The sequence below is a fragment of the Cryptomeria japonica genome, chromosome 5 (assembly GCF_030272615.1).
Source record: "Cryptomeria japonica chromosome 5, Sugi_1.0, whole genome shotgun sequence".
Taxonomy (NCBI): domain Eukaryota; kingdom Viridiplantae; phylum Streptophyta; class Pinopsida; order Cupressales; family Cupressaceae; genus Cryptomeria; species Cryptomeria japonica.
The window spans coordinates 141239888-141384066 of record NC_081409.1 but is presented as its reverse complement, the minus strand read 5'-3'; the positions used below and the strand labels follow the sequence as shown (position 1 = coordinate 141384066).

General features: G+C 36.1%; 2 protein-coding genes across 3 annotated transcripts; both read right to left on the bottom strand.

Moving 5' to 3' along the window:
* Window positions 1-117796: 117796 nt before the first annotated feature.
* Window positions 117797-120310, bottom strand: LOC131028463 (oligopeptide transporter 7). 2 transcript variants are annotated; one of them, XM_059221290.1, is made up of 5 exons: window positions 120159-120310; window positions 119208-119777; window positions 118857-119112; window positions 118576-118758; window positions 117797-118465 (listed from the first exon to the last, which is right to left on the bottom strand). In XM_059221290.1, exons 1-5 carry the CDS (start codon window positions 120197-120199, stop codon window positions 117848-117850), a joined length of 1668 nt encoding a protein of 555 aa, XP_059077273.1. In that variant the 5' UTR covers window positions 120200-120310; the 3' UTR covers window positions 117797-117847. The 2 variants fall into 2 exon arrangements, with proteins under 2 accessions (XP_059077273.1, XP_059077274.1); XM_059221291.1 differs by having other exon boundaries at window positions 119208-119676.
* Window positions 120311-120476: 166 nt separating this feature from the next.
* LOC131875761 (oligopeptide transporter 7-like) lies at window positions 120477-121714 on the bottom strand. The gene is made up of 3 exons (XM_059220424.1): window positions 121707-121714; window positions 121491-121555; window positions 120477-121352 (listed from the first exon to the last, which is right to left on the bottom strand). The coding sequence occupies exons 1-3, from the start codon at window positions 121712-121714 to the stop codon at window positions 120814-120816; spliced, it is 612 nt and encodes a 203-aa protein (XP_059076407.1). The 3' UTR covers window positions 120477-120813.
* Between the last annotated feature and the right edge of the window lie 22465 nt (window positions 121715-144179).

Sequence of the window (144179 nt, the reverse complement as noted above, 5' to 3'; positions counted from 1 at the left end):
CATTAAAATTTGTCTCTACCTAAAATAGTAGTTGCAAGCTAGGTATTGCCAAAACCATTGGCTTGCTAATCTTTTACTTAAGCTAAGACATTTGTTGAATTCTATCCCATATAAAAGACTTACCAATTGCCAAAAGGGAATATAAAGCATTGCAACTATGGAACATGATTTGATAAGCTTTCTCAAATATTGAACTACCCCTAGAAAACTCCTTGCCTCAATCACAATGAAAGTCTTGGATCACTTTAAAATGGCTTCCACTTTTAATAAATTCCTAACAATAGCTAGATCTTTATTTGATAAATTTTGATCTTAGCTACTTCATAGTCTTGGACAACTATTTGGTGTATTTGGTGACTGCTCTTTTAAGAAGTTAAATGAATTTTTGCCTATGTAATTAGCAATAAGAATATAAACAACAATAATCTATTTTCTACAATTCATGGGTTAAACTCTATTGTATTTTCTCCCTATATCTCTATGCTATGGAAATGCTCTTAAGTTTTTAAAAAATGTAGTTTGTGTAGGATTTGAGAAATACAAATCCACAAAACCCAAAGAAACCTGCATGCAAGAAACCTGTCACAGAGAAAGAGAGAGAACGAATACAAGGGTTTTGGCTCTGACAAAGAGAAAAGATGTATTATCAAAGAAAAATGAATCAAGAGAATGAATAATACAAGAGATGAATCCTTATAAAGGAGATCAACACCAAAAGGAAAACCTAACCCTAAGGTGTGTGCATTTAATAATTAAATATTAATTATTAAATGACTAATGTATGCATAAAGAGAAATCTTAAGAGGAGAGCAAAGTTAATTAATTACTTTACTCTAACACCCCCCCTTAAGATGAGCTACAATGCAGCTACAAACAATGCAGAAGAAAGCAAAGGAACTACAATGCAAAAGAGGGTCCCGACAACAAGGCCTGATGAGGTACCCGAATACAAGAAAATTTCTATAAAGCGGAGTAAAGGAGAAAATCCAGTGGGAAAAAACTCCTCTCCAAAAAGAGATAAAGAATCATGCTGAAAAAAAAACATGAAGGAAGGAAGGCCTCACTGAGACCCCCCAAGGACAACTTCCTTCACCCCAAGCATTGAGCACAACTGAAGATAGCGCGGAGATGCCAAAGGTTTAGTGAAGATGTCTGCAACCTGCTCCTCTATAGGAATGTACTCCAAGATGAGAGAACCATCTTGAATCAACTGCCTGATGAAGTGCATGTGGATTTCAATATGCCTTGTCCGTTGATGCTCCACTGGGTTGCGAGAAATGTGAATGGCACTCTGATTGTCACACCAAAGAAGAGTGGGACAATCTGGAGGAAACCCAAACTCTGTCATCGACTACCGAAGCCATAAAACCTCCTGACTGGCTAACACTGCTGCACGGTATTCAGCCTCTGTAGATGATAATGCAATAGCAGATTGCTTCTTGCAAGACCATGTGATAGGACCAGAACCAAGGCAAAAAACGAAGCCAGAAGTAGACTTCCGATCATTGACATCACCAGCCTAATCGGAGTCAGTGAAGCCAATGATGTGAGGGGATCCTGAAGAGTAGTGAATGCCATAATGTGTGGTGCCCCGAATATATCTCAAAATACGTTTCGCTGCTTGCCAATGGCTCTCATGAGGATCATGGGAGAACCGAGAGACAAGGCCAATCGCAAAGGAAAGATTAGGACGAGAATGTGCCAGGTACAACAGACTGCCAACCAACTGCATGTATAAAGTGGGGTCTACTGAAGGAGTAGAGCAAGTGGAAGACAAAACAACACCTGACTGAAATGGAGTGGGGGCAGACTTGCAATCAAGCATGCCAAATCGCTGAAGCATATCAAAAGCATACTTCTCCTGAAAAATGGAAATCCCATCCGAAGACTGAATAACCTGTAGACCCAGAAAGAAGTGCAAGAGACCAAGATCGGTCATCTCAAATTGCTCCATCAAAGCTCTCTGAACACTCTGAATCATGGAGGATGAGCTACCTGTAATGATGAGATCATCTACATATAGCACTAGTATCAAAAGATCACCCTCCTGACGCTGAATATAGACTGTGTGAACGGAATGACAGCGTGTGAAGTGCGAGGAAAGCAAGAAGGAGTCCATCTTCTCATACCAAGCCCTGGGGGCTTGTTTGAGACCATACAATGAACGACGAAGTTTGCAAACCAAAGAAGTGTCCTGCACAAAACCCTGAGGCTGCTCCATATAGATCTCCTCATGTAGGTCTCCATGCAAGAAGGCACTCTTCACATCCATCTGAAACACTGTCCATCCCTGTGAAGCTGCAAATGAAAGTACCAGGCAGATAGAATTCATCTTGGCGACAAAAGAAAAGGTCTCAGAGTAGTCAATACCCTCTACCTGAGAAAACCCCTTCGCAACAAGACGGGCCTTATACTTATCAATAGAACCATCTGCAGCATACTTGGTATGATACACCCACTTGCACCGAACCAACTTTCTTCCCTTAGGAAGAGGACAAAGATCCCAAGTATGATTCTTCATCAAAGAAGAATACTCATCCATGGCCCTATCCCACTCTGGGTGTCCTGTCGCCTCTGAAAACTTTTGAGGATCATCTGAAAGGGCATGACTCAAAAGACTAGAACCAGATGTCTAAGCACGAGTGTGATGAGTATCTGAAGGATCACCTGCCAAACAACCAGCTACATCAACAGTATCACGGGCCCACTTCGGCAAAGACGGAGCAACTGGTGGTGGTGGAGATGGTGGATCATGATCTACATCATCCTCAAGAGATAAGTAATCCTCAAGAGATGAAGAAGAAGGAGTAGGCAATGAGGGAGAAGCTGGTGATGGAGAATCCATCTGAGGATAGCACTCATCAAACTAGACATCCCGCCGAAACAAGACCTCTTTGGAATCAGGATCAAACAACCTGTATGCCTTAACATCCTCACAGTAGCCAACAAATATGAGTGGTCAGCTTTTCCTCTCCATGGCGTTCTGCTGAGCATCAGGAATAAATGCCCAAGCCTCACTACCAAAAACTCGAGGCTTGACATGGGTCCAAGCCTCCTCAGGAGTCATATGTCGCAATACCTTATGGGGCATCCGATTCTGAATATAATTGGCACAATTGACTGCCTCAGCCCAAAATGAAGAACTCAGCTCGAGACTGTATCATACAATTTGCCATTTCCCGTAAGGTTCTGTTCTTTCTCTCAGCAACATCATTCTATTGAGGGGTATAAGGAGCTAAAAACTGATGCTGTAAACCATGCTCAGTGCAAAAATCTCTGAAAGCCTGATTTACATACTCCCCCCCATTATCTGTGTGTATCCTCCTGATAGAAAGTCCAGATTCCTTCTCCACAAATGTCTTAAACTTCCTGAAAGAGTCAAAGACATCAGACTTGTACTTAAGAAAATACACCCATGTACGTCTGGAGAAGTCATCAATAAAAGTGAGTACATAATGGGCCCCTGAAAAAGGAGGAGTCGGAAAGGACATAAGATCACTGTGTACCAACTCTAGGGCTACCCTAGCACGAGAGGCGCGACCCTTAGGAAAAGGATCTCGATGATGTTTGCCAAGGACACAACCACGACATACACCATCAGTACAAGAAATCTGTGGAAGCCCAATCACAAGTGCCTGTGTACTCATCTGCTGTAGATATCTGTAATTGACATGGCCAAAACGCTTATGCCAAAGCCTGCTCACTGAATCTGCATGTGCTATAAGAGAGGAACCAACAGTGTTTGAACTCTTAAAGCCATCAAAACTATATAAGTGAGATGCAGAATCCACACTCCCAGTAGCCACAACCAAGTCAGGATCATGAAGATCTCGAATAACCACATCATGAGGTGAGAACTCAATTGTCTTACCAGAGCCAGAGTGGCAAATCTGATAAACGGATAGAAGGTTTGTCGAAATGTCAGGAACCAAAAGCACATCCTGAAGACAACCACCATCCAATGAAACAGTACCAGAACCCTGAACGGAAAGTTGTGCTGAGTCACCAATTGCAATATGTCTAGTGCCTATAGGGGCAAGAGCGGTGACCAAATCCTCTGTGTGTGTCATATGGTGAGAGGCACCAGAATCTAGAATCCAAGTGGACGCTGAGGACAATGCTCGTGCAGAAAGATCATGACCTTTCCCTGTGGGCTGTGAAGGAGGCTAAGGTGCACTGATATTATGCTACTGCATGGCTTCCTCCAAAGCCTCTAAACGTTTCCAACACCTGGAAATGGGATGTCCTTCCTTGCCACAAAAACTGCAAGGATCACCAGAGTTCTTCTTAGTCTTGGAGGAAGACTCACCAGACTTTGAAGATTTGCCCTTTTTAGAATTGAACTGTGGTTTTGAATCAGACTTAGGTGGTGGCTTGGAGGGATTCTCATTAGCCTCTGAATCTTTCTTAGGCTTCGGTTTCTGCTCCTGTTTTCCTTTGGAGGACTGGGCTACCAATGCTTGGTTCTATGAACCTGAAAGTGAATCCAACTGCTTAAGCTTAGCTTGCTCACGAGTCAGACGATCACAAAAGATCTCAAAAGAAGGCATGACATGTCGAGCACCCAAGGCATCCATGGTGGAATAGAAGGTCGAAGAGAAGATCTGAAATGGACCCCGAAGCTTGGAGAGAATCAGGAAAATGCACTCTGTATCAGTCTTAGTCTTACCACAACCCTGCAAGATAGATCTTTGCTATTTGAACTTCATCAGAAAGTCCTCAATAGAAGGAAACGAATCAGGTACCAAGGAAGTTAACTCTGCCTCAAACTGCAAAGCTCTGAACTCGTTGACAGTACCAAAAAGTCCTTCAAACTTGGTCCAAATGGCTCGAGGAGTGAGACAACCCTCAAGATGAAACTGAAGACTGTCGGTAATGTGTAAAGCCATCAATCCCATAGCCTGATCCATATTGTTCTTGTACTGCATAATCTCAAAAGAACGTGTCAACTGAGGTTGAACCTTATCCAAACAGGACCATAACCCTTTTGACTGGAGAAGAGTCATCATGTGACGCTTCCAAGTGTGGTAATTATGCGGTGTGAGAGATTCAATAGGTCTGTCTGCCATCCTGTGAACTGTGCCTCAACTAGACAGAAGATGCAGAAGGGGGTTTGATTGTTTTGTATTGGTGTTTGTATATTCTGGTTTTCTGATGTAAATAACAGAAAGCAAGAGAAAACACCCCCCCACAATGCAAAAAACTAATCCCCAATACAAACTGAAAGCCAGAAAATGATAGAAAGCAATAACGGGTTGAGACAAAATTTGGAGCACCTGAAGAATTTTTTGATAAAATAGACTGTAGATCTGGAAAGAGCACAGAACCACCTTTCCGACGCATATTCGCTTTCGAAAAACGGAGCAAAAATGAGCAAGTTATGCCCCTCGGAGTGCAAAAAGGCTCTTCGGACTTTGACTGCAAAAAAATGCAATCAAATTGGAGAAATTTGAAAAAAAATCCTGCACCATGAGAACAGGCTCGGAGTCAGCTTTCCAACGCCTATTCGTTTTTGAAAAACGGAGATCGGACGTCCAAGTGATGCCCGTTTTCGTAAAACTGCTTAATAAGGACCCAGATGGGCCTTTAAGTCCCCAAGAGCTTAAAAAAATAAGCCCCTGGTCCTCTAGGCGACCAGGGGTGGCGGCGCGGGGGTGACGCTGCTGACGGCGGGCGGCGTGCAGGTGGAGCGCAGGCGGCGCGCGGGCGGCGGGCTCTCAGCGGGTGGCGCGACGGGCGGCAGGCGGCGCGGCAGGGGTTACCACCGGCGGCGGTGGCCGCCGGGTTGCGCGGGCGGCGGTGCGTGGCTCCCAACTGGCTGCGCCCACCGTTTAACAAAAAATGGCGTTTTAAAATATTTTTTTGAATTTTCACCTCGGTTTTTGTGCCCTAGGGCCATACGACCTTGGGGCATAAAAAAATTTGCCTTCTGGAGCAACTGTGTCCAAATTGGACGAATTTTATATGCAAATAGGGGTTTTTGGGTGCTGCGAGCTCAACGGTGAGGTCCGTTTGGGCTCAAAGTGCACTGAAAAAAATACCCCCTATTCCAAAATAAAAAAACAGAAGACAAACACAGATCTGATGCAACCAAAACCTGGATCTCAAAATCTTTCAAAAGTCTGAACAAGCTGCAGCAGATCTAGCTCTGATACCATGTAGGATTTGAGAAATACAAATCCACAGAACCCAAAGAAACCTGCATGCAAAAAACCTGTCACAGAGAAAGAAAGAGAACGAATACAAGGGTTTTGGCTCTGACAAAGAGAAAAGATGTATTATCAGAGAAAAATGAATCAAGAGAATGAATAATACAAGAGATCAATCCTTATAAAGGAGATCAACACCAAAAGGAAAACCTAACCCTAAGGTGTGTGCATTTAATAATTAAATATTAATTATTAAATGACTAATGTCTGCATAAAGAGAAATCTTAAGAGGAGAGCAAAGTTAATTAATTACTTTACTCTAACAGTTTGTGCCTATTTTTCTATAATATTTTATGATTTTTTAAAATCCAATTTTTAACCCATTTTTTCAACAAATCTTATACTTTTGATTTGTTGTTATGATATAAAGCATTGCAATTGTGGAATATGATTTGATTAACTTTCCAAAATATTGAATTAACCCTACAAAACTTCAGCGTCGTCTATTGGGGGGGATTATTTGCACCCCTCTCATAGTGTAATTAAAAGTCAACACTTATAAATACACTATGGGGCGGGTGCAAATAATCCTCCCCATAGCTAGAACCCAAAACTCCTTGCCTCAATCACAATGAAATTTTTGGAACTTCAAAATGACTTCCACTTTTACTATTTGTTTGTTAACTTTTGATCTCAGATGGACAATGTTTCACTATTATTTTCTCAAAAACTTATCGCAACAATTTCATACAAGGCTCCCCCCTTTACAAATGAGGGGGGCCATCCCTTTATATAAGCCTCAGGCCATTACATGCAAACCCTAATTAGGGTTTTCCCTAACAGATTCTCCACTCAAGATGCAACAAGGTGGGAATCTCAAATCAATAACCCATCACGCCCATATGCAATTAATTCAAAAGTACCCAAAATAGCATCCATTGTGCAGTAAATGCACCACCTCCTTCAAATTTGCCCAATCATGCGTTGAACATTCATCCATGCAAAAATCACCCCATTATGCCATAAATGATCCATCATTTCCACATGTGGCGGCCCCATGCAAAAGGAATTTGCCATAAATTCAACATGCAATGATTAGGTCGCCATTTGGTAAAATATTCTGGTAATGAATGCGCCACTCTACTGCCATGTGATCCTCGCCATGCAAGTGGACGACCCCGTCATCGTATATTGGCTCCTGCACATCTAGAATTGGTGGATAGGGTAAATTCGATTCAGGAAGCATTTTCTTGAAGTTTCCTCAACTTTCCTTGTTTGAAGAAGGTTTTCCATCAATTTTCACCATCTCTTATTTTTTAGGAAAGTTTCCAAATTAGGGTTCCACGGTCCAGGAGAGAGAAAATTCTCCTATGAATCCAAATCTGTAAAAAGTTTTGAAATTTGGATGTGATTTGATGCTTGGGAATGGGATTTTAGAAAACTTTTCCTGGGGTAAATTTCTTGTTTAGTTCATCCTTGATTCCTTCCTTGCCTTAGAAAGAAATTTTATCTTCAATTCATCTTTGGATGTGATTTCTTCTTGTGGAAGAATTCTCCTTTGGAAAGAAATTTGTTTCTTACCCTTAGGAAGGAAATTCTTCATACCTTAGCCAATTTTCATGATTTTCAAGAACTATGTCCTGGAGGAAGAAATTTCAAACACTTAGTCAATTTTTCACCTTTCCTGGAATTTCTTATTCTTGGGTGCAATTCTTCCCCGATGAAGAAATTCATCTCTTTGTGCATTGTCCATGAGAAGATCATTTTAGCGCACTCCTGTGTTCCTAGGCGACATTTTACACTTGGTGGGGAATTCTTTCAATTCCATAGATTCCTTGCATCCCTCTATCTAGCGCTCCTTCTCTCACTTGGGCTCTAAAATGCCTTGGTCAAGGACTCTTGCAATTTGCCCGTTTCTCCATGCACTTCTCATTCTGGTGCCCTCCACAAAGCTGGGGCAGAAATTCCTCTTGAGGAAGGAATTCATTGTTTTGTGAATTGTCCATGTCTTCTTTTCAACATCTCTATTTTTTAGGGATCCTCCTAAATTTAGGAGCTAGGTTCATTGGATGGAGAATTCTACCACAATTCCGAATCTATAACAATTTCCTCATTTCGGAGAGATTCGGTGTCGAAAATAGTAAATTCGAAAATTTGCCCGAGGGGAATATTATTTTTTATTCCTCCTTGACCCCTTGGATTCCATGCCTTAGGCAAAATTTCAACTTTTTAGCTTGGGCGTTGAATTTTCTCTATGTGGAGGATTCATGAAATTTATCCATCTGTCCTTGCCTGACCCATTTTGGCGCCCAACTGCATCCTTGAGTGGAATTTTTACTATGCCATGGATTCATGGAATTTTCCATTTGTCCTTGCCTGACCCATTTTGGCCCCCAACTACATCCTTGGGCGGAATTTTCACTATGCCATGGATTCATGGAATTTTCCATCTATCCTTGCCTCCTCCATTTTGGCATGACTTCTTGAACCTTGGTGAATTTTCGAGCTTTCCATTTTAGGCATAGGCTTCCAGCACTTGATCAATTTGTGGCTTTCTCTGTCTACTATCTGATTCTCTGGAATTAGAAATATCTGCAAACGCCTGATCCTTATCGCCTTGTTTGACTGACCCTGCCAGTATTGACTTTCCAAAAATAGAAACCTTCAAAGTGTCAGCGTTAGACCCCTAGACAGGGTGTAGGAATGACTTACTATAAATAAAAACTTACTAAAAATAGTAAGTTTGATTTTTGGCAAAATGACGACATTCTGAGACCCAAAAAAATCCCTAAAAAATAGGGACTTTCTAAAAATAGAAAGTCGCTCTGTTTTGGCTCAAATTTTACTGGGAGGTTCCTTGAAGGGTCCTGATTCCAATTGTATGTTCAGTTTTCCCAAAACCCTAACAAAAACCCCTAAAGTCTAAAACAGAAGGCAAAAACCCTAAAAAAGACAAAACATGTCCTAGACTTCGCCAAACTCGCCCAAACGAAGAGCAGAGTTGATCAATATGACCCCTGAACACTTGCAAAGCAGAGAGACTACGAAAAGATCCAAAAAACAAAGCCAAAAGACTGACAGGACTTAAAAAGAAAGGGGTCCCCATTTGCAATGGGGCGATGTGTGAAAACGTCACAACAGGTATCATTGAAGAAAAGTTTCTAACCAATGAAGGTAACTTGCCATGATGGAATTGATGCAAACTCACTTAGACTCATGTAGTTAAGTTGTGCATGTGAAAAAAAAAGATATGATTTTTTTATGCATAAAGAAATGTTGATTGGTGAAAGAATTGTCTTCTAAGAAACCCATATGCCAAGATAAGAGTTTGGCGCTCTACGCGAGCAAAAGAAAAGAAGATAAATGCCCTCATGAGTACTGTCAGGTGCACCATGAGAATCAAATTTGATTGGACACTTTAAACATATGAGGAACATGAATGATCTAAGATTTATGGTTGATTGTATAACTAGTGGAAAAAATTACACGTATAATTTGGAGTTTTGAATCTATTGTCTACTCTGGTAGTTAATGCTGATACGCATTATCTGAAGCATTAAGTATGTTCGAAATTTAACTGAGCTAGTGCATGGTATGCCAATAATTTGAAAAAACAATCTACAAAGCATAGCATTAAAAAAATCATTTGGATCAGGTAATATTGTGTAGATTGTCATGAGTAATGACTTTGTCAATTGGAACAACAAGTTTCTTGTCAAACATAGAGTGGGACAGCCTACGTGCACTCTAAGCTCTATGGAAGGAATCTGCACCTTACGCCTTTGAAATATAGTAAAATAAATAAAACGTTAACTTAAAATTTGTTTCTTTTCCCAACCACGTCTTATTGATTGTAGAATGTTGGGAAGGTTGTAGAATCTGGGCTTACGCTTGTTAGTTGCCTATTTTTTTTATTGTATTTACTTCATGTTTTGAAAGTTTCAGGAGGACTCTTCGACAATGTTTTGGGTTGGGTTGGGTTGGGGAGGGGAGGAGAGGGGAGAGGAGGGAAAATTATTACTGCTGAAAGATATTTAGCTTGCACCACATGGCAGTCTGAGTCAGTAATGTAAGTTGTATGCAGATCATAACTTGATTTAACTTCATTAATACAAAAGATGGTGTTATAATTGAATATTAAGACCAAAAGAAACATTGTTACTGTGTCTGTGGAAGTCCAAATTGCCAATGGAAAACTGTAGGTCAGTGCTTAGGCACCACTGGTCAGTAAGCAACCTTCTAATTCATCATTATCTTCTCAGAAAATTCTAGAAACAGAAGTAAGAATATATTTTGAAATTTCAATAAAAAATGTATTTTGTTTTAAAATCTGTAAGATTCAGCTCATATTTTGTTAGAATATATTTGGTCTTATAAAATTGTGTGTTTTATGTTGAAAGGTATGCTTTTCATGCATGCAAGAATGCCAATTAGCATTACATGTGTGCTTGAATTGCTTGATTTTCAATTTTTAATTTTCAAACATTTTTCAGTTTCTTCAAATATTCAACTTGAATATATAGTTATTCTACACATTGTTGTGAAGAAGTGAGAGATTACCAACATTTATGTTGCTTCTCTATGTGTTTAATTTTTTTAATTTTTTTTAAATTACTACTTTGATGGCTATTGATTTGTAGGTCTATGCTAGAGGGACAACATTCAACTGGCAATTATTGTTTTTTTATTTATTTTTATTTATTTTTAATGAATATTTTGTATGCATCTGATGTATATCCACGTAAGATTGTTTGGTAAATTTATTTATGTTTCTTAGAACAATAATACCTATTAAACTTCAATTATTTTAAAAAAATTGAAATCAATTTCATCCTTTCCAAATATAAAAAAAGTTCAAGGCTACTCTAACTAGTAGACAATAGCATAGCATCCACCTGCACAATAATCAATATGGGTAAATTTATTCTTCAACCTTTCATTAGATTCTAGAGAAGGGTTTTAGTCTTGAGAATTAACAATAGGAAGTAAGACCTGTGTTTCCTTAATCAGCTAGTAGTTTGAGGATTTAGAGATATAGAGTAGACTTTTTGGTGTACTATCCAATAAATGGTATTACCTTGAAATTATATTATTGAACTAATGGACCATCATGGTCTTTGTCTGTTGGTTACTATTTTATCCATTGTTTAGAATGCCAAGGTATCATTGTGAGATGATTGAGATATCTATGTTGTAAACATTGGATGTCATTAATTTTTGTGGTTTTATGTGTGTTTGTATCTACAACGTAAAATGTTTGCATTTCTATGTTATACCAAAGTAAAATGGTCATGTACAGATTGTAATGATTGTAGAATCATATTTATATACGCTAAAGAAAAAAAATTGGTCCAATATTTGACTCCTTGACTCTAGATTATGTTTATTTTCATATTGCTAGTAATAATCAGAGTGGATGTTATAGTTTGTGGTGAGCCAAAGGATGGAAACCCTTTGGTTTTGTCAATCAAATGATGAAAATGCTTTGACTTGACAAAGGCATCTTTAGGGGAGTTGAGAGTAGATTTCATGGCATCAGACTAGACCTACAAAACATCAAAATGGATGACAAGCTTTATAAGGATTTTTAATACCTTTTTTGTAATGTAGTTTCTTATGCACCCATTATATTCATGTGCCACAAATTTGTACTTTCTCAAGTTGTAAGTGTTATCTCTATTATGTACTATGATATCACTTGTAAACTCCATTATTAATATTTGGCTTTGCAAATGTTTCTTTTTTAAGAGTAGTATAGTGGGTTATTATTATTTTATGAACCCATGAAGAATTGAAAGTTTTTGTGATATTGGGTGCAGTACTAAGTTGAGGGTAAATTATTTGAGGCCTTTCTAATTAAAATAATCACAATCCTCAATATTATTGATCTAAAATAGCCATAACTATATTACAATAGTATTAGAATAGAAGATTCTACCAATTTGTAGGGCACTTTGGTGATTTATAATGCTTCCTTGTGACAAAGAAGATTGATATTTGAGATGGGAAAAAAGAAAACTTTAGGTCAAGGATTCCAATGTTGAGGGATTAGACATTGGAGATGACACTTTGGCTAAAGAGGTAAAGAAAAAAGAAAATGACAGAAGAGGAGAAAGAAGAGTTCTCCTAGAGAAAATTTTCAAAGCCAATAGATCTTGAGGGCCCTCAAAGATCATCAACAATAGGATCAACATTAATAAAAAAATTATGCAAACAAAAATCATATAGATGGATCTTTTGAGGTCAAGGACATGTTCTATGAAAGATTGTTTTCCTTCAAGTAGAGTGGCATTGAGAAACTTAAGCTACGATTCTATGGACCTTAAAAGGTGGCGATGATGACAGGAAAAGTATCATATGCATTAGAACCTATAGAGAATAACAAAAAATAATGTTTGTCATCTCTCTTATTCAAAGAGATCTCTTGGTCAACATAATGTGCCTTTAGTAGACCTATTGCCCCTAGATTATGAGGATAAGTTAATTTTGGTTCTTGAAATAGTAGTAAACACTAGGATGAAAAATATAAGAGGAAAAAGTATCACAAAATACTTAGTTCATTGCCTATGGAAGATACTATGTGACAAGAACTAAACATTTTGGAGCACCCCAAGTTGCATTTCTTGAGGAGAAGTAATCTTAGGGAGGGTGGACTTGTAATGTACCCTCTTTAATAAATTAATGTGGAAAAATATAATATGTATTCCTTACCATTTTTTATGAGTCAAATACAATTGATTGTAGTCCCTTGCTCTCATTGTCCTCCTTGCTCCCACTTTTCCTCCAAGTATAAAGATTTTGTGTTTAAGTCTCTATCCTTGAGGTTTTGGCTGGGGTTTCAGACTTGGCCCACCTAGCATACCTTCCCCTTGAACCATGTTCATTTCACTTTCCTTATTAGAGTTAAAACTTCCCCTTGAACTTTGATATTTGCTTAGTGGTTTAAGTCATCCAATATATCCAACCCCCAACTTTCTTGTTTTTTTGTCCTTTTAACCTCACCCACCTCTTTGCATGGCTTGATTACCATTAATGACCCATTTTGTTGGTTGTAATTATTTCTCTTCAAAGGGGATTCCTACCTAAACAAAACTTAATAACATTTCATTATATAGATTTAACTATACTTGCAATGTCATGGGCGTTAATTGCTACATTTTATTTAATGTGGTGGTTGGAGTGAGCTTTAGATCCTCACAATTTATCTATTGTTGTTCAGGAAGGGAGCCTATTTTGATTGCAAATCTTCTTTCAGTTTTTTGTTAGATGTGTGGTGATAGATTTATTCAAATATTTATATTCAAAACCCTATCAAACATTTCTTATGTGTGTTTTATGGAGTGATTTATTAAGGATTAAATCCTTTAGTTTTGTAGAAAACCAAATAGTGAAAACTATTTTACCTAACAAGGCCAACTTCAAGGGAGTTTGAGATATATTTCATGGTGCTATACTTGACTTATAAGACATTAGAATGATTTACAATATTTATAAGTTGAATTTGTAATGCCTTGTTTGTGCTATATAGTTGCTATTGTAATCATTATATCCATTTTGCTACAGATTTCTACTTGCTATTGTCATTGTCAACTCCATTGTTAATATGAGGCTCTACCCATGTTTCTTTTTTCCTTCCATGTAAAGTGGCTTATTAATATTTTATGAACCTTTGAAGAATCAAAAGTTTTTGTCATAATGGGTGCAATACTAAGTGTCGAGTGTAAACTATTAGCATTAAATATTAGGGTTTTGAAGGCATATTTATGGTTCTTTCAAATTATGTTGAAACTAAACACAACACTAAATATTCTTGACCTAAAATAGCCCTAAGTTTATTGCACTTCCAAACTTAAATATTTTTAGCTTCTTATAAGGAAGTTAGTTATGAGTCTAATATTATGTTGATTACATCAATAGGCTGTAAGTTGACAAATTCATTGGGTTGCTTGCCTTGACTTGTAGATAAAATTGTTTCTATCTTTCCAATTTCATTTAGTCTCTTAAATGTTGGATATGTTTTATCCTTTTTTAAATGAAGATCCAAGTTGGAATTACTGATGCTTCCATTTCATAATCAAAAGCTCCACCATGGTCCAAGTCAAAGGAGTTTGAAACTATTCATTAGAGTGGATTTATTCTACTCATCTTGATTTAGAGATTGCAAATGTGATCCAAATGATTTACCCCCCACTCAAAATGAGAAATCTTGCAAAGATGTTCCTTTAGAGAGATAAAATTGATTTTTTAAAAAAAATTGTTGCAATTGTTTTTCAACATTGACAACATATTTTAAATGTTTCACAAAATATAATATCACGAGAAATAATAAATTTTTGAATATCCTTATCATACAATCAATATACTTTTGAATATTTAAAATACCAAGAAAAAATATATTTATGACTTCAATGATGAAATTTATTTGTTTTCTCCTTGTAAACCAAAACAAAATTTAAAAACATGAAACCTCAAAATAGATTGAAGTTGCCCAAACTAAATCACACATGGAGTTACCTAGTGAGGATGAAATAAAGGAGATCTATTGCATAGATAAAAAAAAATTAATTTTTTTTATTTTTCCAAAAAATGCAACCTAACCATCTTCACAACAATTCATAGTTCATTTTTCAATAACACCATTCTATTGGGGAATACCTAGAGTGTATGTGCAAGATCACAAGGGGCCAAAAAGTGGTGATATGAAAAAAAATGCCTTTTCCATTTGCCCAAAAATGCGAAAAATCTTTGTTGACTTTTTGGTTGGCTTGGATACATCAGTGCATGTAGCGATGACAAAAGCCAAAGCATAATGGATATAAAAAAATATCAGATATCTAATACTATCAGATTTCCAATATTATCAATCATATATATTATATAATATATAATCTATTATATAATATATTATATATTTATTATACTATATTATATAATATAGTATATATAACATACACAATATATATATATATATATATATATATATATATATATATATATATATATACATATACATATACATATACATATACATATACATATATATAATAAGAGGAAAACCTAAAAAAGGTATCGAATATCCGATACCTGTGGGTATTTTAAACCCAATTTGTGCCCATCGTGGGTCATTTTCACCCATGGGTTTGGGGTTCTCAATAATCTGATATCTGAAAATATCTACTATCTGATTGCCTTAACAAATTTTCATCGATTCCAAGCATCAACTATGAATTTCTTTTTGAATTCCTTCATTTTTTATCATTCATTTACATATTTTTATTTGTTTTTCCATTTTTTAGTTATAAATTAGGTTTTTTATTTTAAATACACTCTATTGTTTAAAATTTATTAATTAAATATAAATTTTCAACTTCAATCACGTAATATGGCAGAGAATAATAAAAATTCACAACCACCACAACCGCCACAACTGTCAAACCCTCAGCTACCAAACCCCCCCTCAATTCATGATTTAATTAGTCAAAATTTGGATTAGTTGAGGGGCATTGCCGATGTCTATAGTACGATCCCTCATTTATCCCTGATGATAAACACATTAAAGTCAATAAATTCTAATGTAGAAACTGTCACCTCTGACCACAATGTGGTTCTTTTGTGATGAGATGCCATGGGGGAACGATATGTGGATGGGTTTTTCTATGATGAGGTGAAGAACCTCGAATTTCAAAAGTCAAAATAGCTGCCCTATTTGTTAATCCACACACTGGACAACCTGTAGATGTTAAAAAACCAAAACTTTCCATAAAATGGTGTGTTAATGATGATATGCAAAATAACTTCTCAGATCATTGGTGGATAGTTTTTGATAGACCACCCAACAATAATCGTGATGTGCCTTTCTATTTCATTAAGAAATTATATGTCGAGTTTATGTTAGGCAGGCATGTTAACTACTTCAACATGAGACATTTCCAGGGTGTGAGGGGAGGTATACCCTAGGATAAACTGGGGGAAGTTCAAGTAGTATAGAGCCAACATGTTCCCCCTCCTCGCATTACTTGCCCACCTATAGTGTACCCTCAAGGTATTATTGCAGAGACAATGTCATGGACTATATCAGCTATTCACTCTTTGAGTGGCTGTTTGGTTTCATAGGTCACGACACTAGCTCAACTACATGGCCTTGATGCTAGCAGTGGATTGGGTGGCGCTGACACATCCTCCTCGTGTCCACATATTTGTGTGTCACATACTTGCACTATGTGCAATCACATATGCTTAGGTCCTCTTGGACAACCTGTTGATCATTCCATTGACACATCTAATTAAAAGGTCCATGATATGGTTGGTGCACCAGATGAGATGGCAGGGACTAAAGCACGCCCTAGGTAGTCCTTGCATGCTAGAGATGAGGAGGTTTATGGATCGTACACTGACAATATAGTGGTAAGACTTAACTTGTAATTTCATAGTGCATTTTCTTTTGAATGAATATTTATAAGAGATAATATTAAGTACTAATTTTTATATACATTTTCTATTTAACAATTGATGTTTGAGGAAGAGATGACACAGGTCCAGAATGCCACCCTCTCAACCATTTCATTTCACCTTGACAACTACATAGTATATATTTTTGCACTTAGTTGTTTACATTTTTTATTGTATACATGATTGTCATTTAAATTGTCATCAATTAAATTATATATTAACTTACATGTTTATCTTATTTTACTCATGTAGGACATACCTAGTGTGAGTGAGGTGGAACGCTATCTAGACTCTAGAAGCGCAATGATAGACAAGGGAAATTTAATTGCACACAAATTTGATTGAATTAAGAGCTTAAAGAACTTATAATGATTATACATGTCTACACAAATTGATATTTTCACATAGTTGTCATTTTTATGTACAGGGAATTTTTGGTTTCACATCCTTATTGAATTTTTATGTACAGGGAATTTTTGGTTTCACATCCTTGTTGTCAGTTTATTTTGTCTTTAGTAAATATGTTCCTATCACTGACAATTATATGCTAACTTGTATCAATTTTATATTTGTGAACATATATAGGTTGTCTACAAAAATGTTAGTAAAATCCCTTCTTTGCCACAGGCATATACTAAGACTCCTGACCATCCTAGGAGAAGTAGACTTGAAGTAATCAAGAATTCAATTTTAGAGTTCAATTATAGTTTAATTTATATTAATTTTGATGTTAATTTTTCGAATGTACATTGTATAATATAACTAATCTCAATTATGGTTTGAACTTTTCTTATGCAAGAACCTTCAGAGTCAAAGAGTGATTCAAAGTGATGAATAATGATGAACAGTAAATACTCAACATATACTGAGAGGGGGGGGGGGGGGTGGATCAGTATAGACAAAAAATTTCTCAATAACTTAAACTGCAAGGACTGCACTAACAGGTAAACAACATCACCTATCTAAATCAAGGCACTACCGGTAAAACACAGTATGACTATAAAAGACATAAACCGGTAGTCATCTAGATCATCTCAAATCCTAATATCTCATCTCAATCTTCACCCATATGCTTAATCAAGTAGGACATCATAAATAAAATGACCACTGGATCAACTTGCATTACCGCTTAACAGAAAACACTAAAACATCACATGAAAAAGCATCACACATAACACACTGATTTTTCATGTGGAAACCCAACTGAGAAAAACCACGGTGGGGATGAATACCCACAAGTTATTCTTGAACTCTTCTGAAGTTCGCTTTGTTACGAGCCTAGTCCGGTTAAAGACTTTTACAATAGGAACTGATCCTGCTAGGGATCACTTGGTTAAGGGATGGCTAAATACCCGATTAGAGGTTAAAACCCCATTAAAGGTTACCTTGTGAGAGGATTTTAGGAACTCAATGATTTTGAGTCACCCTGTTAAAGGATTCACAAAAAAGCCTATTAAAGCTACCCAGTTAAGGGATTTTCCATCTGCTGAAATGGTTAGAAGTCAATAGGTAATACACTAATCTGATAACAACACTTAATGCTAAGATAGATCCATTTCAGTTCCTATACTTTTGCAATCACACTCTGCAGATCTTACTCACTCTTTCGGTCTGGCAAGAATCACCTCACATACAATCATTTGCCAACAACTTTACAATAACAAACACCATCGACCTTATAGACAATAATTAGGTTCATAGCATAAACCCTAAACCCCTAAACATCTAGGTTATCAATAAAGTCGGTCCAATCCTGACCATTTAATCACATTACATAGGATAAAACAATCTTGAACAAATCTCAAGACATTCTCCATCATTCGTTCTTCACCGCTTCTGGAAGTTGCTAACCCATCATGCGCTCTCCACCGTTTACTGTGATTTTGCACATTCCCGAGGTGGATATAATCAATCTTCTTCATGCAAGATCCTCGAAGATATTCTTCACATGCACAAGGCTGACGTGGAAACATGATCTCATCATTCTTTCAATGCGAACTCATCACAAAATGTCATCGGTCGAATCACACAGACTTGAAATGCATCAACCGGAAACCCTGAAGCTGAGACTACCAACTGGTAGTCATATCAAATGAAACTCTGATACAAACTTTGCATATACTAGTTCACATTCCAACATATCGCTTCACTTTCTGCACATACCGGTTCATACCATCATACTGGTTCACTTGCCAGTTCGCTTACTTCAATATACCGGTTCATACTTCAGCATATTGACATCAATGACAACATACAATACTATCATGTCATCATACTCTGCACATATGCCAACAACCTCCCCCTTTGGCATTGATGGCAATATACAAAGATATCTCTACATCTTCACATCTTCTCCCCAATCTCTTCCATATTATATGTCTTCAATACTATAGATATCTTCTCTGCTTCACATCTACTATGCTGCTCCCCCTGAGGAGTAGCATCCTTCAACACATCAATCTTGAAAAGATTTGTCAATGCAGTACCTGACTAATGTGGAGCACATACCTTTAGTTCACCTCTTGAAGGGGCAGCACCCCTAATTCACCTCTTAGACATATAAATGTAGCCTTTGGTAGAGGCTTGGTGAATATATCTGCTAACTACTCTTTACTGGAAACATGTTCCAATACAACCTCTTTGTTCTGAACTTTCTCCCTCAGGAAATGATACTTGAGCTCGAAGTGCTTGGTTCTAGCATGCAATACGAGATTCTTGAAAATGTTAATTGCACTTGTGTTATCACAAAATATACTCACTAGTTCAGATACAGGGACTTTGAAACCACTTAATACATGCTTCATCCAAATTGTCTGAGTGCAGTTCACAAATGCTGCTACATATTCTTCTTCTGTTGTGGATTGAGAGATACAACTCTGCTTCTTTCTCATCCATGAGACTAGTCTACCACCGAGAAAGAATGCACCATCGGTTGTGCTCTTTTGCTCGTCCACATTACCAGCCCAATCGGCACTAGCAAACACTCTAAGATTGAAATCACTACTATATGAATACCACAATCCATAATCTATAGTTCCCTTCAGATATCTAAGAATCCACTTGACTGCTACCAAGTGGGATTCTCTTGGACTTTTCTAGAAACGTGTAGCAATGCCCACTGCATGTGCAATGTCTGGTTTGTTGTGTACTACATAGTGCAATTTACAATCATTGATCGGTAATCTTTCTCATTCACCAACACTGAGTCATCTTCTTTTGACAATTTACAACTGGTCATCATCGATGTACCAACTGGGTTTCTTTCTTCCATGCCAAAGGTCTTCAACACCTCTTTGACATACTGGATTGAGTAATAAAGCTAACATCTTTCATTTGTTGAATCTTTAGTCCAATGAAGGACTTAATCTCTCTTATCAGTGACATCTCGAATTCCTTCTTCGTTTCATTTACAAACGCATGACTCATCTTGTCATCACCACCAAAAATTATGTCATCAACAAACACTTCATAGATCATAATCTAATCTCCTTCTGTCTTCAGATAGATATTGCTATCTTCACTTGTTCTTTCAAATCCAATCTTCACAAGATGGGAGTGTAAACGTTCATACCATGCTCTAGGTGCCTGCTTCAATCCATACAAGACTTTATGTAGCCTACACACCATATCACTATCTTCTGATAGGGCAAACCCATCTGGTTGCTCTATATACACTTCCTCTTCAAGTATTCCATTCAGGAATGCAGATTTTACATCCATCTGATACACTTTGAATCCCTTGAAGGTTGCATATGCAAGTAGCATTCAAACTCCTTCCAATCTTGCTACTGGAGAAAAGGTTTCTCCATAGTCTTCTCCTTCTTCTTGAGCATATCCTTTACATACCAATCTTTCTTTGTTCCTTACCACTATGCCATCTTCATTTAGCTTGTTTCTAAAAACCCATTTAGTACCAATAACATTTTTGTGCTCAAGTCTGGGCACCAAAGACCATGTACCATTCTTTTATATCTGATCAAGTTCCTCTTCCATAGCCTTAATCTAGTCTTCATCTTTGTGTGCCTCTTTAAATGTTTTGGGCTCAAATTTAGAAATCATGCAAGAATTCTCTCTGACCTTTCTTCTTGTTAGTATTCATGCATCCTTATCCCCTATGATCTATTTTGGATCATGATGCAACTTTACATACCTAGGAATGATCTTAACTAATTCCTCTTGCTTTTCCTTTTCATCATCATCTTCATCTGCATCAGCATCTACTAGTGTAGGAGCACTGTTACTTGTGCTTGGTTGTTTTGCAACCAGTTCCTAGAAGGTTACATCTGGTTCATCTACTGCTTGCTTGCTGGTGGTTTACTCATGTTTCTTAGAGGTTTCATCAACTCTTACATTGATACTTTCAACAATTCTCTAAGTCCTATTGATAAAACACTTGAGAGCTTTGCTTTTGGTGGAATACCCTAAGAATATTCTCTCATCACATTTTGCATCAAACTCGTTATGGTATTCACTTCTCTTGATATAACACTTGCTACCAAACACTCTAAAGTATCTTACTATAGGAGTCTTACCAGTCCAATACTCATAAGGAGTTTTATCCTTACCTTTCTTGATGAGTACCTGGTTCATAGTGTAGACTGCAGTGCTCACCGCTTCTCTCCAAAAAGTGTGAGCAACCTTCCCTTGAATCAACATTGTTCTGGCAGCTTCAACTATAGTCTGGTTGTTCCTTTCTGCTAGGCCATTTTGCTGTGGAGTTCGGGGGGCAGATAGTTGCCTCTTGATGCCATTCTCTTCATAGTACTTATTGAATTCACCAGAGGTGAACTCGCCTCCTTGATCGGTTATAAGGCATTTAATCCTCTTACCGCTTTCCTTTTCAACTAGTGCTCTGAAGGCTTTAAACTTTCCAAAAGCTTCAGACTTGTCTTTCAAGAATGTGACCCACATTATTCTTGAGCAATTATCAATAAGAATCATAAAGTACCTATCTCCCTGAACACTCCTAGTTTTCATAGGACCACACAAATCAATATGCACAAGATCAAGTAAATTATCTGATGTGAAAGATTTACCTTTGAAGGTTGAGGAAGACATTTTCCCTAGTTGACATTCTCTGCGCAAAGGATTCTTCGGTTTGTTCAACACAGGCAATCCTCTAACTGCCTTGATCTTACTGGCCTTCACGATATTATCAAAATTTACATGGCAAAGTCTCCTATGCCATATCCAATTGTCATCAAACTTAGCCATTAGACATTGACTGATATTTGTATTTAACTAAAACAAGTTACCTTTGGTCTACATACCGGTGGCCATTATTTCACCACTCTTTCCTTTTATTTTACACACTCCTTCTTTGAATTCTAGAGTGAGTCATTTATCATTCAGCTGGTCAACACTCAAAAGGTTATGCCTGAGACCTTCTACCCAATACACATTATCAGCACTGCTTTTTCCATTTAGAGAGATGGACCCTTTGCCTTTTACCATACATGGTGCATCATTACCAAATCGGACTACAGCTCCGTCATACTCTTCCAGAGACATAAATTCTCCGATCACCAGTCATGTGGTGAGAACATCCACTATCAATAATCCACTCATTAGAATTATTAAAGCGGGAGACAATAGCCTTCTTGTCCGATACATCTTCCTTAATGGCTACAAACACTATGTCTTCACTTTCTTCATCTTCTAATTCATCATCATTGACACCTTCATCAACTGCAACAAGACAATTTCTCCTATTTCCTCCTTTGAACTTTTTAAACTTCTCCAGTTTGTCCTTATTATCATTGTTAGGATAGTTCACAACAACGTGTCCTATCCTATTGCAAGAAAAACATTTCAAAGGGAGCTTACCTCTATACTTTCCAGTTCCCTTAGGAAGTCTCTTGGCAAGAAGAGCTTCAAATTCCATCAGGATCTCCTCATCATCCATATCTCTGCTTTGTCTGGGTTCATAGCTGGTTCCAACTTCTTTTCCCTTTCTAGATGGTGGAGCAGATGCTCTAAAGGTTGATTCAGTCTTCTAAACAATGCCATAATAACTGTTTATCTCATATGCGGTCAACTTAGCAATAATGGAGTCAAGGGATACCTTTGTCTTGTCAATAGATCTCAACTCCTGAATAGCTGCAACCCTTATTCCATAGACCGGTAACAAGGATCTCAAAACTTTGCTAACAACGGTGGAACCATCCATTGTACCTCCTGCACTATTGATGTCTCCAACAACAATTTTAATTCTTCCCATATTGTTGAATGGTCTCTCCTTCAACCATCTGCATGTCTTCAAATTTTCCTCTAAGGATTTCTTCCTCAGCTTGCTTCACATGCTCATCACCACCATAGATAGACTCTAGAATATCCCATACATCTTTGGGATTGTCTTTATCTTGAACATCTATAAACTCAATATCAGATAGGCTGCTGATAAGAGCTTCCATGACTTGCGCATTCTCCTAAATTTCTCTTCTTTGATCATTGGTGAGAGTACCGGTAGGGACAACATAAGTATTCACAACATAGTTCCAGTGTTGAGCACCCATGCTTTTAATGTAAATCTTCATTCTTTCCTTCGATATCTTAAAGTTATCTCTGTTGAACTTAGGACCTTCCCTCTTCATCATTAGAATAGGATCTTTACTTCAAACGGTTAAGCTTATAACACAAAGGACCTGGAGGACCGGCTCTAATACCAATTGATGAATAATGATGAACAATAAATACTCAACATATGCTAAGAGGGGGGGGGGGGTGAATCAGTATAGACAAAAACTTTCTCAACAACTTAAACTGCAAGGACTGCACTAACAAGTAAAAAACATCACCTATCTAAATCAAGGCACTACCGGTAAAACATAGTATGACTGTAAAAGACATAAACCGGTAGTCATCTAGATCATCTCAAATCCTAATTTCTCATCTCAATCTTCACCCATATGCTTAAGCAAGTAGCACATTAGAAATACAATGACCACTAGATCAGCTTGCATTATTGCTTAACAGAAAACACTAAAACATCACATGAAAAAGCATCACACATAACACACTGATTTTTCATGTGGATACCCAACTGAGAAAAACCACGGTGGGGATGAATACCCACAAGTTGTTCTTGAACTCTTATGAAGTTCGCTTTGTTAGGAGCCTAGTCCGGTTAAAGACTTTTACAATAGGTTCTACTATGAACTGATCCTGCTAGGGATCACCCGGTTAAGGGATGGCTAAATACCCGATTAGAGGTTAAAACCCTGTTAAAGGTTACCTTGTGAGAGGATTTTAAGAACTAAATGATTTTGAGTCACCCTATTAAAGGATTTACAAAAAGCCTATTAAAGCTACCCAATTAAGGGATTTTCCATCTGCTGAAATGGTTAGAAGTCAATAGGTAATACACTAATCTGATAACAACACTTAATGCCAAGATAGATCCATTTCAGTTCCTATACTTCTGCAATCACACTCTGCAGATCTCTTACTCTTTCGGTCTGGCAAGAATCACCTCACATACAATCATCTGCCAACAACTTTACAATAAAAAATGTCATCGACCTTATAGATAATAATTAGGTCGATAGCATAAACTGTAAACCCCTAAACATATAGGTTATCAATACAGTCGGTCCAATCCTGACCATTTAATCACATTACATAGGATAAAACAATCTTGAACAAATCTCAAGACATTCTCCATTGTTCATTCTTCACCGCTTCTAGAAGCTGATAACCTATCACACGCTCTCCATTGTTTATTGTGATTTTGCACATTCCTGAGGTGGATAGAATCAATCTTCTTCATGTAGGATCCTCAAAGAGATTCTTCACACGCACAAGGCTGACGTGGCATCGCGATCTCATCATCATTTCAATGCTAACTCATCACAGAATATCGTCGGTCGAATCACACAAACTTGGAATGCATCAATCAAAAACCCTGAAGCTGAGACTACCAACTGGTAGTCATATCAAATGAAACCTTGATACAAACTTTGCATATACCGGTTCACATTCCAACATATCGCTTCACTTTCTGCATATACCAGTTCATACCATCATACCGGTTCACTTGGCAGTTTACTTACTTCAATATACCGGTTCATACTTCAGCATATTGACATCAATGACAAAATACAATACTATCATGTCATCATACTCTGCACATATGCCAACACAAAGAGGATCAATTTTGATGATCCATTAGTAGATTAGGATGTGAGAGAGACATTTTAGGATTCATACATGGATATTTGTCATGTATATTTTGTATAGATTTCGAGATGGCATATGACATATTTTGTAAAACATTGTTTGAGTTGGTGCTTATGCCATTTTTGTATATGGACATACACAATTATTCAATAAATTTAATATGTAGAAGTTGAGATTTGACATAACTTGTACCTCATGTGCATGTCTTCATTCTTTGAAACTTTAACCTTGAATGTAATAATGAACAATGGTTAAATAATGAACAATAGCATGTTATATTATATAATCTTGAGATTTGATATAATTTGTTCCATCTAAATCTTAAGTGTTAAATTCGGTTGCCTTGGGCAACTTCACCAAAATTAATGACCATATTGGTATGTTTATTAATCATAACATGGATTTTTAATAATGACAAATGATAAGTAAACAAAACTGGATTTGATTTCATGTTCTACCTCCTATGCACTCTGACATATATGAGCCAAAAAATTCATTATTTATGTGGATGTAATAAGTATGGTTAATTACGCTAGTAATGATGGAGGACAAGTCATTACGAAATTTCAAAAGTCATCGTGGGCATGAACTGTTAGTGCCAACATGTACGGTTAGGCAGTTTTACCCTAGGGATACTCTTGTTTCACCTCCCAACTCGCTTGAATGCTCAATGCCATACCCTAGCAACATTGTCCCTTAAGTTCCCTAAGTTCAAAAAAATCTCCAACTTTGACAAGATTTTTCTTGAAACCTGTGGCACTTGAGAATGATCTGTTTGAACCTATAGGGTCATGTGAGGCCCCTCTACAATAACCTATCCTAGATTTTCAAGATTCAGAGCGATTTTTCTATGGTAGCAATTTTTAGGTTGACACAAAAATCGTCAGAGGCATTCAATAAAAAGTTATAATAGGGCCTAATTGTTGTTCTATTAGTCATGGGTGCGAATTGTTGGTGCCAATATGTCCAATTAGGTAGGTTTGTAGTTTAACATTTCTATATTAAATATAAATACAACTATATTATGTCTAACATAATCATAATCATTATTACACATAGAGGTGACCGTTGATTTGTAGGTCTATGCTAGAGGGGACAACACTGAATTGGTCATTATTGTTTTTTTTAAAAAAAAAATTTAATGAATATTTTGTATGCATCTGATGTATATCCATGTAATATTGTTTGGTGAATTTATTTATATTTCTTAGAACAATAATACTTATCAAACTTCAATTATTTTAAAGAAATTGAAATCAATTTCATCCTTTCCAAATATAAAAAAATTTCAAGGCTACTCTAACTAGTAGACCATAGCATAGCATAACATCCACCTGCACAATAATCAATATGGGTAAATTTATTCTTTAACCTTTCATTAGATTCTAGAGAAGGGTTTTAGTCTTGAGAATTAAGAATGAGGAAGTAAGACCTTTGTTTCCTTAATTACCTAGTAGTTTGAGGATTTAGAGATATAGAGTAGACTTTTTTGTGTACTATCCAGTAAATGGTATTACCTTGAAATTATATTATTGAACTAATGTTATTATGGTCTTTGTCTTTTGGTTACTATTTTATCCTTTTTTAAAAATATCAAAGTATCATTGTGAGATGATTGAGATATCTATGTTGTAAACATTGGATGTCATTAATTTTTATGGTTTTATGTGTGTTTGTCTCTACAACGTAAAATGTTTGCATTTCCTAGTTATACCAAAGTAAAATAGTCTTGTACAAATTGTAATGATTGTTGAATCATTTTTATATATGCTAAAGAAAAAAAATTGGTCCAATATTTGACTCCTTGACTCTAGATTATGTTTATTTTCATATTGCTAGTAATTAGCAGAGTGGATGTTATAGTTTGTGGTGAACCAAAGGATGAAAACCCTTTGGATTTTTCAATCAAATGATAAAAATGCTTTGACTTGACAAATGCATGTTTGGGGGAGTTGAGAGTAGATTTCATGGCATCAGACTAGACCTACAAAACATCAAAATGGATGACAAGCTTTATAAGGATTTTTAATACATTTTTTGTAATGTAGTTGCTAATGCACCTGTTATATTCATGTGCCACAAATTTGTACTTTCTCAAGTTGTAAGTGTCTGTTATGTACTATGACTTGTAAGTTCTCCATTATTAATATGTGGCTTTGTAAATGTTTCTTTTTTTAGAGTAGTATAGTGGGTTACTATTTTATGAACCCATGAAGAATTGAAAGTTTTTGTGATATTGGGTACAATACTAAGTTGAGGGTAAATTATTAGAGGCCTTTCTAATTAAAATAATCACAATCCTAGATATTATTAATCTAAAATAACCATAACTATATTACAATGGTATTAGAATAGAAGATTTTGTCAATTTGTAGGGCACTTTGGTGATTTATAATGCTTCCTTGTGACAAAGAAGATTGATATTTGAGATGGGAACAAATAAAACTTTAGGTCAAGGATTCCAACGTTGAGGGATTATACATTGGAGATGACACTATAGCTAAAAGAGGTAAAGAAAAAAGAAAATGATAGAAGAGGAGAAAGAAGAGTTCTCCTAGAGAAATTTTCAAAGCCAAGAGATCTTGAGGGCCCTCAAAGATCATCAACAATAGGATCAAAATTAATAAAAAAATTATGCAAACAAAAATCATATAGATGGATCTTTTGAGGTCAAGGACATGTTCTATGAAAGATTGTTTTCTTTCAAGTAGAGTCGCATTGAGAAACTTATGCTAAGATTTCATGGACCTTAAAAGGTGGTGACAATGATAGGAAAAGTGTCATATGCATTAGAACCTATAGAGAATAACAAAAAATAATGTTTGTCGTCTCTCTTATTCAAAGAGATGTCTTGGTCAACATAATGTGCCTTTAGTAGACCTATTGCCCTAGATTATGAGGATAAGTTATGGTTCTTGCAATAGTAGTAAACACTAGGATGAAAAATATAAGAGGAAAAAGTATCACAAAATACTTAGTTCATTGCCTATGGAAGATACTATGTGACAAGAACTAAACATTTTGGAGCACCCTAAGTTGCATTGCTTGAGGAGAAGTAATCTTAGGGAGGGTGGACTTGTAATGTACCCTCTTTAATAAATTCATGTGGAAAAATATAATATATATTCCTTGCCATTTTTTATGAGTCAAATACAATTTATTGTAGTCCCTTGCTCTCATTTTCCTCTTTGCTCGCAATTTTCTCCAAGTATAAAGATTTTGTGTTTAAGTCTCTATCCTTGAGTTTTTGGTTGGGGTTTCAGACTTGGCTCACCTAGCATACCTTCCCCTTGAACCATTCTCATTTCCCTTTCCTTATTAGAGTTCAAACTTCCCCTTGAACTTTGATATTTTCTTAGTGGTTTAAGTCATTCAATATATCCAACCCCCAACTTTATTGTTTTTTTGTCATTTTAACCTCACCCACCTCTTTGTATGGATTGATTACTATTAACGACCCATTTTGTTGGTTGTAATTGTTTCTCTTCAAAGGGGATTCCTACCTAAACAAACCTTAATAACATTTCTTGATATAGATTTGACTATAGATACTTGCAATGTCGTGGGTGGTAATTGCTACATTTTATTTAATGTGGTGGGGAGTGACCTTAAGATCCTCACAATTTATCTATTGTTGTTTAGGAAGGGAGCCTATTTTGATTGCAAATTTTCTTTCAATTTTTGGTTAGATGTGTGGCGATAGATTTATTCAACTATTTACATTCAAAACCCTACCAAACATTTCTTATGTGTGATTTATGGAGTGGTTTATTAAGGATTAAACCCTTTAGTTTTGTAGTAAACCAAATAGTGAAAACTATTTTACTTAACAAGGCCAACTTCAAGGGAGTGAGAGATATATTTCATGGTGCTATACTTGACTTAAAAGACATTAGAATGATTTACAATATTTATAAGTTGAAATTTATAAGTTGAATTTGTAATGCCTTGTTTGTGCTATAGTTGCTATTATAATCATTATATCTATGTTGCTATAGATTTGTACTTCCTATTGTCATTGTCAACTCCATTGTTAATATGAGGCTCTACAAATGTTTCTTTTTTTCTTATATGTAAAGTGGCTTATTAATATTTTATGAACCTTTGAAGAATCAAAAGTTTTTGTCATAATGGGTGCAATACTAAGTGTCGAGTATAAACTATTAGCGTTAAATATTAGGGGTTGAAGGAAAATTTATGGTTCTTTCAAATTATGTTGAAACTAAACACAACACTAAATATTGTTGACCTAAAATAGCCCTAAGTTTATTGCACTTCCAAACTTAAATATTTTTAGCTTCTTAAAAGGAAGTTAGTTATGAGTCTAATATTATGTTGATTACATCAATAGGCCGTAAGTTGACAAATTCATTGGGTTGCTTGCCTTGACATGTATAAATTTTTGTTTCTATCTTGCCACTTTCATTTAGTCTCTTAAATGTTGCATATATTTTATCCTTTTTTTAGTGAAGATCCAAGTTGGAATTACTGATGCTTCCATTTCCTAATCAAAAACTCCACCATGGTCCAAGTCCCATGTTCATCTAAAGGAGTTTGAAACTATTCATTAGAGTGGATTTCTTCTACTCATCTTGATTTAGAGATTGCAAATGTGATTCCAAATGATTTACCCCCCACTCAAAATGAGAAATCTCGCAAGGATGTTCTTTTAGAGAGATAAAATTGATTTTTAAAAAAAATTGTTGTAATTATTTTTCAACATTGACAACACATTTTAAATGTTTCACAAAATATAATATCATGAGAAATAATAAATTTTTGAATATCCTTATCATACAATTAATATACTTTTGAATATTTAAAATACCTGGAAAAAATATATTTTTGACTTCAATGATGAAACTTATTTGTTTCCTCCTTGTAAACCAAAACATAAGAGATGAATTTAAAAACATGAAGCTGCAAAATAGATTGAGGTTGCCCAAACTAAATCACACATGGAGTTGCCTAGTGAAGATGAAATAAAGGATATCTATTGCATAGATAATTTTATTTTTTTAAATTTTTTTCCAAAAAATGCAACCTAACCATCTTCAAAACAATTCATAGTTCATTTTTCACTAACACCATTCTATTGGGGAATACCTAGAGTGTATATGCATGATCATGAGGGGCCAAAAAGTGGCGATATGAAAAAAAAATGCCTTTTCTATTTGCCCAAAAATGTGAAAAATCTTTGTTGACTTTTTGGTTGGCTTGGATGTCAACATATGTAGCGATGGCAAAAGCCAAAGCATGATGGATATCAAAAAATATCAGATATGTAATACTATCAATCATATATTATATAATATATGATGTATATTATATATTTATTATACTATATTATATAATATAGTATATATAACATATAATATAATATATATATATCCCCCACGGGTTAGAGTAGTTTGTCTTAAGTCTTGGGTTTGCTCCTTGGGGTCTTGGGTTTGACTCTCTCTCCCGGACTGATTCCACCACAGACACCTGGGGGCGGTGCTGATTGTACTGTGGCCGCAGGGATTAGTCTCACCCCCAACTCGCCCCCCGCCTGAACCAGAGTAAGGTGGGGGCGTTGGGCTGGGGCCGTGGGGACACCCTGACGATAACCCAAAAAATAAATATATACATATACATATACATACATACATACATACATACATACATACATACATACATACATACAAACATATACATACATACATATATATATATATATTTATATATATATATCTATATATATATATATCTATATATATATATATATAAATATATATATATATATATATGTGTGTGTATATATATGTATATATATGTATATATATGTATGTATATGTATATATATGTATATATATATATATATGTATGTATATTTATATATGTATGTATATATATATATGTATATATATATATATATATATATATATATATATATATATATACATATACATATACATATACATATAATAAGAGGAAAACTTAAAAAAGGAAACCCAATTTGTGCCCATCGTGGGTCATTTTCACCCACGGGTTTGGGGTTCTCAATGATCTGATATCTAAAAATATCTGATATCAAATTGCCTTAACAAATTTTAATTGATTCCAAGCATCAACTATGATTTTTTTTTTAATTCCTTCATTTTTTTATCATTCATTTACATATTTTTATTTGTTTTTCCATTTTTTAGTTATAAATTAGGTTTTTTATTTGAAATACACTCTATTGTTTAAAAAATATTGATTAAATATAAAATTTCAACTTCAATCAGGTAATATGGCTAAGAATAATAAAAATTCACAACTACCACAACCGCCACAACTGTCAAACCCTCAGCTACCAAACCCCCCCCCTCCTCAATTCATGATTTAATTAGTCAAAATTTGGATCGAGGGGCATTGCCCATGTCTATAGTACGATTCCTCATTTACCCCTCATGATAACCACATTAAAGTCAATAAACTCTAATGTAGAAATTGTCACCTCTGACGACAATGTGGTTCTTTTGTGGCGAGATGCCATGAGGGAATGATATGTAGATGGGTTGTCCTATGACGAGGTGAAGAACCTCAAATATCAAAAGTCGAAATAGCCGCCCTATTTGTTAATCCACACATTGGACAACATGTTGATGTTAAAAAACTAAAACTTTCCATAAAATGTGTGTTAATGATGATATGCGAAATAACTTCTCGGATCATTGGTGAATGGTTTTCGATAGACCACCCAACAATAATCGTGATGTGCCTTTCTATGTCATTAAGAAATTATATGTCGAGTTTATGTTAGGCAAGCATGTTAACTACTTCGACATGAGACATTTTCAGGGTGTGGGGGGAGGTATGCCCCAGGATAAACTTGGGGAATTTCAAGTAGTATAGATCCCACATGTTCCCCCTCCTTGCATTACTCACCCACCTGCAGTACACCCTCTAGATATTATTGCAGAGACAACGTCATGGACTATATCATCTATTCACTCTTTGAGTGGTCGTTTGGTTTCATAGGCTACGACACTAGCTCAACTACATGACCTTGATGCTGGCAGTGGATTGGGTGGCGCTGACACATCCTCCTCGTGTCCACATATTTGTGTGTCACTTACTTTCACTACGTGCAATCACATATGCTTAGGTCCTCTTGGACAACCTATTGATCATCCCATTGATACATTTGATTACAACGTCCATGATATGGTTGATGCACTAGATGAGACGACAGGGACTGAAGGACACCCTAGGTAGTCCTCGCATGCTAGAGATGAGGAGGTTCATGGATAGTACACTGACAATATAGTTGTAAGAGTTAAATTGTAATTTCATAGCACATTTTATTTTGAATGAATATTTATAAGAGATAGTATTAAGTACTATTTTTTATATACATGATCTATTTAACAGTTGATGTTGGAGGAGGAGATGACACAGGTGTAGAATGCCAACCTCTCAGCCATTTCATTTTGCCTTGACAACTACACAGTATATATTTTTGTACTTAGTTGTTTACATTTTTTATTGTATACATGCTTGTCATTTAAATTATCATTAATTAAATTATATATTAACTTACAAGTTTATCTTATTTTACTTTTGTAGGACATACCTAGTGCAAGTGCGGTGCAATGCTATCTAGACTCTAGAAGTGCAATGATAGACAAGGGAAATTTGATTGAATGCAAATTTGATTGAATTGAGAGTTTAAAGAACTTATAATGATTATACTTGTCTACATAGATTGACAGTTTCACATAGTTGTCATTTTTATGTACAGGAAATTTTGGGTTTCACATCCTTGTTGACTACTTCCACAATATCGGAAGAAGCAACAGAAGAGATGCCTTAGGTATGTATTTATTTTATTTTTCATTTAGTAAATATGTTCCTATCATTGACAATTATATGATAACTCATATCAATTTTATATTTGTGAACATATATAGGTTGTCTACAAAAATGTTAGTAACATCCCTTCTTTGCCATAGGCATATACTAAGACTCCTGACCATCCTAGGAGAAGTAGACTTGAAGTAATCAAGAATTCAATTTTAGTGTTTAATTATAGTTTAATGTATATTGATTTTGATGTTAATTTTTTGAATGTACATTATATAATATAACTAATCTCAATTGTGGTTTGAACTTTTCTTATGCAGGAACCTTCAGAGCCAAAGAGTGTTTCAAAGAGGATCAATTTTGATGGATCCATTAGTAGATTAGGATGTAATAGAGACATTTTGGGATTCATACATGGATATTTGTCATGTATATTTTGTATAGATTTTGATATGGCATACGACACATTTTGTAAAACTTTGTTTGAGTTGGAGTTTATGCCATTTTTGTAAATGGACATAGACAATTACTCGATAAATTTGATATGTAGAAGTTGAGATTTGATATAATTTGTTCCTCATGTGCATGTCTTCATTCTTTGAAACTTTAACCTTGACTGTAATAATGAACAATGGTTAAATAATGAACAATAGCATGAATTATATAATCTTGAGATCCGATATAATTTGTTCCATCTAAATCTTAAGTGTTAAGTTTGGTTGCCTTGGGCAACTTCACCAAAATTAATGACCATATTGGTATTGTTATTAATCATAACATGGATTTTTAGTAATGACAAATGATAAGTAAACAAAACTGGATTTGATTTCATGTTCTTCCTCCTATGCACTCTGACATATATGAGCCAAAAAATTCATTGTTTATGTGGATGTAATAAGTATGGTTAATTACGTTAGTAATGATGGAGGACAAGTCATTACGAAATTTCAAAAGTCATTGTGGGCATGAACCATTAGTGCCAACATGTACAGTTAGGTAGTTTTACCCTAGGGATACTCTTGTTTCACTTCCCAACTCGCTTGAATGCTCAATGCCATAGCCTAGCAACATTTTCCCTTAAGTTCCCTAAGTGCAAAAAAATCTCCAACTTTGATAGGATTTTTCTTGAAACCTATGGCACTTGCAAATGATCTGTTTGAACCTATAGGGTCATGTGAGGCCCCTCTACTATAACCTATCTCAAATTTTCAAGATTCAGAGCAGTTTTCCAAGGGTAGCAATTTTTAGGTTGACGCAAAAATAATCTGAGGCATTCAATGAAAAGTTATGTAGTAGGGCCTAATTGTTGTTCTGTTAGTCGTGGGTGCAAACCGTTATTGCCAATATGTCCAATTAGGAAGGTTTGTAGTCTAACATTTCTATATTATCTATAACTACTATGTCTAATATAATCATAATTATTATTACACATAGAGGTGACCGTCGTAAACAAGCATAATCATACATATTTTTCACAAAAAAATTATCACAAAATTTCATTTACATGTATAAAATTTAGCTTCTAAAAACATCATATATCATCAATACAACTACATCAATGTCATCATGTACAAATATATCAATGCTATCAACAATCCAACCACATCAATATCATCATGTGCAAATACATCAATGATATCAAGCAATCCTAGATACATAGGTAATACATTTGATTATAATATCCGTGCTCCCTAACGCATAGCTCCAACCACTGGTACTCTCAAAGACACCTACATTAAAATATTTTACAAAATATAAGCATTAAAGAAAGAAAACTGAGTAAAAGTAATTTAAATAGCAATGAAAGTAACATAAACTCCAATGTTGGATGCATTGTCATTGTAACAATTTCACTTCTTTGATTTGGTAGTTGAATCATGTATGTCCATGATTTTTGCAATCCCCACATTCCCAAGCCATGAGAAGAATAATTTAATTGACCAAATAAATTAATGAAACTAAGCATAATGAACCTAATGAACCATAGGGATGTTAGTATTAACAATGCATTATACCTTCCATTCCTTGCAGTCAGTTGGTATGAGCTAGATATGCCAGTCAAGTGTGTTTGAAGGGTCATCTCTTTGCTTAAGAGTTTCTAATATTGCTTCATGATCAACACTATTGAATCTGTGCACTGATGAATCAAGTGTCCATGATTTTTGTAATCCCTACATTCTCAAACCATGAGAAGAATAAGTATTAATCAGTCAAATCAATGAACCTAATGAGCCATACGAATGTTAGCATTAACAATGCATTGTACCTTCCATACCTTACAATCAATTGGCATGAGATAGATATGATAGTCAAGTGTGTCTGAAGGGTCATCTATTTGCTTAAGAGTATCCAGTATTGCTTCATGGTCAACACTATTGAATCTGTACACTACTGAATCAAGTGTCCATGATTTTTCGTTATCCCTGCATTCCCAAGCCATGAGAAGAATAAGTTTATTAACCAAACAAATTAATGAACCTAAGAATAATGAACCTAATGAACCATAGGTATATTAAAATTAACAATGCATTGTACCTTCCATTCCTTATAGTCAATTGGTATGAGCTACATATGTTAATCATGTGTGTCTAAACGGTCATCTCTTTTCTTAAGAGAATCCAATATTGCTTCATGATTGATACTACTAACTGTCATAGTTCTTTTATCTTTGGTTTTGCATGAGGGAAAAAACATAATGTCATGTCACCCTTTGGGATAATTGGTGCAATCCGATCGAACTTAGTTCACCAGACTATTTTCCTGTTGCGTGGTGCCTGTTGGCACTGTCATGGCACCTAGATGGCACAAGAGTTCAACTGAATTGAGTTATAAATATCAAGAGTTTGATCGAACTCAGGTTCGACCGAATTGAGTTTGATCGAACTCGCCTATGTGTCAGGTGATGTGGAAACAAAATCACCATTTCTATATTATCTATAACTACTATGTCTAACATAATCATAATCATTATTACACATAGCGGTGACCATCGTGAACAAGCATAATCATATATCTTTTTCACAAAAAAATCATCACAAAATTTCATTTACATGTATAAAATTTAGCTTCTAAATTCATCATATATCATCAATACAACTACATCAATGTCACCATGTACAAATATATCAATGCTATCAACAATCCAACCACATCAATGTCATCATGTGCAAATACATCAATGATATCAAGCAATCCTAGATACAAAGCTAATACATTTGATTCTGATATCTGTGCTCCCTAACGCATAGCTCCAACCACTGGTACTCTCAAACACACCTACATTACAATATTATACAAAATATTAGCATTAATGAAATAATACTGAGTAAAAGTAATTTAAATAGCAATGAAAGTAACATAAACTCCAATGTTGGATGCATTGTCATTATAACAAATTCACTTCTTCGATTTGGTAGTTGAATCATGTATGTCCATGATTTTTGTAATCCCAGCATTCCCAAGCCATGAGAAGAATAATTTAATTAACCAAACAAATTAATGAAACTAAGCATAATGAACCTAATGAACCATAGGGATGTTAGTATTAACAATGCATTATACCTTCCATTCCCTATAGTCAGTTGGTATGAGCTAGATATGCTAGTCAAGTGTGTCTCAAGGGTCGTCTCTTTGCTTAAGAGTTTCTAATATTGCTTCATGATTGATACTATTGAATCTGTGCACTGATGAATCAAGTGTTTATGATTTTTGTAATCCCTGCATTCTCAAACCATGAGAAGAATAAGTTTATTAATCAATCAAATCAATGAACCTAATGAACCATACGAATGTTAGTATTAACAATGCATTGTACCTTGCATACCTTACAATAAATTGGTATGAGCTAGATATGATAGTCAAGTGTGTCTAAAGGGTCATCTATTTGCTTAGGAGTATCCAGTATTGCTTCATGATCAACACTAGTGAATCTGTACACTGCTGAATCAAGTGTCCATGATTTTTTGTTATCCCTGCATTCCCATGCCATAAGAAGAATAAGTTTATTAACCAAACAAATTAATGAAACTAAGCATAATGAGCCTATGAACCACATGTATATTAGTATTAACAACGCATTGTACCTTCCATTCCTTACAGTCAATTGGTATGAGCTACATATGTTAATCAAGTGTGCCTGAAGGATTTCTTAAGAGAATCCAGTATTGCTTCATGATCGATACTACTAACTTTCATAGTTTTTTTGTCTTTGGTTTTACATGAGGGCAAAAACACAATGTCATGTCACCCTTTGGGATAATTGGCACAATTCAGCTGAACTTAGTTTGGCCAGACTATTTTCTTGCTATGTGGCACCTGTTGGTGCTATCATGGCACCTAGATGGCACCAAGACTTCAACAAAACTGAGTTATAACTATCAAGAGTTCGATCGAACTCAGGTTCGACCCAATTGAGTTTGATCGAACTCGCCCATGTGTCAAGTGATGTGGCAACAAAATCACCATTTTGTCTGCAATTCTAAAACTTTTCACTTCTACTCTATTTTTCTTCAGGCAAAATTTTTTTTTACAAAAATAAAAAAATACCCTTTTGTAGAAGCTTGAAGTCAGGACTCTAGACATAATTTTTTTAATATTTTGATTAATTTTAATATTTTTCATTTTTTAAACATTGCAAGTAGGTTTTTAAGTTCAAAAAGAGGTTGATTTGAAATTAAAAAATATATATTAAATGATATTAAAAAATTTTTTAAAAAATATTCTTCACTAGATGAGAGAATCTTCTCCAAAAGGGTATAATTTTATTTTTTTGATAATGAAAAATTTAGTAGACAAAAGGTGACGTTGAATGAAAACTATCAAATTTAGCTATGTTGGACTTAAAAATATTATAATGAGAAAATATACATCAAAATTTAAATACTTTTTTTTAGCATTGCATATATCCGTCCTCTATTTGGAAAATTAAAATCAGAAAAAAATAAGTTCGTTTTCATTTTTTTGGTGATGCCGACTAGAACCCCTGATTTTCAGAATTTTTAAGTAATAAAAAATATGTCTTTGAATTTATTAAAAAAAAGTCAATTTAAAAAAAAAAATAAAAATAAAGACATAAATTTCATTAATATTTCTACATTTTATTAGTCTGCATCATTTTGAAATTCAATTTTAAAATGTCACTTTTATGCAGTTGAAATTAAATAGTTTTAGTTGTGTTGGCTACTTCCTTTATAAAAGGGTGACACAACATTGTGCTTTCACCCATGATGCTTCAACAACTTAACATTTGTTGCTATAACAAGGTGTGAATACATGAGAATGGTTTTCTGTCTCTCCTAGTCTTGAAATGCAGGCATGTCATTCTTTCTAACCATGTATGTTCACAACCAAGTTCCTGCAACAACAACAGAACCTGTAGGATACATGAACCCATCATCATTTGTCATTGGCTGTGTTAGATTTTTATTTCCTTGTAAACATCATGCCAACCAATAGTCTGATCTCTCTCTATTCTCCTACAATGCAACAATTGTAAAAACATGTCTTGGTTGTAGAAGATCTAAAAGATGATCGTACTCAATTGAAATTTCCATGTCATCATTTGGCATGGATATTGTTTGAGATAAAGGAGTTAGATATTGTGGAACCCATGTATCCACCCACTCACTTGACTTGCATTGTTCCCAGTCACACTGAATACAACTTTGACAAAAACAAGCCAACTATCATTGTCCAAATGGTCCATTTGCTTTCATCTGAATTTCAAAATGAATGCATCTTTGAAGAATATTTGATTGCCTGACAATCCAATCTATGTCCTACTATGCCCTCCTCAACCAACCAAAAGAACCTGTGCACTGTTGAATCAAGTGTCCCTCCCTATGACATTGTTGAAATACACCAATCAACAATAGAAGGTACATCAAAGAATTTAGCACCTAAAATCCTTAATTGCTCCTTAACTAGAGATTTCTTCAAACATGCACTTGCTCCATCATGCTCCCCTTTTGCGTGCCTAGCTTAAAACAAACTCAAAATATGAAGTACACCCCTCTCTACATGCATTATACTAACCCAATAAAACATACAAGAATTCTTGAATTTACTCGTGTAGTTATTTGACCAGATGAGATGTTGGTCCATTGCAATATCTTTTTCCTACAAGAACTCAAAAAAATTCTCGAAACAATCTTGCACATACTTGGAGGAGTGAGATCTATCATCACTCATATAAAAATTATACTCTTTGATTATCTTCCCATCCTCTTCTATACTATTAGGGGCATGTCTATATGTTATGTGAACAAAAATGACAATCTAAATGGAATTGTAATACTAAGCTTGTACCTCATTTTATGGTTGCAATGTGTAGTTTTCTGCAAAATCAACCACTGATACAATAGTGCCAATCAATAAAAAATTCTTACACATCTTGAATTGTTGATCCAACCACTAAGACCTATGGGTATGTCTTGCATACTTGTAGAAAAATATTTTCCTTAAAATGTGAAATAAAATCAGCAACACTGACTTCTCTAGAGATGAAATCACATCTAGAACCTTCACCTCCACTCTTCAAAGTATATTTCAACATCTCATATCTCTTTTTCTCAACAATATTTTTTCCAAATTCATGTTCGTTGCCCTCATAAAAACACGATTTTTTTTGACAAGCCACCATATTATGAGTACTTCTCATTTAAACAATCATTTCTATAGAAAAAGCAGCCATCACCTCTAGGACATAAAAATAGATTTAGCAATTCCCTCGGTGATTTCGGAAGTTGCATTGCACCACACTCCTACAACATTTCATTTTTTGTTAGTATACAAAGTAGAGCGAATATAGCGTAATAGTTCATTGTACATCAAAAACTCCACATGCTATTTGCAACAATATTGGTAAATGTCTTATTGCTAAAATATTGGCTGAAAAGTTACATAGCCCACAATCAAATGGTTCATGTTGACCTCTTTCCTTCAAGATTGTCTATAATGTTCTCATCAATTTCAAGTAATCATTTTGGGATTCTTTAAGGTCTTGAATTTGGAATTTGTATTTCTTCCACACAAGGGTAGATTCATTTCTCATGTAATTTGGTGATACATTTTGAGTATCAATTTCCACATTTTCATTTCCAAATTCAATATCATGTTGAACATTTTGATAATCATTTCAATATTTTCATTCCCAATTTGAATATCATGTTCAACATTTTCAATCTCAATCAATACATTTTCATTTTCATTTTCATTTTCAATATCATGCTCAACATTTGCAATTCAATTTGCTCTTCACTTGAAATAACACCAATGTTTTACATACCTTGTCTTCTCTTCCTATGACTTTCTCTATCTCTTTGTCTATATGCTTCAATTTGGTCTTTTGAAATTTTTCTTTTATGTTTTTGCTTTTGATGATTGTTTCTCCCCATCATACCTCCACAAAGATGCTAAAAAATGATTTCTAATGACAAATTTGTGTCAAAGGTTCTCAAAAAAGAAGAAATTTGTCTCTTGATATCTAAAAAACTATGTTTGTTGCCTGCAAAAAGAATGTAGGGACCATTGGAATTCTCAAAATGGCCCACTGTCCTCTTTTGTGTGGCCCAAGTATTAGATATCCGATAATATACAATATCTAAAAATATCAAATATTATCAGATATTCAATATTTTTCATAAGGGCGCCAATAATATCGTTGGTACCCTTTTTCAGAGGTATTAGATATCAGATAATATCTGATATCAAAGAGAGAGAGAGAGAGAGAGAGAGAGAGAGAGAGAGAGAGAGAGAGAGAGAGAGAGAGAGAGAGAGAGAGAGAGAGATGATGGGACAGAGAGAAGGAGAAAGGGAGAGGGGGTTGGAAAATGATAGGTAGGTAGAGAAGGGGAAATGGAGAGGGAGAGATAGGGAGAGAAGGTGAAAGGGATCTAGAGAGAGAGTAATTAGAATGAAGGGGGGGGGAGATATTGAAGTATCAATAAATAGAGAGGGAGAGAAGGGGCAAGGGAGAGGGTGTGGGCAAGGGAGAGGAGGGAGAAAGGGAGAGAAAGGTAAAGGGAGAGGGGCAAGAAAGAGAGAGAAGTGTTAGGGATAGAGAGAAAGATATACCTATATCTAGAGGGAAAGAGTGTTCAAATGGGAGATTATTATATATATATATAAATTTTTTTAATATATATATTAATATCATTAATTATATTGTATTATATGTATTAGGAATATATATATATATATATATATACATTTTTTAATATATATATATATTAATATCATTAATTATATTGTATTATATATATTAGTAATATATAAATCTTTATATATTAGATAAAATATATAGAATAATATTTTAAATACTATACATAATAGTAATATAATATAATATATATTATACATAATTGCATAATAGATTATAATATATAATATATATTATATTTATAGAAATAAACTTAAAAAACTGATATTTGATCATATAAGATATTTGATAATATCATATATTCGATAATATTGAATATCCATTACCTACGGATATATTTGATATATTTGTTACCACTGACAAAAATTTGTTGCATTGGTGTTTGCCTCTGGATTGCTTTGGAATTTGGCTCGGACATGCCAAACTTAGAAAATCAACACAAAAAAACATGTTTAGGAGTTTTTCTTGTTTTTCCAAACTTCGCTTTGGCGATTGATGACTTTTTTTACCCAAAATTGATGAAACAAAAAGGGTTTTTTAAGGGAATTCTTAGATATCCACCAATATAAATTATGTCTTATTTTGAATTTAATAAATAATTGTTACTAATTTCTATTTGAATTTTGGCTAAAGTCCTGATTGATAGGTTGATTGAAAAACATCTAAAACTTTCAAATATCACAATTTTTTAATCCGAAACATGTGACACATTCTATAGGATTAAAAAAAATTGAATTTCATAAAGTTTTGTCCAAGTTTTTTTGTTTTTTTTTTGAGCAAAAGGCATAAGCCTGTAAGTTTTGACCAAGTTATGGTGGTTAGACATATGAGTTTTTATATTTTTAAAAAGTTGTAGTAAAAAAAATCATAATTAACTATTTACATTGAACAAAATTACAAAAAAATGTGTCACATTTGGACACAAGTCTTCTACTTATATCTAAAATCTTATAAAAAAATATCAATACTACTGCATCGAAATTTTAAATTGTGGCCAAATAGATTTATTTATTTTTTCAGAAAACAACTAGTTGCTTAGAAACTACATTCAATTTGCTACAAATTCTATTCTTATATATTTTTTAAATAATGTTGATAACTTATTCAAATTTTTATGTCAAGTTGCCTAACTCAATTATTTTGAATTTTCATTGACACTTAAGGGCCTATTTTGGCCCACAATGATCCTGCACATACCATAGAATAGTAAGATAATGCTTAATCTTGTTTTTGTTACTACTTATCAAATTGCCATTAGTTTTATATTCAAAGTCATACTATATATTCTAGTCGATTAGTATTACTGAATCATGCAGTCGGTACACACAGAGAAGTCGGTATGAATAGTCTAGTCGGTTACAAAAGAAAGCAGTCATAGAATGCAGTATTCACCAAGCTGTTTACCTAGTATTGTTTCATGGCTACCAAGCAATAAAGTTAACTCACTGAGTTGATATTCACCGAGTGAAACGTTTTACCAGATACATTGAACATGCACATGAAAATGTGTTACAAGATCGAGGCACATCTAACCGTTTTTTCATTGGAAATTGTACTAGAAGATTGTGTATGATTGCAAGGTCAATCTAACCAATGAAATATTTTGTTTAATTATTCATTCAAGGAATCTTTTTGCAAGATCAAAGCAATGAATTAGATCACCGCTATAAGAGATCTATTTATACAACATGGGAAGAGAGAAATGAGTGTGGATGAATATGTATGAATGCATGTGTGTGTATGCTTGAAGGAAGACTGTTACAGAGACACAGAGAGGTCACTGAGAAGGTTATCAGTGAACAGTCAAAGAATAGAGTAAATAGAAGGGTTTACCGAGTTACAATATGGGTTGCCGAGGTATGCTACAAGCTAGGTAATCTTATTCTGAGCACATAGAATCTGCTATAGCATTTCAAATGTAAAGTTGCAGATATTTGTAATGATTCTATTGTAATATTTTGAAGTTGTAAGAGAAACCTTTAACAGGGTAAAAGACTCTAACCAAGTCTATAAATTGTAAATCCTTTAACCAGGTGCAACATTTATATAGTTTTGTAAAATCTTTTAGTAAGGTAGATCTAACAGATCTTGTTACTCCTAACAGGGGAAGCTATTAGAAATAGCTAAATGTAGCTCTAACCGAGAAATATTTATTTTTGCAGTAGTGAAGTTGTGGGTGCCATCCCCACCACAGTTTTTTCTCTCTAACCAAAAGTTTCTGCGTGACCAAAATATATGTGTTATGGAGTGAATCATGTATGATTGTTATCTATTTGTTTTAACTTTATTTTATGTTACTGCACTATTCTGTTTATGCATAACAGTAAGGTTATTAGTAAAGAAAAGTTTTGGAGTACTGATTCACCCCTCCCCTCTCAGTACATTAGCTTTCCATATTGGGCCTAACAATTGGTATTAGAGCTTGAATCTTGGAAAAGGGTTTAACTACCTAAAGAGAAAGATCTTATCAATGGAAGGCTACAAACAATCTCAGAGGATTGTGTATCTACAAGAAGAGCTAGATAATGCAAATCAAGTGATTGCAGACATGCAGAGGCAAATGCAAAAATCTCTGAAAGTAAGGAGAAGATTATTTGATGACTTGCAGGATTCTCAAGAGCTAGTGGAACAAATCGAGACATCATCTAAGAACAGTATATCTGAAGAGACTGAAGAAATGATTGGAATGTTGAAAGAAAAGAACAAAGTACTAGCTAATCAATTGAAAGCAATGAAAAGAGAACATGAACATTTCAGTACAGAGATGACTGAAAATCTAGATGCATTAAGGATAGCTGAGGATAAAGAAAGAGATCTACAAAGGGAGAAACAACAGCTTGAAGCTCTAGTATCTTATAAGGATGATGAAATCATAAGGTTAACTAGTATTCAACAAAATATGACAAATCAATTAGGTTATCCACATCATGAAGCAATTCTAAAGAATGATGAAAATCAATCATTGAAACTTGAAGTATCAAGGTTGACTGGTGAACTTGAAACAAAGAAGAAATCCAAAGAAACATTGGAGAAAAGTTATGAAGCATCAAAGATGTTGGATGAACAACTGAATACAAGAAGACCCTACAAAGAAGGAGGACTCGGTTACAAAGGAAAAGAATCAACTGAGAAAGGAATTCATACTACCGAGAGAGGAGAATCATCAAAACAAGCTGGAAACAAGAATAACATCAAAAGGAAGAAGCCTATTTGCTACTACTGTGGAAATCAAGGTCATACTGCCAACATACGCCAGATCAGAAAAGGTAAGCAACTAAATATCACTAAGCCCAATGGATATTGTTACAATTGCAATAAATATGGTCACACATCTAATCAATGTAGGACAAAGTATGTTAAGAATTATCAGAAGGCAAAATTCAAAGGTTTTTGTAAAAACTACAATAGATATGGACATAGTACCGAGGAGTGCTGGTCTAAGCAAAAGAACTACATGTGGTATCCACACCAAACAAACACTAGAGGTTATCAAACTCACACAGATCCTTACCGACAATATGCAGGAGTACCATGGGATTACAATACAAGGATATGGTGTGAATGTTGTGGAAGATATGGACATATTAGTGCCAACTGTTTTATAAGGTTTGGAATGAACAACCGGAGATCATGGAGACATCCTGGTATGGCATGTTTTCATTGTCACAAAGTTGGACATTTAGCTGGAGATTGCAGAGATCAACCTAGAAGAGACACTGAAGAGATGAAAGAAAAATTCAAGATGATTTGGAAAAAGAAGGAAATTATGTCAGATGAAGAAAGCACCTTACCTACCGAGTTAGGTGCACCTATTTCAAATTAGTCAGGAAAAGGTATGAAGGGACTGCATTCTCTAAAGGTTAAATCATAATAGTTCCTATTCTATTATGTACAAAATTCAAAATCTACATAGTTAAGATGCAATTAGTCAGTTTATATACTATACAGGAAACCTGTCAAGTCGATGTATACAGGAAACCTATCAAGTCGGTTAATAAAGGAAAGTTGGTTACTTTGTTAAAACAAAAAAATGAGTAAATCGGTAAAAGGTGAACCGAGTGAATTTAATGTCTTGACCTAACTTGCACGAAGCCTAATGAGGTATTTTTGAGTACTTAAAAGTGTTTTTGTGGTCATTTTCATTCACCAAGTTTTTGAGAAGTAGAGCAAAGCGAATCAAAGCGATCAAACTTCATTCAAAGTGAATTTCTAGGTATTTACATTAAATCTATTCACTGTTTAGCTGGTTTTCGATCTAGTCAAATTGTTATTGTCTACCGAGTGTGAAGCGTTAGTCGTTTGTAAACCCTAAGGATAATTTGTCAAATCTTACTTGAAACCTACCATGGCACCCAAGATCCAAGACCCCATAGTTGTCCAAAATGTGGAGAAGCCCTTGCTAAAATATTCTTTAACTCCCAAAGTTGCCTCTGAACTGGATGACAAAACTGCATTTTCACTAATCCTGGATCGAGTCTTGTTAGTAGAAGATGTTAGATTCTTGACCAAATGCCATGTTGAGGAAGTCAGTCATGTCGAGATTAGTGACACATTTGATGAACTTTGCACTGATGGCAAACTGGATAGCAAATTTAAGCATATCAAAATCAAGGGATTAACTGAAGCCCTAGTCTATCCCCATGTGTTCAAACCCCAGTGGGTTAAGTTTGTCTTGAGCAGAGTACATGATGATTTCATATGGCTACAAGAGCAAGCGTTCAAGATCACTAAGGAATTCATTCACCTGATCACCAGGTATCCCATCTATGATCATGCACGAGCACAGAAAATGATATCACAGAAAGAGCTAATCAGTCTAACCAGAGTAGAATCTGATTACCGAAGACTGAAACTGAATAATGTCACTGATGCAGAACTCAAGTTTGCAATAAGAGTAATTGGTTACTATTTCTTCCAATCTACAAGGGAAAATAGTGTACCATGTGCTGCAGTTGACTTGGCCTACAAAATAGTGAAGAAGGGAATGAAAGTAGACTTGTGTGAATTACTATTGAAGAACTTGTTTGAGAACCTAAACACAATAAGGAAGCCAAAGAAGAACAACTCGGCAAATACACTAAAGTTCTGTTCACTGCTTGTATGTATGTTTTTCTACTTTAAGAAGTTCTTTCCCTTAGTTGGTAAAGTAGTATGGGAGCTACACTGACCTATCACCCATCAGATCAATGACTTCATCAAGAAGTTAGGAGATAACTTTAATGATATCATGGATGATTACTTCAGCAATTTCCAAGAGAAAATGCACAATAGGTACAGGATTCCACCACAACTGGTAGAAAAATACAAGGACAATATATGTTTTGAAGTTGACACTGATTATTTCTATGTAAATGTTGTTGAACCGAGGACTCAATCGTTGCAACCAATGGGTTATGAAATTGATTATGATATTACACAGCAACAAATTGATGCCTATTTATCATTACCAAGGCATGCAACCAAACTAAGGTATGGAACCTATGAAGAGGTGAAGGAGAAAGTAAAAATGAGCATTGTAGTACCTAAGGCTACAAGAAAAGCTACAAAAATGATAAAGGTTTTATTTGAGAAATTCAGAGAAGAATCCTCCTCTACACCTGTCAAAGGCAATCTTACCATTATCGAAGAGGAATCAGAAGCACAAGAGGTAGCAATAACATTAAGCACAGAGTTGCCTAAGGGTAAAGTTCTGAAAAGAAAGAAACATGACATCTCAAAGGCCCTACCAACTCCACCAACAAAGAGACCCAACACCAGAGCATCAACTGCATCACTGAGTAAGAAGCAAAAGAGTGTTACTGCACCAAAGGTAACCAAGACCTATAAGAAATCTACTCGGAGACTCATTTTGGCAAAAGAGTAGAGTGATATAGAGTCTGATGATGCAAATAAATTCTAGCTTATGAAAAGAAAAAAGGTAAATATTCATAGCGTTGAAAATTTTTGTGCCAATCTTAAAGAATACGGTGGATTTGTAGGATTTAGATATGTTAAGTATGAGACTAGGAATAATGATGAGAAGCAACAGATTGAAGAAGCTGTCATCTGTACACTTCTGAAGTTTCGGCTAGCTCCATTAGAACTAGCAAAGTCACTTCCAAGTGAACTATACTTAAATATTGATAACAGATGGAAATATGCAATGGACTCAGAGAGACAAATAAGAGAAAGAAGTCTAGTCCATTTATTTCCTGACATGTCCATAGCAGAAATCAAGGAGCATTTGACAACATACAATTCTAAATTTCTTGTGAAACAGAGAGCCTTAAAATTGATGAATGGGCTATACATTGATGTGGAGAATGAGACAAAAGCCAAGTGGCAAGAGATCTTCAAACAAAAGGATGTCGGTGAACAATCTCAAATTGAAATTATTGATATCACCGAGCAAGTTCCAGATGTCACCGAGCAAGGTCCAGACTCGGTTGACACTATACAAATGGATGAAGATGTAATGGATGAAGCAGCACCGGAGCAGGAAATGATTGAAGGCACTACCTATGCCAAACTTGTCTCTAGTGAATCTATCTTAGAACAAGTTCATCCTTATCTGCCGGTGAAGCCACCTGTCTCAACTGAGGCTCCCAAGGACACTGAGCAAGGCACCGAAGGTACCAAATCTGAAGTTGTAGGAGATACAACCAAAGATCAAACGTCTCAAGCACAAACAAGCACTGTAAATGTTACAGCTGAGACCCCTAGCACCGAGCCACCCAAGGACACTACAATGGCTACAGGAACCAACCAAAGTGTTACATCTACTGAGCAACCTACCGAGGGTCATCAAGCCTCACAAGCACTTGTCTTAGTGCCACCAACCAAAGGAAAAGAAAGGAAGGTGAGAAAGCATAGTTTTAAATTCAACTTGTTTAAACCAATAGTGTTGCCCAATGTAGACATCTCCAAATTGAAAGGGCAAGCACTCACTGAATTCGGTGAACTATGCAAAGCAAAGGCCGAACAGGAGGAGCAACTGGCCATACAAAAGAAGAATAAAGCACTTCAGAAGGTTAGGACACTACTAACAGACATGCTACCATCAGCAACAATGTCAACCGATGCAGCCATCCATATTCAATTGGATGAACTCCTAAATCAGATTGAAACATCTGGAGTTGATGCATCTGAGTACTTAAGCAAACTCAAGGATAAAGAGCTTACTGCTAAGATGATAGAGGAAGTACAGAAATCCATTGCTATTGGCAAGGTAAAACTTGTCAAATTCACTGTTGAGTTGTCCCCTCAACTCAAGCATATTCTTTATTTATTCCAGAAACTGTGTACATTTTCCTTATTCATTAAAGATGTCAAAAATAAAACTGATGCAATTGAGAAAGAGATCACCGATCTCTCAACTAAGTTGACCACCAAGCCTAATTCAGTTCAGAATTTTTATACAAAGCTTCAATAGCTCATGGCTCAACAGTTAGAGCTCAGGAATGAAGAGCATAAAATCAGGATCGACATCATGACCCTTCAGACATTATTCCTTCCTCATCTCTCATCAGTATAGGAACAGATCAACAAAGCTACATGCCTATCAACTACACAAGAGGGAAGCACTCTTGATGGCTTAATATCACTCTCAACTGATATTCAAGCACAAAATTCATTAATGGAAAGTGTAAAGGATTCACTCTCAGTCACCCTCATCGACGCCCAGAGCAAGTATAAGTCTATTTTTGATCAGTTACCACCTCAGGATGGAAATTAAGTTTTTGATGTTTGTCAAAAAGGGGGAGTAATATTATGATACTACATAGAGGAAAGTAATACCCAGCAAAGGGGGAGTAATACTATATTTAGAGAGTGATACAGTTTTGGTAACACAATTTTGAGTATTGTATACAAGGGGAGTATACTAAGCAGAATATATAGAGCATTCAGAGCACACAAGCACAAAACAGAACCGAACAAGCAAAATTTAGAGTTATGTACAGAATAATGATAAGGGGAGTATATCTACATATACTATTTCATTGACTATTGTATATATTTTCAAGTGTAGTCATTTTGCAAGTATATAGTTTTTGAGTTATGACTTTGAAAGTAGTTTTTGTCAAACATCTCAACTAATGTCAAAAGGGGAGATTGTTACTACTTATCAAATTGCCATTAATTTTATATTCAAAGTCATACTATATATTCTAGTCGGTTAGTATTACCGAATCATGTAGTCGGTACACACAGAGAAGTCGGTATGAACAATCTAGTCGGTTACAGAAGAAAGCAGTCACAGAACGCAGTATTCACCGAGCTATTTACTAAGTATTGTTTCATGGCTACCGAGCAGTAAAGTTAACTCACCGAGTTGATATTCACCAAGTGAAATGTTTTACCAGATACATTGAACCTGGACATGCACATGAAAACATGTTACAAGATCGAGGCACATCTAACTGTTTTTTCATTGGAAATTGCACTAGAAGATTGTGTATGATTGCAAGGTCAATCTAACCAATGAAATATTTTGTTTAGTTATTCATTTGAGGAATCTTTTTGCAAGATTGAAGCAATGAATTAGATCACCGCTATAAGAGATCTATTTATACAACATGGGAAGAGAGAAATGAGTGTGGATGAATATGTATGAATGCATGTGTGTGTATGCTTGAAGGAAGACTGTTACAGAGACACAGAGAGGTCATCGAGAAGGTTATCAGTGAACAGTCGAAGAACAGAGTAAACAGAAGGATTTACCAAGTTACAATATGGGTTATCGAGGTATGCTACAAGCTAGGTAATCTTATTCTGAGCACACAGAATCTGCTATAGCATTTCAAATGTAAAGTTGCAGATATTTGTAATGATTCTATTGTAATATTTTGAAGTTGTAAGAGAAACCTTTAACAGGGTAAAAGACTCTAACCAAGTCTATAAATTGTAAATCCTTTAACCAGGTGCAACATTTATATAGTGTTGTAAAATCCTTTAGTAAGGTAGATCTAACAGATCTTGTTACTCCTAACAGGGTAAGCTATCAGAAATAGCTAAATGTAGCTCTAACTGAGCAATCTTTATTGTTGTAGTAGTGAAGTTGTGGGTGCCATCCCCACCGTAGTTTTTCTCTCTAACCAAGAGTTTCTGCGTGACCAAAATATATGTGTTATGGAGTGAATCATGTATGATTGTTATCTGTTTGTTTTAACTTTATTTTATGTTACTGCACTATTCTGTTTATGCATAACAGTAAGGTTATTAGTAAAGAAAAGTTTTGGAGTACTGATTCACCCCTCCCCTCTCAGTACATTAGCTTTCCATATTGGGCCTAACAGTTTTAATATAGGCAATCCTAAAATAAATGACATAAAGCCTCTCCAATTATCTATTCAAGAGGACCAATATGATATTGAGCTTCATTTATAATCGCTATTTAAAAAATATTACAAGCTTTACAAGCTTCATATTTCATTTGGAAGAAATAAATCTAATTTTTTCAACCATGTCATCAATGAACAACATAAAATACTTTCTCCAATAGAACTTATGACTAAAACCACATAACTCAAAGTTCAAATAATATGTATCTTTCATTGCACTCACCAAGTTAAAATATGGAAGGGATCTCTATATTATTTCGCTAAAGAGAAAGCTTCAGATTTTTTCAATTATCTTGGGCAAAATAGGAAGACCTACAACAACATTTCTTAGCATGATCCAAATCTTGAATTGCATAAAATACTACCAAGAAGATTATCTTCTTTAGTTGTCTAAGAAAAACTTTTCAAAATAGCTAAACCATTTCTTTTAATTTTAGTAACTTTCCATCTTCCCAACTCTCTTAAATGTTACTTCGTTATTTGACTTCTTTTTTATATCACTTGTGCATCTTCCACTAAAATGGAGTGTCCATTTTGATATACCAGTAGTGGTTACAATTAACATCACAATTTAGGAAGATACATTACACAATGAAGTGCACAATCTAGAAGTTTAGGAAACTTGAGTTGAATGGTTTATTTTCCAACAAGCTTGAGACTTTTTCTCTCTATCAAATAAATAGGACCACAAACACTAGGTTCACGAAACTCTTCATAGCAATCATATTGAAATTTCATATGTTGTGTAGCTTTAGAAGTTAATACCCAAGCATCATGCCATGATGTTTTCATTTAAGTAGAAAAAATATGATAAAGAAAATAGATATTCATTAGGATCACTCTCACATGAAAAATAGTTTTTTTCCTAATATCTTATCATCATAATGTGTTGTACCTTTTGTTTGGAATATTTTGTATATTATTTTGTGATATTTTCTATATATGGCTATAACTATCTTATTTTATCATATTATTTACAATATAAGTTGTAAAGCAGAAAATCGCGAGCGAACCCTAAGTGTTCCCTCCACCACTCCCAAGGGGAAAAGGGGGGGTCACTTAGGATTGTCGGTTTTCACTTAGGAGAGACTTTACATTCAAAAGAGGGGTTGAAACCCACAAGATCCAATCCCACACAATGCAAGATTGGATTCTAGATGAGTTTCAAGGGTTAAGACAGCAAGGCTACCCTCTTTTGTAAAGAATGTGGATAGAATGATTAAGCTAGGAATGCATAGAAAGTGAGAAAGATTCAATTATAAACTGAGATAGGGATATAGGATGAAGCTGCGGACCTGGAATTAGCAGTAAAATATCGAGACGACACTGTCCTACAAATTTGAGTAAAAGTTGACGGGACGATGGCGCTTGGCGTGCACACGGTCCTTCGAAAAATCCGCGAAATGAAGGGGGATCGATTCGTCTCTACACAAGGATTCCAGATCTTCAATTACAACCGCGTACCTGCAACCTACACACAAAAAAGTGAAGACGATTGGGGGGTTAGGGATTAGGGGTTTTCCCTTAGGTCAAACCCCGGTTTTGGAATTAACCAAGAAATGAGAAATGCTATAAATGTAAATGTTTGTAAAACAAGTACTAGTACCTTGTTGTAAGAATGTTTGTATTCTTACATGCGAAGGTGTAGATGTTGTTGTATGTTGTATGTTGTATGTTGTATGTTGTATGTTGTATGTTGTATGTGATCTCCTCTTCAATGGTTGAATACTTGTCTTGAATGCAACACTTAGCCTTGAATGGAGACTTAGAATGATCAATTGCTTGAAGGAATGCTTGAATGCTTGAATGCTTGAATGTTTGAATGTTTGAGTATCGTTTTCACCTTTTTCCATCTTACCAAAATGGGAGAGGAAATGTAGTTTATATACTTGTCAATTAGGGTTAAAAAATTGATTTTTCCGACCTTGGGCCGACAAGGAAAGAGTATTTTCCAATTTGCAAACATAAAGGCCCGAAGCCCCATAGGAGACCGGGCCCAAAAATAGGGCCAGGGACCAGGGCGCTGGGCACCATGGTCCTGGGGGACCAGGGCGCTGGGTGCCCTAGTCCTGAAGGACCAGGGCACTGGGCGCCATGGTCCTGAAGGACCAGGGCGCTGGGCGCCATGGTCCCACCTCTAGGGACAACAGGGTGCAAGGAGGATCAGGCCAGGGTGCTGGAAAAATGCAGTTTTTGATGTCATGAACAAGTTTCGGGGTCTCCATTTAGGTTTCGTGTTGCATCGCCATCGTGAAGACCCAAATGCGGTCAAAATTGCAAGCGTCACAATTTTAGGACGCTACATTTAGCCCCCACTTTAGCGGGAGTATAAGCGTACGCTCATACTTCCGGTAAAGTAAAAGGAAACAACATTGAAAGACTTTCACCACGTCAAGGAGGCAAGACACACAAGGCCCCCAGTGGACTAAGGATCTTACGACTTCGATTGACAAAGTAAAAGGGAAGATCATGAGGGAGAACCATGACTGTCAGTTGTAAGGTTCCTTCACTATGAGTCATGCAAGAGAAATACCAAAATTTTTTCAAGGCAAGGCTAAGTTCGCCAAGAAATTTTCAAGTATCTTGAAGGGATAGATGGGGTGTATGCCCCCCTACGTTAAAGCAATCGCACATGCCTCAATGGGGGTGATTTCTTTAAGGTAGTGATACACATAAGAAATGAGAAGGGAAAGGAGCACATTATCACAAAGATTTAGCCCCCAAGTGTGAGATAAGCCAAAGGATAATAGACACAAAACACGAAGCACGAGGTGACTTCTCTTTCCTCGGGGTCAGTATGCTCTATGATAATTCATGTATATCATATGTATGTATGCATAATTGTTCTTCATTCCCCAATCAAGGAAGGTCACCTAGAAGAAGGGAACACATGTGTCTTTTGAGTCAACATGAGAGAGACCAAAAGAGATCTCAATGCTTTGCATCGTCCTCAAGTAGACAACACTAAGGACAACAAATAGAAGAATGAGAATAACACATAGAAGAAGTAACAAAAGAGAGGAGGAGAGAGTCTGCTATGCTAATGTAACTAGTCTAGCACGTTGTCTACCCCTCGATCTTGTTGATCAATGTTTCGGGAAGGTAGGGAACATGCTAGAGGAGGAACATCCAACACAGCAGATGGAGCTATCACAAGGTCCAAACAAGGGCTATGTTCATGTTCCAAGCCACATTGTTCTTGTCTAGGAGCTAGGATAAGTGCTTTAGAAAATTTGTTAGATAAATGGTTATCAATATCAACAAGTTCGTATTCACTATCAGAAGCAAGAGAAGTAACATTTTCATCATGAATAACATTTTCATCTATATCATCATCAAGATTTATAAAAATAGGATCTTTAACTCGCACAAGATCAAGATCATCATGCATCTTATGTTTAGGAGATTTTGGAGAAAATGGAATAATGCTTGTTGAAGGTGTTTTTGGAGATTGTAAAGTTTGAGAAGCAGCTGCCTGAGCTCTAAGACGACGCTTTCATCAGTGTTCACGTGCAGAACGATTTCGTCTAGTCTTAGTAGGAAGTGGAGAAGTTTGAGGGAGAGGAATGTTCTCATCCTTATCACTTGGGTGTTTAGGTTGTGGTCTCTTAGGCTAGATAATAGGAGAAGAGGAAGGTCTCTTTTCTCTATAAAAGGAAGGAGGAGGAACTGCTCCATATAAAGGAGGAATATTTGGTTTAGGAAGGAGACCAAGTCCATCATGACGAGGAGGTATAGGTCTGCTTTTGGAAAGTTTATTAGGCATAGACATAGTCACATCCATAGGAATGGGTTCGGAATCTTCTTGAGGAAAGACATTAGTTTTATCTTTCAAAGGAAGAACTTCCTTCTCAAGAACGATAGGAATATCAAGTTTGGGTGTTCTAGGTTCATTTAGAGATAGGATCATATCTGTTTTCCACTTTTGATAAGATTTGAAAAGATGATCACTTCACGGAGGAAGGGATTGGAATTGTTTAGGCCAAAAATAATCAATAGGAACACTAGAAGTTCTTTCAGCTGGTTTAAAGAGACTATGATTGATAGTAACAACTTCACCATTATGGGGAAATTTCAAACACTTATGAATAGGAGAAGCAATAGCTTTCATGGAAGATAGCCAAGGATAGCCAAGCTTCACACGAAATTGTTCGGATGAAGGAATAATAGCAAAGTTCACATCAAGGGATTTGTTATGGACCTCAATAGGTAATGTAATAGAACCAATTGCAGGAGAAGAAAATGCATCAAATAATTTCACAATCACATCTGTTTTGTCATAGATCACTTGATTCAATTGCAAAGTAAAAAGAAATTCTTCAGTAATAACATTAACCATGCATGAAGGATCAATAAGCACTCCACGGCAAGGTGTATTCTTGACTTTTGCAACTATGCATAAAGGACCATCAGGTGCCTTGATAGTTTCACTAGAATCAAATGTGATGGAAAGTTCTTTAGGGTTTTCTTGCTGCTCTACAAAGTTAATCACATTCGGAGTCATAGACACAAGACCATCAGATGAGAAAGAAGAATCATTAGCCTCAACCGCATTAGAGGTATGAGAAGGTAATGGATCAGTAAAAATCTGAAGATTTTGGTTAGGAGGAGCTACATATGTGTTGCCTTTATCATTCACTCCAGAAACAGAGATAGTATTATTATCAATCAAACCTTGAATTTTACCCTTTAAAGCAAAACATTTTTCAGTATCATGCCCAGGTTGACGATGAAATTGACAAAAAGATTTGTTATCAAAATAGGGTGAATTAATCTTTGTAGGATCTATTTGCCTTATAGGAGGAAGAGTAAGCACATTTTGTTCCAATAGCTTATTCATAATACTATGCAATGATTCATTCAAAGGAGTAAACTTTCTTTCTTTCTTGAAAAACTTAGAAATAGGAGGCACACCTGATGCTGCATTCACATTGTTGTTGATGATGTTTTCATTGAATTTGATGGAATCTCTGTTCAGTTTAAACTTCCCAAATGGTTGTTGACTACTATCACCCTTATCACTCGGAGCCATAGGATGTGATTGTTCCATTTGACTCATAGTCAGTTGATAATTGTGAAGAGTTGCACATAGCTGTTGGAAAGAAGTAAACTCAGAAAATAGGAGTTTGTCTCGAATATCTTTTTGTAAATTAGAAATAAAGATTCTTTGAATATCATTGTCAGGCACTGGAAAAGAAATTTGAGCATACAAATGCTTATATCTACCAATGAAATCAGTCACTTTTTCTTTAACACCTTGTTTACAATGCATTAAATCAATCAAAGTAACTTTAGGACTTATATTGTTTTGAAATTGTTGAATGAAAGCATTTGCAAGTTCTTCGAAAGAAGTAATAGAATAAGAAGGCAACGAGCAATACCATTATAGGGCTTTGTCTCTTAATGTTCTAGTAAACAGTTTTGCAAGCAACCTTTGGTCATAAGCAAAATCGGTACATATTGTTTGAAAAGTCTTAACATGTGTTAGAGGATCTCCTTTACCATTATAAAGCTCCAAATGCGGTATTTCAACATGTTTAGGAGGGATAGCTCGAACAATGTCAAGAGAAAGTGGGCTCGCAACATCAAATGTGGGCACACTAAACTTAGATTGATTCATAGAGGCAATTTGTTGCTGCAAGGAAGAGACAGTTTGTGCAAGATTGTTAATGGTCGCTTCAGTCGAAGAATTCATATTAGATGTGTTAGATTGAGATGGAGGTGTTATTTTATTGAAAGAAGGTAGAGAGTAAGGTGGCGGGACACTATGATAATTAGTCATAGGAGATGATTGGAAAGGAGGAACACTACAAGGAGGAATAGAATGGTTAAATGAATTGCCCCCTTGCGTTATGTTCATTTGTGGAGATATAATAGGAACACTTATTGAAGGAATGAATGAAGAAGTTGGATTGAATGAAGGAAGAGGGTTAATTGAAGAAGAAGGATTTCCCCCATGACTGGTGATCATAGGTGGAATAGAAGTAGCCATTATGTTTGATGTAAAGGTAGGTATGCTAGCAATAGTTAAAGGAACAGAATGATTGACTTGAGTGGGAGGTTGTGTATAACCTAAAGTTTCGGCACAACTCTTCATAGGCATCACATTCGAATCCACAATGTGTGCAATACCACACAAAATATCAATTCCATTCTTATCACTTTGAAGCATGCGTTTTAGACCCTCAATTAAAGGAAGAGCTTGACTATCGGGGTATTCTTGAGACATCCATTGTCGAAAATCATCAAATTGGTTATCCAATTTCGAAAGTTGTTCTACAGAAACCTCATGGAGAGCTTCTTCATCATTAGGAGGATTAGAGGAATTACCCGCGTCCTCGTTAAAAAGGCTATTCAAATTAGGTTCCATCTCCTCAGTAATTAAACCTTGGAAAGACTTAATTCTAAGGCTTCGTCTAACGGGAATAGTGTAAGTAGGGCTTATTGTTGTAAAACTCATGCACAAGAGAGGGAGAGAAGATTTTGAATTTAGAGGTAGCAAATTTCAATAAAATTAGCCAATCTCCTAGATTTAAGCTGTTAAATGCAATTAGGACAATCTCCCAAAATTTCAGAAAAAATGTCCGAGACCATGGCACTCGGATTGCACACAGTCCTCACAACTTTTTCTGAAATTTTCAGGGATGAAAGTTATGATGATTTTAAAGCTAATCTGAAAAAATTGAGTGATTTTATGATCTGTAAATAGGCCAAATTAAAGTTGCAATCTCAAAATTGAACCCTACTAAGATTGTTGAAAAATGCAAAAATTTGAATTTTGAAAAAGAGAGGGAAACTAAAATTTTGAATTTTATGATTTTAGAGGGAATACCAAAAGCAATGCAAGTTTTGAAATTTAAAAGTTGACTCAATTTCACGCAAAATTCAATTTTGAAAGCAGAAATCAAAGTTGTTGTAATTAAGCACTTAATTTCAAAAGTCACAAATTGTAAGAATTTGAATAAAGCACTGAAATTTTGAATGAATGCTAACACACTTTTCAGATTTAGGACAGTAAGAACACAATTTTGACACAAAATTTCAATTTCAACAATTTTTGAATGATTAGGACCCTTAATCCAAGCAATCACTAGACCAACTTTGACTGTAATTTTGAAAGTGTTAGAATTGATAAAATCAACCAAAATTCTAGATTTTAGTAGAAAAATACAGTAAGATCTAGCTCCCGAAATTTCGGAAAAAATGTCGGGGACGATGGCGCTCGGAGTGCACACGGTCCTCGCAACTTTTTTCCAAATTTTCAGGGATGAAAAATATTATGATTTTATTGCGGAATCCAAAGTTACAGCTGATTTGGAGATGTTTTGATCAGTGAAATTATCAGTCAAAGGTTGAATCAAGAGGGTTTTAAAAATTAGGGTTTTGACACTTAACCACTTAATTTTCAAAATTAAAGCATAGATATGATTTGATAATTTGCAGTAGAAGGGTAGATCTAAAACAAGCATTAATCATTAAACATTTCGCAAGCTCAATTACTAAAAAGAAAATTTAGGGTTTTTATGTAATTAACCTCTAAAATTTGCAAAAGATCAAACATGGAAATATAATTAAGGAAGCAAATTTTCAGATCTAATCATGAATAATTAGAAAGGATGTTCACATCGGGTTCACCAAAATGTAAAGCGGAAAATCGCGAGCGAACCCTAAGTGTTCCCTCCACCACTCCCAAGGGGAAAAGGGGGGGTCACTTAGGATTGTCGGTTTTCACTTAGGAGAGACTTTACATTCAAAAGAGGGGTTGAAACCCACAAGATCCAATCCCACACAATGCAAGATTGGATTCTAGATGAGTTTCAAGGGTTAAGATAGCAAGGCTACCCTCTTTTGTAAAGAATGTGGATAGAATGATTAAGCTAGGAATGCATAGAAAGTGAGAAAGATTCACTTATAAACTGAGATAGGGATATAGGATGAAGCTACGGACCTGGAATTAGCAGTAAAATATCGAGACGACGCTGTCCTGCAAATTTGAGTAAAAGTTGACGGGACGATGGCGCCCGGCGTGCACACGGTCCTCCAAAAAATCCGCGAAACGAAGGTGGATCGGTTCATCTCTACACAAGGATTCCAGATCTTCAATTACAGCCGCGTACCTGCAACCTGCACACAGAAAAGCGAAGATGATTGGGGGGTTAGGGATTAGGGGTTTGCCCTTAGGTCAAACCCCGGTTTTGGAATTAACCAAGAAATAAGAAATGCTGTAAATGTAAATGTTTGTAAAACAAGTACTAGTACCTTGTTGTAAGAATGTTTGTATTCTTACATGCGAAGGTGTAGATGTTGTTGTATGTTGTATGTGATCTCCTCTTCAATGGTTGAATCCTTGTCTTGAATGCAACACTTAGCCTTGAATGGAGACTTAGAATGATCAATTGCTTGAAGGAATGCTTGAATGCTTGAATGCTTGAATGTTTGAATGTTTGAGTATCGTTTTCACCTTTTTCCATCTTACCAAAATGGGAGAGGAAATGTAGTTTATATACTTGTCAATTAGGGTTAAAAGACTGATTTTTCCGACCTTGGGCCGACCAGGAAAGAGTATTTTCCAATTTGCAAACATAAAGACCCGAAGCCCCATAGGAGACCAGGCCCAAAAATAGGGCCAGGGACCAGGGCACTGGGCGCCATGGTCCTGGGGGACCAGGGCGCTGGGCACCATGGTCCTGGGGGACCAGGGCACTGGGTGCCCTAGTCCTGAAGGACCAGGGCGCTGGGTGCCATGGTCCTGAAGGACCAGGGCGCTGGGTGCCATGGTCCTGAAGGACCAGGGCGCTGGGCACCATGGTCCCACTTCCAGGGACAACAGGGTGCAAGGAGGATCAGGCCAGGGTGCTGGAAAAATGCAGTTTCTGATGTCATGAACAAGTTTCGGGGTCTCCATTTAGGTTCCATGTTGCATCGCCATCGTGAAGACCCAAATGCGGTCGAAATTGCAAGTGTTGCAATTTTAGGACGCTGCATAAGTATTTTTTATAATTATAGTTATATTACGAAAAAATTCATTAAAATTTAAGCTAATTAGAATAAGGGATATCACAAAAACCCAACTAATTAACTGAATTCCATAATGGAAATGAAATGGAAAGGAAATCAAGAAAACATTAGATAATTAATCTAAAACCCCCTTTTGTTGATTCGATTCATAGCTTCCATTGCTCATCTGCTTCTCGTGGAATGATGACTCTCAATATTGTGTTGCTAACCTGCAATGTGACACGAGAATTTGAAGTTCGTGATTATTGAAATTGGAAGAATTGAGCTGAATTTATAGATTTTGAATGAGAAGATTGAACAGTTGAGATTGATTCAAGAACGAAATTGATCAACGGTTGGGATCTCTTGAGACAGAATTGATTGAGAGATAAACTCATTTGATTGATGGGTCAACTGGATAGATTGATTAGATGACTAGATAGATTGATTTGTTAAATGAGTTGATTGAAGAGTTAACCAGTTTGATTGATCTGCTCCAAAAAGTTGATTTGGAGTTGAAAAGGGTGATTAGGGAGTTAACTGAGATAACTGAAATTGATTGGGAAGTTGACTGAATTGATTGTCCAGTCATATTGAAAGTTAGCGCAAGTTAGGATTTTGACATATATTGTAGGAAATTGATTTGAAATTCAAATTTCATTTTCATTTGGTTTAAATTTGGATTTTAGAAATCATGAAATGAAATGTACATTTTATTGAAATTAGCATTTGGGGATTTTTGAATTTTTGAATTTGAAAAGAATGAATTAGTTAATTAAATAATTTAAAGCAATATTTAATCATTAGAAATTGAATTTAATTAAATAATAAAGATTATTTAATTAATAATAAGAAAGGGGATTGCATGATTAGAGGGAAATTGAATAATTAGAATTGATGAAATGTGAAGATTAAATTAGTTCAAAAGAATAAACATTAGATTAATTAGCATGCTAGTGATGAGACATTTTTAGGTGTCTACATTTGCCCCTCTTTGAGACAATATTGGAACAATGTTGTTTCAAAGAAAACGATAGATTTTCCTACCTCAATGTGCCCCGACAATAGTAGGGTGTTATTATCTCCCCTCAAAAAATTGGTTGAAAAATTATGAAATTGAGACTAAATTAACAATATCATGGTCATGAGTTATAGTTTCTGATACCATGAATTATTGAGTATGTTTGACTAACCTACAAATGCTTTAAAAAGCATGGGGTCCATGACAGTTGTGGTGGGAAAAACCCTAATTTTGGCCTATAAATAGAAAATCCAAGCCTCATTTGGCTCATTTGCATTCATTTGAGCTTAGAGTATCTAGTGCATATTGTGAGCTTTCTACAAAACTTTTCGGCATAATGACAGGCATTGGAGCACAAAAACACTTATCTGAGAAAGTTTGATCATACCAGCGTCTAGCCAGCATTGGAGGCATGGTGGGTATCTCCAAAATTTTGATCAATTTTTGCCTGTTTTTGAACTTTTTTCTAAATTTGTCAAAGCTCTCAAATTTATCATTTTTGCATGTGTATGTCTACTTTTTCGCATACGTGTTAGGTTTTTCACAAGAGTCATGTTTGTATTGCATACATTATCTATTACGTATTGGACTTAAGTTTTTCATATAAGGCTATTATTTTTCACATACGTTGTTATGTTGTTGCATCAATTGTAACTTTATCGCATATGTAATATCCATTTCACAAAAATTATCATTGTTTCACAAAAGTTAATCTAGTTTTGCATGCATTGTAGTGACATGAACTTCCACCTTTTTATTAGAAAATTTATGTCGTAATTGGACCTTTTGATTAATGCTTTGATATATTGTCATGCAGGAGATTCTTAGTGTCCTGGGCACTCGACATAATAGGCATAGTGGACTATCATTGCGAACTCAATTGCTTCCTCAGAACCTTGCTTTGATTCACCACATTGGCTTATATTATGTCTTGCATCTCCCTAAGGTTATGACCAACAAGGGTCTAATCATTGCATTAGTTGAGAGGTGGCATTTGGAGATGTACAATTTTCATTTGTTGAACGGTGAGGGATCTATCACTTTGGAGGACATGTGGAGGATTTTACACATTCCTATCCATGGGGAGAGGGTTGTGTACGATCATAGGTAGGGGTTGCAACACTCTGCGAACTATTTGAGTGCAGAGAGTAGGACTTGGTCATGGTTGGAGACTACAAGATTAGTTGGGACCACCTCGATGTATATTATGATGATCTCACAATAGTATTATGTAGTATCATGGCAGGACCTTTGGTGCAGGACATACGATGCCATGGATTTCCTGTAGGATGGGATTGATTCTTAGTAGGTATGATTGTATACCAATGAGTTTATGCATGAGGTCCCTACTTATTATCCATGTTATATTATTAGATGCATATAATGGTGTACTTCAGGTACAAATCTATTAGATGCGGCATAATGCTTCTACAGGTTTGGGCCTGGGAGCATATTGCAATTTTTCATCCAATTATTCATGTTAAGTTACAGGATGAGGAGCCTTATGCATACAAATATACAGGTGTGATCATACATAGGGGTATAGGTAATACCTTATATTCATCATTGAGACTTATTATGTTTCAATGGGGTTTGGTACACCAAGGTATAAGGAACCAAGGTGTAACTAATATCCCATTGCAGAAACAAACACATTGCAAACAAGGAGTAAACCCCTCCATTCTGGTGTAGCACCAAGGGTTGAGGTATGTGCGTTAGTCACAAGCATAGCTATCCTTGACTTCATTTTTGCATAGCATTATTGCCAAATGAACATACCAACACAAACAACCAATGTACCATTGCCCCAGAATATCATTGGTTCACACCACAAACAACAAACAAAGAAAAAGATCATGGACCATCCTGACTCCTCTAGTCACTTGTGGACATCCTTGAGTTTCATACGAACATGACCTATCACCAATTGATAAAATATAAAGACTAAGTAGGACCAAAAATATAGCAACCATTTTGATATGTGCCTTTTCTTTGATTGTCTGATGTGATGGTTGATGTTTGATCTCAGAGACTGAATACCCTGTTTAAGATGAATTTGTCCAATTTCGAGTGTAACCTTCCCTATTTAAGACAAGATGATTGATTGATTGATATGGTTAGTTGATATGATTGATAAGACAATTTGATTAGTTTGGTTGCATATTTTGATAAGATAGTTGTATCCTTTGTTGACTTCATGCAAAGTGTTTACTGGATATTTGCTCGAGTGTCTGATCTCTGCGAGACGTTTTATTGCATGATTTTTTTATTGTTAATTTTTTATTTTTAGCGTTTCTTTTTTAAGGATTTTTTAGGAGTTTTTTCAGGATAGTATGTGAATGTTTTTGTATTTTTCAGGATCACTTTTGAGTTTTAGACTTTTTTCAGTATCATTTTGGAATGGATTTTTTATTGTTCTTTTTTTTGATTTTTTTGCATTTTGTTCTTTTTGATGTTTTTGATTTTTTCAAGATCGTATTTGAATTTTTATGGTATTTTTTAGGATCATTTTTTAAGTTTAGACTTTTTTAGGATCATTTCCAATTTTTAGACCCTTTTCAAGATCATTTTTTTTATTTTTAGGGTTTTTCAAGATATTTTTTGATCTTTTAGACTTTTTTCAAGACATCCCCCTAGTTTGTAGACTTGGGTGATGCAAATGATGAACTATGCATATCTTACCTACAAAATAGGTACTTGATATGATGATGACCAACACAACATGAATGCTTATATTGTGCAAATTATAATGATCAAAGAAATGCAATCTTTTATTTGAACAAGGACACTCATGTGACTTGGTCATTTTGTTACGCACTAATAAATTTGAGGTTGCAAAAAATTTAGAGATAAGCACCCATTCCATTTTGAGCAACCTTTGGATGAATCAACTTAGCACACCAGGTTATTATGATTTGCAAATGGAGACATGGAAAAGTCCCCCATTGACTCTTGAGACTTTTCTCTGCAATTGCCTATGTGTGTGCACTTGAAATTATTCCAACCCCTATGACCATTAGCGGCCCTTAGAATCTTATGTGACTAGCTACGTGAGTTATCTTGACTCCAAAAGCATCTTGGATAGAGCCTCACTACCAATAGACATCTATAGCCTCGACGAGGTTATAACTCTAATGTCTCGAATATTGCTCCATTTCCAGCAAATGTCTATTCAATACCCTAGGTGTGATGATGAAAGTATCTTCGGGAGCAATGTTTCAGAAAGGGAAATGCAGATAGTAATCTGTACATCAAAGCAGATGGACATCACATGATTATTGTTGTTGTGTATGTGAATGATATGATATTTGGAGGCAACAAGGATACCTTGTGTAAAGAGTTTGTTGATCAGATGCAGTCAAAGTTTGAGATGTAAATGCTTGGAGAGTTGTCATATTTTCTTGCTTTGCAGATTTTATAGCAAGATAAAGGAATATTTATCTCTCAAATCAAGTATGCTAGAGATATGTTGAAGAAGTTTTAGATGGAGGACAACAAACTGATTAGTACCCCCATGGTGACCAGATGCAAGTTGAGAAAAGTTGATGAGTCACCAAAAAAAGATCACCCTGTATAGATCCATGATTTGTAGTCTGTTATATCTTATTGCCTCAAGACTAGATATAGTGCATACAATATGTATGGTGGCATGATTTCAAGCTGCACCTAAATAGTCACATGTGAATGCAGTTAGAAGGATCTTCAAGTACCTATAAGGAACACTTAATTATGACGTATGGTATCCAAAGCAAGGAGATTTCACTTTATAGGTCTACACTGATGCTGACTGGGTAGGTTGCATTGATGACTGAAAGAGGACAAGTGGTGGAACATTCTTTTTGGGTAATTGGTTGGTTTCATGACATAACAAGAAGAAGGATCCAATCTCCTTATCTACTATTGAGGTAGAGCATATTGTTGTTGCTCCATGTTGTTCTCATGTGTTATGGATGAAGAAAACCCTCAAGGAAATTTAGGTAGAAATATCTGACCCTATTCCTATCCGGTGTGATAACTCAAGTGCAATCATTCTTTCAAAGAATCTACTTATGCACTCAAGGACAAAGCACATTGCTATCAAATACCATTTTCTAAGGGAGAAGGTTGCAGAGAAAGAAGTAAAGGTAGAATATGTCCCTACAAGTGAACAAGTTGTTGCTATCTTCACAAAACCTCTACCAACAAACACATTTGAGTATCTAAGACACAAGTTAGGAGTTGTCCCACTAGCTTTTTACACTTAAATGTGTAAGGAGATCTATGGTTTAGGGGGGGTTCACAACTATACATCTTTTGACTCTTGGACCATATGTTGTACACATGGGGAGATTAGATGTGTGTGTTATAGTACAAGAAGTTGTGGGATTGGATGTAAATACCAATGTTAATTCTAGAAGTCCTACTTGAGGTCAGTATCACAGAGAGAGAGAGAGAGTGCACCACCAATAGGTTTGAGATTTGGAGAAGTTGTCTATTCAATTTGTCTATCTACAAATGTTGCAATCCACTTGAGGGGGAGAGTGCATTGATATTTGGAAAGGTTAGTGAACCGATGTGAAGTTGATGTTTGAGCCCTTTGTCATTGTTGTCAAAGGGGCAAAAATAGTGCAGTTGTGAATAAAATGTGAGTTGACATTGTGTGTTGACATCAATGCCAAAGGGGAAGATTGTTGGCATTGTGTTGTCATTGATGTCAACCGATATGCAAGTTGATGTTATCGGTATGCAAGTAGGAGTATTGAATATTGTTGGTATGTTGATGTCAACTGGTAAGTATGTCAACTAGTAAGAAAGCAAGAAGACAAATTGAAGGACCCAAATAAGAAGATGAAAGGATGTGAAGTGTTTGTCACTTTGGAAAAATGATTGAGGACTGTCACTAGTAAATGATAACATGTCCTAACCAGCATAACAAAGAAGTGCATGATATGAAGGTTAACCAATTGGTGTATATCGGTAGTATGTTTGGTCGGTGACTTAGTTTGAACTGGCACAATCAAGTGAGTTGGATGCTAACAGAGATGTCACGTGGACTATAGGTGGTGAACATGCAGTGGTAGGTGAATGGTGTATCAATGAGGTAGTTGTTGATTAGGTCGATATTAAAAGAACATTGCAAAAATCATGAATCGATTGCAGAGGATTGCGGCTCAAAGAAGATTGAAAGGCAGAGAATTTTTGGTGTTATGATCAAAGCATGGTATTTGATCGTCTCGTTGATCTAGAGAAGGAAACATCTAGATCATTTATTGTAATCAACAAAATCAAGGCCAATGAACAGGATCCAGTTTACTAAATATAGTGAACGTGTATTGGAAGGATAAAAAATGGCGGTGATGTTTTATTTGTTGTAAGTTGTCATGAGAAATAAGATCTGATTTTATTTGATACAGACTAAGTCAGTGAAGAAAACCCTAGGCACATAAAGTTTGAACTTTGTTTTTGGCGAGAAAGCATGTGTATAAATGTACAAATAAAAGATTTAAGCGATGTGATGAGAAAGTGTGATCATGCTAAATAAGAGCTGATCAATTTGAGTGTTGATAGAAAATAATTGAAGTGATTGAGTGTTAGAAGAAGAACTGACAAGAAGAGTTTAAACCGGCAAGGTTTAAGGCAACCGGTAAATTGTTACAAAGCATAACAGTCTATCAAACTGGTAGAGATTAAACCAGTAAGGTAGCCACTAAGAGTGAAGGAAAGCAGAGAGAGTGTGAGAGGAGATCTGGCTAGGCAGAAGATGAGTTAAAGAGGATTCAAACAGAGAGAATTGAGATCTGGTAGAGAAGTAGTGTGATAGAAAATAGTTCAATCGGTAGAGTGAATAGATTGCAAAGGTTACAAAACTCATTTTTAACAAAGTGTTTATCATTATATTATTTTTATATCTCATTGTATTTCACTGAGTGGGTTCTCAGTGTAGGGGTTGGTGCTCCTTGATTTGGTGCTCATAATAGATCAGGGGTTGGTGATCCTTTGGGTAGGTGCCCATAAATTATTAGGGGTTGGTGCCCTAAACATTGTAAAACTATTATTTCATTGTGAGATTAGATTGGAGCAGTAGATCTCCAGTAGCATTTCTCACCAAAGTTTTTCCCACATTGGGTTTTCCTCGTACATCCAGTGTTATGTGATGTGCTCTTGTGTGTGATTGCTTGTTAGTGTTTTCATTTTTCTACCAGTTACACACATATTGTTTGAAATTGTTTATGATAATTGATTCACCCCCCTCTCAGTGATATCTTATGTTCTAAAAGTATCAAGGTGAATGCATAGTGTGTTGTTCAGTTGCAAGGTATTTTTGATGTGCATGACCATATTCAGGTCTCCGATCTATTGGCAAGAGACACTATTTCAGTGAAGATTGGTGCATGATAGATTTTTAGGGGTTGTCATTGATGACAACTCGGTTTGCAGATTACATCCGATATACATAGATTTGACTTACCAAAAGCCTATTTGTTCATTGGCATAAGTCTGGAAGGTGGAACTCAGTATCCAATAGAGCATGAGATCATGATGCATATCTTGACTTTCATGTTGTAATTTTGGTTGTGGTGGTTAAGGTAGTTGGTTCGAGGTTAGAGCTAGATTATTTTGTATCCTAATATCTAGTGTTGAATTGTGTGCAAGTTCAGAGGTCCGGTATCCGGTAATTCAGTTAGAATAGAGCTATTTTGGTGTAACGTGTGTTGTAGAATCTTAGGGTTAATTTAGGTGATTGGTTTTGTGTTCGAGGTGATTGGGACCGACCTATTGGAAACTTATTATCTTCTTGTTTTCGTCTACATTTGGATTTGTGGATGGATTGAGCCAACTTGGTGATACACGTTTCATGTTGCGTGTTATGCGGTTTTTGGAAGCCAACATGGTAAATGATTATTTTTGTTGGTGTGGATATATAAGATCGACTTGGTTGATCATTTTGGTGTGTGCTATGAGAAAAAAGATGTCTATATGAGCGAATGTGCGAAGTTAGGTGAATGTGATTGAAGGTTTGGTGCTTCGATATTTGTCAAAGAAGGAAAACAAAGCTGAGAGTGATAAACCAGTTGTAAAAGATAATATGAGCCTAACCAGAATTGTATTTTGGCATAAATAGATGCTATACTTCAATTCATTCATCATTGTAATAATTTTATAATATCCTGTAAGGTAGTGAGCCTTCCTTTGGGTTGTAGCCCTTCTTGTAATTGAGAAGTGAGCTCTAGGTGGTGTGCCTAAATGCAAGTGCATTCCTCATATGTAATATTATCATACTTTTAGCCATACTATAATAATATAATGGGTTCAAATCCCACTGTGTTGTTTCCCTTTCCGGGTTTCCATGTAAAAATATTGGTGTTATGGTTGTGTGGTTAATTGTTTTATGTTTATGCACTTTGATTTCTTTTTTATGCATCCAGTGGCTTAAGAATTAAATTAGCAATTTTAAAAAATTGTAAAACACCGATTCATCCCCTCCCTCGGAGATCATTGATTCCAACAATTGGTATCAGAGCCTAGTTCCTCAAAATAAGCCTAACAACTTGAGGAAGATTCAGAAGATTGAATCAATGGACTCTAATTTGCAGAGATAGCTTAGTGTGGCACTTGAAGATCTTGATGCAACAAGAAAAGAAGCAAGTTCCCTTAAAAAAACCTGAATGCAATTGAAGATTTCATTGAAACCCTGAAAGATAAAGTGAGCACATCAAGAGAGAAGAGAAAGGAATTTATGGATAAACTGAGGGAGAAAGAAGAACAAAGCATAGACAATCAATCCCTACAAGACAAGACATATGAATATGAGAAGATAGCTAGGGAGAATGCAGTCTTGAAGAATGAGATGTCATCCATTGTAATGAAGTTGACAAAGGAGATTGAAGACTAGAAGAAGAATGAAGAAACCCTGACTCAGTCACTGAAGGACAAATTTGATGAATGTTGTAGATTGACATATGAGAATGATCGGTTGATGTTTGAATTGGTGCAAACAAAGAATGATGGACAAGAACTTGAAAGGTAGATCATAATTCTGAGAGATGAGCTTTCTATTGCTAATGACTACAAAGAAAAATTCAAAGCTAGTTCATCCCGGTTGGATAAGATGTTGGAAAGTCAGAGACATGGGCAAGACATGTGAGGACTTGGATTTGAGAAAGAAGAATCCTTTGGTTCTGGTAAGAGAAATCATCAGCGGAAGAACAAGAAACCTCTAGTAAGGTATCCTAATGCCTATAAATTCAATGGTAAATGTTTTGTTTGTGGTAAATTCGATCATATGGAAAGTAAATGCAGAAGTAGGATGAATAATGGGATGATCAATAAAGTGATGAATAATGGTACTACCTTTATCGATCAATGTTTCATATGCAACAACTTTGGTCATAAGTCAAATATTGTGTAAAATAGTGATAAATAATTTTTAGAATAAGAGATGCTATTCTTGTGGAATGTTTGGGAACATTTCTAACCAAGGCATGATTAGACCAAATCAGATGAACTTTAGGCATGTGCAGAGAAATATTATTTTCTATGCATGCAATAAATATGGTCACATTGCAAAATATTTCAGAAGCAAGAACATGAGTAGCAATGGTCCGGTGAGCAAAAATAAATCAGATGAAAAAGGAAAAGCTAAGGTGGAAGAGATCAAAAATCAGCATAAGAAGATGTGGGTTAAAAAGGAAGACTCAAATGTGTAGAATGGCTCCACACCTAGTTCTGGTGTAGGAACCTCATCCGGTAACTAAGGCCAAATGCCTTGGGGGGAAGATTTTTCATGCAAAACTTTAGAGACCCTCTTTTAGAGATCTGTAACCGGTTGAGGATGGTTTCAGATGATTGAGAATAGATGAGCAGTTGATATCTGAAAGATTTCATGGCATTTTAAGTATCTAGTGATGAATTCTTGAAGATGCAAGGTATCTAGAAGCCTTTAGGGTTATGCATTTATGAAAACTTAAAATAAGGTTTTCGGTGGATAAAGAGGCATTCCAATAGCTCATTATTCACAATGCAAACAAGAGAAAAGAGCAGAGTAGTAGGAGAAAGATATATAGCAGTAAAATCCAAGCTTATAGTGATCAGTCGGCGATTCTAAGCATACGATTGTGATTGAAAAGGTATTTATTTGTTCTTGAAGCTATCTGTTCATACCCTAATTTTTAAATGGCATCTACATCTGAATTTGGTGTTGCAACTCCCTTGGTGGTTGGGATCAGTGAAAGAGCTAGGCCCGTATTCAAAAGGCACCCATTCAAATCTACTAAAGATGATCTGAAAGGTGCATTTTGTTCTCTCTCGTATGGCATACTGCATAACGAAGATATTAGGGCATACATCCACTACAACATCGAAGATCTTGGAAATGCAGATATGCTAGCACTCTATACCAAGCATATGACAGATGGATTTGGAAATTTGAAGCTGGAATTCAAGTCATTTGAGGATAAGGGTTTCATCCAATTTATACATTTCTTGGTATTTGATGAACCCAAATGGGTATGATACATTCTGAGATGAATCCATGATGAGTTCACATGGCTGGACCGATCTCACAAAATCACCAAGTAAGTCATTCAAGCAATTTCCTGTTTAAATGCAACTAGTGAGATCCTCAGATTGAGGAAAGTTCTAAATACAAAGGTTGCTGGATCTCAGCATGACAGTCAGTCAATGACTATCAGTGATATCATAGAGCATGATGTTATGTTTGCCTCAATGGTGACTGGATATAAAGTGTATCAATCGAGTAGGCAAAATTCTCTATCCAGTACCATTATATTTTTATCCTATGAGACTCTCAAGGAAGACAAGAGGAATGATCTTTGTGTTAGAATCAATGACAGTCCCAAAGACACTGAGAGGGGGGGGGGGGGTGAATCAATGTCTTACCGGTTAGAAGAATATTTAAACTTATTAAGAACTTTGTATCCCAAAATAGTGTACCGGTAAATGAGAATTAATGCAGTAAATAAGAATAACAGAGACAACATAGAGAACACACCATAACACAAGATATTTAATGAGGAAACCCAGTGTGGGAAAAACCTCGGTGGGATTTGTGACCCACAATATTCACTCACTGGCCAATGAATAAATATTAGTTACAATGAGGGGCCTGCACATGCAGGAAGATTAGCACCCTAGAGCTCACTGCTCAACTACAAAACAGAAGTCTCACTGACTTACAAAATGGATTATCAAAATGCAATACAATGTACTGCTTCAGATCAGCATCAACTATGTCGGGTTTAGTAGCAGTTTAAGCTCAATCTATTACCAAAACCTTCGTTGTCAACTATATCACCTTATACAAAATATTATCCATATCTTCTCACTCTCATCATATCTCATCATCTCTCAAAATGACCTATAAGATCTCATACATATATATGAGTCTTTTACAATATGCCATGTTGGCTTTTACAAAGATAATTACAATATAAAATAATAAACAAAAGTTTATTCCATGTCGGCTTGAGTGTCGGTATGCATTATTGCCGTTGTTGGTGAAGTGCATGATGGTGTATGTAGAAGTCTATTACTGGTCCCGGTAACTATCGGTGGGTTGCCAAATGATTGCCAGTAGGTTGCCAGTTGGTTGCCATCAATGACAACATCAAATATTCTCATGAGAGTGTATAATGCCAACACTTTGTGTAGTCCTTCTCAGTGAGCTACTAAGCAATCTGAAGAAGATATAGCAAGACAATAAACATGTATTCAAATTCAGATCCTTGATTATTTTCTTAGCATAATATTTCTTGAATGAAATCCCCAGTGTTGGAAAGATTCAATGGGCTTATGATATACCGGTGGCATTTCAAATAAAGGAAGGTTTGCAGGGTTTAGGTGACACATTAGCACATAAATATTCTTTATGGGGATATTTTAAATCATTTCAAGCAACAATGCAAAATAGAGAGAATCCCTAAAGAGATTGTTGAGAAATATGAGAAAACCGTTTACTTTATGGTTGATAAGGACCAATGCCACAAGGAGGCAATTGAGCCAAGAACTATCTAGATCATGCCCATGGGATATGAAGTGGATGCAAACACACTTGATGCATATGCTCAACATCTGTTGTCAACCAGTGGATGATAAGGAAGAAAGGTTAGGTACCTGCAAATAAAAAGAGCTTGATTTGCACAAGAAGTTTACTCGACCGATAAGAAAGAGGAAAGTAAGAAAGGAGGTAGAGGAGCTACCAGAACAAATGGGCATATCTAAGGAGGCTATGTAAAGGGAAAGAGAATTAAATATATTGAAGGAGGAAGATATGGCAAAGCCCAAGAAGTCAAAACCTATTCCCACTGCTCTGAAGGTATATTTGAAGTTGTGCCCCCATTGACCTTGAAAGAATTAATTGATGAAATTCTTAAGGATGGGAATTTGGAAAGTGTGGCGCTATATTATGAAAATTTTGATGATAAATATAAGAGGGAAATTGAAGAAGCAGTTGTTGAATATATGGATGTCTATATCAAGGCATTGATAGAACTATCATCCATGATTCCTAAAAGCTTGCATGACATTTTGGATGCTAGAAGACATGTAGCCAGTCTAAAGGATGAAAGAATAAAAGAGTATGCACTAGTAAATCTATCCGTAGTCATTTCTAAGGATGAAGTTATTAGATTATTAAAGGTTGCAAAGGATTAATTATGAAGTAAGAAAAGGGTAAATAAGCTTATGCTTGACAAGATAGATGAGGTAACCATAGAGATAGAGACAATTTTGAAACAATTTTTTATAGATCAAATAATTGATGTGAATCCAGAAGAACCATCTCAAGACACATCTATTTCACAAGTACATGTCGTTGTTCCTAACAAGCAAAATAATAAAATATATGAAAAAAATATTACGGAAGAGCAGCCCAGGGTGCAAACCACAATTGATGATGATAGTGTCGATGTTGATATCTCCGGTGATGTTGTACAGGAACCTTTGGTAATGGAGGTTGTTTAAGAAAAGATAGCTAATGAGATAGTGGATGTGGTTAATGATAAGAATGATGGTGAGAAAGGTGAGAAGTATTAGAGTTCAGAGGTTGCAAATAAGGAGAAAGGAGAGGAGAAGGCAGACCAAGCTCCGACATCAATGGCAGGAGACACTAGTGCTGATAAAGGAAAACAAATTGCTACTGACTCAGATGACTTTGGTCAAGGACCTATTGACCTGAGCTCATTATCTCCCACTCAAGCACTAAAGTTGGCAAATATTTTTCAAGCTAAAGCCAGTGAGGATTTGCTTGAGGTGTAAATAATTATTCATCTTGGATATTATTACACCTTACTTAGGTTTACTTAGGTACATGCATTTCATAGTAGTTTGGGTATGAGAGACTTGGGTGTTTGTGCCACATTGGGATAGTGTGTGTAGGAGAATTTCCACCTTTTATGGTGTGATCTTGTTGTTACACTCCACATTCAGTGGGTGATCCACCTCATGTGGAATATTATATTGTTTCTCCTACCTACCCACACCTATTTCCTACCTACCCTTGTTTCTTATTGAGCCACATGTCATGTTTGTGTGCTCACATATCCATATAGCCTTGCCTATATAAGCAGCCTCATATTCATTGTATGTAACAATGATTGATGATCTAGTTGATCAGTATTTTCATCTTGGTAGAATACAGTTTATTCCTATCATTATTTTGTCTCTCCATTATATTTTTCATTGAGCTCTAGATCTTGGAAAAATATCACAAATATATGTTGGAGAAAATCATGCCATCTTTCAAACCCGACTCATCTGATCCATCCGATAAGCTTAAGAGTTTTCTTAATGTTGTAGGTTCCCATTTTGATTCTTTGGAGAAGGTAGCTAATATCAAATTTTTGAATCAATTCAATACTATGAGATTAAAACAATTTTTGAAGATGATTGAGGATGATAGAGTTAGTTTGGAAATTGCACTGAAAAGTATTCAAGATGCTCTTGACGAAGGTGGTAACATATACAAGTCATGTCTAATTTTGCCCAAGTTCACTATAGACATTGACAAGAAAATAAGGGAATGTGAAGGTCAACTAGCTAATGTATCTCAGTCATATGCACCTCAATCGGCACCGGCTAGCAATTTTGAACCCCAAGTTTTGATTATATTAGATAAGATTAATAGTTTAAATCAGGAGAAGGAAAGAATTTTGAGTAGAGTAGGAGAAGTGAGAAGTCTTATCACTCCGCGGATATATTCTTTGATGAGTAGCATGCATGATGCTAAGGATGCACTTGATAAGCATGTTCCAACAAATATAATAGGAAAAGAAATGCATGCTTACCTTTTCAATGGAATGATCAACATTTTGGAGAGTTTGAAAAAGGCATGGGATAACCATTTGTTGTCCCTTGCAACAATTTTTGTAGACATATTCAAATTCTTGTGAGCAAATGTACATATCTTTGTATATCAATTTTGGCATATCCCTATCTTTGGCATTGTTGTCAAAGGGGGAAAGAGTAGAGTGAAAAATAGTGCTAATTCTCAGGGGGAGCTTGTATATTCTTGATGAGTTTGAAATTTCAAAGTTTTGCAGTCATGAGTGTATAGTTCATTTTTCACAGTGTTGCCATCAATGCCAAAGGGGGAGATTGTTGGCAAGAGACACTATTCAAGTGAAGATTGGTGCATGATATGAGTTTAGGGGTTGTCATTGATGGCAACTCAGTTTGTAGATCACATCTGATGTACATAGATTTGACTTACTGAAAGCCATTTTGTTCATTGGTATAAGTTTGGAAGGTGGAACTTAGTAACCGGTAGAGCATGAGATCATGGTGCATATCTTGACTTTGGTATTGTAATTTTGGTTGTGGTGGTTAAGGCACTTGGTTCAAGGTTCAAGGCAGATTATTTTGTGATTTTGATATCCGGTGTTGAATTGTGTGCAAGTTCAAAGATTTGGTATCCGGTAATTCAGTTAGAACAGAGCTATTTTGGTGTAACGTGTGCTACAGAATCTCAGGGTTGATTTTGGTGATTGGTTTCATGTTTGAGGCGATTGGGGCCGACCTATGGGAAACTTATTATCTTATTTTTTGGTTTGCATTTGGATTTGTGGACAGATTGAGCCAACTTGGTGATACATATTTCATGTTGCATGTTATGCGGTTTTTGGAAGCCGACATTGTAAATGATTCGTTTTGTTGGTGTGGATATATAAGATTGACTTGGTTGATCATTTTGGTGTGTGCTATGAGAAAAGGATGTCTATATAAGCGAATGTGGGAAGTTAGGTGAATGTGATTAAAGGTTTGGTGCTCCGGTATTTGTCAGAGTAGGAAAACAGAGCAGAGAGTGACATACCAGTTGCAGAAGATAATATGAGCATAACCAGAACTACCTTTTGGAATAGATAGATGTTATACTTCAGTTCATTCATCATTGTAATCATTTTGTAATATTCTATGAGGCAGCGAGCCTTCCTCTAGGTTGTAGCTCTTTTTTTGTAATTGAGCAGTGAGCTCTAGGCAGTTTGCCTGAATGCAAGTGCATTCCCCATATGTAATATTATCATACTTCTAGCCATAGTATAATAATATTGTGGGTTCATATCCCACCGTGGTTTTTCCCATTCTAGGTTTCCATGTAAAAATCTTGGCATTATGGTTGTGTGGTTAATTGTTTTATGTTTTTGCACTTTGCTTTCTTTTTTATGCATCTGATGGCTTAAGAATCATATTAGCAAGTTTAAAAATTGTAACAATAATTCACCCCCTCCCCCTCTTAGTGTTCATTGATTCCAAAATGTTCAGGCCAAGGGGCACAAATACTAAGGAAAAGACCCAAATGCAATCAAAATTTGTGAGGGGTGCAATTTTAGGATGTTACATTTAGTCCCCACTTTAGCAGGAGTATGAGCTTACACAAATACTATCGGTAAATTACAAGGAATTTAGATTGAAATACTTTCACCACGTCAAGGAGGAAAGGTTCACCAAGCCCCCAATAGAATTTCAGATCTTACAACTTCAATGATACAGTAAAAGGGAAGATCATGAGAGAGAAAGAGAACCATGACTACAACTAGTAAGGTTCTCTTACTATGAGTCATGAAAAGAATACTAGAAATTAAAAAGAAAAGACAAAGTTCACTAAGTAACTTAAAGTATCAAGAGAGAATCATGACAAGATTGTATGCCCCCAAGTTAAAGAAATTGTGTACACCTTGCCAGGAGCAATTTCTTTAAGGTAGGATACACCCAAATAAGACAAACATGTTATCGCAATAATTTATCCCCCAAGAGAGGCTAAATCAAAGGATAATGAACACAAACCACGAGGTGGTTTCACCTAACTTTGGAGTCAATATGCTTTTTATGATAACTCATGTATATCATGTATATATATATGCATAGAATCATCCTCATCCCCCAAACAAAGGAAATCACCATGGAAGAAGGGAACACATGTGTCTTTTGAGCCAACATGGAAGAGACCAAAAGAGATCTCAATGCTTTGCATCATCCTCAAGTAGACAACACTAGGGACAACAATTAGAAGAATAAGGAGAACAAATAGAAGAATGTCACAAATAAGAAAGAGAGGAGAGAGAGAGAGAGAGAGAGAGAGAGAGAGAGAGTACGGTGCTAATGAAGCTAATCAAGCACGTCATCCTTCCCCCAATCTTACTAATCATTATTTCGGGAAGGTGGACAACATGCAACAGGAGCCACATCGAGCATGGTAGATGGAGCTATCACAAGTTCCAAACAAGGACCATGCTCTAATGTTGAGTCACTTTGTTCGTTACTAGGAGCTAGGATTAATGCTTTGGAAAATTTTGTAGATAAGTCATTGTCAACATCACCATATTCATATTCATCATCAGAAATATTAGGATCAAAATTTTCATCATTAAGAACATTTTCACCTATTTCTTCATCAAGATTAATAAGAATAGGATCTCTAATAGGAATAGAACTTGAACCATCATTTGTCTTAAGAATTTTGCATCTTGGGGAATTAGGTTGAACATCTTGTTTAGGAGAAAATGGAATCATGTCAACTGTTGGTGTTTTAGAAGAAGAAATGGTTTGGGAAGCAACTTCACAAGCTCTAGCACGATGTCTCCATTGGCATTCTATCGCACAACGGTTTCATCTTGTTTTGGTTGAAGGTTGAGAAGATTTAGGTTCATCAGATACACGCTTCGTCTCTTCTTTTAGGGAAGGATGAATGTGTTGAGGTCTTTTAGGTTGGATAATAGGAGAGGTTGATCACTTCTATATAAGATGAAGGAGGAGGAAACACACCATATAAAGGAGGAATAGAAGGTTTAGGAAGGAGATCGAGTCCATCATGAGGAGGAGGGATAGGTCTAACCTTAGGAGGAATAGATTGTTGTTTAGGAGGAAGAGTTTTTCTACATTTGGAAGGAAGAATGGACTCATCCATAGGAGAAGGAATAGATTTGGAAGAAGGATATATCTTTCATTAGGAGAAAGGATACTCTTCTCTTTGGGAGAAGGAATAGATGCCTCTTTGGGAAGAGGATTATTTCTTTCCTTAGGAGGAAGAATAATCTTATCCTCAAGAAGGGGTATATGATCATCAAGAGGAATGCTAAGTGTTGGATTTCTAGGTTTACTCAATGACAAAATCATTTCATTTTTCCATTTTTGATATGATCTAAAGAGAGCATCACTTCTAGTTTGAAGAGGTTGGAATTGTTCGGACCAAAAATAATCAAGACAAACATCTTTGTGCCTCATTGTAGGTTGAAATATGCTATGATTAACAGTTATAATTTCACCATTATGAGGAAATTTAAAACATTTGTGAATAGTAGAAGCGACCAGTCTCATGGAAGAGAGCCAAGGATGTCCCAACTTCACAAGAGATTGATCGGATGTAGGAATGATAGAAAATTGAACATTTAAGAATTTAGTGCCAACATTAATAGGAAGTGCTATAGAACCAATAGCAGGACGAGAAGCCATCAACAACTTTAACTATCACATCAATATCATCATATATCACTTTATTCAATTGCAAATTATAAAGAAATTCTTCAATTATCACATTAACCATGCAAGCAAGATCAATAAGCACTCCTCTAGCGAGTATACCTTTGATTTTCACACCTATGTATAATGGGCCATCGAGTGCCTTAATGGTTTCACTAGGATCAAATGTTATGCACAAATCCTTAGGAGGTTCTTGTTGATCTACAAGGTTCACCATATTATTAGTTTCAAGGGTCACATCATTGGGAGAGAAAGCAAGATGATCGGTCTCAATAACATTAGTGGAATGGGATGGTAAAGGATCAATGAAAACTTTAAGGTTCTGATTAGGAGGAGCTATGGATTTGTTTCCTTTATCATTCACACCTGCCACAAATATAGTATTGTTATCAATCAATTCTTGAATCTTACTTCTCAATGAAAAACATTTTTCAGTATCATGACCAGGCTAACAATGGTATTGAAAAAAAGATTTAGCATCAAAGTAAGGTGAAGTTGTCTTAGATGGATTAAATGGTTTGATTTGGGGAAGTTTAACACATTCCTTTGTATCAACTGAAACATAATGTTGTGCAAATATTCATTCCAAGTAAACTCTTTTTCTCTTTTAAAGAATTTAGACAAAGGAGGCACACCTGTAGTGGCTACTACTTGAGTGTTGTTGTTGATGTCATTTAATTTGACGAATCCTTTGTTTGGTTTAAACTTCACAAATAGTTGTTGAGCACTATCACCCTTATCACTCAGAGCCATGGAAGGAGATAATTGTTTCAATTGACTCACAGCCAGTTGATAATTGTGAATTACTGTGTACAACTACAGAAAGGAAGTAAACTTAGTTAAGAGAAGTTTAAACCCTAATATCTTTTTGTAAATTGGCAATGAAAATATTTTGAATATCTTGATTAGGCGTAGGAAGAGAAATCTGCAAATACAAATGCTTATATCTACCAATAAAATCAATCACTTTTCTTTAACTCATTGTTTACAATGCATCAACTCAGTCAAAGTAACTTTAGGATCAATGTTATTGTGAAATTGTTGAATACAAGAATTAGCTAGTTGTTGAAAAGAAGTAATAGAATAAGGAGGCAAAGAACAATACCATTGCAAATCTCTATCCATTAATGTTCTAGCAAACAATTTCCCTAACAACCTTTGATCATGAGAAAATTCACTGCACAGAGTTTGGAATGTTTTAACATGAGTTAAGGGATCACCCTTTCCATTATAAAGTTCCAATTAAGGGACTTCTACATGATTGGGAGGGAGGACTCTAAAAATATCATTGGATAATGGGATCTCTACATCAAATGTAGGCACATTATACTTGGATTGATTCATAGAAGCTATTTGTTGTTGTAAGGAAGACACTGTTTGGGCTAGACTACTAATTGTAGCTTCGATAGAAGGACTGAAATTAGACATGTTTGATTGAGAGGGTGGATTAATATTGTTGAATGAAGGAAAATATTGAGAATAAGGAGGTGTGACACTATGATAAGTAGGTAATGGAGAAGATTGGGTAACACATGGAAGACTCATAGGAGGAATGAAGGAATTGTGATTGAAGGAGTTGCTCCCTTAACTAACATTTATAGGTGCTGAGTGTGATTGGGTAACAAGAGGAACACTCATGGCAGAAGGAATGAAAGAAGAGGTATTGCCCCCATGACTAACATTTGTAGGTATGACATTTTTTGTAGAGGTAGCCATGATGTTTGATGTGAAGGTAGGAACACTAGTCATATGCGTTGTTAAAGGAATGGAATGATTAACTTGACTAGGAGGTTATGTATAGCCTAAGTTTTCAGCACAACTCTTCATAGTCATGATATTAGAATCAACAATATGAGAAATACCATGAAAGATATTAACACCATGTCTATCACTTTGAATCATTCTTTTTAATCCTTCAATCAACGAGAGAGGTTCACTTTCCGAGTATTCTTGACTCATCCATTGTTGAAGATTGTCAAAATGATTGTCCATCTTCACCAATTGACCAACGGATACCCACGAGGGCTTCACTAGCTAGGCAATATTATATCACGTGAATTCATATTGGGGGGTTTAATGTTGTACAAACAATGGGTGCAATATATTGCCTATCGGTGAAAATAGGGGGGTCTTTAATTTCGATTATGAAAAAATACAATATTTGGTGAAAATAGGGGGGCTATTAATTCAAACTGTGTACTAGGAGGGGATGACAAAAAAGGAGTTTAGGGCAATATTTTTGGAACATTGGGGGATTATTTAGTGTGCCATGAATGCATGTGCTATAACCTAGGTTCACTAAGTGAAGCCCCCTTGCGGATACCCTAGTTAGTGATTCCTCCTCATTGTGAGGATTATCAAGAAGATAAATGGGAATATCTATAGGGTTGGAAGAAGTACCAATATCCTCATTGAAAAATATCATCAAATTAGGCTCCATTTCCTCTGTAATTAAACCTTGGGAAACCTTAATTCTACAACTTCTTCTAATGAGAATACTATAGGTAGGACTAATACTAGTAAAACTCACGCACTAGGGAAAAGAATTTGGAAAAAATAATGCAATCTCCTAGTAATTTGAAATTTAAAATTAGGGCTTTGTCAAAATAACCTCTTAAATTAAATTTGAAATTATCCCCTAGAAGATAGAAATTTGAATTTGAAATTAGGGTTGAAAATGACCTCTTAATTTTAAAAGTTTGAAAGGAGGGAAAATCAAAATTCAAATTAGGGTTGTCCAAATCTAACCTCTTAATTAAAATTTTGAGATTTTGAAATGTTGAAATATTGAAGAAATCAATTTAATTTTAAAAATTGGGGTATATTTAGTTAAACAATTAATTTTAAAAATGAAATAAAAAATGGAAAAGTTGAAATTCAGATTTTTTTTCGACCTTAGGGTGACTTAAAATCAATAAAATTTCACAAATCTATGGAACTGTGCAGTAAAAAAAAGTCAAAACAGGCTCTCAAAATTTGAGCAGAAAAAGTCGGGACCAAGTTGGTAGCGACTTGGTCCGAACAAACGGTCTGACCAACTTTTTACCAAATTTACAGGGAAGCAAGATATTATGATTTTAATGCGAATTTTAGAAGGATATGGGAATTGAAGATGTCTAGATATGCAAAAATAAGCCTTGAAGGCTGAAATAGAACACACTTAGGATGTTTGATAAAATGGTTAATTGAAAGAACGACAAAAAGGGCACACCTAAGGAACTTTTATGATGTTTAGAAGTAAGACGAGAATTTATATCTAATTGAATCAATTAAATGCTTAAAAGAAAAGTTGAAATTGCACAAGATTAATTTTATTTTAAAAATTAGGGTTTGTTGCATAAACCGCTTAATTTTAAAAATTTAAATTTGAAAATTTGAATGTTGCGAGGGAAAATGAATTTTTGAAATTGAAGCAAAGACCAAATTCAAGATCTACACAATCCACAAGGTCAATTTTAAAATTAAAAATTAGGTTTTGTGATTTAACCACTTAATTTTAAAAATTTTGAAAATTGAATATGTAAATTAAAACTTGAATTGCAAAATTGAAGAGTTCTCAGATCTAAAACAAAAAATCCAATTTAGACAAATGACAAGCTCAATTTTTAATCTAACAATTAGGGGTTTTGTGAATTCAACCTCTAAATTTTAAAAAATTGCAAGGAAATTAAACTTGTAAATGAAAATTTGAATTTGAAATTGCATACACTCAGATCTAAAAACAAAAATCAGAATTAAGGGTGTAAGATGTCGAGCTCACCAAATGTAAAGTTTGAAATTGGGAGCTTAACCAATTCTCCCCATGGAAGGGAGGATTCACTGCTCAATTTTCAGTTGAGGGGGACTTTACATTCAAAAGAGGGGTTGAATCTACTAGATCCAATCCTGAATGATATAAGCATTGAAAACTAAGTAGGTTGGTTGTGATTGGAATGTAATTGACCCTCTTTTGTAAGTTGACTAGTTGAATTAAGATTAAGTGCTGGAAATGAAGACAAAGTATGAAAAAACAATGAACTACAAATTCAAGATTCAATCATGCACCTAGATCTGAGAAGTTTGAGATGATTCGAAGCTACTCTGTGAAATTAGGCAAAAGTTGCAGGGATCGTGTGTCTAGACAGGGGCACCCTCCTATCTATCTTCTGAACTTTCTACGCATCAAAAAGGGTTTTTTTGTCTCTGCGAATAAAGCTTAATTCTAGAAGTATAGTTGTGCACCTATTTCTTGCTCACATAAAGAAAGGGAAATGTGTTGGGAATAGGGGTTTGCCTTCAGGTCAAACTGTGGTTTTGGAATTAACGAAGTGGTTGAAATATGTAAATGAAATGACTGAAAGTAGAAATCCTCCTCTTTGAGGGGATGTTGAATTGCTTGAAAATGAAATGCTTACACCTCCTTGTGAAGTTTTTCTTGCCTCCGCATGGAATTATGATTTCATAAAGTAGAATGATGATCTCCTCTTCAATGCTTCAAATCTTGACTCTATTGCTGCTCCAAAGCTTGAAGGAAGATTGAAAATGCTCAATTGCTCTTGAATACTTGAATGCTTGGATCCTTGATTAAATTTTCCTTAGATCTTGTGTTATGGATTCTTGTTATGTCAAATGAGAGGGGAAATCCCTCTTATATACTTGCCGGCAGGATTAACTGATTGATTTTCCAACTTGAACCAACACAGGAGGGATTTTTTCGCTACAAATTTGAGTTAGGTTAGGGGGAGGGGATCAAGATAAATCCCCACTAAGGGTGACTAGGGATCCATGTCCTAGTCCTGCCCTATTTTGGTGCAGGATCAAGGTGCAAGCATAGTGCATTGTTGAGTTGCAAGGTATTTTTGATGTGCATAAGAATATTCAGGTCTCCAATCAGGCTAAGGGATGCAAACACTAAGGCGAAGACTTAAATATAGTTGAAAATTGTGAGGGGTGCAATTTTAGTATGTTACATAACTATGGGTACATTCAGTATAATGTGTTTCCCACAAAAGGGTTGGTGTTGGTGTACAATGGAGCTTGTTGGAACATTGATTGATTGTGAATTTGTGAGGAATGAGTTCCAGGAGGTGCAGTAAAATAGGTAAACTGTGTGTTGACATTTGGTTGAGTTGTACCAATTGGATTATTTGGACCTTAGTTCAAACTTTGGTTGTTATAAGTTGATCACGCAGAGACCAACACCGTTGGTTGAGATGTACTACTTGCAATTGAAAACTAGGAGGTACTTGTCTGACTCTACGTTGAGACACTTGAGGTTGTTTGCGATGTAACATTGGCATGTGTTTTGGATGAGATTTTCACATTTTAGGATACCATGCTAGATTGTGAACCCTGGTTTGAAGCTATGGTAGCTTGGGTGGATGATGCTTGTGTCCCCTGAGTTGTTCCTTGAGTAGAGCTTGAGGATGCAGGTTGTGTTTGAGATGAGTTTGGTACTTGACTCATGTTTTGGTTTAAAGTTACTCTCATTGGTAATATTGTTGTCATATCAAAGTTTGGGGGTAACTTGGCACCATTTTGTAATAGCAAGGAGAGATTTATATCTCAATCATGATTTAGGAGAGCATTGAGGACCATGAGGACTTATGGGTCTTGTTGCATAGCCTCAAGCTCTTCCATTATTAGATTGTGTTGGATTTCCCCTATTGAGAGCATGTTGTTCAAGTTTTTTGGTAAGGTTGTCCCTCCTTGGGGTTGTCCATGTTCATAGTTTCGCAAATTCATAGTGCTAGTTGGGTTAAACAACGAGGGGTTGTTTGCATCCATCTTGTTCTTAGCCTTTTATGATCTGGTGACGAGCATGTGGACCATCTAAAATGACTTGAAATGCAGGACCTAAGATAAGTTAGGATTCTCTAAGGATAAATGCATGACCTAAATCCAAGGATGATATATGTAGGCAACTTAACTTGACACTCTATTGAGGATTAGGACAAGGTTGTTGTTGTTGTTGGCAATTGACACTCATTTGATGATTTTAGGAGACTTCTGGTGGTTGATTAGTTGTTTAGAGATTTCATTGATGTCAACTCTTCAAGATGATTTGATCCACAGTCATGACTTAGATTATCCGAAAGATGGAGGTAACTGGTAGATAGTTAACCGGTAGAATAGGTAAAACAGGGTATTTTGGTAACGTGTTGATTTGGAATCATCTCCAATGTTTGTGGTGATTTTTTTTGTGATCTCGGTGTTTGGTAGGACCTATTGGAAGAGTGTGGTTGTAATATTTTAGTTTGGTGCTATAGTGTTTTCAAGATTGGAGCTGACTTCATCTACACTTTACATCTCTTGAAGCTGACTTGAAGGAATTTATTTTTGTGGTGAGACCGGATATATAAGATCATTGTAGCGGTTGATTTTTGGTGTGTTATGATGTGTTGAGTGTTTTGGTGATCAATTTTGGTGCGATTAAGTGCAGCTTCACGTGCGCATTTTGCTTTTAGATCAACTGGCAAGTGACTGAGACTGAAACAGAGTAATCAACAGATCAGAGACAGTCAGCGATACACAGCCTTTAACCGGAACTCAATTTTGCATTATCAAATTCTTTCTATGAGTTCATTTCATTGTAAACTCACTTTGTAATAAAATTGTAAGGCAGTGAGCCTTCCCTTAAGGTTGTAGCCTTCTGAGCAATTGTAATTTAGTAGTGAGCTCTAGGTAGTGAGCCTAAATGCAAGTGCATTCCCCATCTATGTAATATTTATATAATCCTAGCCATAGTATATGAATATTGTGGGTCCTAGCTCCACTGTGGTTCTTCCCTTTCCGGGTTTCCATGTAAAAATTTTGGCGTTGTGGATTTGTGCTTTTGTTGTTGCATGTTTATGTTCATATTTATTATGCATTGTTAACCAGTGGATAAAGAATAAGTTTGCAGTTTTAATTTCTGGTAGATCACTGATTCACCCCCCCCCCCTCTCAGTGATCCATGATTCCAACATCTAGTAAGCAATTTCTCTTTCAGCTTCGGCCTCGATACGATGAGCTTTTCATATTTCATCCTCTATGACAAACGTGATTCCTATATACTAGGGGATGTTCCTTCTTAGCCTCCAAGCAAGGTTATTAAGATTGTCAATGATTTCTTCTTGATCGTTGTTTGGTCCCATATTAGGTTACATGAATGAGAAGAAATTGTCACCTAGTAATAACATTTTGACTTATGCTCTAAGACTCTTTCTAAATGGGGGACGATTCCTAGGATGAATATGCAACTAATGGGATGCAAAGTTGAAGGACCAAATGGTTGACACTGCTCAAAAGTATTAAGGTTTGTTGCTGATCCAGATTGAGATGTTGACAAACAATACCCTATACTAAGCTGATGAGAAAGGGCACCTAGTTTGATTGATGGTTGATATGAGGGTCTTTTGAAGTCAATGATTTCTTGAGAAAATGGTTGACTTGATCCTTAGATAATACAAGTGCTAAATGAGGACTATGCAAAATGTATGCAACTTATGGGTTTGATGACTTCTTAAAGAAGAGCTTAGACTAGACCTTAAGACAATGCAGGTGACAAATGAGGACTTATGCAATGACCTTTTGATAGGTTTGGACTCAATCTTAAGATGATGCAAGTTTAAAATGAGGATTATGCAGCCTATGGGGCCTATGGATTTTGGAAAGACTTTTGATTGCAAAAACGTGAATGAGACAATATGAACTTTGAGTTTGATCAACATTTGTCTTTTGGTGACCTTTTATGAGTGTGAATGTATGTCCCAAGAGTTTTGAAAAGCATAGAAAATAGAGTGTTTGCTTTATTTTCGAACATAATAAAATCAATCAATTAAAATTCTTAGGATGGCAATGACAATATTTGTTGGATTCCCGTTGCAGAAATTAATCTGAGTCGCACTTATCAAGAGCAAACAAATTAGAAGTTTGGCAACACTGGCTCCCCTCCATGAAATACACTTCTCGGGCATGCCAAACTTCAAATTCCTAGAGACTCATGGGTCTAAAGGAATTTTCTATCTCTACTCAGGACTGTGAGTATGTGAGGCGACTTTAGAGGTCCAACCTCCTGCGCTAGCTGATAGAAGGTTTTTGGCTTGCTAAACAAAGTTCTTAGTAAGGGAATCTGTTCAAGTGGTCATACATGCGATGTTTTTCTTAAATTAATGAGGTATCCTAACCCTTGCAATATTTACGCACCACTATGGGTACTTGAGGAAACAGATGTTGGTATGACACATCAGCACCCAATTTTAATCACAACCACATTTATTTATAGTGGCTTGGAAGGGCTTGGTCTTAGCCTTGTTACCACTTTAGGTCGTTCCCTCCTAGAGAGCCAACATGACGTCTCGGAAGGAAGACCCTCTTAAAAAAGAAAATGAGTGTTTCTAACACTTTTCTCTTGCACCCAGGTCCATGAAATCTAGGGGAGAGGATAGTGTGTGTTAGCAGTAGGTCCGCTCACAAGCATAAGTGTGTCAGACGCAAATGACAATGATTGATTTTAAGAACCAATTAAAAAGTGTGAGTTGTCATAGTTTGTAAACACACCAAGATGTTCTTTCTATTGCCTCAAATCAAAATGTGAATTTTCTAGATTTCATAAATGTATCTAGATGTCATTTTTAGTGTGCCAAAAAAAAGTGAATTGCTAGATTTTATCAATGTATCGAGATGTCCTTTTTAGTGCACCAAATCAAAATGTGAATTGCCAGATTTTATGGATGTATCCAGATGTCCTTTTTAGTGCATAAAATCAAAATGTGAATTTTCTAAAAAGAAAACAAACACATCCTGCAAGAACACAATATTTTGATTTAAGTCTTTGGCTAATCGAAACATCTTTATTATCCTTGTCACGTGTTGTAGATAGACCATTAGTAGCACCAAAAAAGAATCAAAACATAGATATAATAGAATCAAATTCACCAGTCTAATGAAACACATAAACTAAATGGATACAAAATAGTAAGTGAACTCATGCTAAAAACTACCCAGAGGCTTGTGAAATATTGATTAAATGAATGTGACAAACCAACAGAATTCATGCGAAACTCATTTCCTGTGTAAAACTGCCAAGTAGATACTACCAGACAGAAGGTTAATTTTCATTGATCGATATCAAAATCTTAATCGTTCTCCTTGTATCATTTTGTATTTTTAAATGTAACCTAGGACATGTCCTTGATACTGAAAAATATGTGATCTGCAATTTTGGTTCAATTAGCAATTGTTTTGCTCTTGGGGTTTTTTGGTAATGTCTTTGTTCTCTAGATCCTGCAATCCTAACTCTTATACTATGTGACATGAGGCTAGTTGTATTTTAAATGAAATCTATAACTAATCAATAGATTTTCCAAAATTGCAAAACTAATCATGATTTGAAACAAAAAGACGACACAATAACCAACATAAACAACTTAAATGTCGTACACTGCTTTTACCTTCAACAAATGTGAAACACTTAATGAATGGATGTGAAATACTATTTCATTGAATGCGAAACTCAATCTTAGTGCATGAGAAATATTATTGATACGAATGTGAAAACCTATGGACAAATGAGAAGATTTGTATGTTGTATCTGCAAAACACAAAAAATAGATAAAATGTTAGGTTTTTGTAGGTTCGCGTTGGGTTCACCAAATGTATTACAAGAAAGTTCATCAAAAACTAGGCTAATTAGAATAAGGGAAATCATGAAAATCCAGCTAATTATCTGAATTCCATAATGACAATGAAATAGAAAGGAAATCAACAAAACATAAGATAATGAATCTAAAACGGCCTTTTGCTATAACCATCTCCATATTCCTCCTCCACAAGGTTAGATCATGAGAAATAGATGCAGACACCCTCTTCGAAAGATAAATAAGGTGGGGAGGTGGAATCCTCCTCAGTAGGGCATTCTAAAAATCAACACAGACGGGTCTTCATGGGGCAACCCAGGCCCTACGGGTATTGGTGGAGTTAGTAGAGATAGCTTGGGGATTATTCAGTTTATGTTTTCTGTTTATAAAGGTCATCACACTGACAATTTGATGAAGGCTACTGCTATTTTGTATGTTGTGGAGCGTTCTTGTGTTCTTGGATGGAGCAGGCTCATTTGTGAATTTGACTTGCGAGTGGTGGTGCATCTACTATCTTGGCAACATTCTAAGGATGTTAGTTGGCAGTTAGCTTAGGTTTTTAATCAGATTCTTAATTTGTGTGCTTCTTTGGATTTGGTAACTTTCACTCATATCCCCGAGGAGTGGAATGGTGTAGCTGATTGTTTGGCCAAATGGGCTCTAAGCACATGCATAATTGGAATATTATGAAATATTATGCATAATCTGGGCTTGTCTCAATAGTTAGATCATTTAGTGGATCTTGATAGGGTTGTTTGATGCCTGTTCTCTATACTTTTGTTTGAATAAATTTCAACCCCTCTTTTATGTAAATCTAAAACCACCTTTTGTTGATTCGATTCATAGCTTCCATTGCTTTGATTCTCATGAAATGATGGCTCTCAGTATTGCACTGCTAACTTGCAATGTGACACAAGAACTTGAAGTTCATGATTATTGAAATTGGAAGAATTGAGCTAAATTTTTAGATTTCGAATGAGAATATTGAATGGTTGCGATTGATTCAAGAACAAAATTGATCAACGGTTGGGATCGCTTGAGACATAATTGATTAAGAGATAAACTCATTTGATTGACAATTTAACTGGATAGATTGATTTGTTAATTGAGTTGATTGAAGAGTTAACCAATTTGATTGATCTATTCCAAAAAGTTGATTTGGAGTTGAAAAAGGTGATTGGGGAGTTAACCGAGATAACTGAAATTGATTAGAAAGTTGACTAAATTGATTACCTGATCAGACTAAAAGTTAGTTCCAATTAGGATTTTACATGTGATGTAGGAAATTGATTTGAAATTCAAAATTCATTTTCATTTGGTTTGAATTTGGATTTTTGAAATCATGAAATGAAATGCACATTTTATTGAAATTAGATAAAATAAGCATTTGGGAAATTTTGAATTTGAAAAGAATGAATTGGTTAATTAAATAATTTAAAGCAATTATTTAATCTTTAGAAACTGAATTTAATTAAATAATAAATATTTTTAATTAAAGGTATTAATTCAGAATTAATTAAATAATAAAGATTATTTAATTAATAATAAGAAAGGGGATTGTATGATTAAATGATTAGAGGGAAATTGAATAATTAGAATTGATGAAATGTGACAATTAAATTAGTTCAAAAGAATAAACATTAGATTAATTAAATAATTAAAGAATTATTCGATTAATTAAAATGAGCAATTAGCATGTTAGTGATGAGATATTTTTAGGTGTCTACACTAGTTATCATGTTGAAAGTGTCCTTTTCATTTATATTGTATACATCCTTTCTCTAGATTCTTCCATTGGTCTATACATCTTATTCAATCATTTTTTATTACCTCTAAAAAGGAAATCTATTATTTAGGAGGATATCCTTTTTGTTGAGCAAGACAAATATTTCATGAATGCTACCAATTTTTCTCCTATAACATTTTTAAGCTCTACCAATTTTCAATCAATTGATGATTTTGAATTTATTTTCAATACAATAGAATGAAATCCATCATATTCCATTCAAATGTTGATTTCATGCTAACATTAGTGTATGAACACACACTAAACCAAACAAGGACCATGTTTGTTGAATGGCTAAATGGACCGGAATACTAAGAGGAGGGTTGAATTAGTATTCCCACACTAATAAAACTTTTTTATGATATTTTAATCTTAGCAATTAATCTCATCAACATGAAACAACAAATGAAAAATAAATGAAAAACATAACCACAAAATGAAAACCAGATTTTTATACGTGGAAAACCCAAATGGGAAAAACCACAAAGAGGGTTAACTCTCAAGATAATATGACTAGTTATACGGTATTTACAAAAGGCATGGCTCACTGTCGAAATGCTCACTGCAATAGAAATAAATAAACTGAGGAAAATTGCATCTCTAAATGTGTGGGGTCAGTTCCAAGATAAGCTTAGATATCAAAACAACAACTCAAAGCATATCTGATAAGGGATCTCTCCAACTTGTCCACAAGTGTCCACAACTGCCTGCAACAGATCCGGTAAGAGATTACTACAACATTGTCCACAACTGCCTGTAGCAGATCCAATAAGAGATTACTCCAACACTATAACTATAATTACACTGTCCACACTATGCTCTTCCACACTTCACACTTTGTTGCTCATATGCACTCGCTCACTCTATATTTCCATCTACCTTAACCATACATCCACATATCTTCTATATATACCAGTAAACACATTTACACAAATAATATGTCAACCAAGCACACATAATTTATACATTAATTCATTGCTCGAATCAATACACTACACAAATATGCCTCGACCAAAAATAGAGTAACTAAGTCAGCCTTCACAAATCTTCTACACGCTTCCTTCACACGCTTACCAGAACAAAACAAGGGCCTACTAGACCCATAGACACAAATTCCAAGCATAACAACCTTCATCTTCAAGGTATAGATGCTATAGATTTCAGAGTATAGGATTCATAAATCATAATGCAATACAAACATCCAGATAGTAATTCAACTAACACAACTAATACCAAAGCTCAATACAAATCATGATAAGCAAAACACAAGATTCTGAAATAGAGGATCTTCTAGAAATGACTCCAGTAGATCATACATGCCTTACTAATTCATATCACATACATACCTATCTTCCACTGTTGCTCAACACACTACATCTGGTCCTAATCGGATCACCAGGTTTGACATCAATGACAACATTCACACAAATCTATCAATGCCATTCTAACATCAAATGTTCTCACAATGACACCATAATGATTGAATCAAGCATATAACATCTATACACAATGTGGCTAGCTCTCACTTGTGTCATATATATATGAGATGAATAGCTCTTATACATGTCACATGTATTCATGGTGATTAGCTCAAGCTTATGTCACAAATACATAGTGTGGCTAGTTTATAAATAACTCATAGGTATAGAGATTAACAAGCAAATATAAGTGGTTTTGACCTTATTGCAAGAATCTTTTTGTTACTCAATTTATTAATACATAATCCCTTAAGCGCATCCAAGTCAAAAAAATAAATGTCAAAGCATACCTTTTTTTTTTTAATATAATGCCTAGTAAACTTTTTAACATGACTGACGACGTTGGCATGACACGCCCTCTGGCTCCATGTGAAATGCTTTTGACCCAGAGCTATGAACCGGTGAGGCCACAATCAGGGGACCTCATCCCCACACTTCACTTGTTCAAACCCACGAGCACAACGACCCAATGAAGACACAAGGCTTGCGAGCACAATGATCCAACAAGGGTTTGAACCTTGTGTTGGAAAATGCACACTCCAATGAGAAATTGTAGGTGATTGAAGGTATTGTCATTGATGGCAACCTTACAATCATGTGATATCGACAGGCACCAGCACCGACAGACTCCACACATAGTTCACCGACACTGAAAAGATTGATCACCGACACCATGGCCGACAGGAATTTTGTTTAAATGTATTTTGTATTTAATTGTAAAATCTTTTGTAAGCTGACATGGTGGATTGTAATATGACTCATATAAGTATGAGATCATTATAGATCATTTAGGAAGCAAAAATATGGAAGGATTAATGCAGATCTAATATGCGAATTGTAAGGAAGATATTGGATAAGGGTTTATGTATATTGTGGAGCTTAAACCGGTATTGAATCTGACATAGTAGATGCTGATCTGAACCAGTACATGACATTGGATTTGTATAATCCAATTTTGTAAGTCAATGAGACTTCATTTTGTAACTGAGCAGTGAGCTCTAGGCACTTGGCCTTCCTACATGTGCAGACCCCTATTGTAAATAGTAATATTCCCTTATTGGCTAGTACGCGAATATTTTGGGTCACAAATCCCACCGAGGTTTTTCCCACACCGGGTTTCCTCGTTAAAATATTATGTTATGGTGTGTCTTTTATGTTGTGGTTATTGTTCTTGTTTACAACATTATTTTTGGTTTATCAGTACACAGTTTTGAAATGCTTTTCATGTTATAAGTTAAGAAAATTCTTATACCAGTCAGATATTGATTCACCCCCCTCTCATAATCTTTGGGAATCCTAACAACTGGTATTAGAGCCTGGTCCTCTATTTTCAAAAGCCTAACAACTTGAGGAAGATCTTGACACCGATAGAGATGGAAAACTTGAGAAAGCAATTGGAAACAACTCTTTCAGACTATGATGCAGAAAAAGTGAAGAATATCAAACTTGAAGATGATCTGAAGGCTGCACAGGATATTATTCAAGGACTTCAAGAAAATTTCACTATAGTAAGAAACAAAAGAAGATAACTTTGTGAAAAGATGCAAAATGACAATGATGAAAAGGAAACTCTTAATGATCTGGTAAACAAGCCGAGACAAGAAATCAGTACAACAAAGAATGAGATGTAGGATATGACTATGAGATTTTGTAAAGAGATTGAAGATAGAAAGAAGAATGAAGATGACTTGGTTAGAAGACTAAATGATGCTAGAAATGAAAACACAAGACTCAGTCATGAAAATGATATGTTGAAGATAGACTTGATGCATACACAAAATGACAGAACTGAACTCATGAGATAGAAATATTTCTTGGAAAATGAGTTGGCTACTGAAAATCAACACAAGGAGAAATTCAAGAAAAGTTCAGAGGAACTTGATGACATGCTGAAGAATCAGAAACCTAATGGTGATACAAATGGTCTTGGCTTTGAAGTTGGTGAAAGCTCCGGTACTGCAAATAATCATGATCACAGCAAACCAGTAAGACAACCTAATGCTTACAAATTTAATGGGAAATGCTTTAACTGTAACAAGTATAGTCATAGAGAAAATCAATGTAGATCTAGAAACTATCAGAACACTAATACACCCACTAGTCAATGTTCTAAATGCAACAAAGTTGGTCATAATTCAAAAAATTGTAGAATGAATGTAAGATGTTATGTTTGTGGAAGATTTGGACACTTATCTAATCAATGTAGAACACATACCGGCATAGGATATGGGAAAGCTATTCAAAAAAACAATGTGACTTGTTATGCTTGTAACAATTTTGGACATATTGCAAAATTTTGTAGAAGTAAGGCATCACCGGCAAATAACAAAGGACCCAGCCTGAAAGGTAAAGAAAAGGTTCAAGAGGTAAAGCAAGAATTCTCAAAGCAATGGATTAGAAAGTCAGATCAGAATGTTGATGATAATACTCCTCCACCGGCAGAACAGAGTATCACTCCACCGGTAGGAGACTCTTCATCTAACTGAAGGAAAATCCTTTGGGGGTTTTGGCAACAAACTGAAAAACATGCTAATATACCCTCGATTGATGGTGAGAAGTTGAATTACTTCTTTATTGGCAGATGAGTTAAGTTTTGACTTAACTGACAAGCATTAAATGTGGTAGTTGAAGGAAATAACACTATAAAGCAAGTGTTTTGGCTCTTTTTTATTCACCGAGAATTCAAAATCTTTAGAGAGCACAAAATTTACGAGCGAAGGCATGCTTAGCGTAAAGTGAAGCAGTTCATCCAAGTACTCATCCTAAAGACAGATTGAGGTATTTATAACCATGGCATCCTCCTCTGTTCCTGAATTCATTGCAAACCCTATTATTGTAGAAGAAGTTAAATGCCCTAGACACGTGTTTAAGATTATTCCTGACATTGCAAAGAAAGATGATACCCTAGGGGCATTTTCTCAAATTCCTAAAGGAGTAGTATATGTTGAAGACCCTAGAATGTACATACATTGTCACATAGAAGAACTAGGAGATGAAGAAATCAAGAATATGTATCAGACTATTTAATGTGATGAATCCTGGAAATATCAAACCAGAACATAAGATAGTGGAAACCCTAGGTTTTACTGAAATCCTTAATGTCCCATATTTTCGCAAGGATGTTATAATGATTGTGCTAAGAAAAGTGCATGGAGAATTCTTTTGGTTGGATTCAATTCACAAGATCACGAAAGAGGTAGTTAGGGCAGTGACAAGCTTACCCTCCACCAATAGCAGGCCTAACAAAACTAAGAAGGTCTCTAATGACACTGTAATGACCCTAACCAGTGCAACTTCCGACAAGAGATCACTTAGAGTCAATGATGTTAAAGATGAAAACGTCAAATTCATTAGAATGGTACTTAGCTACAAAGCCACTCATACAAACAAACTAAACTCAGTCTCTAGCTTGTGTATTAAAAGTGCTTATGACTTAGTGAACAACAATGCTAAGATTGACATCTGTCAATGGCTGAAAGATGAACTAATAGAAAACCTAAAGAAAATCAAAGGTGATAAGAAGGGAACTTTTAGATTTGGAAATCTGCTTGTATGCTTAATGCTTTACATTACTAAAGAAGTACCTGGTATAGGCAAGAAAGACTTTGGATTTGATATACCGGTAGGAAAACAACTACTGAACCTATTGAACAACATGGGAGAAAACAGAGATAAGAACATCAATGAATATTTCCAAGCATTTAAGGCAAAGATGAAATCTAGAACAAGGTTGTCCCAAGCAATTATTGACAAATACAAGGATGACATATGCTTTGTGGTAAAGAAATATGAAATCTGGATGGAAGTAGTTGTCCCAAGGACTATTTGGTTAACTGAAATGGGATATGAAGCCGATGAGAATATAATTGAGACATATGCAAAATCTCTACTTGAGGCGCCAAGAAAACTGGATGAGAAATTCTTTGGCAATGCTGAGACAGTTGAAAGTGGTATTCAGTCACAGAAAAGAGTGAAGAAAATTGAGCAGATAGTAAGGAGAGGTTCAAGGCAAGCTAAAGCAATTAAGGAAGATGTATTGAAGCAAACTGGTATCAAGGAAAGTGAGTTGGAAGGACTTCAACCGGAAGCTCATCTTTCACCGGTTGCAACTTCTTCTGAAAGTGACATACCGGCTGAATTCAAAAGGGTAGAAAGGAACGAAAACCCTCACCGGTACCCTCACCCACACCTAGAAGAACAAGACAAAAGCAACAGGCAGTTAGGCCTCCAACTAGGAAGTTGACCCCAAAGAAGAAGAAGGTAAAATAGGTTATTGCTCCACTAGACAAACTTCTAAGTGAAATAACAGAAGATGGAAAATTGAAAAATATTAGCAAGTTGTATAACACACTTTCTACTGATGATAAAGAGAGCATAGAGAATAGTGTAATTTTACACTTAGACATATACAAGAAATTTTTGATGGAAATTGTTGATGAAATACCCAATGATTTATGCAGAAGACTAGAAGCCAGAAGGGTAGCTATTGTTGAGTTAGATAAAAAGATAAAAGTAGAAAAATTGCTTGCAGTTCACCCAGTGAACTCCACTGAAGAAATAGATCAATTAATCAGTGAGGCCAATCAGAAAATATTTTCAACCGGTCACCGGCAAGTAGCACTAATGGTAGGCAGAGTGAATGAAGTTTTTGAAGAAACTGCAGATTTATGGAACATCTTCTTTGTTGAAAAGGAGAAACAAGAAGAACTCAAAAGACCTAAGACCATCAAGGTATACAAAAAGGATAGGGATAAGGGGAAAGGTAAGGAAGGTGGACCTCTAAGACTTAAGATAACTGATAACTTACCCCCACCTCTTTCTGATACTCCACTGATAGAAACTGTTGACACACAACTGGCAACAGAGAGTATGAAGACTCCGCATGAGGATACAAATCCGGAATCTGAAATTTTGTACACTATGAGCATAGATACACAAGAGGTAAATATTATTGTTGACAAAGAGACCATTGAAGATAAGAATAAAGATGTGGCTATTGAGCCACCGACAACAAGATATTGAGATTGGGATTGAGACACAAACCGAACAATCAATTGATCCTAAACCCACTAAGCTAGAGCAACAGACTGACAAACCAGTTGAGATATTGGTAGTGGACAGTGTAGAGGTGCATACTAAGAAACCAGCAGTGAATACTGAAACTTCATAAGAGAAAATGGCAGTAGAGAGCACAGAGAAACCCACTGAGGCACAAGTTGAGAAACAAGAACACAAATAGGCTGAGGTACAGGTTCAAACCAAGACAGTGCCACCGACAACAGTTGAAAAGCCTAAACCTTTGTTAGTAGAAATGCAAACACAAATTGACCTACCAGAGGTCGAAACAAGCAAAGTTATTACTACAACCGACAACATGGAAATTGTGAAAACAATTGGGCAGACATTTGGTTCTTCAATGACAGAATTCAGACCAACAAATGTGACAAAGGTATTATTAGATTCTATTAAGAAAATCACTGAGTGTAATGCACAAGCCTACTGTAAAGCAGAAAATCGCGAGCGAACCCTAAGTGTTTCCCCCACCACTCCGAGGAGAGGGGAAGGAGGTCACTAGGGTTGACGGTTTTCACTTTGGGGAGACTTTCAATTCAAAAGAGGGGTTGAAACCCACAAGATCCAATCCCACACAATGCAAGATTGGATTCTAAATGAGTTTCAAGGGTTAAGACAACAAGGCTACCCTCTTTTGTAAAGAATATGGATAGAATGATTAAGCTAGGAATGCATGAAAAGTGAGAAAGATTCACTTATAAACTGAGATAGGGATATAGGATGAAGCTGCGGACCTGGAATTAGCAGTAAAATGTCGAGACGACGCTGTCCTGCAAATTTGAGTGAAAGTTGACGAGATGATGGTGCCCGACGTGCACACGGTCCTTCGAAAAATCCGCGAAACGAAGGGGGATCTGTTCGTCTCTGCACAAGGATTCCAGATCTTCAATTACAGCCGTGTACCTGCAACCTACACACAGAAAAGAGAAGACGATTGGGGGGTTAGGGATTAGGGGTTTGCCCTCAGGTCAAACCCCGATTTTGGAATTAACCAAGAAATGAGAAATGCTGTAAATGTAAATGATTGTAATGTAAACAAGTACTTGATACCTTGTTGTAAGAATGTTTGTATTCTTACATGCGAAGGTGTAAATGTTGTTGCATGTTGTATGTTGTATGTTGTATGTGATCTCCTCTTCAATGGTTGAATCCTTGTCTTGAATGCAACACTTAGCCTTGAATGGAGACTTAGAATGATCAATTGCTTGAAGGAATGCTTGAATGTTTGAGTATCGTTTCCGCCTTTTTTCCCATCTTCTCAAATGGGAGAGGAAATGTAGTTTATATACTTGTCAATTAGGGTTGATAGACTGATTTTTCTGACCTTAGGCCGACCAGGAAAGATTATTTTCCAATTTGCAAACATAAAGACCCGAGGCCCCAAAAGAGACCGGGCCCAAAATAGGGCTAGGGACCAGGGCGCTGGGCGCCATGGTCCCACCTCCAAGAATAGCGGGGTGCAAGGAGGATCAGGCCAGGGTGTTGAAAAATGCAGTTTTTGATGTCATGAACAAGTTTCGGGGTCTCCATTCAGGTTCAGTGTTGCATCGCCATCGTGAAGACCCAAATGCGGTCGAAATTGCAAGTGTCACAATTTTAGGACGCTACACCTACAAGGCTATTGATGATATAATTCCTATTCTAAAACTGATAGCACCCAAGTGCATTGTAGAAAATAAAGATTCTCTAAATCAACTAGACGCGTTGTCTAAATACATCATCGGTAACATTTTGACAGTTGATCAAATAAATGAAGACACATTCAAAGAGAGAATGAATAAGGAGAAAGAAAAATTCTTTGAGGAAATAGTGAAGAAGAATAAGGAACAAATGGAAACCTTATTACCGACACTAGGAGAAACAATTTTGGATTTCAAGAAACTGTACAAAGATACCTGCAAAACTAATATTTTGACAGAAGACATAGATTCGGAGATCAGCTAAGCACAAGATGAAATTAACAATATTGCTGACAATTTAATAGGAACATCAGATCCATTTTTGGAAATTGAAAAGAACATTGCAGATCTTGAAGAGAAAATTGAGAAGTTAGAAAAAGATAAAGAAAAGATAAAGGTTAAGGTAAAGGATTTAAAATGCAAACTAGGTCCTAAACTAGATTACCTCATTTCTTTGAGAAAATAAATTTTTGAGGCTCTAGTTCCCAGACTTAAGACACCAGAAGAGAAAATGCACATACTCACTGGTACAGTTCAGAGAATAGAAGCAACATTAAAGGATAGCAAAAGGTTCAACGATAGTCAAAATTTTGCATTGGCGGACATCTATCAGATTGTAACCCATCGGTTACAAGGATGTAGGCAGGAACCATACTCCATTGATAGTGAATGACAACCTTTGTCATTGATGTCTGGTGCAGGAGCACCCTTCCAAACTCTTTCTCTTTCTTTGTTTTGTTGGTGATATGCTTCTTTAGAAGCCATTGTACATGAATAAGAGGCATGAGCTCATGTGTGCTAGACTAGGTCCTAGTTTCAAGTCCTTAGTGTTTGTGTGATTTCTTGTGTAGGAGAGGTTGAGTGTGCCAAGAGTGTTTGTTAGGCCTTATTGGCATGTTGATGTCCTTAGGATAGCCCAAAATAGGCTTAGGAGTCATGAAAAGCAACAATGGCAAAGTTGCTCAAAAGAGGCAAAAGTTGCATGACAACTTTTAAAAGTTGTCAAGCAACTTTTCCACCCAAAATGGTCATAGACCCTTGTTGTGCATGGGGAGTCCTAATTTTGGCACACCGACTGAGGCAAAGGTGGTATAAGTACTGGTAAACCCTAAATGAATGGGTTGGATGTCAGACTTTGTACGACCCTGGCAAAAAAATCAGACTGAGACTGTTAAACTGTTACCAGTCAGTTTGAATGAAGAAAACAAGCAAATTATTGGATAGAGATACGTCCAAAATTGTGTGGTTTGTCTTTCATGTTGTAAATACTTTCATTTCAAGCAATTAGTTTAGGTTTTTACTTGCATATTGAGTGGGTTTGTAAATAGTTTGTAAACTGTCTTCTTACTGTCCAGTTTTGGACAGGATTGTGTAAATGAAGTCTTAACTCCATTCCCCATTGTGGAACCACCATGAAACCATGGGGAATGGATGTGAAGACCCTGTACTATAGTCCCAAGCAAGAAGGGCCCTTGGAAATGCAAGGAGGCCAAGCAAAGGCCCATTCCTAGGCAAGACTGGTCAATGCTCGGTTAGGAATGGTTGTTGGTGCAGAGGTCTTGGAAAGCAAGGTTGAATAGTGGAGAGTGCATCCTTTGGAGGAGGTGCAGAGGAGTGTTTGAAGCATCATTGGTGTGAAGGAGGAGCTTCCACCAATCTAGACAAGGTGGCTAAAACTCAAAGTACTCACTGTGACCCAAGTAGACCCTAGAAACCCTCACAAAACCCTTAAAAACCCCAAAAATTCGCCCTAGGGACTGTACGGCCACTTGGAGGCCCAAAACCTAGAAAATCCTTGAGCCCTTGACAATTGAATGGTAATCCATTTTGGGAGTTAGGGTTGGTTGTGCATCATTTGAGAGAGGGAGCCCTAGAAGACTGGTTAGGAGGCCTAATTGGTCCTAATCCTTGTAGCCCTATTTGAAGGCAAAAACCCAAATTTGTGAAATCGGTAAGGGGTAAGAGTCTTGAAACCTCTTGGGGGCTCATAATTGGGTGGATAGACCATGAAATAGACCTGAAACAACCTTGCTAAGACCTTGGAAAGTGTGAAACAAACCTTAGCCCTTATTAGCCATAGTAAGGGGTTTTGAGTCTCATGAGTAGGTGAGACCTTAGGAGCAACATAGCAACTCATTGGTGGGTGGATTGGGCAAGGTTAGGGGATTCCTCAAGAAAAGGGAGTCCTAGAGACCCTAGGGTGTGAGGAGAACACCAGGTGATCCTAGGGAAGGATCCAGGAGCATAGACTAGGCTAGTCTATCCCAAACCCCATCCCATCAGATTGCTATCAGAGCCAAGTTAAAGATGTGTTGGACTGTGTATGTCTCTATATACTGGTGAATCAGTAGGGGAGAGCAGAATGGTTACTAATGCAGAGCTGGCTAAAGAAGTAGAAGAGCAGAAGGAGAAGAATAGACTCCTTGAAGCAGCTGTGAGTGAGATGAAGGATAAACTATAGGAAGTGGTGGATCAGAGGACACATGAACCTTGGGATGAAGACACCAAGGGTAAAGGAAAGAGAACTATAGACATAGATGACATAATTCCTGAACCAAATCCCTTATGCAATGAAGAACCTTTTGTGAAGGCTATTAAGGCTTTGAACACCAAAGCTTTTGAAGGATTGCCACATTTCAGTGGAAGAATGGACATAGACACTGTTATGGAATGGATTGAGGGCATGGAAAACCACTTTGAGTGTGAAGGAATGACAGAGGCTCAGAAGGTTAAAGTTGCCAAATCAAGATTAAGGGGAGTAGCTTTGACATGGTGGAAGTACTTGCAAGAAGAAAGGGTTAGCATGGGGAAGCTACCTATTGCAAATTGGAAAGCTATGGTGAGTAAGATTAAGGAGAACTACTTACCAGAGGATTATGAAGTCCAACTTCATAAGAAGAGACAAGGATTGAAGCAAAAAGATCTTGATGTGACTTCCTACACAGAAGAGTTTCAAAAGCTATGTCTTAGATCAAAGGTTCAAGAAGATGAATCTATTAAGGTGGCTAGGTATCTAAGTGGCCTAAAGTGGAACATACAAGAGGAGATAAGCCTATGGACTCCTACTACTGTTCAGAAATGTCACCAGCTTGCTGTCAAGGTAGAAGAGAGGAACAAAAGGAAAGGAGACTCCAATAACAAGGGTAGAGGCAGAGGTAGAGACCAAGTGAATCACCGAGGTGGTTACCAAAGCAAGACAAATGAGCAGAGGAACCAAGGAGAAGCCAAGTTGACTGAGCATGGTAGTGAAACCAATCTCAGAGGAGGACATTCCAGAGGAAGAGGTGCACAAGGTGGTCCAAAAAGGGGTAGAGGTACCACCAGAGGTAACTCCTATTTTGCAACTATGAAGTGTTACAATTGTGGACAATTAGGCACCCGACATATAGATGCCCTGACAAGCCTACATCATCAAACAATGGAAAGAGGGTTGTTTATGCACAAGAAGACTCTTCAAGTAGCAAGACACCGGATGTGGACCAGATTGAATTAGAAGTTGGTGAGAATCTGATGTTCAATAGGATTTTGATCAGACAACTAGTTAAGGAGGAACCCAAACATAGGAGAGCATTGTTTAGGGTGAGATGCAAAGTTCTTGGTAAAGTATGCAAGGTGATAGTTGATACAGGCTCAATTGACAACATCATCTCAAAAGAGGTAGTTAGGAAGTTGAAACTCAAAAGAATACCCCACACCAATCCTTACAAAGTGACTTGGTTGAACAAAGGACAGAGTGTGCTAGTTAATGAACAAACTTGGGTAGAGTTTTCTATTGGAGGATATAAGGATAAGATCCTTTGTGATGTGTTACCTATGGATGCATGTCACTTATTGCTAGGCAGACCCTGGCAATTTGACAGGAAGGTGATCTATGATGGAGAGGAGAACTCTATATCCTTTAAGAAGGACAACAAGACCTTCAAGATTCAGTCTTTGACCGAGGATGAAGAGGGCACTTCAAAAGCACCTAGTGTTTTAATGGCTACTGGTAAAGAGTTCCTAAATTTGCTACATGAGGAGGAGATAGTGAAGTGTGCCATCTTTGTGAAGCCAAGGGAGAAAGCAGACAAGTTGTAGGCAAAGATACCCAAGGAGGTAAAGCAAATGTTGCAAGAGTATAAGGACATAGTGAGTGATGGAGCACTTGCAACACTCCCACCAAGAAGGTCTATAAGTCATCAAATAGACTTTGTTCCTGGTGCATCCTTACCTAACAAGGTTGCATATAAGCTCACACCTGATTAGAATAAGGAAGTAGCAAGGAAAGTGCGAGAGTTGTTGGAACAAGGACTGATTAAGAAGAGCATCAGCCCATGTGTAGTCTCGGTAGTGCTAGCATCAAAAAAAGGAGGTAAGTGGATACTTTGCACTGACTCAAGAGCAATCAATAGGATTACCATAAGGTATAGGTTTCCTATTCCTAGAATAGAGGATCTAATGGATTATTTAGGAGGGGCTATGTATTTCACCAAGCTAGACCTTAAAAGTGGTTATCACCAGATAATAATTAAGGAGGGTGATGAGTGGAAGACTGCTTTTAAAACCACAAATGGATTGTTTGAGTGGCTTGTGATGCCATTTGGGCTTACTAATTCCCCAAGCACCTTCATGAGGTTGATGAATGAGGTGTTGAAGGATTTCACAGGCAGATTTGTGGTAGTGTACCTAGATGACATTCTCATCTATAGCCGAACCAAGGAAGAGCACCTTGAGCATTTGAGGTTGGTTTTAGAAAGGTTCCATGAGGAGAAACTATCCATCAACCTTGAGAAGTGTGACTTCTTGAAGAAAGAGTTGGTTTACTTAGGATTTGTGGTATCTAAGGGAACCTTGAAGATGGATCCAAGCAAAGTGGAGGCAATCTTGAATTGGCCTGCACCTAAAACAGGGATTGAAGTTAGAAGTTTCCATGGATTAGCTCAATTCTATAGGAAATTTGTGAGGAATTTCAGTGGCATATGTGCACCAGTCCTTGGCACCATAAAAGGAGGTCTTAAAACTAAGTTTGAATGGACTGAGTAAGCAGACAAAGCATTTCAATTGTTGAAACAGGAAGTAGCCACAAAACCTATCCTTCTCCTACCTACGTTTAATAAGCTATTCACTTTGGAGTGTGATGCAAGTGGAATTGCAGTAGGTGGTGTATTGAGTCAAGAGGGAAGAGCTGTGGCATTTTTCAGTGAGAAGCTTAATGAAGCAAAGAAGAAGTACTCAGCCTATGACCTAGAGTTGTATGCATTAGTGCAATCTCTAAAGAAATGGAGGCATTACCTACTTCCAAAAGAATTTGTAGTGTTCACAGACAACCAGGCATTGAATTACATAAACACTCAAGAGAAGCTAAGAAATAGGCATCTGAAATGGATGGAGTACCTCCAATCCTTCACCTTCACCATCAAGCATAAGAAGGGGCAGCTTAACAGGGTGGCAGATGCATTAAGTAGGAAGTTGTTGACAGTTCAAGAGTTACAGTTGCAGAGCATAGGAATAGAAGGTTTCAAAGACCTCTATGAAGGAGATGAAGACTTTTCAACAACTTACAAAGTTTGCAAAGAGTTTGAGAACCATTTCCATGGTGAGTATGTAGACTACACTCTCCAAAATGGTCTCTTGTTCAAGGGTAACCAACTGTGTGTACCAAGAGGATCCATGAGGGAGAACCTCATCCAAGAGAAACATAATGGCAATTTAAGTGGACACTTTGGAGTCAACAAGACCTTGGATTTAGTACAAAGGTACTACTATTGCCCAAAGTTGCCAAGGGATGTGAAAAGATATGTAGAACAGTGTGGTGTATGCCAAAGAGCCAAAGGTGGATCAAGCAATGCCGGTTTATATCAACCATTACCGGTCCCTAATAGACCTTGGGAATGTATAAGCATGGACTTTGTAGTAGGACTTCCCAAGACAAAAACAAGTATGGACAACATCTATGTGGTAGTAGATAGATTTTCCAAGATGAGTCATTATATCCCATGTAAGACTACACATGATGCAAGCTATGTTGCACATCTCTTCTTCAAAGAGATTGTTAGGATTCATGGACTCCCTGTAAGCATTGTTTCAGATAGGGACAACAAGTTCATGGGTCATTTTTGGCAAACATTATGGAGGAGACTAGGAACTAACTTGTCATTTAGCTCAGCTTACCATCCACAAACAGATGGTCAGACTGAAGTCATCAATAGAGTGTTAGGTAACTTGTTGAGGTGTTTAACTAAGGAATATGGCCAGACATGGGACCTAATCATTTCTCAAGCAGAGTATGCATATAATGACAATGTGAATAGAACCACTGGTAGAAGTCCTTTTGAGGTTGTCTATGGCAGACATCCAAGAGGAGTATGTGAGTTGAGAGACCTTGGTAGTTTAGAAATGAAGAGTGGGCAAGCAGAAGACCTCGCTCAAACCATCAAGGAAGTTCAAGAGCAGGTTAAGAAGGCCATCTTTGAATCCACTCAAAAACTGAAAGCCAAAATGGATGAGAAAAGGAGAGAAGTTCAGTTTAAGGTGGGTGACTATGTGATGGTACATTTGAGCAAAGCTAGGATGCAAGGTGGCAAGCCTACCAAACTACAGATGAGAAGGGTAGGACCTTGTAGAATCCTGTCGCAATATGGTAAGAATGCCTACAAAGTTGACTTGCCTTCAGATTTATCTATATCACCAGTCTTTAATGTAGCTGACCTGATCATGTACAAGGGTGAGATAGCAGGGCAGACTGAGAACCAAGCCAAGGTACTACAGGACCTTGATGTTAATATCTTACCATAGGTGAAGAAGCCTATAGAAGAGGAGATCTTGGAATCAAGAGTGAAGAAGTCCACTAGACACCAGGTCTACATGGAGAACTTAGTGAAATGGGCAGATCAACCAGTATCTGAAGCTACTTGGGTGGAGGAGGGCAGGTTCAAGGCACTTGGAATAGACCCGACTCTCATCTCTTCTTCTTTTTCTTAATTGTGTGCAGAGGGGGAGTATGGTGCAGGAGCACCCTTCCAAACTCTTTCTCTTTCTTTTTTTTGTTGGTGATATGCTTCTTTAGAAGCCATTGTACATGAATAAGAGGCATGAGCTCATGTGTGCTAGACTAGGTCCTAGTTTTAGGTCCTTAGTGTTTGTGTGATTTCTTGTGCAGGAGAGGTTGAGTGTGCCAGGAGTGTGTGTTAGGCATTATTGGCATGTTGATGTCCTTAGGATAGCCCAAAATAGGCTTAGAAGTCATGAAAAGCAACGATGGCAAAGTTGCTCAAAAGATGCAAAAGTTGCATGACAACTTTTAAAAGTTGTCAAGCAACTTTTCCACCCAAAATGGTCATAGACCCTTGTTGTGCATGGGGAGCCCTAATTTTGGCACACCGACCGAGGAAAAGGTGGTATAAGTACTGGCAAACCCTAAATGAATGGGTTGGATGTCAAACTTTGTACGGCCCTAGCAAAAGATCAGACTGAGACTGTAAAACTATTACCAGTCAGTTTGAATGAAGAAAACAAGCAAATTAATGGATTGAGATACATCCAAAATTGTGTGGTTTATCTTTCATGTTCTAAATACTTTCATTTCAGGCAATTAGTTTAGGTTTTTACTTGCAGATTGAGTGGGTTTGTAAATAGTTTGTAAATTGTCTTCTTATTGTCCAGTTTTGGGCATGATTGTGTAAATGAAGTCTTAACTCCATTCCTCATTGTGGAACCACCATGAAACCATGGGGAATGGATGTGAAGACCCTGTACTATAGTCCCAAGAAAGCAGGGCCCTTGGAAATGCAAGGAGGCCAAGCAAAGGCTCATTCCTAAGTGAGACTAGTCAGTGCCCGGTTAGGAATGGTTGTTGGTGTAGAGGTCTTGGAGAGCAAGGTTGAATAGTGGAGAGTGCATCCTTTGGAGGAGGTGCAAAGGATTGTTTGAAACATCATTGGTGTGAAGGAGGAGCTTCCACCAATCTAGACAAGGTGGCTAAAATTCAAACTACTCACTGTGACCCAGACAGACCCTAGAAACCCTCACAAAACCCTTAAAAACCCCAAAAAATTGCCCTAGGGACTGTACGGCCACTTGGAGGCCCAAAACCTAGAAAATCCTTGAGCCCTTGCCAATTGAATGGTAGTCCATTTTGGGAGTTAGGGTTGGTTGTGCATTGTTTGAGAGAGGGAGCCCTAGAAGACCGGTTAGGAGGCCTAATTGGTCCTAATCCTTGTAGCCCTATTGAAGGCAAAAACCCAAATTTGTGAAATTGGTAAGGGGTTAGAGTCTTGAAACCTCTTGGGGGCTCATGATTGGGTGGATAGACCATGAAATAGACCTGAAACAACCTTGCTAAGACCTTGGAAAGTGTGAAACAAACCTTAGCCCTTATTAGCCATAGTAAGGGGTTTTGAGTCTCATGAGTAGGTGAGACCTTAGGAGCAGTATAGAAACTCATTGGTGGGTGGATTGGCAAGGTCAGGGGATTCCTCAAGAAAAGGGAGTCCTAGAGACCCTAAGGTGTGAGGAGAACACCAGGTGATCCCAGGGAAGGATCCAAGAGCACAGACTAGGCTAGTCTATCCCAAACCCCATCCCATCAATGTCAAAAGGGGAGTAGTGGAGATGAGAAAAATGATCAGAAGAAAGACATCATCAGCTCAGGGGGAGCACACTTTTTTGATAACACATTTTTGGTAAGACAATTTTGGCAAATCATTTTTGATAACATTTTTGGATATACAGTTTTGATTTTTCTCATGAGTGTTGCCATCGATGCCAAAGGGGGAGATTGTTGGCAAATGCACACTCTGATGAGAAATTGTAGGTGATTGAAGGTATTGTCTTTGATGGCAACCTTACAATCATGTGATACCAGCAACCACCGACACCAACAGACTCCACACCGGCACATAGTTCACCCACACCAAAAAGATTGATCACTGGCACCATGGCCGATAGGAATTTTGTTTAAATGTATTTTGTATTTAATTGTAAAATCTTTTGTAAGCCGACATGGTAGATTGTAATATGACTCATATAAGTATGGGATCATTATAGATCATTTAGGAAGCGAAAATATGGAAGGATTAATGCAGACCTAATATGCGAATTGTAAGGCAGATATTGGATAAGGGTTTATGTATATTGCAGAGCTTAAACCAGTATTGAATCTGGCATAGTAGATGCTGATCTAAAGTAGTACATGACATTGGATTTGTATAATCCAATTTTGTAAGTGAGTGAGATTTCATTTTGTAACTGAGCAGTGAGCTCTAGGCACTTGGCCTTCCTGCATGTGCAGGCCCCTATTTTAAACAGTAATATTCCCTTATTGGCCAGTAAGCGAATATTGTTGGTCACAAATCCCACCGAGGTTTTTCCCACACCGGGTTTCCTTGTTAAAATATTGTGTTATGGTGTGTCTTTTATGTTGTGGTTATTGTTCTTGTTTACTGCATTATTTTTGGTTTACCGGTACACAGTTTTGAAATGCTTTTCATGTTATAAGTTAAGAAATTTTTTATACCGGTTAGATACTGATTCACCCCCCCCCCTCTCAGTATCTTTGGGAATCCTAACACCTTGGTGGCCGCTTCACCAACGAAGTGTTTTAACTGCAACACTGCATGTCCGAAGACAATGTTAATGCATACATTATACTATATGGTGGGTTCCCATTTTATTGGCATTTGTGATGACATGTGAGCAATCAATACTACTTTTTGTCATTATTGGTGAGGACATAAATGTAACAACCTACAAAACACTTAGGCCATTTTACACTAGTACATAGTGGTTGACTCACATATACATAGTAACCAACTAAGATGAGGAAGTGGAAGAAACTTGTTGCGTTCATTTTCCCAAAAAAATGTTATGAGTACATTCATAGTTAAAAAAATGTTGGCACATCCCATACTGTACACCATGGGTGCAATCCATTTTCATAGCTCTCTACATGAGCTATAATGACAAGAAAACATCCCATACTGTTGCAATAATCATTAGTTAAGGTGTAAGTTTAAGAACACATCACATTATACCATTAATAAGATTTTCATAGCTCACATAACCTTTCAAATCAATGGATCCTAATATCTATCAGCTCCATGACACTAACAAAAGTTGGTCCAACCTAGTATGGGGTAGCTCCAAACATTTGTCACTTGTATGGAAATGGTGAAAGCTAGGTAAGCCTTATCATACTATAAGTAGCTCTTGGCATCTATCAATTTTATTCTAATGGTGACAAATGATTAGACCGTAAGATATAGTGGTTGTCCCTTGACATTCATCGCCTACATAATGCTAGCAATAGTAGACTAAACCACCTCTACATCATATCATGGATAACTCTTGACATGCTTCACGTTTGTGCTAATGGTGAATGTTGATTGATCCATAAGATATGTGATAGATAACACTTGGCATTGTCTTGCATGACATTGGTGACATTTGACTATTTGCACCTATATTGTACTCAGTTTTGACATGCAGAGTCATCTTATAGAAAAATGCATATAATTTGCACATAATTTTTTCACAAATACTATCCAATTTGATTGATATATGTCACATTAAGAAATTGATGAACATATACATTGAGTCTTATATGTGTTGAATTCAAATTATCAACATATAGTTAACACAGTGGGCCTACATGAGTTAACTTCTACTCAACACATATAAATTAAAAATATCAACTAATAAGACAATCAAATCCATTCATTTCATTAGATTGTTATATATGAACACATTATTTATTAGAATTTTTTTTACTCATGGTAGTAATATTAACAATGTCCTAATTTTTAGTATTTAGCATTTTCTATATTACTAATCATAAGGATTATCATATAGTTATTAATGAAAACTATATAAAGAAAAAATATGTAATGATATTTAGTAATAATTGTTGTTAATCGCTTATAGTTGGCAAAGACAATCATTAGGAACTTCATTCTAAACTCATCACCAAATAAAGTACATATTTAGCACAAGTATACTAAATAAGAGATGTTTGCAACATGGAATCGTAACAATGTAATTCAACATTGTTGTTGAATACATGTCAGTAAGTTTCCCTAACTCATTCATAGCCATACCATAACAAAGTTTGTCATGCTTTTATTTCTTAGAAGGATAGACCCCACCATGTCTTGAGGCTATCTTGCACCCTCCTATATTGATAAATGATCCAAGGAATAAGGATATAGCATTTGACACATTAAATTTAATTATTTTATTTTAAATGAGATTAAAGGAATTCTCATGTATTCACAATAAGATAGACCATGCTGACAATGACTCTAAATTTTCATTGAAGATTGGAGTAGACTTTGGAAATATGAATACCACAAACTTTATAATAGATAGACTTGATGATGGTGAGTTGTCTTTCATTAGTTCAAACCTATATAAAGGGGACATATTTTTCAAAGGAAGACTATGAAAATTTAGCCTCAAGAGGAAGCGTGCTTAAAAGAGAGAGAAAATTCAAGTTTAGGCTCAACCCCAAACCCTAAAATTATCTCTTAAACCCTCCTATATGAGGTTAGGTCACAAGAGTATCCTTCACCCAAGGACTACATGCATACCCACTTTTAAAAACGACAGAGTTCCTATGCAATTATTCTTATGATAACCTTATATGTTCTCATGTTCAAGGTTCATAACCACACAAACAATATTACTCATGGGAATGAAATCAAAAGAACTCTATAGAAGGTGAGCCATGCAAGCAATTAAAACCCAACAATGCAGTAAACCACCATTTACCAACTCCCATTCTAAAACAAGACCATGCCTAATAGAGTCTCATTGATTAGTATTGCATGTCCCAACAAGATTTTCTTTAATTCTTCCCATCAATTAATAAAGCCTAACAATAAATAAGGATAGCCCAATTAATTTCGCCCTTAACAAAGCTATACCAAGGAACTTCAAGAACACCAAGATCTCAAATTTTAGACCTCTCTTCCCTTATGATTTGTAATCATGCATAGGCAGACTAGCCCCTTACAAGTTCATATTTTAACTCATTGTTGGTGTAATTATTCATTCATGTTGGATATTATTACACTTTACTTAAGTTTAATTAGGTACATGCATATCATAGTAGTTTGGGTATGAGACACTTGGGTGTTTGTGCCACATTGGGATAGTGTGTTGTATGAGATTTCCACCTTTTATGGTGTGATCTTATTGTTACTTTATCATATCCACTTATTGTGGGATGATAATTCCACCTTTGGTGGGTTATCCACCTCATGTGGAATATTTTATTGTTTCTCCTACCTACCCCTACCCATCCCCACCTACCCTTGTTTCGTATTGAGCCACATGTCATGTTTGTGTGCTCACATATCCATATAGCCTTGTCTATATAAGCAGGCTCATCTACATTGTATGTATTGATTAATGATCCAGTTGATCAGTATTTTCATCTTGATAGAATACAATTTATTTCTATCAATATTTTGTCTCTCTATTGTACTTTTCATTGAGCTCTTGATCTTGGCAAAATATCACATGGTATCAGAGCCTATAGAGCGTCATTGATTTGTCTTGGAGAGGTGTTCTTGAAGGCTTCAATTTTCGGATCTAGGGAGATGCTATTTTTGGGTGTTTTGTATAGCGATTTGGACATCACGGTTGAGTCTGGGAGGTTGTTTCCATGAAAATTAAGTATAAACTCGGCCTATTTTGGAGAAATTAAGATTTGGAGAATTTTTTTAGCCTATACGGCTAGTACCGTACGATTTTATTAAAATATATATATAGTTTTTATCTGCAAAAATATTTTATAAAGATTTATTCCACAAAAAACATATTTTAAATAGGGGTTGTAAAAAGGTTTTTTTGGTTTTAAATAAAATCGCATTTTATATTATAGTTCGGGGCGGGGGGGCGGGGGGGGTTATTAATTCCCACCCTCGACCGTACCATACCAAGCCTGCGGATTTTGTAGGGCTCGCAAAACTTTTTGGGGCCCCCACCCCTCGTGCTCCACTTCGCTCCCATGGTTTCCGTGCAGCTCCCCGTCGCCCAGAGTAGTCCCATCGGTCGTGCCCCTTTCCACCTGTGCTCCGACCCGCCGTCCGTTCTGACCGCTCCTACCTCTCCGATGAATCTACAACACCTCCTCAATGACTCGGTTCCACCGGCCATCGACTCAGTCTTCCCGGCCAGCGTCAATCTTCACCGATCGATCGCCAGATCTAACGCGATCACCACGTGGCGGAAGTTAATTCGCCTAACCCTGCCACACAATATCCGAATCACCTCCACATTAGCTACACAGTTGGTAGCAGAATTGGCAGTATGGTCTGCATAGTCGGCCATACACGTTAGCATATAGCGCCACACCATCAATCGTACTTGCCACGTGTCACTTTCTTATTTGGCCACGTAATCAGTCTGCACTGTACGAATGTCCATATGGGCAGGGAGGTGAAGTTTTTTTTACGGCTAAACGACCGTCAATTTTAAGTTCATGTTCTGCTGATATCAGTCTACATCAGCAATTTTTTTAAAAAAAATTGGACCCCTTCTCATTTGCATTTTAAAAATTGCAGTTCAACTTCAAATGGCTCTAACTTGCTCATTTTGGCTCCGTTTTTGGTGCAATTTTTTTTGAAATGGGCTAGAATTTTGTGCTCTTCACAGTGGTGGAGGAATTTTCTGATTTTGATGGATGGATGGATTTTTTTAGAATTTGCAGATTCTTATGACTGTACCTGTCTAATCCTAGATTTTGCAACTTCAGAGGCTCCGTTTGGGATCATACGACTTCCTTTTCATGTGTCATTTTTTTTAAAAGTACATAATTTTTCATCTACTTTCATAATCTGACATTAGTTTGTAGTGATTTTGAGTAGAAATTGTACTTTCAGTATTTGGTCATTTTTGGCCTATTTGGTACTTGTATTTTTCTTGGATCTCAGTTTAGATCACTTGCAATATTGTTTGGAGTCTATTATAGCCTATTTGAGGCAGTTGTAAAGTTGAAATTAGATGTCTGCCTTGCCTTGTTTTGCAAGTGGCCCATTGTATACGCACTAAATATAAAGTGCCAAATCACCATTTGGGGGGGGGGTTTCTTGATTAAGTAATTTTGGGGGGTATCTTGTGTGATTGTGCCTCTCTCTATCTTGTTTTTTTCATTTTGGTCCTATGGGTTCTCCTAAATTTCCACTTTTAACTCCTCATAATTATGCATCACGGAAGATAAAGGAAGGGAGTAAACTAATGGAAAAATGACTCATTCATTATGTGAATGGAACTATAACAGCACCACCCGATCCTAAGGTTGACCCTACTATCAAATTGAATGGCTCACCAAGAATGTTATGGCACTTGGAACTTTGAGAAAATATGTATCAAATGACCTCATTTTTCACATTGATAAGTGTACTACAATTAAAGAGGCTTGGGATATTTATGACAAATTGTATGGACAAGTTGACGAGATTAAGGGCTACAAGCTTGATAGTGAACTAACAATATTGGATCCCAAAGATTTTGATACAATCCAAGATTATGTCACAAAAGCAAATGAGCTAAGGGCAAAGCTAAAGGATTGTGGAATTGACAAAAAGGATGCTCAATTGATTTATAATTTGTTGGACAAGCTTCCTTCAGAATATGCAGCATTTGTATCTAGCTTTCACACCCATAGGTTAGCTCAAGGTTCCTCTTACAATTCTCCCTCATTTGATGCATTCACGGAGATGTTGATTCTTGAGCAATCTAAGTTGACTAAGATGAGGATTCTCAAATCTTCAAAGTCACAAGCATTGGTGGCTAACAAAGGGAATCAAAGCAATCAAGGAAAAGGAAAGAACCAAAAACAACCTAAGCCTAAACAAGATGGAGCATAATCCTCCTCTCCACAACAAGGTGATTCAACATCCTCACCTAAGAGGAAATCTAAGGACAATCATTTTTGTGCATGTTGCAAGAAGTCAAGACATGATGAACATTATTGTTACAAGAAGGATATTGATGAGTTGAAGCATCTTCTTGAGAAGAACAATATTAGTTTGCCTTCTAGAATGTCTACATTGGCTTCTTCCAAGGATAAGGATAAAGGAAATGATCACTCTTTTGGGACATATAAAGGAAAGGGACAAGCTCTTTGTGCTACTACAAGTCATGATTCAGGGAGATGGCTTCTAGATTCGGGGGCTTCTCATCATATGACATCTTTGCAGTCTATGTTCTCTTCATTTGAGCCTTGCCACATGCGGCAGATTTTGATGGGCAATCATACATACATGGATGTGATTGGGAAAGGATCTATTGCCATTGGGGATAACTCCTTCAATGATGTGTTGTGTGTACCCCACTTGACAAACAATCTTCTTTCCATCTATCAAATCACACATGGGGCAACTAAGAAAATTGTGGAGTTCACACCTGATTTAGTTATCATTAGAGACTTGGAGACTAGAGCTATAATTGCGACTGGGGTAGTTGATCATGCATCTTGGTTGTACTCTTTTTCACATTTTGGTCCTATTGATGAGGTTGATTCTTCCTATGTTGATGATTCATATTTTGAGGAGAAATTTGGGTACTTGAACTTGGGGATTCTCACACGTGACCTTGTTCTTGAGCCTTGCATTTCATCTCCTCCTATTGATATCACATCACCTATTGCACTTGATGATGCAACTAGTGTGACAGTTTTGCCTTCTTGTGATTCAGTGCAGCAGGATATTCCTTGTCTTCCAACTTCAGTTGATTGGGATGACTACTTGACAGACATTGCAGGTTTGTTTGTGGACTCCTACATTGTAGATTTGGGAGACATCATTGATTACATTCATCTTCTCTTTGATGAAGATGATCCTTCTTCGATTGGTGCGAGGGAACACTCTGACCCTCTTGTGCATTCTCTACATGATCCATCTTTCTAGGTTGATATGATTGTTGATACTTTTGTACAACAGTTAGAGGAGGTCTCTTTATTCTTTGAGGAGACATGTGAGTCTTTGGATATTGTTCTACATTCATCTCCACTAGATCTTGGAGTGCCTTTTTCAGCAATGTGGAGCAGTTCACCACCTTTGGAGGGGGTAACCTCTAGCATCGACATGGGGGCACTTGAGCAGTTTTCACAGATTCCATACATGATGAGTTTTTTTTCCTACATCTTCCCTTCATGATTGGGGAGACTTCATGGATGCACCTTTGGTTTTTTTTTCTTCCCAAGGGGAGGAACATTGTTTGATGTTCGTGGAGAAGTTTCTGCATTCATCTTTGAGCTTCTACCATTGGTGTTGATCCTACATTAAGGGGGGCTACCTAGTCTCTCTTCTTCTCTCATATGGGGGGGACTTTTCCTCACATGGGGTTTTCTCCTTCACATACTTCTTTGAGAGTTCTTTGTATATAGTTTTCATCTCTCTTTTTGGGGGAGGGTTTTTTTCCCATCGGGTTTTTCTCTCTTTCCCCGCTTTATGAGAGATTGCATTGGTTTGTGTGCATTTGCATTTGTACATGGGTACCTAACATGACCTTGTAGTCATGACCCATCTTGCATTGCTTAGTTGCATTGTAGACTTAAGTGCATTCCCCTAAGTTGCACTTAATGGGGGGTGTTGGCGTAATTATTTATTCATGTCAGATATTATTACACCTTACTCAAGTTTACTTAGGTACATGCATATCATAGTAGTTTGGGTATGAGACACTTGGGTGTTTATGCTACATTGGGATAGTGTGTTGTAGGAGATTTCCACCTTTTATGGTGTGATCTTGTTGTTACTTTATCATATCCACTTATTGTGGGATGATAATTCCACCTTCGGTGGGTGATCCACCTCATGTGAAATATTTTATTGTTTCTTCTACCTACCCCTACTTATCCCTACCTACCCCTACTTATCCCTACCTACCCTTGTTTCTTATTGAGCCACATGTCATGTTTGTGTGCTCACATATCCATATAGCTTTGCCTATATAAGTAGGCTCATCTACATTGTATGTATTGATTGATGATCCAGTTGATCAGTATTTTCATCTTGATAGATTACAGTTTATTCCTATCAATATTTGGTCTCTCTATTGTACTTTTCATTGAGCTCTTGATCTTGGCAAAATCTCACTCATAGGATAGAGTAATCGTGAACAATTAACAAAAACTTACTAGAAGAGAGTTATATACTACTATATTCATCCTTCCAAATGATGTTTAATCATCAAAAGCAATAATAGCATACAATGATAGTAATTTTATGCAAATGCCATCATAACAAATCTATTCACAACTTCAATCCAAAATTCCTACAAATGTTGTTCATATAACTATCCAAAAAATTTCATAACCTAAAGTTTAGCCATGGATATAGAAACACTTTGAAAAACTTAATTGAATGAAAGTAATAACAACATAGAGTACAAATATATCAGCTTACAAGTGAACCATTCATTCTCATGAGAGATGGGTTCTTGTGAACAATTAACAAAAACTTACTAGAAGAGAGTTATATACTACTATATTCATCCTTCCAAATGATGTTTAATCATCAAAAGCAATAATAGCATACAATGATAGTAATTTTAGGCAAATGCCATCATAACAAATCTATTCACAACTCCATTCATTCTCATTGACTCATGAAACATGGGTCAATGAGTTTGACTCAAAAACTACACAGTTGAACTCTGATAGCAATATCATAGTTTGACTTGTTGTGGAAAATTATCAAGTTACAAATTGTGTTAATATAAATACATTACACAATTTTATATAAGGTGGTACCATCTAGCCCAAGACTCATAAGAATTCTATTATCATCACTAAAAAAACTCAATATTTATTTGATTATATCACATCAAACCATATAAAAGAAATATTTCGATACTGTAATCATTTGTACTCAAAATATTGAGCATTCACCTTATTGAACATAATTATCATTATAAAAGAAATGAACTATCATAACAAAATATAATTTATCTTAAAAAAAAAATTACTAATACAATACATAACTACAAATCGTACAATAATTAACAAACAAATCATTTAAGAGTTCCATATTCCTCTTTACGTATATACCTTGTGGGATTTGACATGCTAAAAATAGCTCTTGAAAGAAACATTGCCAAGTCATAACACCTTTGCTAATTTAAAAGCAGATATAATATCCTCCTCTGGTAGGCTTGCAACATAATAGCTCTAATTTTTGTGATTAAGTACTTTGGCAATTTTGTGGATACTTATTCTATTTTTTCTATTCATGAGGATTATGCAAAAAAGTGACCCATTTTTAACTTACCTGCTACCAAGGCATTTCTTGAAGCTTTGCTAATATTAGGCATTTTGTCAAACAGCTCATGTGTCTTGTCTATACTCCCATTTTTGCATTCAGGTCTGCTTCATATTCGTGATTCCCTTATAAAAGCAGCAGTATAAGCTTTTCCAGGATGCCACAAGTTCATATGGATCACAACAGCTCTTGTTTGAAGTGGTTGGGAACTTGGGTGCACTTCTTTCATGATGAGGGCATCCCCACCTGCAACAGTAGGTGCCCGCCATGGCCATCATCACTACTACCCAAAAAATTTCTATGTCCATCTTCAGACAATTTTTTACAAGATAAGATAGTCTCAAACTAAAGATGTCAAAATAGCCATGCACATAACAACAATCCTATCGCTTTCTTCTGCTCCTGACTGGCCAACATGTGAAGAGAGAACAATACATATAATTAACCAGAAATGGCCAAGGCTTAGATAAAGATCCAGGTGAGAATCATGCCTGAATAGAGCTTTAACTGTCATGCATTTGCCTTGAATCAAAATAAATTTTCAAGCAAATGTAACTAGCTGCTGTAAATCTGAACCCTTTCAAATTTCGTTGGCATCCTGGTCTATGAAGCTCCAACCATCTGGTCAAGACTGCAGCTTTCTTAGGCATCACGACTTCATTTGATGGGGGAAGCCCTGGATTAAAACCCCATATTTAAGCTAACGACTTCCACCGTAATAGAGATTGGATTAGGGTTTATATTGGTTGAGAGATGAATAAATTCGCTCTCTAGACTATAGAAAGTGACAGGCCATCATTCTCCAGACCTTCCTTGCCCTTTGTTCTGTTCTCTTTCCTCCTTTGCCTCACCTATCTCTTCTTTGTGATGCTTGTCTGAATGTTGAACATTCTTCAAAGGAGAGGATTCAAGCCCCCTCCGTGTCTTCCTTCTTCCCCCTCCTCCGTCCCTTTGACAAAATTTCATCATCTCTTGTGGCATCCATTTTATGTAATGATTGATGTCAATACTGTGTGATAGGGCACCCATTTTACCCTCTGAACTTGGCACTTGTGAATTTTTTTTTTGTTCCCTCACAGTTGTCCGCTGTGGAAGTACCTAAAGTGGAGGATGATAAAATCGTTAAGTTACACATTAACAACTACATCACCTGGTCCTACAGTAGTTACACCATCCTTGGGCCCCCAAACTCTGGTCTCCATCAAATCCTTTCAGTCCTTGTGTAACCCACTTTTCCTTTTTTTAAATACTCCCCTTATGAGAAGTCATGACAGCAGCTTTTTTATTTATATTTATATTTATATAGATATAGTTATAGATATAGATATAAGGTCAAACTTTTCATATGAAATATCCATAATTTTCATCCTTGTGTGTATCTTACTTTTATTTCTCTTTTAAAATATTTTTCATATGAAAAGTCATGACAGCAGCAAAGATGAATTTTATATATACTAACAAAGTCAAACTCTTCATGTGAAATACCATTTCCAATAATTTTCAACAGCTCATTGAATTTCTCCAAATTGGCCTACATGTTTGTCTTATCCACCTTCATTGTTTGGTTCTTTTGCCATTCTTTGGAGTGGTCTATATGTTCTTTTTTAAAGTTTTTTTTTTCGTTAGCTTCCCTTTCAAGGCAAGAATTGTGAAGAATCATGATATCCATTAGTATTTTTTGAGAATTTGATTTATTCAAATTGCATATAAGATGTACTCATGCATGTTATTATTAGTCTATCAAAGATGCAATTTACATTTTATACACATTATAAGATATGATACACATAGTATAATGTTCTAGTTATTCTTACATATCTTACATAACATAAATAATTTTATATATAAATTATAATAGAAATTTCAAAAGGTGTATTGTGTCATCTCAAAAAAATTTAAGAATCTTAACAAATAAAACTCTTTTTCAAAAGGTTCTTATAAATACACCAAATTGCAAATATTAAAAAATATAACATATATTTTTATATTTACACATAAATAAAAATTAATTATTAGTTAATTTTTAATTTAATAAAAAGACTGTTGTCTAATTAAAATGAAACAAAAAGATTTATTATTCTTTCATTTTTTTATAATTATTATTAAGAAAAGTTGAAAGCAAATTTCAAAGTTTTTGAAACTAATCACTAGTAAGACACTATATAATTTAAACTATTTTTAATAATGTTTGATTTCAACATGCTTATTCTTGCTATGAAAAGTATAATTCTACTCATCTATATAATATATTGATCATTCCAATATAGCAAGATGTAACCATTTTATTTTTGTTACATATCCTTTAACAATCTTAATAGAAAGAGATTATTTCTTGGATTTCCAAAAATATACTTTAAAACCAAAATGAAAGTATTACTAAAATAGACCTTTTATCATCTTTAGAATGTGTCCAATTATCTATTAGCAATAACAAATAAGCAATAATCTGAAAATCTTCCACAAAACCCATATTTTTTTTTTATTACTTTGAAGAAGTTAAATAACATTTATAAGACACGAGAAAATGAATGAAAGCTAACTGTCACCTAACTTCGAACTATTAAAAAGTATGTTCCCCAACTCAAGATTCTTGTCTTGGAAGTACCCCTTCAGACTTTTTATATTATACTTTCTTATTAATATTTAATACTTTTCTATGTTGAATAATTATTTTTACTTTTATTCTTGTACACATTAGTGTTGAATCCAGGTAATTCTGCTGTTATCTAGATTAAAGACATTATGTAGATTCTATTGATGTTTGTGATCTGAAATGTTGATGCAAAAATTTTCACACAATAGAATCCAGATACATAAACCATTAAAAAAAATAGATGTTCACAAATTATTATTTTTGGCTTTCCAAAAAAACCAGATTCTTTTAAAACCCAATTTTTTTTCATTTCTATTTCGTCTAAACAAACATTGGACAATCATGAACTGATATATTCTTAGCTGTTGGGCAGGAAGCTAATGGGCAACCATCCAAGTGTGTTCCCCACCACTTCAAAGATACATTCTCCAGACCCAAACAAACATAGAGAAGCACACCCATGAAGGCCAAACCTGCATCCAGTCCTGCTGAAAGCACATAGTTATGTCTCTGCCACCATTGTCTGTGATATCTGTATATCAAAAAGCTGAAAAGAAATCCAATAATCAACCAGCTAGTGAAATTCACTGCAGTGGCAGGAGGCATAAGTGATGTTGCTCCAATAAGCACAGGCATATTGATATACTTTATCCATGTTTTCTCAGGCCACAACTTTTGCAAAAGCCATGCCAGCATTGGGGCTATGGCTCCTATTAGGAAAGACCAGTTAACAGCACCATATAAACCAAGGCTTCCGAAAATTCGCCTTGGACCGATTAGTCCCCAAACCACAGATGCATCATATATCACTTGGTCCATTGGACAAACCCATGGACTGTTATCTGGTAAGACTGCTGTATTGCACAGATTGGGAACGTTGTCAATCATCCACCATGCTGTTCCCATGTATACCAGTGCAGCAACACTTGTCCCTACCATCTGCATAAGTAAATATATATATGAGAGAAATGTGAAGGAGAATCCACAATAATTGCAGCGAGAGTAATTAACTGAATCACAGAAATGGCACGGGATGTTAAGAGCTTTACTTGTGCCATGAACATGAAGCGTGGAGGAATCTTCATGTACTGACCAAGTTTGAAGTCTTGCAGAAAAGTTAGGGCTTGACCAATGGTGATAATACTCAAAATCTTGAAGGAGATATTGGCCACTGGTCTGCCTGGGGAGATGTAGCCAAAAATGTATTCAGAAATGACATTCAAGCCCAGGCTCTGCATTGATCCGAAGGCAAAGTGAGAGAAAGTACATTTATGCAGGAAATTGCAGCACGATTCGCTGTTATCTTTTTCAAAATGCAAGTTTTTGATACCTTATCAGTAGTAGCCTTTATAATGCCAATTGGTAGAGTGAAGAATATGGCAAGGCCACATGAAAGGAGCACTCCCCACCACCGCAATTGAAGCTGATCCTTAAACCATTCACAAGCTGTAATGGTGACTGTTAAAGTCAAGGCAAGAATTGTGAAAAACCACCACTCTGGTACTGCTTTGTATTTCCTCATGAGCCTAGAGTGCACATCCATTTTCTTATCTTTGAAGGTATGTATTCTGAGATTCCATATGTTTCTGCTATTACAAAAATGAACCATTAATATTATGATTTCCAAATCTAAAACAATGATGTCATAATTATATTAGAGTGGAGGGAAGAGAGAAATTACTTTCCATGGAAGATGAGTGCATGCATGATCGTGGCAGACAATGCTGCAAAGGACATGCTATAAGAAAAAACAAAAAAAGTGCTCAGATGTAACTGGCCATACTTCTGATAGGCCTGTACGTCCAAATTGAGGTTGGAATCCACTATGGCAGATATATTGTAAATTTTTCCTGTAGATGTGAAGAGGTCCTTGGAAAATATGGGGAAGACTCTAGCATCATAAACACCAAACCAATATGTCAATGGTGTAATCACATACATTATGAGCACAAAGCCAACGCCCACATTGGCTACAGCAAACCAGGGTGTGGCCAGTGGACTTCCCAGATATGAAGAGATAGTTGACCAGTCCAATCCAACAGCACCCAGACCTAGCCCATGAAGGCCTGAACCCACTTGCTGTGCAATAACAGATCCAGGAAACATCCAGCACAGCCATGAAAAAGATGTCAGCATGGGGAAAAGATAACCTGGAAGCACGTAATAACCAAAGCTGCATGTTAAAGCTATTAGAAAGAACTGCAAGCGCGTTACACCTCCTTTTTGTCTCTCCTCCTTCTCATGAAGTGTTCTGTAACAGAATCCTTGTTACAAAAGATTTGGCATAAAAAGATGTCTTGAATTTTCAATAGCATAATAGTAAGAAGCACAAGAGATAAAAACAGGGGAGGAAACTAGAAACTCTATCTGATGAACTGCTACTGAAGAAATTGATTTCACTGCCCAATTTAAAAAGCAAATGCTATAATCTAAAGATTTATATCCTCCAACAGGAGAGTGATTTCAAAGAAATCCTCTGGTACAGAAAGAGGCAAAAGGAGAGGCAGCAACAGAAACTTCATTACAGAAAATGATCACAAATGCAGCCAAACTCAAGCCTTAAACTAGTTCACCCTCATGAATGATGAAAGCCCACTAACTAAAGGTCTTAACATGATAGACGAGAGCATACCTGAATAGGGAGACTTGAACCAGATTTGCAGGCCACCACATTGAAGATGGCTCTACTAAATACCTTCGAAATATGCCAGCCCATCCAAATCCAATATCTGCAAAAAAAGATAACAATTTATGGGATAATTACACAAGGCATTTATACATCTTTGCATAATACATGGTAAAGTACATAATTTGATAATCCACAGTGTTTCCCATCACCTGGCAATAGCAGTTGAAACAGGAAAATGGAAAAAACTGAAGACAGGCGATTTTTTTAAAAAAAATTTCGAAAGGCTAATACAAATTTATTAACCACAGAACAATATTTTTTGCTTTCTAATCAACACGACATTAACCATGAGAGGCATGTGATACTGCAAAGTAAGGCAGCAGCACATACTACGAAATAAAAATATCTTTTTGTTTACTAAGTACTAAGTAGAAAGAAATCGAGGTTGAGACATGTCATACCGCGTTGTCCTACGCATGGACCAAAAAGCACAAGCACTCAATAAGTACTCGGTAAATTTTAGTTAAGCTAATAACAAAATTTGTGGTCTCATTGATCCTCCATTCCATCCTATCCTATTACCTTGTTTTGAACAGCACATATGCCAATATATACATCCACAGCAATTAACTAATTGAGCATGGGATAAAATTGTGATTTACACTTTTACCTGTGACATGAGAACTATCAATAGGGCTACATACAGGTCCAGATTCCTTTTGTAGAAGATCTTTATGATGTTGACAATATGGATTGCATTCACAGGGCTAGCTCCAGCGCCGGCAAAGATCGTAATAAGGACATGCTCTTTAACATTGAAAGGTCCCGGATTCAAGCAAAACTTCCATTTGGTACCAGGGACCTTAAACTTAGTTTCAGGCAGTGTCGCAGCCATGAAACGCCCTAGTGGGAGCACAGCAATCTGAGCAGACACTGCGGTGATAGTAAGAGGTTCTATTCTGTAGGAAAAAAACTGATTCAGAAAAGAAAGGCTCATACATGAAAGCAATCCCAACACCCACATCCTGAATGTGAGCACAGGCAGAGATGGATCATCAGTTGTGGGGACTGTAAGAGCTACTTGCTCAATTGGGGAGACATCTTCTTCATTAGCCTCATTCTCAGTGTAACAAACATTTGGGTCTTCTTTTTCTTCATTATCTGATTGAGTTTCGGTATTCCTCTCACTGTTGATCCCTGAATTTTTGTATCATGTTCAAGAACTGCAATATAACAGAGAAACAAAACATCATGTTAGTGAAAAAAAAAGGACATGAACACAACTCTGAATTATGTCTTTGTTTACTTTGATTCCAAACAAAATCAACTTTTTACATGGTGTTAGAGAAGATGAGCCACAGGAGTCCTCCATAACTTCTGAACCAGAATGAACCTCCTTTCTGTGATTCTCAATAAAATAACTAATTACTTGTAACAGTCAAACCAAAATTAGGTCTATATGGGGGATTGATGTTCTGTTTTTTGGAATGTTTTTACAATTTTAAAGTTCTGATACTTAGCAGTAGCAGGAAAGGAAGAGACCCACGTTACCTTCCCATATAACAATTATTAAAAATTACGCATGCGCAGCTTTCGGAACTGTCCAAGACTCGTTCTATGCATTAGTTATTTACTACCGAGTCACCCTCTTCTATTATTTTACTGTTGAAGAATGTGGAAACTGTATTAATATTAATCGACTGTATTCCTTACATTTTTGTCTTCATAGCTCTTGCATTGTCAATATAGGTTTAATAACTACACATGAAAAATGTTTATAGTAAATAATTTTAAATGGAAATTTAAAAAATAATATGTATTTGTTAAAAAAAGAAGAGAATCTAAAGGTCCCCACAAATATTGCATTTGTTTGAGGATTAATCAAATGACAAACCAACTTATCTAAATAATCACAATCAACAAAATTGAATAATTGAAAACATATATAATATATATTCCTATTTGTTACATATTTAATTTTTTTATAGACTCAAAACAAAGTATTTCTATGAAATATTTATTTCTTGTAGTTACACACATTTTTCAATCAATTATATTCATTTATGACAATATTAAAGAGAGAAACCATCTCTCTTTCTCTTCATATGTATTGCATGTACGTATGTTAGTTTTTCAAGGGATATGTAGAAATGACTCTATAAGGGGTTGATTATGCCTCTCAAACTATTGACCCCTTGGCTTCAAATTTATCAAGGCATTATAATTTGCCCTATGATAATAATTGACCCAAAAAAATTAAGTTTGGACGTCTACCCTTATATATGTAGCATGATTTATAATGCCCATTTTTGCTTAGCATAGCCTTATGCCAAATCCCCACGTTTATTCATGATCCGATTTGCAACATCATACTTTGTATTGTTGTCGCTATGTCTCTATTTGCTTCCTATACATTGTTTTCAAAATTGGTACATTTGTCAATGGGCCCTTGGTCTACTAGTGAAGTTGAATGGCTCCAAATGAGCCCACCAAGGATCAATTCTTGCTAAGTGCAAGGCTTCGACATCGTAAGGGATGAGGTCGGGATCGTGCCCCGAGTGAATTTGGCGGAATGGATACCCCTTAGTCCTTGGCTCTTACCCGAAGAGGTTCAACCTATTGGCTCATGCCCCCGTATCGGGTGGCAAAAATTACTTTGTGAAGGCCCTCAATGGGTTGGCAACTCGCGGGTTTCATACCCTTGATGGGATGTCGTACTCGCAGGTCTGGACCTCCATCAAAAAATTAATAAATTTTCTTGTACATTTGATTTATTTGTATTGGTCTAAAGCACCTATGTGACAATATTCTAGGGATGTGTTATGTGGTTGTGACCTACAACAATGTGAGATCGATGATATTAAATCTCATGTGATCTAATTAATTATCATTTATGTTATAAGGTAGGTGAACCAAACTTTATATATGTGGTGGAGATCCTATGTTGTAGTAAATTGTGAGTTGTTGCTAATGTTTTCATTGGATGATCAACACAACTTCATTATGTGTTAAGGCTCATGAAATTGTTTGAATTTTATTGGACTATTAAATGTGACGGTAATGTAAATAATTAAATGACCTACACAACTTTGGAGTACATGATAGTGATAATTATTTATCCGAACTCCCATGAGTTGTTTGATACACTTTAGCACATTGTTGAAGTGTTTGATTTCTAGTATAATTTGCCAAACATTTAATGCTGCAAGCCATCTCATTTCTTGTAGTAATGTTGTAGGTATTATCAACAACCAATTATGTAGTGTCCAAGTTTTATGCTTATGGTTGAGCCTTTAAGCATATAGGCCTCATTTGTTTCATCATTGAACCAAGGGAAAATCACAAAAGGAAGATAATGGTTAGTCAAATCAAATACGCATAAAACATATAATCAAATGCAATAAAAACCATTATACCTTGATGTGAAGCTCCCTTGTCCTCTGATTAAGCCTTTGATGAAGTAGAGAAGCACCCTATCTCCACTTGATTGGATTGGCTCCAAGATGGGATTATGGAATGCTCTCCACTACACAACAAGAGGGATTGGATTGGATTTGAATGATGATGATGATGATGGATATGGCTTAGGTGAAGCAAGATTTTGACATTATGATGACATAATGGATGATATTGGATCTCAAATGGCTATCATAAGATTACATAAAAAGTGGATGATTTGTGAGGAGATGAGACTCCAATTTATAGATTGGAGGAGGACAAAATGAAGGGTCAAGATTGACTTTGGGATGGAGGATTGAGATCGATTTGAGAGGGAGCACGTGGATTGAGAGGACAAGGTGTGGGATTCAATAGATATGCCATAAAGGCATTTCTTGTCTCCACACCTCTCAAGGTACATGGGGAAGAGCTTCCAAGTACATTGGGAAGATAAAAAGGAATTAAAAATTCCAAAATAAGAGGATGTGAGGGAAGAATAATTGGATAAAGGAATTAAAAATTCCTTGGGAAGAAGAGGCATGGGTAGATTCAAAGAATATGAATTTATTTGAAATGATCAAGGTGATTAGGGATGTGCAAATGAAATGAGTGATTACAGTGCAAGTGTGAAAGTTAGGAGGATGTGACATGAGGAGAGAGAATGAGTGGAAGAATTTAAAATTGGAGGAATAATGATAATCATGCTTCTACAAGAATTAATTAGGCTAAGTAAGGATTAGAAGAAGTGATTTGTAAGAATCACATGATTAGCTTAGCTATTGAAATTAATTAACTAAGCAGGGTTTAGAATAATTTTAGAAGAAAAAAGGGGAATAATCAATTTTGATAAATTGACTATAAGGTTGCAATGATAAAATTAATTAAATAAGATTTAAATAACTTTAAGAGGAATAAAGACCAACACAATTAATTAAATTAATTATGTGGAGAGGATTAAATTAATTAAATATTAATTTAATTAATTTTAGGTGTCTACATTTTTCCCCTCTTTGATATAGCACCAAGAAGTGATGTTATATCAAAGAAGAATAAAACATAGTGAATGGAAAGGATAAGGACTAGTAGCATGATGCCTCGATCATAGGTGAGATGAGGAAGGATGATAGGGAGGTAGCAGTATGTCGCCTCAAGAGGACATGCGGGTTCTAAGAACACGGGTGTGCTCTTGAAATGGATTAGAGGACTAGAGGATTGAGCATGAAAGAATGAAAAAAGCATAAAGATGATGAAGGGGAAATGAATGAATTGGAGTCTCCAAGGTAAATGGATGAAAAATATGAGTGAACAAAATGATTAAGTTGATGGGGTTTCTTTTTGTGTAGATATGGAGAGAAAATTTAGTTTTGATTTTGCAATGGACTATCTACACCACTAACTATTGAAGTTAGGATGTTGCGAATATCTGATCTGTGGACTAGACTCTTAGATAGTGGGTATCTCAATGCACACAAGTTCGTAAACACCGATGATAGTGTAGATGTGAGAATGTAGGATCGTATAAAAGAAACCATCAAACATGTCATACCATAAAAAACTATGCCCCATTATACACCAACCAAGATATACTGAGATATAGGATGATCAAGGCAGCCCTAAACATGTATAGTCTTGGGACACAAGATAAAAATCAAAACAAAAAGCTTGATCATACAAACAACATGCACACGACCAACTGATATATCTTGCCAAGAGTAGTACATGGATCTAGATAGATTGTCGGACATGGGAAGGATACATCCCGATGGGTAGGTGATGGATTTGGATAAAATGCCAAACATGGGAAGGATGCATCTTGATGTGTAGGGTGTGGATAGATTGATTGATGACAAAAGACAAGCTGGTTGTGCGAAGCCTACAGATGAGAGGATTGTCGCTTGGATTCGGTTAACATGTCATGGATGGGTGTTTGGATTATGTGCAAGTCAATATAAGCTCAGATAGATGGGAAAATCCCAGTGTCATGGGGAAAGCTTAGTGTGATAAGGATCATGAATGGATTGGATAACATGGGAGGGGGATTAATGATTGAATAGGATAGGATGGGATGAGGAATATGATTGGATTGGATTGGATGAGATGGGAAATATGATTGAATTGGATAGGATTGGATTGTGGATATAGAATAAATGGACTAGAACCAATGACAAGGGAGAACTAAAGCTTGGTAAAAGGATGAAATGGAGGAATAAATTGCTTGAATAGGAGATGGAGGGATTAAGTAGATGGATAGTTATAGGATATGGAGGACTAAAGGATGAAAGATGGGTGGAATGGGGATCCAAATTTACTATATTTCAAAGGAGTAGAATGCCCAACATTAGAGGTAGTGGAATTAAGGATGGGAGGATGGTGGATAAAGGATGGATGAGATGGAAGGATAGTGTGCAATGGAGATGGATGGAGGAAAAATGTAGGTTTGTGTGTTCCAAAGAATGCATGGATATTATTTTTCCTCTAACTTGAACAAGATCAAAGGTAGGAATGGAAGATGCATTTTGATAGGATGATGAATATGAGATGGAGGATATGGATAGGATAGTCAAGATCAAGATATGAAAGGAGAGTGAACGTAGATAGGATGCAGATAGAAGTTTTAAGGAATATGGTAGATGTGGATGGTAGGATGGCCTGGATGAAGCTTTCCCCCAAGTATAGAGTGCAAGAGGATGGTGGGATTACACATGATGCTTGTTTACCAAGTTTTCATCATGGTACTTACCCAAGGTGCCGCAAGATGTGGTTTTCACCATTGGATGGATTTTTTTCTGTTTTCTTTTTCATTTGTTTATTTTTTTTTGGAATAATTTGGATGGATAAGGATGAAGATAAGTGGATGTGGAAGATAGTGGATGTGTGAAAGAGGGATGTAGGAAGGACTCAAGCATCTAGTTCGATGGATAGTATCCCTTAAATATGTGCTTTAATAGATTCATATAATTAGAGGCATGCTCATAGATGTTGGTAGAAAAAGATGGGGATATGGAATGGATGAAAGATGGAGAGGGATAAGGATTTATACAAAAGTCTAGACTAAAGGAATGGGATTATGGAAAATAGATATTGGATAATGGATGGGGTTTTGAAAGACTTGTGGAAGATCATCATTGGCACACACCTTGAAGGGTGGTGGAGTTGGAGAGGAGGGGTTTTTGAATTAGATGGAGGATAAAATGTGGATTTTGAAAAGTGTGGACCCAAAATAGATGAAGGGGGTGATGGAGTTAAGATAGTGGATTTTAGGATGTAAGAGCCCAAAATGGATTTTGATGATGGTGGATTCTTAGATGGGGGATTGGATGACTTATAAGGGAGAGATTTTGGATTAGAAAGCTTGGATGCCAATTTGGATTTCTATTTGAGATGCATTGCTTCTATGAGTAGTTTGTGAATCCACATAGTTTTTTCTTTTTTTCTTTTTGGGCTTTTGTGGCATTTTGGATTTTTCTTTCTTTTGGATCACATTTTTCTTTTCTTGAGCATGTCTTTTTTATGGGACATGTTGATCCTTAGATTTTTGTGGATTTCTAGCTTTATGCATTTTAGATTTGGCATTCAAATTGCTTCCAATAGAAATGGTACAAGTGTATGAGAATGGATGAGTTTGAGGTTTTATGGATGGGATGATGGAGGGAGAATATTGGAAAGAATTCAAGGATGTGTTCTTGTGTTGATCTTGCTTAAAGATCATTTCAGGTGATGGAGCGATGGATGGAAGGGATGAAGGATCGAGCTTTGGAACATAAAGATGCAAAATAGATGTGGAAGATGGGGGATGGTGTGATTTTGATTTATATGAAGAGATTTTGGATTTTGGATAGATGAAAGATATTCCAAAAGCTTGAGCATGAGCTTTGTAGCCAAGGCCATATTAACTTTCATTTTATTTGACTTGAAGGGGTTCCAACATGCCTTGTTCATGGAGGCCTAACCCTTTACCTTGGTAATTCATTTTTTCACAAATTCTTTTTCCAATAGGATACTTATTATTTTGGAAACAAGATGCAAGTCCATTTTGAGGAGGATGGGAGGTGGAAGGAATTGTAAGCTCTTGGAGGAAACTCGAATCGATGAAGGTGGAAGATCCAAGTTGATAGGTATAGGATTCATGGATAGCTTGGATGTGGGTGATGGGATCTTATGTAGGAATGGGATCTTATGGGGGATTATGAGGAAAATTAGGATCATGAGAGGTATTAGGATCTTGACATGGAGATGGAGGAATACTTTGATCTTGACTATGGATGGGAACATGTGGTGGGGTGGAAGGGATGATTGCGTCTTGAGATGGAAGGGAATCATGAGATGGAGGGATTTTTTGATCTTGAGGCGGAGAGGAATTGATGCTAGCATGCTTTGAAACAAGTGCTTGACATGGGTGGGGTTGGGCGGATGGTGTGATGGATGAGGAGGTGATTTCTTTGAATTGGATGGATGGGGGTATGGGAGTATCATGAAGTGTAGGAGATTGAGGTGTTTCTTGATGGGGAGAGGATGGAGGTGGATTTAGGACTTGAGGAGATTGAGAAAATTTGTTTAGAGGTGGGTATTTTGTCTCCTTTGCTAGTATTTCTTGGATAAAATTGCAGAGAAATGACTTGGAGGATGGGGATGATGTGGATTTTGAAGGGTTAGGATTATGTGAAGGTTTAGGATTAGATGTAATATTGGATTGGGATGTTGATAGGGGAGAAGATGGAGGTATGGATGTTGGGTGGGAGGGGTATGTGGATGGAGGATAATATGAAGAGATGGATGGGAAATAAGATAGATTTCCCTTGTCAAAGGTAGAGGAAGGATAAGAGATGTGATATGAATTAGGATTGGATATAATATGTTGAGGTGGGATAGATGAAGATATGGTAGATGGATGAGAGGTTATGGGATTGGAGTGGCAGGCAGGTTGAGGTGGGCATGACTGATAAGATGATCTGTGAACTTCCATGAGCATTTGCTCATACTAATCTTTTGGATGTGGATTTTGGGTAGCCATATAACCTCAAAAATTTGAGAATTGTGCAGTAAGTGAGGATTGGATGAATGGATTTGGTCAAGAAAGGTGATGAAGATGATGTTAGATAAAGATGAGGACTGGGACTTAGCAACTTTGGATTTGATTTGGATTTATTGGATTTGGTTTGATTTGCTTGGATTGGATTGGGTTTGATTTGATTGGATTGGATTAGTCCTTGGATTAGGACAAGTTTGATTTGGATTAAGATGAAACCTTAGCCCTTGGATTAGGACTTAGATGGGAATTGATGATGTTAACCACAGGGCAAGGTGACAACCAAAGCTAGGTAAAATTTAGACCTTTGGAATTGATCAAGCCCTCTTCTACCTAGGGTAGCCTTACATTCCTAAGGAAAAGAGGGTAAACTGATTAGGGTTTTGATCAACCCGAAATGATTAAGAAAAGGTACTTGAGGGAGATTATTTCCCAAGCACAAAAGCTAATTGATTGATTGTTTAAAGATAAAGGTCTAGATTAAACTTTCACAAAGTATCGATCTTAGGATGAGGTTGATTGATTGATTGATTGGATAATTTGATTGATTGGGTTGATTAGGATTGATTAAGTTGATGTGCTAAGTCCTTGAGGATGGAATGAAAATGATTATGGAAGAATGGATTGATGACAGGTAGAAGAAGGGGAAGGTTAGCTGAGATTGGATAGAGATATTGGTTGGGGATTGATGATCATTTGGATGGATGAAAATTGATTGGGGGTTTACCTCAAATGGAGATGAAATAGAGGTTTGACAGTGACAAAGTGGAGATTGAAGGGTTTGGTCAAATTTGGGAATGTTTTGGATGTTATCTACTCTTGGCAAGAGAAATCAAACAATAACAAGCACATTGACCAAGGCAATGCTTTATGACAAGCATGAAAGTGAAGGGGGCATAGAGTAGCCCAAACAAAATTTCACTAGTTTTGTATAAGATGAAGACACGCATCAGACACACAACTTAGGTTGGAAAGTGGAAACCATTCAATAGGCCTCTTGCACAAGTGATGCCACAAAAAAGCGGATAGATAGAGATTTTGGTAGCACTAGATCCCCCTTACAACGCACTCACTTCTTAGGCATACCAAATTCTCTTACCCCAAAGATTCGAGGATCTATTATATGGGGAATTCCTCTCTCATCTTGAGTGGGTACATGAGAGGTAACTTTGGGGTATGATTCACATCCCCTGCACTGTGAATGTGCAATTTTGGGCTACTTAAACAAGGTTCTTAGTGAAATTTCTGAGGGATCACCAATCCAATGACGGATTCTCGAAGCAAGCCACTTAAGGCTCTAATTGAGCTTATCGATACAAGGAAGGCTCCCACATACATTGAATTCACTTAGCACTCCAACCTCCTAACCAACTTATTTATATAGCAGCTCGGAAAACTCACTCGAAATCATCATGCTGGGAGAGTTGATATCCTCGACGTGTCCCAATTCGAGATACTCTTGTGGGGTGATGAAATCCCCTATCAAGAAATACTCCTCAACTACTAAAATGAAAAAGAGGGTTTTGTTGATCACTCATTCTCCACCCAGAATCCATGAAGGCGAGAGGAGATGATACTAGAGTGCAACGGTGGGTCCATCCAACACTAAATGTGCAAGTGCACAAGACACATAAGACACTTGTTCATTTTAGTCCCACATATATACGATTTTTTAACTAGAAATGCAACAAAACAACCTACTTTAGTGGGAAAAAGATGTCCTGGACAAACGTGTTGCAGCAAAAAAAATTAGTGGTTTCCAAGTAATGCCTTGGACAAACGAAACAGGTCTGCAAAACTCAAAATGTAATCAGTAACCCAAAATTCCTCAGGGATACAACATAAATGTTGATCCACAGGCAGACGCGTTGCACCACATGCACAAGCGTTGATGCACCTACGTAGATGTTGGAGTGAGTCTGCGTCCCTAAGGAACATAAAGAGTGGGAAAATTCAAATTTAAACCTTTTTCAAAAATTTAATTTCAAAAATTTAAACTAGATTATACCTAGAACGGATGTGCTAGTTTACAGGCACAGATGCTAAATGACAGAAAACTAAGACAAACAGTTAGCCAAATTTGAAATTTAAAAATTTAAAAGTGGCAAGCTTATCTAGTCCAACGAATGCACCAGACCAGAGGCACATGCATTGATCCACTAGCATAGGTGTTGATCCACCTGTTTGCCCAAGAACTTAATTAATTGACTAAAATTAATGAAAAATAGATTTTGAAACCTAATCTAAAGTTGTTTTTAAATCCTTTTTTTTTTTTTTTTTGTGATATTAGATTCAAATAAAATAAGAAATTAAAGACTATGCCCAAAAGGTAAGTGTTTAAAGACACTGAGGAAGACGCGTTGTTACAGGGGCAGATGCACCGATCACCAAAACCTACAAAAAATGGTGGTCAAAAAATTGAAATTTAAATCAGAGGCCCTATTTTTGTAGCGGATGCACTGAAAAAGCAAAGCAGAGGCACTCAAATACAGTCGAATGCGCTATTTCAGAGCCTACGTGTTAAAAACACAAAAATGTTAGAAATCAGGATGTGGATCCCACTGGGTGTGCCAAAATGAACCAAGGGAAAATCACAAGAGGGAGATAATGGTTAGATTCAAATCAAATAAGCATAAAACATATAATCAAATGCAATAAAAACCATTATACCTTCATGTGAAGCTCTCTTGTCCTCTGATTGAGCCTTTGATGAAGTAGAGAAGCGCCCTATCTCCACTTGATTGGATTGGCTCCAAGATGGGATTGTGGAATGCTCTCTACTACAAAACAAGAGGGATTGGATTAGATTTGAATGATGATGATGGATATGGCTTAGGTGAGGCAATATTTTGACATTATTATAGCATGATGGATGATTTTAGATCTCAAATGGACAGCATAAGATTAGATGAAAAATGGATGATTTGTGAGAATATGAGACTCCAATTTATAGATTGGAGGAGGCCAAAATGAAGGGCCAAGATTGACTTTGGGATGAAGGGTTGAGATCAATTTGAGAGGGAGCACATGGATTGAGAGGACAAGGTGTGGGATTCAAGAGATATGCCATAAGGCATTTCTTGTCTCCACACCTCTCAAGGTACATGGGGAAGATCTCCCAGGTACATTGGGAAGAGAAAAAAGAATTAAAAATTCCTTGGAGAAAGGGGAGAGGAATTAAAAATTCCAAAATAAGAGGATGTGTGGGAAGACTAAATGGATAAAGGAATTAAAAATTCCTTGGGAAGAGGAGGCATGGGGAGATTCAAATAATTTGAATTTCTTTGAAAGGATCAAGGTGATTAGGGATGTGCAAATGAAATGAGTGATTAGAGTGCAAGTGGGAAAGTTAGGAGGATGTGACATGAGGAGAGAGAATGAGTGGAGGAATTTAAAATTGGAGGAATAATGATAATCATGATTCTAGAATAATTAATTAGGCTAAGTGAGGATTAGAAGAAGTGATTTGTATGAATCACATGATTAGCTTAGCTAAATGAAATTAATTAACTAAGCAGGGTTTAGAAGAAATAAAATAATTTTAGAAAAAAAGGGGAATAATCAATTTTGATAAATTGACTATAAGGTTGCAATGATAAAATTAATTAAATAAGATTTAATCAACTTTAAGAGGAATAAAGATCAACACAATTAATTAAATTAATTATGTGGAGAGGATTAAATTAATTAAATATTAATTTAATTAATTTTAGGTATCTACAATCATATATAACTAATATGAGAAATATCTATTTGGGTATCCATTTATCAAATTTTCCTAAGCGTTGATCTCGTTCATCCCCATGTGTCTATCATGTGTTAAAATTTTGATAAATCCAAAAAATAATAAATGTGGAGGTTTTTGTTAAATGTTAGAGTTTTAGAGTTTCCCATTCTAGCATGTACATTTCCCTCAACCCCTTATTTCAACCTTTCCTTTGTTAAAGTTCTTGGGAAATAAACAAGTTCAGTGCCAAAGATGCAAAGATCAATCTCTATCCAATGAACTAATCAAAGGATGAGATACAAGGCTTGGATATCTACAACATGAAAATATGAAACTCATGTACAAATCGAATATTTAATTTGCCCTAATCCTAGAAAAGCAAGATTAAATCCTTCATCTTAATGATGCCAAAAATTGTCCTATAAACAATGCTCAATAAATCTATCTTATGCAAACTTATAATAATAATAAATAATGATTAACATCAACATAAGATAGTAGCAATAAGACATAAATCCATGACACAAGATCAAGACATAACTAGGATTTATGTGGAAAAACCTTTGTGGGAAAATAATCCACCAAGAAGAGAAGAGAAACTTGCATTATCAACAATAAATGTGCTCACAATACAATCACTTTCATTCTCCTCTTTGCCTCTGACATAGAAACACCTATGTACATGTGAACAACCTCCATATGCCTCCCACTTGTCTTTTGTTCCTACAGAGAAATATACATTCAACTGTTACCTCTTAATTCTACACCCAAAATGTTGAATTTATAGAGTGGCAAGAGCTTCAAAACCACCAATAAAAATGTCCAAATAAACCTCTTCCTCATTTCTCATGACCACAACCCTTGGAATGCCACCACGAAACTCAAAAAAGACACCAGTTTTGGTTCCAATACTTTCCCTTCAAATTAGGTACCCATTCTTGCAAGATAAACATTACATTAAATGCAATAAATGACATAATACCAAGAGAAACATGTTGCCTCTTCCAATCTGTCACTTGGACAAGCCCATCGGTTACTAATTTTTCCACTTCCCAAGTCATTAAATTATGTTTTATTTTAGACATACATAAGTGGAGAAAATAATACTAATTAATTATGTTCACAATGCACTTTTACCATTGCTAGTGGAACCCATCACCCCTTATGAATGTATTACAAACAATGGTGAGAATCAAACAAATGTTACAAATTATTTTATCAATACATCCTAAGTTCCTTAGGACATTTTCCAAGGATGTTGGAACCATGCCATAGGATTTATAAGGTATATGGTACTATAATCCTAGCATTCTCCCACTTGACATGAAATACACCCATAGGAATCACAAGAAAGGGAAAAGTCATCCCTTAGCCATATACGTACTATCTAAATATTCACCATGATCTCATGGTTAAACAAGGAAACTACAAAATCAAACCATGATAACCACCATCAAGAAAAAATAAATCCCTCAAATCCTCCAACATGCCATATATGGAAGAAAAATGAACATGCCAACGTGAACAATATCAACTGTCACTAAAACCTGCACCAATCTCTACATGAACGTAACCAAATTCAAATGATAACAAAGGATCTAAGTAACTACCTTACTCATACCACCTGGAATAGCAACCACAACAAATTGCAATTCATCCAAGCTAATCATGCCTTAACACAACGTATACCAACATAGACAAAACTTCGTATTGTCAACATATTAGCTCTAAAACCACAGTCAAGTCTCTGTATATCAAACCTCCTATCTCAAATAAAAATACCAATACACAACTGACCATGGACAAAGCCAACTAACAAAGTTTGCATCACTACTAAAATAATCTCGTGGATATAGACAATCCACATCTAAATCATCCCACTACAATTGAATAGGTGATCAACCCACACAACTACATACCTCACAGATCCAAATCCAATGAAACATTAAAACTCATCATCACATTAGTAATTAGTGAACCAAGATATCATAGAGGATAATTAGACATATATCTAGAAACTCCCACTATATGAGTAATGTCACATTTGGAAATAGATCACAATATATCAAGTCTATCTATAGTACTTCACATAGAAGATGTGGCTAACTCTGATTTATTACATTGTGTCAATGAAATATACAATGATCTACAAATATTATAACCAAATATTTGCAATACCTCTCTCACCATCAGTCTCCATAGTTTTCCCAAGTTCTTCACACTCAACCATGTGATTACAAATATCCAGAATGAAGAAAAAAACCAAAGAGAGAACCTTCTAATCAGACCATATCCTTGTTCCACACTAACATGTACCAAGTGTATTGTAAGATCTCCTTCACCATTCCCAAACTAAAAGGATATCAACATCTAACATTCAAATCAAATGAAACATGGTAGCAATAAATGTAAATCTTTGATATTGAAGGTAAGTCAAACAAACCAACTATTTCCATAACAAAGGGAATATGCCCAAAGCCACAAACCATTTCCTATACATCTTTAGATAAGTCCTCAGAACTAGACCCATGGTTGAAGACCAATATCAAGGAGAACAATGAAAATCCATAAAACCATGCATCTTCTTCTCAACAAGTCCTTGAAATTTTTATAGTCACTCGTCGAGTAGATGATGATTAGGAAACAAGATTTTCATGTGCTCACAACACTAAGTAATTAAAGCATAAAATAAATGGCAATCTTCTCTTCAAGTCCATAATGGATTCACATCCATAACCAGGTATAGGCTCCTTAGTATTTTTTCTAAAATCCCCATCAAAGAGTAATCATCTCAACACATAATCCCAAAAATATATGAGATCTTGTTGCCTCAACCAAGTATCTCTAGTTTCCATGAGAATTTACCAATCAATTCATGCTAACTTTTAATATAATCCCACAAAATCATGAAGCTCTAAGAAAATGATTAATACTCAAACCTAAACAAAACCAAAAACACCTCACAAAAAACTCAAGAGTCCTCCATGGCACCAAGATGTCACCACCTCCAAACCACATTAAGATAACCATCCATAATCAAATGGTGAATCCACATAACTACCAAATCTCACACTAGAATGTGTAACCAAGATCTCCAAATATCATGATAATTATCTCCTAATTGAAGATCCTATGTGGCCCCAACATGGTCAGTGAACTCAACTAAGAGATCCAAAAAGGAAGTGTCTAACCACTATCTCCAAAATAAGAAGATACAATTGCACATGTCCTTTGTCAATATAACCAAAGATGTCAAACTTCCATTGCAATCTAAAGGAAAAATACGAGAGCTCCAAATGACACCAAAACTCATTTCAAAAGATCATCCATCTTCTAATCAAAGATTGTCCATAGCTAATAATACACTACAACAATAATAGCTTAGAACCAAAATCTTGATATGAAGAAGATAAAACACATTATGTAACTACATAGTGCCGAGAGATTGTTGGAAATACTTATCCATGTTGTCATTAATGTCAAATCTGGTGATCTGGATTGGTCTGGATTGATATATGAGATGTTCTATATGCTGATTGATATGTGAAATGTTGTACATGTTGATTGGTATGTGAGATGCTACTGATTGATATGTAAGATGTTGTATATGCTAAGTTGCAACACAATGGAAAATAGGTATGTATGCTATAGATTGAAGATCCTTGATGTTGTTGTTGTTGTTGTCGTAGTTTTTGATATGATTATTTTTCTAAAATGATGAGGACATGAGGTATGGATGTGAAAGTTTTTGGTGTTGGTTGTGACATTCAGTCTTGTGCTTTGAAATTTGTTCTTAGGATGTCATGTTTCAATTGTATGTTTGGATATGTTGTGGTGAGTAGATTATTGTGCTTCGGTTTCTTATGGTTTCTCTGAATTTTGGTAACATTCATTTGGTGGTTTGGTTTTCATGTGTAATGATAACTTGGATCGTACCCTAGAATTTTTGGTCTTAGATATGATTTGGTTATTCCATTTTTTGCTATGGTAACTATGGAATTATGGTAGCATGTTGTTTTGGTACTTTGAGGATGTGTTCATTTTTTGTCTAGCCAACCCTATTGGTACTCTGCTCTAGTGATTACACACACACACACACACACACACACACACACACACACACATATATATATGGGTAAGTACACCAAGATGGTGTGCAAAAGGTGGGGTATAAATGGACACCTTTTTCTCTAAAATCAGCTACACCTAAACTTGGAGGAGACATTTGAGAGTCATCCACTCAAAATATGAAGATACTCAAAGAACAAAGATTGTAGTACTCTGAATCTACCTTCCAAACTACTAACTTTTTTCAAAATTGGATTAGATTAAGGGGGTCAAATATTTTGTGCACAAAAAAGAGATCTTGATTTTTTCTTAAAAACATAACATAGTGTCTGACGTATGCATCAAAAAAGTCATAGTTAGATTTAATATTTTGACAAATCCTTTGGTAGAAAGACAGTTAAGAGTGACCACTAGAAGTTGTGTATCTTTTTATTATTTTTTGTTGAGTATTTATTATAATGTTTTTTTGAATCAGGCACATCCTGAAAATCAAGTACCTATTCATGCGTGAAGCATAACTTGCACCAAAATAATAAAAAATGCAATTTTTAAAAAAAACTGTAAAAAATCAAGTGCACTATAATAATAATATATAAAGTTTTTTTAATTTGGATAAGTAGATCAAAATTTATAAAAATATGGTACACATATGTCTTTGAGAACTATGGAGACACTAGTAAAAGAAATTGAAGATTAATATGTTATTGTTGTTCAATTTTTAAAAAAAAATATATGGTTAGAAAGCTCAGAAGATGGGTGAAAATATGGTGGCAATTTTAGAAATACCTAGTTGATTAGGTGTAAACCTAATTATGACAAAGTCAAGAAACCAATTTGATAAAACAAAACATGTCAAAAAGGAGGGAAATGGAGGGAAATCAAACTCCCAACCCTCAGCCTTATCATCCAATCCTATTCACAAGCCTAAATGCATATGAGGTTCATAGAAACAAAATCGCATAAGGGGTTATAAAAAGAAAAAGCCCATACGCATTTTAGAGAGAACAAAAATCATATGGGTTATGTCAACATAAAAACATTCTAATATATAGAAATACATATGTATGTATATAATATGTGTATGTTTATGTTGTAGACACCTAAAATTGTCATGTCTAATTAAATAAATATCTTTATTTATTTAATTATTTTAAGCCTAATTCTTCTACTAATTAAATAAATCTTTATTCATTTAATTAATTCATTTATCCTCTTCTAGCCTTATTTCTCATTTAAATAAATACTTTTATTTATTTAAATTGTACTTTTCCTAAATTAAATAAATATCTTATTTATTTAATTGATCCCACTTCCTCTATTAATTAAATAAATCTTTATTTATTTAATTAATTCATTAGCCTTTTCAACCTATGACATATGTCATTCATCTCTTAATTCCTACACTACCTACCCTCTCATTATTTTCTTATTTTCTGTACCTACCCTTTAATCATAGCCAACCATTTATCTTTTACACCTCTTAATCTTATCCTTCCATTTCTTATAGTGTCTTCTATATAAGGAGATGCTTCCTTCATTATCAACCCCCAAGACATATACATTCTAATCAAGCATCCTAGCATTTGAACTTTCATATGTGATCAAGCCTACTTGCAACCACATTTCCGTTCTTTGTTGAGCTCTTGTGCACACATAAAATCTGAGAGCAACTATATCAAGCAAGATCAATGGAGATAGGAAGAATGGAGATCCAAACCCTATTGGACATGTGATGGTATAATCTTTGTGATTTCATTTGATTTGCATTGTCTTAGGTAATCTTCATGTGTTATGGTGGATCTTTGTTGTTGTTAGGCTAGGGTTTTGTGGTTGAATTCATTTAGTCTTTCAATATTGTTTTATCCATTTTCACTATAAACATATGTATACATATATGTATATGTATATGTATAATATGTGTACACATATATGTATATACGTATTTATAATATATATGTGTAGATAGAGAAAATTATAGCTGAGATCTTATGGGAGAAGATCTAGATGATTCAACATCAAACAATGAAGTTTTCCTCCAAATCACACACATGCAAACCAAAAAATTCTAAACTAACACACATGCATGCTATGATGAAATTACTCCATTGTACTCCTTAAATCTGTTAGATAGTTCAGAAATCTAGAAGACAACTAAGAGGGGGGTCGAATCAGTTGTCATAGATTATCGGAAGCATTAGCAATTTAAAACAACAATACCGGAATAGCAGTTAATCCAATTAAGCATAAACAATAATTATAGAATAAAAGCCATCCACACAACACCAAGATTCGTACATGGAAAACATAGTAAAGGGAAAAACCATGGTGGGAAGCCTACCCATAGTTAGATAATACTTCTACAGTAAGCATGTGAATTTACAATGAAGGGCCTGCACTTGCAGGAAGACCAACAACCTAGAGCACACTGCTCATCACAAAAGGAGTCTCACTGACTACATACAAATCTAGACTACAATCTAGAAAAGTGTTGAACTACAAAAGATAACATCTCCTATGCCTAAGTACAGTTTTGGTTAAGCTCAATATTGAAGGACTAAATCCTCTTACAAACCCAATTTGATCTCCATTGATTGACCAACTCCTCTGCCTGAATGATATTACATTATCCGCACATCACATTCTGATGCAGAGCCATTCACACACCTAAGGATAGGTCCAAAAGGTTTGGTTTTTACCCTTCAAATGATAACAAGGATCCTATCAAAAGGACTCCACACCTTAAGGTTTGAACTACTCACACTCCTCTAGACTAGCACCTACTCAAAATGAGTAAATGGCTTCAGCATCTCCAACACACCTCTCCATGACTCTTTCTCTTGAGGGCCTAGGATTTGGACAATTCATGATACCTAGGAACCATTCTAAACACTTGTTTTAGGTTTTGGCTTCAATGCCCTATACTTCCTTTGGAAACCTACCCCCTAGGCTAATAGCCCTATCTAGCGGGTATTTTCCCTTGAACTTCAAAATATTGCACATAACCTAACAAAAAATCTACCATTATAGATACCCTTTATGGAGTTACATGCATCCCCAACAGGGATTGGCAAGGTCTGCAAACTAAGGGTTTGAACCCTTTAGAAGGCTAGAGGCCTAATTAGGGCGATTGGGCCTAATTTACAAAGCAACACCAATTTCAAGACTCTCAACTACAAAAAAAACTTCATGATAATGTGGGGGATCAAAAATAACCTCTAATTCTAGGGTTGCATGCCTAAAATCCACCGCTATGATATTTTAGGGTGACCGTCCTAATTTTGTCCAAGGTAGTCACATGGAGATGCCTACGTAGGTTCACTTCAAACTCCTCACAGCCAAGCCTTCCCTGCAAGAACCCATGAAAATATTAGAATACACTAACCAATATTGCATTCCACCAAATAAAATAATTTTTAGATGGGTGAGATGCAAGATATGGCCATTTCTTGTCAAAACCCTAGTCAAACCCTTGTTTTCTGAGTTACAGTCAATAAAACAAGTGGTTCTCACTGCTCCCAAAAGATCAAGACCTCAAACCACCACAAAAATAGAGGTAACTCAATCCTCTACCTACTCCATGAATAATTTTGTCAGATTCAATCCGTACAATGACGTATAACAGCAGCAAGTTCATAATTTCAGGGAAAAACTTAGTTTTTCAGTCTTATTTTGCCTTCAAACTTCAATCAACAACAACACCAACCTTGGTAATCATGTAAACAAGGTATATAGACCTTCTCCAAATGGTTTCCAACCAAATTTTGAAGAGGTTGGAGCCATTGAGAGGCTTACATAAAAAGTTGCACTTTTGCTTGCAAAAGTTTCATTTTTCAAATGTTGCATTTTTTACAAAAGTTGTCAACCAAACCAAATTTGGGATCCACACAACTTGGATCAACCAAACACCACCTAAAAACCCTAAAATCCTATAAAACATCAAAACAAACATCATTCTACCCCTATTTACCAAATTGTCTCAATTGGCTTATCAAGATGCCTAATTTGGGACATTGGTTTACATGGTGGGGTCCTTATTGAAAACATGAAAATGCCCAAACAAAAGACACTCAAAATGATCCTAAGAATCTACTCCTCATCCTCTAATCCATGAATGGCTTGTTGAAGAGGTGCCCCTGCACCACATTCCTTGACCATGACCTCTTACAATAACCATGATGATCTACAATGAGATCTTACATCTTATTTATACAAACCCTCAACCATAAACAATCAAGTCGGCTACTAGAAAATAAACCAATTACATAATTACAAACTATGTTGGCCTTAGACAAAAAAAAATAATATCCAACAAATAAGACATCTCGGAAATACAACAATAATTCCTATCCACACGTTACATCAATGTCGGTCCATAACCTAGATCAATCGGGACCAAGTATAGGTCTGCACGCTTCAACAATGATCTCCAAATGCCAAGTCTCAAACATGATCACCAACAACATCCTAAAACTCCATCAGAAGCTGCACCAACACCAATTATGCAATGCATCAAAGATCTCCACCAAACGCTCTGTTGATGAAACCCTCGCCAAAACGAGAAACCAATATTCTAAGTAAGCGGGATAGCATCCAATCACCAGACCAAAACCAACTGACCAAATATGAGTATGTAGCGTCCTAAAATTGTGACACTTGCAATTTCAACCGCATTTGGGTATTCACGATGGCGACGCAACACTGAACTTGAATGGAGACCCCGAAACTTGTTCATGACATCAAAAACTGCATTTTTCAGCACCCTGGCCTGAACCCTACTGTCCCTGGAGGTGGGACCATGGCACCCAGTGCCCTGGTCCTTCAGGACTAGGGCACCCAGTGCCCTGGTCCCCCAGGACCATGGCACCCAGCGCCCTGGTCCCTGGCCCTATTTTGGGCCCGGTCTCTTATGGGGCTTCGGGTCTTTATGTTTGCAAATTGGAAAATAATCTTCCTAGGTCGGCCTAAGGTCAGAAAAAATCAGTCTTTCAACCCTAATTGACAAGTATATAAACTACATTTCCTCTCCCATTTGGTAAGAGAGGAAAAAAGGCAGAAACAATATTCAAACATTCAAGCATTCAAGCATTCAAGCATTCCTTCAAGCAATTGATCATTCTAAGTCTCCATTCAAGGCTAAGTGTTGCATTCAAGACAAGGATTCAACCATTGAAGAGAAGATCACATACCACATACAACATACAACATACAACAACATTTACACCTTTGCATGTAAGAATACAAACATTCTTGCAACAAGGTATTGGTACTTTATTACATTATAATCATTTACATTTATAGCAATTTCTCATTTCTTGGTTAATTCCAAAACCGGGGTTTGACCTAAGGGCAAACCCCTAATCCCTAACCCCCCAATCATCCTCGCTTTTCTGTGTGTAGGTTGCAGGTACGCGGCTGTAATTGAAGATCTGGAATCCTTGTGCAGAGACGAATAGATCCCCCTTCGTTTCATGGATTTTTTGGAGGACTGTGTGCACGCCGGGCGCCATCGTCCCGTCAACTTTCACTCAAATTTGTAGGACAGCATTGTCTCAACATTTTACTACTAATTCCAGGTTTGCAACTTCATCCTATATTCCTATCTCTGTTTATAAGTGAATCTTTCTCACTTTTCATGCATTCCTAGCTTAATCCTTCTATCTACATTCTTTACAAAAGAGGGTAGCCTTGCTATCACAACCCTTGAAACTCATTTAGAATCCAATCTTGCATTGTGTGGGATTGGATCTTGTGGGTTTCAACCCCTCTTTTGAATGTAAAGTCTCCCCTAAGTGAAAACCATCAACCCTAGTGACCTCCTTTCTCTCTCCTTGGAGTGGTGGGGGGAACACTTAGGGTTCGATCGTGATTTTCCGCTTTACAATTTGGTGAACCCGACATGAACATTCTTTCTGATTATTCATGGTTAGATCTGAAAATTGGATGCCTTGATTACATTTCCATGTTTGATCTTTTGCAAATTTTAGAGGTTAATTGCATAAAAACCCTAAATTTTCTTTTTAGTAATTGAGCTTGTGAAATGTTTAATTGTTAATGCTTGTTTCAGATCTACCCTTCTATTACAAATTGTCAATTCATATTTGTGCTTTAATTCTAAAAATTAAGTGGTTAAGTGTCAAAACCCTAATTTTTAAAACCCTCTTGATTCAACCTTTGACCGACAATTTCACTGATCAAAACACCTCCAAATCAGCTGTAACTTTGGATTCCGCAACAAAATCATAATATCTTTCATCCTTGAAAATTTGGAAAAAAGTTGCAAGGACCGTGTGCACCTCGAGCGCCATCGTCCCCGACATTTTTTCTGAAATTTCGGGAGTTAGATCTTACTGTATTTTTCTGCTAAAATCCAGAATCTTGGCTGATTTCATCAATTCTAACACTTTCAAAATTAAAGTTAAAATTGGTCTAGTGATTGCTTGGATTAAGGCTTCTAATCATTCAAAAATTGTTGAAATTGAAATTTTGTGTCAAAATTGTGTTCTTACTGTCCTAAATCTGAAAAGTGTGTTGGCATTCATTCGAAATTTCAGTGCTTCATTCAAATTTTTGCAATTTGTGACTTTTGAAATTAAATGTTTAATTGCACCAACTTTGATTTCCGCTTTCAAAATTGAATTTTGCATGAAATTGAGTCAACTTTTAAATTTCAAAACTTGCATTGCTTTTGGTATTCCCTCTAAAATCATAAAATTCAAAATTTCAGTTTCCTTCTCTTTTTCAAAATTCAAATTTTGCATTTTTCAACAATCTTGGTAGGGTTCAATTTTGAGATTGCAACTTTAATTTGGCCTATCTACAGATCGTAAAATCACTTAATTTTTTCAGATTAGCTTTAAAATCATCATAACTGTCATCCTTGCAAATTTCAAAAAAAGTTGCGAGGACCGTGTGCACTCCGAGTGCCACGGTCCCTGACATTTTTTCTGAAATTTCGAGAGATTGTTGTGATTGCATTTAACAGCTTAAATCTAGGAGATTGGCTGATTTTATTGAAATTTGCTACCTCTAAATTCAAAATCTTCTCTCCCCTCTCTAGTGCATGAGTTTTACAACAATAAGCCCTACTTACACTATTCCTGTTAGACGAAGCCTTAGAATTAAGTCTTTCTGAGGTTTAATTACCGAGGAGATGGAACCTAATTTGAATGGCCTTTTTAACGAGGACACAGGTAATTCCTCTAATCCTCTTAATGATGAAGAAGCTCTCCATGAGGTTTCTGTAGAACAACTTTCGAAATTGGATAACCAATTTGATGATTTTCAGCAATGGATGTCTCAAGAGTATCCTGATAGTCAAGCTCTTTCATTAATTGAGGGTCTAAAACGTATGGTTCAAAGTGATAAGAATGGAATTGATATTTTGCGTGGTATTGCACACATTGTGGATTCGAATGTGATGCCTATGAAGAGTTGTGCTGAAACTTTAGGTTATACACAACCTCCCACTCAAGTCAATCATTCTATTCCGTTGACAACTTCTATTGCTAGTATACCTACTTTTACATCAAACATAATGACTACTTCTATACAAGACATTCCGCCTATGATCGCTAATCATGGGGGCAATCCTTCTTCTTCAATTAACCCTCTTCCTTCATTCAATCCAACTTCTTCATTCATTCCTTCAATGAGTGTTCCTATTACATCTCCACAAATGAACCTGGCACAAGGGGGCAATTCATTTAACCATTCCATTCCTCTTTGTAGTGTTCCTCCTTTCCAATCATCTCCTATGACTAACTAT

Bases quoted from the DNA above. Each gene is read 5' to 3' on its own strand.
- LOC131875761 (XM_059220424.1), bottom strand. The intron at 121,353-121,490 runs GTAAAAAGTTGA...ACAAAAATTCAG, and splicing joins CTCATCTTCTCTAACACCAT to GGATCAACAGTGAGAGGAAT.
- LOC131028463 (XM_059221290.1), bottom strand. From the start codon at position 120,199: ATGTGGTGGCCTGCAAATCTGGTTCAAGTCTCCCTATTCAG. The intron at 119,778-120,158 runs GTATGCTCTCGT...ATTCTGTTACAG, and splicing joins GTTCAAGTCTCCCTATTCAG to AACACTTCATGAGAAGGAGG. The intron at 119,113-119,207 runs GTAATTTCTCTC...TTGTAATAGCAG, and splicing joins GCACTCATCTTCCATGGAAA to AAACATATGGAATCTCAGAA.